The following is a 143,309-nucleotide window of genomic DNA, read 5'->3' as shown; positions in this document are numbered from 1 at the left end:
CTATTTACAATATATATACAATGCAAAGGTTTCAGAGTTCAGCATGCATATTGCACATGCAGGGAGTTAGGGTAGATGAAGCTTTCATTTTCCTTTCTCCTGGTTCCAAGTTCAAAGAGGCGTGAGCTAATAATGTTTCCCAGTATCATTATTTCATGTGAATCTTGACAGTTGGTTTAACATTGCATTGGTTTTGAATAGCAACTGGGATTCTATATATGTTCCCCGACTTGTAGTCAAATCTTCAATCGGCTCAGTTATATATGGTCTATCAAATTAAGCATGACCCATCGTTTACATCAATAGAATAACTTAGTTGCTTTCCTTGCATATTTTTTTTCCTCCTTATCTTAGTTGCTTTCCTTGCATATTTTTTTTCCTCCATATCTTAGTTGCTTTCCTTGCATATTTTTTTTCCTCCTTATCTACACTTGCACCAAATGATTTATGCTTTGGTGTCTAGAAATCCCAGTCGAAAGGTCCCAGGGCTGATGTTCTGCATTGCTTTCGCGCCAACTTTTCAGACTCTCGAAACTCATCCTTTCAAGGAAGATGTATTAAACCGATAGAAGTGTGCACCATCAGCGACTATAGAGTCGTGTCATTTGTGTTGAAACTCTTAAGCGTTTTGTACTACATAACTTTCCAACAAACTTAAACATCTTTGAACTCAAAATGAAAAGAATGCCAACCAATTCTAGCTTGGCTTTCTCGTAGACTTCGGTGGTGTTCCATCCAAGACAAAGCTACATGCTTGTGAATCTTGACAGTTGCTTAATTAGTTGGCATAAGCTTAGATGGTGCTGGACTTTTAAATTTTAACATTATATTGATTTTCAATAGCAAATGATATGCTACCCAAGAAAAAAAAAAGGCAAGTAGGATTTTTTTTTGCTTATTGAATTTTTGCTTCTTGCCATTAATGATCATGTAAAATGAAAGAAAGATTGGAATCCCCGTGGAGCATTGTGGAGAGGGCCCGTATCCAGGCGGCTGAGATCATCAGGGCTACTACAGTGAGTTCATCTAAGATGGCTAGGAACATCTAGGACCCTCATTCGGCAGCTTCGGCGGCAGCTTTAGCGCTTAGTTTCCTCCTTATTTCTTGGGAGTCTCCACCCTCCGGTTATCTAAAGGTGAACTTTGATGGCAGTGGTTCAGGAGCTGGCGGCAGGGGCAGGGTGGGCTTTGTGATAAGAGGTCATGACTCACAGTTGATTGTTGCAAGTGGAAGGCCGATCGATGGGCTTTCAGCTACAAGGGCAGAGCTCAGGGCAGCTTGGGAGGATATCTCCTACGCGAGACAGAGGTTGGGGGCTGAGCACATCATCCTAAAAAGAGATTCGGCCATAGTGATTAATTAAATACGGAAAGAAGGATGGAGGAGGGATGGGAGTCCTCTATTTTCTGACATCCGGTTGATGCTGAGAGACTGCGGCGCGTTCCAGACCGTGCACGTGTATCGGAAGACGAATAGGACTGTAGACTGGGTTGCCTCTTACGTGGTGCAGCACTCTGAAGAGGTCTTGTGGCCACACCAGGGGCCCCCCTCGCCCCTGAGCTAAATTGTAGGCTTTGATTCTGTTAGCTACTCCTACACTAGAGTTGGGTGAGTAGCCATCGTACCCAAAAAAAAAAAGAAAAAAAAAACTGGAATTTGACAGGATGGTGTCCAAATGGTGAATGGAAAGCTCAACATAAGTTAAGCCTTGGTCGCGTGAGATTTTGCTCCCCTCTCTCCTCAAAAAAAAAAAAAAGAAGAAAAAACAAGTAGGATTTTTTATTGGATTCTTGAATGTTTGCTTCTTGTTATTAGTGATCATATGAAACATAAGAAGGATTTAATGATCATATAAAATATAAGAAGAATTTGAATCCGATTAAAATTTGGCCTAAGGGTGACCATGCCGAGGAAGACGAGAAGCCGCCGTCGGGGATGGAGAAGGGGAGCCACCTCCTATGCTCTTGGGGACCTGCATAAAGTTTTCGCCGGATCTCGGCGAAGGCCCTCCAATGGCCAAGTTAGCAGAGTTTTTGCAGAGTCTTTTTTTGCAGGGAAGAAGGAAGAAAAAAAAATCTCTAAGTGTTGTTGGTGTGGCCTATTTATAGTACTCACAAGGGCGACCAGGTGACTGCCATATAGATCATCCTCATCATGAGAGGAAATGGTCTTGGCGAGGTATGGCGGAGTATGGCTCCTGGCAGATGTAGCAGGGTATGATCCTTGGTAGGTGTGGCATGGTATAGCCCTTGGCCGATGTGGCAGGATATAGCCCTTGGCCGATGTGGCAGGGTATGGCCCTTGGCAGGTACTTGGTGGGTCGGCTCGACCTTTAGCGGGGTCCGAGGTCGGTCGGGCCTCTGGCCGAGATCAGTTCGGTCTTCGGTAGGACCCGAGATCAGCTCTGGCCGATGTCGCCTCTGGTTGAGGTCGGCTCGATCTTCAGTAGGACCCGAGGTCGACTCTGGCCTCTTGGCTTCGGCCCGGCTCTTGGCGGGGCCAAGGTCAGCCTGGCTCTAGTTGAGGTCATCGCCTACGGTCGAGGGAGCCTCTTCAGCCTACTCGGCTCTGAGGTTTATTTGGCCGGAGTTGGATGACTCCGTGTTAGAATAGGACGATCCATTTTGCCTCCCATCAAATCCCGTATATGGAATTCGATCGACTGGTGTTCACCTAATAATTAGAGAGCTTAATACAAGCTTAGCCTCCATTCTAGTTATAATACGTTAGCATACATCCCACATGATGTGTGGGATATAGTTTTTTCTCTTTTTTTTTCAATTGTTATTAAAATATAGTATAGCAATGTAAAAATTACAATGCATATAATGTTTTTATAGCGAAATTTCTATCGTGTGTTAAGTAATGAAATTTACTGTTAGTTGAACAGAAACTTTCATTATTAATTCTAACAACCATATGATAAATGGAGAATGATGCACAAACTCAGTCTCCATGCAGAAACTCCCGTCGACCTTGCACAATATGCGAGGGATTTCATCCAAGCATAACTCTTTATACATACATGCATGCATGCATGCATGCATACATTTGTCAATTAATAGTGACATTACCAAGAGCCTCCCAAAAAAACTCTTATTATTAACACCGGTTTTTCTAATACCGGCCTCACATGATGCTAGCATACGTTTTTTTTTCTTTTTCAATTATTTTCAAAATATAATATACATATAACAAATTATAATAAATAAAAAATTTTACTAGCCAAATTTTTGTTGCACAACAAGTAATAAACTTTAATGCTAGTCGAGCATATTTATAGTAGCGTCATTAATATTTATTGTATTTAAGTAATGAACTTTAATACTGGCTAAATATATTGATATCGCTTCATTTACATGGGTGGCGTCGCTCTGTACAACTTGGGCCTTCATTTTATATATAGATATATATAATAAAAAGTATATTTATTATTGATTGATTTCAAATTTATATTTAATTGACCCAAACTTTCAAGGTTGATTTTACAACTTTGCAAGTTGTTTGGACCGTGAGAACCTATAGGTGGCTGTGGTTTTATGATTCTTACTATGCTACCCCACTTACTGTAGTTATTTGTCCTTTGGTTTCTTGATTCTTTGACGAAATTGCTTACATAGCTTTTGTTGTTGGTAAATGCAGATGGATATCTTTTTCTCTTTAAACAAATATATATAAAATACTAAAATTTAAAAATCATAAACTAGAATAAAGAAAAAGTTAATAATAGAAAACTAATAATAAACCATTTATAAGAAATGATGGTCATTCATATTATTTTTGATCATACAGGTAGACTTTAACTATAAAATAGATGGTTGTTCTGGTAACAAAATCGTCAAGATTATTTAAGAAAAAGTTGATAAGTAAGATCATGATGGAGTATTTTAAAATTCAGAAAATCTGGTTTCCCAAACAATGCGAAGGACACTGTGTGAAGGCAAAGCATAAAAATGCGAAGGAAGAACGGAACAAAATATTTGTACGTCATGGGTTGGTCAAAGTATTTAATTAGAGAGAGAGAGAGAGAGAGAGAGAGAGAGAGGTGGAGATGGAGCCCGTTACAAAAAATTTATTCACCTGCTATATGTAACGGAACGGAAACTTTTAGAATTAATTAAAGATGTGAAACGGGACTCCAATACTACAATCCAATGGAACCCGCATACTCAAAATACGTAGTGTTTCATAAGTACACTTTCCCCATAACTCCCTCATTTCTCTTTTTTTTGGGTATACACATGCATAAAACATCCAAAAATATGCTATGAGGATCAATTCTAACACTGTTTTTTTTTTTTCATTTACGATTGGCATGCCATACAACAAGGAGATTGATTAATCTTACGGTCATTCTCGGTAAACCGCATCAACTTTATCAAATAAGCCATTCTCCTAGCATCATCATGGACATGCCAACTAAGTTTTGGTATGATATTTGAGGCTTCATGGAAATGTTTTTTTTTCTTTTTCTTTGTCTCCCAAGGACTCAACTTACATTAATTCTTTCCAGTTTAGATAAGGTAAATAAGGTAACAAAAGGTAAATAGGTAAATATGTAACATATTACAGATCATTAATTATTATTTTTTAAAATTTAATAATTAATATGGGTCAAAGCCACCTTATACTAAGTGATTATGGTAATATCTAACCATGCAAGATTTCACATGCAGTTCGCCGTCCAGAGGCGATGCATCACTTTACATGCCGTTTTTACCAGAAGGGGAAATCTGTTTTTGGACGCCATGGCTTCAAACCGTTTGTCATTACGTCATTAAAAATTCACCCGTTATAAGTCGAGGCTATTTTGGTAATCTCATGATTCAGCCTGCGTGCCGAGGCTCGTGTCTCCCGGCTTCCTACGCACACGTGCCCGAAAAGGTATGCCGCATTAGCGGCTTTTGCAAAACCAAGGGTAGTTTAGTAACTTCGCTTTGCTACAAGTCCTCTAATTTGCACGTCCCCTCACTCCTCCTGTTGCCCCTTCGAATTACTCTGCTTTCCACTCCCCTTCTCTCTCTCTGCGTCTGTCGTCGAATTGGCCGAAGTCTCAACAACTCGTTGTTCCATCGTAAGAACCCCCTTTCTCATACCAATTTGATCCAATGTCCCTGTTTTATGCTACCATTTTATGGTTTTTTTCTCCTATTTTTTCTTCCTTCAGTCAGTCTTTTGTGCGTTCGTGGTGTTCTTTATGCACCGACATCTCTTCCATAGTGATCCTTCGAGCTATTTTTCGATCTAGGGTTTCTCTAAAAAACTCGAGAGTATACGGATTTTGGGTCCACTTTGAGAAAATTTCTGGTTGCAGCGATGTAGGTGAGTTGCCCTGCTTCTCGATTCTAACGTTTTACTGATTTTTCGTGGTTTGATTTGGTTTCTTGTTCAGTTTTTCGGGGGATTTCTTTGGTTTGGTGTTGTTATGGCGAACTCTGGGATTCTCTTGGTGGAGAAATGGAACGGCAAGACTTGTTTTCTGAGATGTGTACACCTGTCATGCGGAGTTGTTCTTCGTGTGATTCGTGTACACCAATGATGTGGAATGTTTTTGATGTTTCCGAGAAGTTTAGATTTTTCTTCTTTCTTCTGTAGAGTTTGGTCCTATGTAGCGGGTGCAAGTTTTGTGGAAATTCAAAACTTCGTAGAATCTTTTCTTTCTCGTCAGTGATTAGATGCCCCCATCCCAAATTGATTTGATTAATTGGTGAATCACTTATAAAAAAATTAATCTAGTTTATTCGTTCGATGCACATCAATTATTAAATATGTTATCTCTTGATCTTACTGTCAGTGTTGTTGCTTCCTTGGTCATGCTTGTGTTTGCATGCACTAGTATATGGTTGTATTGAATATTTTCTATCTATTTTCTTTTAGTTTTTCTGTACATTTATGAATGCCCATTTGAGTTATATGTGTTTCTTTGAATTTTCCCTAGATTTTGTTGGGCTCTGTCTGCGATTAACTGATAAAAATAGGGGAGGGGAAAGGTCTGAGGCATGGAGGAAGCCCAGGGAAGCCAATCGTCTAAACATCACAAAATGGAGAAACCGGATATTGGAGAGGCTCGGCCATCTTTTCCTGAAAAAGATGTTTCTAAAGTCCCCGTGAGTGAAGCAAGTTCGAAAGCAGCATTATTTGATGAGGAAGAACTGGAAGAAGGTGAAATCAGAGGGGATGAACCATTGATAACAGGCTGGACAAAAATGTCATTTGTTGATGAAGAGCTGGAAGAAGGTGAAATCAGAGAGGATGAACCATTGATGCCAGGCTGGACAAAAATGTCATATGTTGATGAAGAGCTGGAAGAAGGTGAGATCAGAGAGGATGAACCATTGATGCCAGGCTGGACAAAAATGTCATATGTTGATGAAGAGCTGGAAGAAGGTGAGATCAGGGAGGGTCTATCATCTGAGGCAGGACAGAATGCTCTTGAAAACCATGAAGCTAGTTTAGAAGTTTCATCATCCGACAAGCAAGAGATAGGAGAAGCTGGTGTCAGAGTGGGCCAGTCATCTGTGCCTAGAAATGATGGTACTGAAGACTTCTTGCATGAAACCAGTCCAGATTTAACACTGCTAGATGATGAAGTGGAGAAAGTAGAGATCAGAGTGAGTCCTGTTGGTCGTATATCCTCCCAACAAGCAAATTTGGTGGAGCAGGATGAGACTCCCGTTCTTGAACCTCTGTCTGCAAAGCTTCACCAGCAAATTAGGTCATTGAAGGATGAGATCTTGAAGAAACAGATTGATTTGATTGATGAAATTTATTCAATAAGGTTAAGAACACTCCTCTTAAAGCAAAATGAAGAACTCCGAGAGTTCAAAACTTTGAAAGGTGAACAACAGATGGAATTGGTTAAAATGAAAAATTGGGATTTTCATGCTATCCATATTGGCCCTTCAGTTCGAGAATATAGAATAAAATTACTAAATGAAGAATTTTCAAAAAGAATGGATGAATTTGAAAAGCATATGTGGGGCCAACGGAAGAAACTAATGGTTATGCAGATTGAGGCTAGGAATAAGGAGAAGCAGATGAAAGATTGCTGGTTGGAAGAGGCTAAAGCTGGTATTCTTGAAGAATCTTTTTATGAGATTCCACTGTCAAGTACTGGATTCAAGCTGGAGAAATTCAAATTGAGCAAACATTATGGAGCTCATGATGGTTCAGGGAATAATAAAGCAGTGGCTGGTTCTTCTTCAGATCTGACAACTAGGCCAGTAGAATCTACTGAACTGACTGATAGATCTACTGATTCTGCGTCCAGTTGCACAAATGTTGTGGAATCTTGTGAACTGAGTAGACCATCTCCTAGTGTTTTACCACTAAATCAGCATGGCAGGGCAGAGAATATGCCTCTAGAAACCGAAGACCAAGCTTCCAATAAAATCAATGCAGTGTGTACTAAGTTTGATGAAGGAGGGACTGATCCGGGGATTGCAGCAACTGCTTCCAGCAAGCAAGATGGAGGTACAGGTTCCAGTGTTGTTTGCTTGACAGATCCTACTAAGCAAGATAAGACAGAGATTCTTTCTTTTGCCCATGCATTGAAAAGTTCTGAAGGTGCCAGAACTGTATTGTGTAATCAGGTTGTCTGTCCAACTTTTTTTATCAAATCTTGTTTACATATGCCTACTCTGTTTCTTTTAATTATTTGATATTATTGGCATTTGGACTGTTTGCAATTGATGACCTTTCTTACAGCTGAAGGGCAAGTTGAAGAAAGCAGCTTGAGCCAATTACAAATTGGTCTTTCATTTAGAAAATGAAACTGATCTACAAGCAAAAGCATAATTTAGGTGTTTAGAAATGAAAATTTTGTGTAATTAGTGCATATATAAGCGATCTAGTCTACCTTAAATATTTTATTTTCATCCTTTATCATCCGACTTGAAGCCGTCATGTACATCAAAAAACTTAAGCAGTCATGGTGCAGCTGAAATTTTCATCAAGGTTACATTCATGAAACCAAACCAAAGAAAAATATGTATATAAAGAATAATCTACTGTAAAACTCAAACTATCTCAAACTGAAGTTGGAATTTACTATTCATAAGCTTTTCAAGACATTGCTGACTCGTTAATTTTACTAGTTTCTCTTGAAAGCTCACCTGAATTACAGGTGTTTTGAATCTGAAGCTCCAGGCTTTAGTGTCCAACCATAAGTAGGGGACAAGTAGGTTATGCGGGTATGCCTGAACATGAATATCCAAATTTTTGCATGTGTTGCTCCTCTCAATAAAAAGGGTACTAGCTGCACTGTGATTCTGAGCTGTTCACAGGGTACTAAACATGACATCAAAATAATCTGTAGTTTTGATCTGCTGACTGCTGTGAATTAACTAATCTACAAGAGTATGGTTAAACTCTCTTTGGCTTTAAAGTACCTGGATATTGGGTTTCAGCCCATTGGCCTTGGTGGTTTCTGTCTAGACATTACTAAGGCCTAATATTCATTGTTGACCCCTTCCTTAACAGCTTAGTGGTTAGTTAACATGGTATCGGATCCAAAGGTCATGTATTTAAAATCCCCATCAAAGCCAGTTGTACCCATTTATTATCTTTTCTTCCCTTGACTTGTTCCTGGTTGAGTTGCTTTTGAATTGGTCTTATGTTGAGTCATTCTAGACTTCTTCATGCTCTCACATGCATGATCCGGGCTGCACATTGTTTTTTTTTTTTTTTTTGGGAGGGGGGGGGGGGAGGGGGGGGGGGGGGGGGGGGCAGCATTTTAGAGTCATTCTTATCTTGACACCTTCCCCGATAATTAAGATTTTAGAGTCTAGTGGTTAGTTAATAGTCACGAACATCGAGTAGGATACATGCTGACCATCATGGATCAATACTCACAAACCATGTGAGGTAATATAATGTGATTAAGATTATTGAAAGTTAGTTTTTGTGAGCGCATGAAGTTCATCGAGATTAATTGTTAGTTGTTCATGCTGCCATTCTTTCACTTAACCACATCTTATTTTGGACTTTCTTAGAAAGAACCACTACATCATGCTTTTGTTATCTATTGAGCAAACCCTCAATGGTTGATCTACGTTAAATTTGATGAATTAGAGATATAATTTCATATATATGTTTACCACACATTACTTCACATGTTACTCGTGAAAGTTCACTTGCTTGATTTTTTTTTTTTTTTTCTGGCTTTTGCCCCCATAAAGAATACTTTTGGCCTCTTGACAGCCCATTAATTCACTCTCAAGTTTCCTCAAAAACCCTAATAAATTGGAAAACTAGATTCCTTTATTCTTCCAACAGACATTCCTAGTAAAAGGAAGAGATCCCAACTCTCCATGGTCTTTCAAAAAGCGAGAGGTCCTCTAATATGTTATTACTTTAGTACATCTCCTTAGGTTTTGAAAATGGAATTTGGAGGGCTAGATCCCTTGATTGTACCTACATATATTCTTAGTAAAAGCTTAAATATCGGAAGGAATCCAGCTCCTATGGTTTTACAACAAGCTAATTCTTGTAGTGGGTCATTACATTACTACATCTATTGCTTTTCTTCCGTTCAAGTGTCTAAAAGGAAAGTCAGTTCAAAGAAGGATGAACTGCTTTAACAAGATATGGCATTAGTTTTCCACTCATGTTAGGAGGCATGTCCTTTTTAATTCGTTCACCTTATTAGGGGAAAATATTGCATTGATCATTTTAAGATTTAAAATAGTTACTTTTGTAAGTTTTTCGTAACTTCATTAAGTAATATTCAGCATGGTTTATAGCATGACTTGCTGTATCGGTTGGTACCAGTGCATACCGACCATACTATACCATAGAGGTATTGAATCGATATGCAGTATGGAAGATGTAATGAGTGTCATTACGCTGAACCGGCCTTATACCGAGCATACCGACACAGTAATAGGATGGTATTGGTATGGGGTCCAAAACCGAGATGGTTTGAATTTTTCATATAGAACATTTAGAACTGCTTGTTTCGCTTAATAAAGCCGACGAACTTGAACCACATCATAAATGTATGTAGCATCTTATGGTCCTTCATATCAGTTGATATAAAAGCATGTCTCATCATGGAACGGTTCACTTCGCCAATGTGTAGGCTCAATCACTCTTCAGTAATAGGAAATGTGCACGACAGATGGTGCAACTTAAGGAAACCATGGAACACGATATGACACCCCATGGACTGATCATTTGACACCAAGTTGACCCTTTGGATGCAGTCCGAGCGCCATAAGGCGACCAAGCCCACACGATGACAAATTTTAGATTATCATATGTTAGACATGTAACTCAGGTATCCATGAACTTAACTTCAGTAATTGTTTTAGGATGGTGCATCATCGATCATGTTACCATCCAAAGATTAGTACGATGCATATTAGTCCAAAAAAAGGCTTTACTAGAAACAACATAGTTAGCAAGGCCTACCATACGAACTCGTACCGTCTTGTACCAATTGTACCATATCATATTGGTAAGATACCAATACGACACTGAGGTTCAGTTTAGTATATGAGCTGGACCAGTCCGTACGACTTTAAACTTAGAGGAACTACCCCATACCGCCCGATTTCGGAAGGTATCGTGGCTGGGAGTGAGAAAAAGTATTGAAAGCCTATCTCGGTATAGGGTACATACTGCATTATACCGAATTGGTAATATATTAATACCATGGTCTGCTGAACCGGCCCGTACCAGCTGGTTCAACACGTACCATATCGGTACCGACCCCCACCGGTACGGTACAACCACATAAAACTGTTGGGGCTGAAATCGAGCGGGGAAGAAGAAAGAAGAGAGAGGAGAAGAGGAAGAAAGAAGAGGAAAGAAGAGGAAGAAGAAGAGAAAGAGGAGAAGAAGAAGAAGACGGTTCAGCGTACCTCGGGCTGACCCCCTCTCGAGCACCCCGACATGCGCGCGGCCCTTCCAACGGTTCTTTCCTTGCTTGCAGGAGAAGGGGGGAAAGAGAGGAGAAGAGAGGAGGAGAGAGGGGAAGAAAGGAGAGGAGGAGAGAGCTCGGAAAGGAGGAAGAAGAAGGGACGGAAAAAAGAAAAGAAAAGAAAATAAAATCTTTCCGCGCGCGGGGTAGCGCACCCGCGCGAGCGTGGCGGGGAATCGCTCGTGCCCGCGCACAATTCCACATGTAGGGAACCTCGCTCCCGCACGATTCCTCGCGCGGGGCAGCGAGCCCACGCGGCACCCCGCGCGAGCGCGAGCCCGAGCCCACACGGGGCTGCGTGGGCAATTAATGCCACAAAGTGGCATTTAATGTCTTCTGTGGCTAAAACGCGTCTGCGTGCGCGCGTCGGCCTTTTCTTTTTTTGTGGTTCCGGTTCGGCACCGGTTCCAACTGGTGCCGATCCGGTACCGGAGCCCACCGGTACACCGGTTCGGTCGGCTCAGCGGACACTGATTGATACAATTCTGGTTATCAGTTTTGCAAACCTTGATAGTTAGCATTCGACCTTAAACCATCTTTTCTTTTCATTGCCTATTGCACCAAGTTAGTTCTATGATAGTTCTTAAATCACCTTGATTGGAGCAGATGGAGGAGTTATGACTGAAATATTGCAGCATTTTCAGGCCACCTGTTTCTAATGGTGCATGTTCTACATTCCTGGTATAAGATAACAAAAAGTTGCCATCAAATATCAAAGGTCAAAAAGCCATTTTTGAGTTATTTTAGGTTTAGGATAGTTGTGAAGCATTTACTAATTCAAAATCTGTTGTCAAAATGCCCAAACTGCTATAGCGATCATTTTGCTTAGTTTGATATCCTTTTATAGTATTTCGATGTTTGGAAAGTAAATAGAGGAACCACGAGTCCTATGATATAGGGGCCCTTGAACATGACGAATATCACGCTTATATTACTCAAATCACACATCAATGAAAGCATTCTTCTCTTGAGTGCACTTTTAGTGTTTCTTTTTCTACATAGCAGACTTTGCATGCTTTGGTGGATTTTAAAGAAACCTTGGTGGAGGACGGTGATCGTTCAATGGCCAGTTGATAATTCCAAGGAGTTGTGAGCCACTTTTAAAGACCTTGGTGGGTTTTGAACATCAACAAAGTCCTTTAATAGCATGGATTCAAGTCCTACTGATATAAGGGGCCCTTGAATGCCATGAATATCCCTCTTATATTACTCAAATCAGACATCAATGAAATAATTCTTATCTTGAATGTATTTTTTAGTGTTTCTTTTTCTGCATGGTGAATTTTGCATGCTTTGGTGGATTCCAGAGCAACATCGGTGGAGTTTGGTGATCATTTGATGGCCAGTTTGTAGATTCCAAGGAGCTTTGAGTGACTTTTAAATATCTTGGTGGATTTTGAGCATCGACGAAGTGCTATAGTACTGTTGATTTACTAGTAGGTACCATAGCTTAGTTTCATCTTTTACCTTAAAACTCTACATTTTATGTAAGCTTGCTTCTTTCATTATTGAGCATATTAAAAGTTTGAAAAAAAAAACCAGATTCCCTTTTCTATTCAGTTTGAGATGAAGGCTTCTCAAATCTTTCCAAGGTCTAGAAACCATAGTTAGAACCAGGGCTTGTTGTTTGTTAGAAGGAAACCTTCATCCCACGTCTGAATCCTAACTAGTGTAAACTTGCCTTGGTACCATGCCAGCTTGGTTGTCATTGATAAGTACTAAGTATATGGGCTTGGTATTATAGAAAATCACATGGGATAGCATTTATTCCCTTCATTATACTATTTAAATGCCGTCCATCATTTATGTGCATTGTTATTTTTGCTATGAACTCAGCATCATACTTATTGAATATTTCATATTAGGAAACAATTTACTTATCCAAAATGATTGAATTCATGATTTTATAAGTACCATGAGAAAATAATAAAGCTCCATTTGCAATTAAATACACAAGTTACCTTCCTCACTAGGATCGAAAGTCAAAGCTAGATATATATTGCACAATCAAAGTGTAAAGTTTTCTTTTCTTTTCTTTTTTTCATCAAATTAGACGTGTATTCTCATGGACAACACTTTGTAGGTAGGTGCCCCAAGTTCTTTGTTCAAAAGTTTGCTTAAATAGTTTTAGGTATATTAGGTTTAATGGGTCTGGGAATGAAAATGTAGCTCAGGTTGATGACCTTGAGAATAATAATTTTCTTGGGTCTACTCTGTTAAATAGAGAGAGACAAGAAGTTTTTTGGAAGAATTAATCTCGGGAATAAAGAGGAAGTGTTATGTGATTGCAACATGCAAGTCCAACTTAGTAAATTTTTTCGTAAATAGTAATACACTTTAAATACTTAAGTGCTGCAGAATGTTTATGCTCATAATATGTCTTCAGGGATGAAGTAAAAAATAAATAAAGCCGTAAATGGGACATTGCATAAGTTGGAGAGTTGCACTAATATAATATAAGGAGATGCAGAATGAACAACCATGAGGTCATGAAAAATGAGAATTAATGTATGTAAGAGTAACAAATGGTGAAAAAGCAATATATGTTGTACTTCCTATGGTCCTATGCTATTTAGAATAAGATAGTTTTAAATATCAAGGATATCCTTGGTATGCTTGTGTGTCAATTTTATTCCTAAAGTACCCTAAAATCCATAATGTGATCCCCAATCCTTATTCCGAGCCCTTAACTCAATTTGAGACCTTCCTAATAATTCGTGGTTGTCGGCCTTCAACCTAAATTTGAACCTAATCTCTCTCTCTCTCTCATATTAGATTCTAGAGCCTACTTAACTCTCTCATTCTTTCCACATCTACTACATATTCGAACTCTCTCACCTGTCACTCCACCTTCACCTTTGGGTCCATCTAATACTTGCCTAATTTTCTTCTCCAAATTCTCGGTAATCTCCTCTTAAGTGTTTTATCCTTACTTTCTCATGTTAATTACCTTTTTAGTGGATTCTCTAATGGTGCTATAAATGCTCCATTTTAGTCTGACTTCCACCCATCTCTGTGTTTGTGTATGCCCTTGAGTTTGTGTGTCTCTAACTTTCCCTCCCCCACACTCTTTTCTACTTTCATTTTTAACATTTCTAGCTGTGATTTTTATTGATGTTAGGTTGTTATATTTTTATTAAGTATTTTATGTATTGTTTGTTCTGTTTTATTTTTAAAAAAAAATTAGTTATGTAGTTTTAGTTTCTTGTTTCATATTTTCTATTTATTTTTTTATATTGTATTTCATTTTCTTTTACTTTCATTAGTTTATAATGTTCTGTAATTTTTTATTTCTTGTTTCTTGTTGATCCTCTTATATTTTTTTAGTTCTGCATTTTGTTTCTTTTTCCCCTTAAACATGCATCAAATGTCCCCATTTGCTATTTCAGCAATAAAGGTAGTATAAAGAGTTCAAAAATGAGGTGTGATGAATCCATAGTAAAGTAAGAAGGATTGGATATAGATAAGTACATTAGTGGAAGTTTAGAGCTGCACCTAGCCCCCGAAGAATTGGACCAAATTGGGAGGTATGGGGTTGCACCGAACAAGTGAAATCGGTGCAAAAAATAGGTTTGGAACTCAGTTCCTAGGCAAACCGGGTAAAACTAGTCTGTACTACTCAGTATCAGCAAGTACCAAGCGGTACTACTGGCACTTGCCTGTTCTACCCAGTACCGAGTGGAAAAAGTTTTAGTACCCTTTTTGACCTTTTTATCCAAGTGTTGAATAGGATAGAGAGTGAATGAGGATGGAAACTCTGTTTTCCTTTTCCCCTTGGAATTGCCGCCCTTAGTGCAAATCACCATGGGAGAAGCTTCTAGGAAGGTAAAGCATTCTCACTTCCCCTTTTTTTGCCGCCCTTATTTTTTGTCAAAAAAAAAAAAAAAACAGAGAAATCATGCCAAAGTTTTTTCTTTGGCATGATTTCTTGATATGATGTAGATCTAGAATGGATCTACATGTCCATGCCAAAATCATGTTTCTTTCCTTTTAAATGAAATCATACCAAATTGCATCCCAACCAACCCTAGATTTTGGTTTTTTTTTATTTTTTTTAAAGATGTTTTAGGGCCTAGAATCCTAAAGAAACAACTAAAACTAGGAAAAGCTATGCCGAAAATCTGTGGAACAATAGAAGAAACCAATGAAACAAAAAAAAGAGGGATGGAAAAATGGAAGTTTTAGTGTGTCATTACCCACACAGACCTGGTATCCAAGAGATATGGGGTTCGGTACCGGATTCTTGAAACACTGGTTGCAGAAATGGAAGATACGGTGATGCTGAATAAATGAATTGATAGGATCATGTGCAAGGAAGACTGAAGTACAATTAATATAGGAACTGGGAGGATTTTTGTGGATGTTTAAGGCAAGAAAGGACATAACAAATCAAAAGATTGAGGTTGCGGGGAAGAAAAAGGAAATTGTAGTTAATGGAGGTTGCCTATGATAAGAATAATTGTAAACAAAACTTGATTAGAAACTTAAATCACTTTTTAGCATTTTATACTTGTTAGCACATTGATTCATACTGCTATATGTTATCAGTTTGATTGTCTATTTCTCAAAATATCATAGCACAGTTTGATAAAAAAAACTTATATCCCATTTCTGCTTGAAATTTTTTTTGTCTCTGCCTCATGCATTACGCCACAGAGTTGCTTTGTACTACATTTAGTCCTTGAACTTTACGATAGTATTATATATTTTATGCTTCCATGATAATTCCTGATGCAGACATTACTGGCTATTCTGTCATGACATATTTCATTTCTGAAATTATATGCCTGTAATCGGAATGACAAATTCTTTATAAGACTAACTAGAACTACAATTCGAACTGATTTATTTGAACTCCATCCTTATTGTAATGATCATTATCTGTATGACAGCCTTATATTACATAACAAAGATAATGATCCTGTTGGTTTTATATTAGAGAGGTGGCTGGAAAATGAGTTCTAATCATTGTTGTGCCTGAGCAGGTGCCCTCCATCAGTGAACAGGAGAGGTCTGCTGTACCTAGAGTGGGAGGTGACCAAGGCTCAAGTTCTTTCCCAAATAATGTGGCTTCTGCATTAAGTTCAGTTGATACAGGATTTCAAAAAAATGACAAAACATTCAACGTTTCAACAGTCCCAAATCCCATTTCGCTGGGGCTTCCTTTATCTGTTGGCTTAGCTTCTGTTATGCAAGGTGATGGAAGCTCACCTGCCTCTGTAGGGAGCGCTTGCAATCGGATACATTGTTCTGCTCAACTAACCGAAGTATCAATGCAACCGCCAGTTGTAGCCACAGCTGCACAGCTGAAACAGTCTGACTGTATATCCTCACAACCTCGTTCTCCACCTGTTGACTTGGCTTTAGCTGTGAAAGGTCATGCAAGCAGACCTTCATCTGTCAGAAGTGATCAAGTTCCTTGCAATCAAGTACTTTGTTCGGCTCAACCTACGGAAGCATCAATGCAACAGTGGCTTGTACTTGAAGAGTCTAATCACATATCCTCACAGCCTCTGCCTCCATCTATTGGCTTGACTTCAGCTGTGCATGGTCATCCAAACACACCTGCACCTGCAGGAAGTGACTTAGAGCCTGATGGTCAAATACACTGTTCTGCTCAACTTACAGAAGTGTCCATGCAACAGCCCATTGTATTCACAGATGCACAGTGGGAGAACTCCAATCTTTTATTCTCACACCCTTTTGTCCATCCAATGCCTCCTACTACTGATATTCCTCCTGCCAGAGCACACACTGAGTTTCTCAGATCCACCAGTGGTCAACCAGAGAGAGGCAGTCATTTTGCATTAAGTTGCCCAATAATGCAATCCATGCCTCAACTAGATCCTAATATCCAGATATTTCATCATGAGTTGAAGAGATTATATGCACTGAAGGCTTTATTTGTCCAAAGGCATGAAGAAAAGGTAACCATGCAAGACATTATTTTGCAAATAATCTTTGGCTGTTCATTTTGTCAGATTTTACTCTAGCTGTTATCTTGACTGTTTATCTGCTTTTTGTTGGACAGAAACTTAAACTTAAATTAGAATATAAAAAAGAGATAGATAATCTAAAAAGAAAGTACGATGCACTAATTCAGGATACTGACAAAGAGTTTGTAAAGAGAAGAAAGGACATTGAGATGATGTACACTAAAGTTAGCCAGCATCAAGAATTAGCTGGGGGATTTCGGGAGATATTTAATGAAACCTTTGAGGAGGCTGGAAATGCTTATCAAGGTATGAAAATCACCACCATAATCTCTTTCATATATCTAGTTTCATTGTGAATAGCAAATTAAATCTGCCAGCAAGCATTCATCTATGTTCTGAGCTGTAAAAAACTCTCAAGTGGATTAAAAACTCCTGCAGATGCTTATGTTTTTCATTTCATGCATTTTCTTATGTAAACATTGGTAATTAAATATGTTATCAAAAATTCTCTTTCATATAAGTGCACTTCATTATTTATTACATGCAAATTGTGGTCTCAAAAACTGCTAGAGTGGGATGGTATGACCAGTACTGCACCTTTTTGTGCAAAACTGGCACCGGTATGGGTGTTGAGACACCAAAGTAGCTGTACTGATATACACCATCCGTACCTGTCTATACTGGCCCGTACTGGTGCATATCAGTAGTTCCATGTTGGCCATACATTGGTCATACCGGTCAGCATTGATGATTTTTTTTAATTATTTTTTAGAATCTTTCAGTTTTATTACTACTATCGGTACTAGTGCCTACTGATACCATGTTGTTCTGATGCAAAACATGGTACCAAGTTCGGTTTTAGTATTTAAAACCTTGATACAAATATACATATAGCATACACATGATATCTAATTTTGGAAGATGAGAGACATGGCTAACCTACATTAGGCCTAGTATTATTTTTTTAATATATACATGGATTCACATGCAAACATAGCGCAAAAAATGATAGTCACATTACCTATGAGAGTATCAGGATGATAAATCAAATCTAAGTATAAAATGTCAAAATATGGTTGCTCACTATTGTTAAGTAGAGATGAGCATATGATCCAGTGTTAGCAAAAGTACAAAGATGAATATTAAGTCATTCTTAAAAGTGGATCACACTTGCTCAGATTTTATTAAAAAAATTAGAAGAGGATTTAATATGCAAATAGTGGATAGTGATACCAAGGGACATGTGACCACGCAACATAGGCTAATAGTTTTAGAATGGATGCAATAGGAGGAAGAGGACAATAATTGAAGCCACTGCATTGTCAAAGATGAGATGATGAAACTTAAACAGGAAAATTGTAGCATCTTTTCAATATAAATTAAGTTTTTAGAGTGAAATAAGTGGGAGACGGATTAGACAGTTAGCTATATTAGAAGTTACTAGACAAGTATTTCAGGAGCCAGGAGCCTTTTAGAATTAACAACAAAACAAAGGGAAGAGCCCAGTCCCATACTCCCATTCTGAGTTTTCTTGAAAGTTAGTTTAAAACTGATTTTGGGTGTTTCTTTTAGTTCATTTCAGTGGATAATGGATGTGACTTTGTGTGCTAGATGTCATCAATAGTTTTATTGAGAAATTTAGGAAGTTCATATGTAGAAGGGGTGGTGAGTGTGAGCCTTAGCGCAATGGTATGGTTGCTCCATTTCGACCTTGAGGTCATGGCTTCAAAACATAGAAATAACCTTTCCATACATGGGGGTAAGTCTGCATACATCTAACCCTCCTCACACTACGCAATGCAGGAGCCTTGTACATTGAGCCACCGTCTATGTGTAGAAGGGAATGGAATGTTTCTATCCGTTAAGCGTTCTTGGGTGAGTGCAAGGAAACTGAAATATGTAAAGGGGCCAATCCTCCTTAACCATAGCATCCTGTACTAATCTACGAATAAAAAGTATTATTAGTTAGAAGATCTTGAACCTCTTTATCCAGTTGAGCAGCAGCAAAATTTTGTGGCAGTTCCTTCATCTCGACCATTCTATGGTACTATACTAACAAGGTGCACAGCTTTTAGTGCTGAGACAGAAAAAAGAGGTGAAAATCATGCGTCTTTATGATACTGATAGAAGTAACTGCTACCTTACCAGTACAATCCAGTATGAACTAGTACATAGCAGTATTTATATCCTTTTTCCTAACACTATCCATATTAGAAAGTCTAAAGTGATAGGACTCGCATATAAAGAAACTTGGTGGCATACTGATGAGGTACAGGAATAATGGATTGATCAAGGAAAAGAAAGCTTTTTTCGGAAAAATTAAAAATAACAAAAAGAAGGCTTATTTCAGAAAAATGGCAAAGAAGAAGTGGCATCAACTATCAAGGACTTTGAGACATACTTAAAGAGCAAGATGCAAAAGGTTAATATGATGAAAACATGCAACTTATGCAATGGAAGCTATATTTTTACTTAGGGCTCATTTGATTTGGTGTAAGTGGGCTGAGCAGAAGCCCACTTCATTGAAGTAGTTTTTCCTTGGCCCCGAGTGAATGTATTAGACACAGTGCAAGATATTATGCCCTTATTTTCTCAAAGAAAAAAAAAATTGTCCTTGGGAAGGACAATCATACAACGTTGATAACAACTTCTACAACTCTGGTCTGTTTAATAACTGTTTGATGAGACAAATTCATGCATCGACCATGCAATGTGAAATACACCAGTGTGTTAATGCAATCAACCCTAGCTGATAAGTAAAGAAATAGCCTTTCCAGTTTTCATAGACGTGCCCTGGTGCAGCCGTTGGCTAAAATGGCTAACCTCACTCCAAGCTATGAGCGACATTTCAAGTGCGAACTAGGCCAATGTTCCTTGTGACTCAGGCAAGGATTGAAATGCCAGGCACATCGGCCTTGTATTGGCTGTGAGCTGGTATAGGGGGGCTTAGCATGCAAAGGAATCAGATAAACCAGGGCCAAACCACCCATATTGGCCTGAATTATGCAGAGCAGGGCTGATTGAGCCCATATCACCTTTGAATTGGACTAAACTTAGTGGTATCACCCAGTGTTACTTGGGATGATGTTTTAGTTGGTTTTTAGTTTGTTTTCCACCATTTGAAGGTGGGAACAAGTTAATGGGGAAGCCAGGTGCTGTCCAAATCCATTTTCTGTAGGATTGAAGCAAGGATCATCTAGTTTTGGTCTAGAACAAAATTCTAGACAGATAAATCACTTCTTCTCCCCGCCCCTCTCTTTTTTCAGTTTCCTGAAAAGCACAGTTCCTTGTGTATAGGATAGCCTGCCAGCCCAAGTACATTGAATACATGCACCAAATACTTGAGGTGAGAATAGTGAGATAAAGAAAATTAGAGAGGAAGAACTTTATCGAATAAATTTACAAAATATGAAGAACCTAATAACTGTGCATGGTGCTTGCTCTTTCCAAAAACACCACACACTAACTCGAGGCACACCACCCAACCAAAATACTGAACCCCCACCCCCAACAAGAAAAGGAAAAACCGAACCCACATACACAGAGGGTAAACTGTTTACTAGAGGCATGGAAATATCTCATTACTGGGAAACCATGCCGAGTTCATTTACCCAAAAGTTCATCACTTCTAAGCAGACCCAACATGTAATTCTCAGGGTGATAAAAGACTATGACCATATTCTAATTGCTCAAGTCAAGCTTGAAAGTTGTGCTCAGTGACTCCTATGACAACTATAATGGGATGCTGACAGCAATGAGTAACTCAACCTGTTCACGTATCTTCACGTCATCTGATCACGACAAGAAAACTTGACATTGGTGTTGAACCTGACAACAATTCATAGTTAATCTTGGCAATGGAGCAATGACTCTCAGTACTCCCCCTTATTATGAAGTTTATGCTGGCAACTCCACTGGGAAACTCTTCACTGATGTCTCCACTCCTATGTTCATGACAGTGTTGATGAATTCCAACAAAAGTTAGTATCAAATATGTTCTTAATTTACTGCTTTCAAATCGGTGCTGGCCGTGGACCATTTCATCTAGAATCTTGGTAGTAGTTAATAACATTTATTGATTCAATGATTTTTAGTTTAATCTCATTGCATTTCAGTTGTTTATTATAAATGTTTAAACATACTTCAGTTCCAAGTTATATGATCTTATGTCACAAAGATGCAAAACATAAACATTAACACACATCCGAAACCACGACTAGGGCACTTAAATTGATTATTTGACCATATCTCTTGCACAAATGTAATATTCAGATGATAAAATATAAGTAAAAGGCAAAAAATTAATTTTAGAGGCTGAAATAAGCAATACCAGGGGCATACTGGTTGTGTCAAAGTGTTTCGGTCGATACCCTTTGTTGATAACAGCATTTGCCCTTGGTTGACATAGGTTTGATACTTGGTAGCTTGAATTAGACTTAACCCAAAACCAATGGATTGGTTTGTGAAACTCAACTTGTAGCTATAAGCTTCATGTATAAAAAAGAAAAAACATGTTCATATCTCTTCCTATGCAGTACCCAAGATGTGCAATGAACATGGACTCAGGTGTTCACTAATAAACCTTTAGGGCATAATATGATGCCTTCATGGCATAAATTTCAACATTATGTAGATAGTATTTGAAATGTGAATCTTTCTAATTTAAATATTTTTCTTTGAGAGAATCTAATCTAAATATTATACATTTCAAATACTAATAAGTGCTTAATTCCATATTTTACTATCTACCAGTATATTATTTTCATATCTATTATTATGCTCGAATTTAGTTTAGTTCAGCATCTGTTTATATGATCTTTGTATGTGGCTTTCCAACTCTGGATAACCATACGATATTATTATCATATTCGATAAGATCGTAGTTTTTTTATACTATTGGATTATTATTTGCACATTTGCATCTTTTTGGATACATACACTAGCCCAATTCCAAGTGAACTGCATGAAGTCTTGTGTCTGTTGTTACTTATTGTCCTGTCTAGCTTTCCATACTCCGCTGCTATCTTTTGCATTAGTCACAATATTTTTGTAACAAATACTACCCAAAAGAGGAAAAAAAAGGAAGAAAGAAAAAAGAAGATGCTACATGTACAACAAATAAACTGGTTAGGTGTTGTTTTTTTCCCCCTGTTGCTGATGCATGTTGTTACTTTACCAGGTGCGTGTTCAAGTACTGGGCAATGGTTTGTTCCGGTACCGCAGCAACAACATTTTGCCCAGAGCCCATTCATGACCTCACCCTCAGGAAGTGGCCCTTCCCCTGCCAACTTACCTCCATTCCGAAACCTGTTACCTCTTTCCTCGGTGGAGGTGAGGCCCCCATCCTCAAACGTAGTGCCTGTTCCACCAGTTCTGGCAAGGCACAGCACTCCTACTGTCTTCTCGAGCAATGCAGTTAGATCTCCTCCCAGTTCCATGGCTCATTCCATTTATGACCTGAACATTAGAAGTACACAGCATGGGCTTGCTCATCTCCTTACATCCACAACTTCCATGTCTGTGTCAAATCTTCAACAGGAAAATGGGAGTAGGTTGAACCAGCAACAAGTTTTCAGTGATATGGGTATCTCATTGTCTGCTTCTGAGCAGATTTTACCGGTAAGTGGAAGTCATCAACCGGAAGGTTCGGGTATGTTGCATGTTCCCCAGAGTCAATCTCCCTCCACCTCGGACTTCCTTTTGCGCCTTGCAGGCTCCCTCATTGGTTTTAAACGGGCAAATCAGGACAGCTAGTGGAAGTGGAATTGGCACATATATACATCCTTTCCCTTTTCTTTCTTTCAGGAATGGTGGGAGTCTTTCAGCTTCATATACATGTTTTTTGCAATCAGTAATTTAACATCATAGATGATGGGTGTTTCTATTTTAAGCTCTTTGTTTTAGATGGGACATGCCTTTCTTTGTGTTTTATACTGGTTGATGACTTTCTTTGTGGACATGCTTCTTGTTAACAATTTCAATAGATTTCTTTTATTTAAAAGCAATTTTTGTGCTCGTATTACCAATTAATGTAATTTGTGTTGAAGTTTGGAAGCCTCTTGAAGGACCCAGTATATTATGGTATATGCAGTCAGTAATTTATATATATAATCGTGTAGGTTTCCATTTTGGATATTTATATCTTCTGTTCTATCTTTTTCTAGATGGAGTATATGATGATGAATGGTTGGAATTTTGATTTGAATGAAGCATCACACAAGCTGGCAATGTGCTACAGTAAACCCTGCAAATTTTTGTGTTGGTTAATGTAATGCATAGTCGGTTTAAGGCAATCATCTGTCGTTTCATTTCTTCTGAGCTTCAAGAGTAAGTCTGTTACCTCTCTGGTTTTATGCAGGTTGGAATGGCTATGCTTGTTAGTGAATCATATGCATTCTCTTGCACAAATAGGATATGACATTGGTGTTCTCTTTCTGTGTTTCTCGCCAGAAAAATGTTGCTTATTTCTTACTTCGGTCGTCATTTTCATGAATGACATGGTTTCATCAACAATATAATTTGATATCATATCTGAAAGCATCTTCATGCACTTAACTGCATCATCCACTGATTTTTTGTGGCATTTGTGGAACAAAATTACTGCAGCAAGCACTTAGACAAAAACTCGAAACTCGAAAGGCCGTGGCTGATTAGTCGGTTGCAGAATTGTGGCTGCAACTGTAACTAGTAGCAAGCAAAGTGAACAAGGATCCTGCAGAAAAGAAGGCACATTTGTAACCAAGATATCAATTGTGATGACCAACCAATCTGAACAAAACATTTAACAGCAGAGTTGAGAAGACGGATGGTACAAGTTGTGGGTACCTACGTGGAAAAAGATTTGAATATGGATATTATTGAAAGCATAGTTAATATATAAATCGATTAAAAGGATGTCAGCTGGCTTAACTGGTGAGGTCTTTTGAGTGCCGATAGCAGTGACTTAGGTTTGAATCCCACCTTCACCTAATTTGGACTGGGCTTATTGGCCTGGGAACTTAGTAATCACTCAACCGCTTTGTATTGCACTAATTTGTATGAGTGGCACCAAACATGCAGCTTTGGGAGCTTTTCAATTGGCACCCTGTAGAATTACTCTAAAATTAATATAACCTTCCTATCCAAGAGAAAGAAAAAAGACCACGACGCAAAAATCTTAACCAATGAATTTGATGCGAAGTTGAAGGTGTGATCTGGAATTTGTTTATAACTTTTTAGATCGGAAAAAAATTGCAATCAAGAAATAATGATGCTGCAAATCTCTTTTCTCTCTCTTTGTATAATTAAATAGAATATCACTCACCAAGCAACAATAATATCTACAATCTACTTAAGCAATTAACATGCAACATAATCAAGCAATTTAGAAACAAGACACAACACAATTTTTAACGTGGAAAAAAACTTCTATGTAAAGTAAAAAACTATGGGACCTAGTCCAGCAAAAAACTTTCACTATTTAGAATAATAGGGTTATAATAGATCCTATCTTGGCTCCGCAACAAAAATATTCATCATTAATAAGACGGATTTTAATAACAAATAATAAAATAAAGAATAGATCTTATTGAGTGCTGGTGCTTGAAATAATCAATAGAGAAGACTTTTTAAAGATTCAAACCATTCAATTTGTAGCTCTCAATTTGGATGCAATCATTTTTATTTGTAATATACTGAAAACAATATATTAATATTTCAGCTAAATCTGGATGTAATCATTTTTATTTTAAAATTCAAATAAGGTGGGTTCCCCGTGAGAAGGGATCACACCAACAAATCTCCTTTTTTCGACTCATGTAAGGGTTTCGCCAAGCTTGTTTTTCTTTACAAGCAATAATTTTTTTTATAGACAAAATTTTAGTCATCATATTTGACTTATTAATTTTTTTAACTTCAAGCATGTTTAATCCAATGATATTTCACATCAATTTATAAATTATGAAAGAGGTTGGATTGGATCAATTCCGAAAAAAGTCTATTTATAGACACTATTTTCAATGCTTTTGAAGATACGTGCCCTATTATTTTTGAAGCTAACGATTTCTTTCGAAAAGTCGTAGCCCTTCTAAGAGAGAGGCGTCCAAAAAAAATAGTTTAAAATATTTAAGATAACTAAAAGTTAGGAGATAATTATTTTTTTAAATTAAAACTCCAACAGTTCGCAGTCCGTTGGTGCGGTGGAGGAAATCATGAGGAAGCCTCGATCTCTTCCGCCGTGGCCGGGCATTGATGGGTGCAGGTTGGGGTGGGCTTGGTCTGCAACGTGGACACAGGAGAGAATGCCACGATTTTTCAGTTCCGGTCGCGATGACGACGAACAGGGCTTCCGCTATTTTTTAATATTTTTTAGTCATCGCTAATTTTAATTAAGTTTTGGACAGCACGCTGTTCTTCTTGGCCGACGTGTTCAATTTATGTTGGACTAGTTTATGGTTGATACGTTGGACTAAATCTACCCACTAATTTCTCCATCGGTGACCCAAATAATAAATACATCATCTTGCGCGCCGCCCAAATGTCTTCCCCCTTTCGTTTGTCCTCAAATAATAAATACGTCATGTGGGACCTACAAATAGTAATTCTCAAGTTATTTTGTGGTTCAGTCTGATATTTAATTAGTCGAGTGCTTATCATTGAGAGTGAGACGAGGTACAGGCGGCAGCAGCATCAGAGTTTCAAAGCTACGATTCAGTACATGAACGCGATGAGATTTTTGGGTAAGAAAAGGAAGGAAACAAAAGAAGTTAAGATGAGACTCGCATACAGATATTGAGATTCCTTTCTTGATTTTGATATATGTACATAACTTCGCCATTAGATATAAACTACTCATGAGGAAGAGATATAAGCAGTGGTGCTATTGAAAAAGAAGGATTGTTGGTTACTACCCGCTGCTAAAAAATATCCGGTCCATGGTTTGTGGTGTGATGGTACTTCAGACTAAGCACGTGTTTAGAGAAGCCAATGAAGCTGCAGATTGGGTAGCCACTTTTGTTGCCAACCACTCGGAGGATCATCTCTGGATGAGAGAAGTGAAGTTGTCATGTGCACTCCGTGATATACTGCTTTTTGATTTTTTTGATTGTATCTGTACATGTTATGTATGATACTTCTATTTTTAGCAAAAAAAAAAGAAACCGAAGGGGCTTTTGTTTTGGTGGTAGTATCCTCATAATGCCGACTAAACCTTGCGGTGGAGATTCTCAGCTCTACACCTGCAATCATTAAGCGAAGATGGGTACAAAAGAGAGAGATTATCTCTAATTTGCAGCCCATTTTCTACAAATATTTTTTCAAACAAAAAATTTTAAAAATTTGAAGCATATAAAGTTGTTATTTTATTTAATCATACCGTTGTTCTCATTCAACAACGTTTTTCAAAATGTGACCGTGTCAGATGAGATTTTTTCTCCTCTCGAGCCAATGGGATTCCAACGTGGTTGGACCAGTTAGGGTGCAAGGATGTATCGAGAGGCTATCCTTTACTCTCCTTATCAATGGTACCTTCATAGGGTCGTGGGGCATCTTAGAGATTTTGAAATATTAAAATGCTTATTAGAGATCAAGAAATTTAACGCTGTATATACTTATAATACAAGGACAAAATAATTAGTTGGGCATGCAAAGAGTATGTAGAAGCTTCCTTGAAACAGGCAGGCATCATTTGATCCGTCAAATCTATCCGAACATTGCTTTCATATTGAAAGCTAATTACTTTTTTTTAATTATTTTTTTACTAAAAACTGCAATACTATATATAACATACACCGATACAAGTAAGAAAGTTAAAAAGCAATACATCACGGAAAACAACTCCACCTCTCCCACCCAGAGATGGTCACCAAAATGGTTGGCAATAAAATAAGCTATCCAATCTACAGCCTAGTTGGCCTCTCAAATACATGCTTCGCCGGAAGCACCATCCCACAACAAACCATAGTCCGGATATCTCTCAGGAGCGGGTGGTAATCGTTAATTCTCTTCCGAAGCCTACAAAATTCAGGCAATGATCGTAGCAAAGTCGTCCTCCAGAACGGGGATTGGAGCAACTACAAATTTGACGGCCCACAGATTTCTCCAAAACGGGGACTTGGCAAGACTCTTTAGGAAGCTAATTAACCAGAACCAGCCAAGAGGAAGCATCGTGTTTATCGAATTAATCAACTGAATAGCAATAAAACAAATATAATATTATTACTTATAATCCATGCTCGACAAAGAAGCCAAAAAGCTACCAAACCCACAAACGTCACTCCCTATAAATAAAAGCACACCACAGAAGGTCCGAGCAAATACACAATGTAGCATTCTCGGCAACGCATGTTGTGGGTAGTTGGGCCCTTCTCTTGGGCCGGAGCAGGTGGAGGATGGGCTGTATTTGGGCCGGCAGCCCAAATACTGCGGGGCCCTCCACTAGGACCGGCCCCGGGACCTACCGAAAAGGTAGCAAGCAAGGGCCAGGATCGCGATCAGGAGAAGTAACGGCACCGAGATCACCAGCACGCCTCCCATCGCCTTCCAATCGCTTCGCTACAATCCTTTCCTTTCCTGCAGACTATCCCAGCTTCAGCCTGCAACCCTTTGCACTAAACAACTTGCTTAATTTCAATCAAGAAGCTCTCAAAATCATTCATGAACAGCTAGCTTATTGAAGAGATCTATATATGTGAACCCACAAAGATTTGAAGCATATAGTTTGAGTTAATTTCATCAACTTGGATATATATATATATATATATATATATATATATATATATATAGAGAGAGAGAGAGAGAGAGAGAGAGAGAGAGAGAGAGAGAGAGAGAGAAAGAGAGAGAGAGAGAGAGAGATGCATGTTCTTCATTAAAAAATGGAAAAAAAAATACGTGGTAGTAAAAATACTACTACAGCAGAGAGGCACGATATGGATAGAGAAGGGGGGCGAAATTAGCAGCACAAAAAGACACAGATCAAATCAAGGAGATCTTGGCAGTCTTGCACCCCTCGAAACATCCCCTTAAATGCAAGATCCGAGAGAGAGAAGGTAGCGTACCGCTCTGATGCTATGGCGGATGACCGGAATATCGGAAGCCACTGCAATCCGAGGAAGAGGAACACTGGAGATCTCTCCCTTCTTTGTTTCAGGGGAGAGAGAAGAGAAGAGAAGAGAAGAGAAGAGAAGAGGAGGCGGAGGGTGAATAGAGAGAGAAAAGAAGAGAAGAGGAGAGAAGGGAAGATAGAGGGGGAGAGTGAAAAAGATAGGGAGGGAGTACGGACCGTTGGTCAACGGTGCTATTCCGTGGCAGTTTAGTTTCCACCGAATGGCGCGCCTCGTGTCATTTATCCATGCAACTTCAGATGACTCGTGTCTTCCAGGCATCGGAGCGGCCACATTAAGATTAGATCTTTATGAAGTTAGCACAAGTCACAGCCTCACGGGTGACAAAAAATAAAAAATTTATAATTTTAAATTATATAAATATTTCAAAAAAATATTTTAATATGGTTAAAGATCAATGGACGACTACTATGATTTTTCCAATTTGAAGGAGTAGATTTACCGCTCTTCTTGTTCATTTCTTCTCTCTCTCTTAATTATTTCATAATTCTATTAAAAAACAAAACTCTTGCCGAGACGTGACAGAAAGGTGGTTGAGTGGCCACTGAGGTGGTAGCTCAGTGGTACCATGGCCTTACTTCCACTCCCGTGGCTCCAAGTTCGGAACGCACGAGCATCGATTAAATTGTAAAGACCGGATGCTCCCTGCACGGACACGTAGACTGGGAGGGCTCATTGGTCTGCTGGTAGTCTCGGTGATGCCGGATGTGACATACTCACACGAAGGGTTCGTGTCAGAGCCCAGAAAGGTAACCGAGCCGAGCCCACAAATGGGGAGGGTATGAGTAAAACCGGCCGGAGTGCCCAACACAGTCATTTCTGCCCGCATCGAACATTCTCCTAGCAGGATGGGGGTCCAGTAGAAACTGCTACGCGGGGGTAGGCTTGTCCCTTCCTCCCTTCCTCTTTCCTTCCCTTTTTACCTAAGCAAAAAAAAAAAAAAAAAAAAGTGGCCGAGTCTGCATGTCACGTGACTAACATTTAGCATATGCAATATAATAGCTAATTACATATAACTATAATACTATAAAATATTAATGTAATGTGTTTAACTGAACTATGGATATCTAATTGATGATTGTGATCACATGATTTTCAAATTGTTATGATTATTGTGGCACATGTATCTATGGATGGCTATGATGTCATGGCAAATGAGATATAAAATCAAGGCAAATGGAGGAGTTTGTTTCTTTCATCAATTACATAGGTTGTTTTTTGATGTAAAAGATGGGAGCCAATTCGATAAGTGCCTATAAAATAAGCAAATTGAAAAAGAAAGAAAGCTGAGAAAAAGGTAAAGGAAATTGGGCGCTTGCGTTGGAGTTGGAAGGACAAGTAGATACACAAGGATTCCCTTAATCTGGTAGGGTACAGATAACTTGGTCTTTTTCTGGTACAATTTCTTTTGGTCAGTCCTAGATGCTAAAGTCCTGTCTTGCATTGGAGTTGGAAGGACGAGGATATCATACACAAGCACTCTCATTATCTATTAGCGTTATAGCTATTTTGTCAGTTTTCTTTTGGTGCAATACCTTGGTCAGTCTTGGGTGCTGAAGTCTTGTTTCAGTTTTTGTTGCTTGCATGCAACCTTTAGAGGACATTTTTCTGTTGAGACAGGATAAGAGTAGGTTGATCACTCCCTTGAAGCTATAGTCTCCGATCACATCCATGTATGAGTATTCAGATTAATTTTAATTAAAGATGATTTGTTGCATTATTAAATCTTTAGATATAGAAATCTAACAACCACTCCAACCTTCCCCTGGTCCCCCTTCGACTGCACCTTCTAAACCAAACCAATTACCAAACGGTTCGAGTTCTTCGTTCCATCCACGTACGAGTAATGGCAGATCGATGCTTCTTGGGTATGACATGGGAGTGATGCCACAAAGATGGAGAAGTATCTGAATTGAAATGGCATGCATGTTACAGTCTTATAGCAGATACCAGAACATGGTATTTGAGCTGGGATATGATTGGATAAATTAGTACCAGAATTCTCTGTAACCCTTTGTTGAATTGTTCTAAAGTTCATGTTGGTCATAGCCCTGTGGAGTTGTTCAGTGGTGCATTCTTCGAGGCTTCCTCTTGCTGATTTGTTATCACAGATGTGTTAAGAGCGTAAGCATACTCTAGGTATTCTGCATATCCTCTTGTGACATTCTCGCCATCGTGATGACCATATTCCTTTTAGGTTTATATTTACCTTGAGCCATATCTTAATGAGTATTGTATATTTCCACACTTGGCTTCTCTTGTTCCTCTAACTCGAGTGTATCATGGTATAGGAATAGGAGTCTTTTCTTCTATTGACTCGTTCTTTGTTGAGTCAATCTTTACTTGTTCTTACCTTAAGTCACTCTTGACTCACTCATACCTTCATGTGCATGGTCCAAGCTATATATAAAGTTGAAGAAGGGTTAAACCCTGATATACATTATTGATCCCTTCCATATCAACTTAAATTTTTGGAATCTAGCAATTAGCTAACAGGATATCAAAGCATCGTTAGCCCTCTTGCAACAGTCATGCAGTATATTATCTTCGAGATTACCATGTTATAGCTGTTACAGACACTTTCTAGCTCAGTTTTTAATGTTTTTTTAGCAACCATACATAGTTATCATGAGCCAGAGACATATCAAAATTGCTAGTGTGTATTAAACGATTAGTTGGACATGCAAGAATATGTAGAGGCATCAAATATAACATTGTTAGCTCAGCCCATGGATTTCCCCTGAATGGGGGCTTGGCAACACTATTTAAGAAGTTAACTAACCAAGATTGAGGGTCATGTTTATCAAACTAGTCAACTGAATAATAATAAAACAAATATAAAATTATTGTTTAAAACCCATGCTTAACAAAGACGCAAAAAAAGCATATCAAACCCACCAACATCATATCTTACAAATAAAACCACAATCAAGCTCATATGGTGAGAGTAGTAGTTGTTTATATGTGATATCCATGTAAGACCCTTACTTTTCCTGGAGGCCAGGCGGCCCGTAGTGCTGGGAAGTCGGACCGGCCCCTGGCCCAACCAACAAGGTAGCAAGCAAGGGCCAGGATCGCGAGCAGGATAAGGCATGGCAGCGACATCTCCACCACGATTCGCATCGCCTTCCAAACGCTGCTATTATCCTTTCCTGCAGGAGCTTCAGAATGACCATCCCATCTTCAGCCCACAATCCTTTTGCAGATCATCACAAATTGTAATCGGGCCGAGTTGGGGAGTCACAGCTTCTTTAATTTCAAGAAGAAGCGCTCAAAATCATTCATGAACAGCTAGCTTATTTAAGAGATCTTTGGGACCCCACAAAGATTTTAAGCATATAGTTCGGGTTAATTTTCATCATCAATTTGGATACATACATACATACATATATATAGAGAGAGAAAGACACTTGTTCTTCATAAAAAAATGAAAAAAAAAATACGTGGTAATAAAAAATATTACTATATACAGCAGAGAGGCACTAATCACTATACAGATGGAGAAGGGGGGCGAAATTAGCAACACAACTGGGGGTCCGTTTCAGATAAAGACTAGAATCAAAACAAGGAGAAAAATTCGAGATCCGAGAGAGAGAAGGTAGCGTACCTCTCTGATGCTATGGCGGATGACCGGAATATCCGATTCCACAGCAATGGGAGAAGGAGAAGAACTGGAGATTGCCTTATCTCTTTCTTTCACGGAATCACGGGAGAGACAATAGACGAGGACGGAAGCGAAGGGAAAGTAAGATGGAGGGGGACCGTCAGTCAACGGTGCTTCAAAATGGGGCGCCACGTGTCATATATTCATGCGACTTCAGATGACTGGTGCCTTTCATGGGCCAAGCCATTTTTCCGTACGTACTTTCTCGTTATTATTTTTTTTCCATAGATATCTTTTTAAAAATATAAATTTGTATATATATTTTCTTAAAATTTATATTTATTACTGTATCCCCATAAAATACTATTTTTACATAAACACTCCTAATATAACTGTTTTTTTAACACCATTAAAAAAAATCATATTTATTTTAATTAAAAATAAAATTTTAAAATTATTTTTTTGTCCTCCATCACGATCAGCTTATAAATATTTTTTTGCACATCTATCCATTAAGAATATTTTAATCATTTTAATTTGAAACCGTTAATTTTTTAACGGCGTTTGATAGCGTGGGTACATGTACAAAAACAAAGATACAAAGGGATAGAATAGCAAAACAAGTGTTTTACCAGGATATCCATGCAAATATCAATTTTAGAAAAGTATTTATGCAAAATTTGATATTTAGGAGGGTATTAATGAAAAAAATTCTTTCTCGTTTTTCATTTAGTGGTGCATTTAGTTTCAAGTTCTCAGCATGCTGCTTATCTTATATATGTAATTTTTTTAAAATTTTTTAATAAAATATTAATTATAAAATATTTCGGAAAAAAATATAAAGATTAGACTAAATGATAATATGTTATTCTGTTTTATGTAAGGCTAATTGAAGAGGGAGACTTCAAATTTAGAGGATGATCGGATGTGACAAGATAACATTTACCAAAATATAAAAAATTCATAGATGAACATAATTATTATATTTTTATTATTATATTTCACCGCATCAATGGTAACCTCAAAGCACGAAGTCCTAATAGACGTTATCATGTCTCCTCAAAATTCAGGTAGTTATTCAAATTGAATAACTTGGATACATTTTGACCCAATCTAGTTTCTACTTCACAATTGCATGAGGCGTAGAAAAGAAAGATTCGCAATAAGTTCACTCACACTTCAAATTGAAAAATGGCTCACTTTGATTTGGAGAATTTTTTCCATCTATTATCTTCAGATCATGTTGCTAGAACACTATTGTGACGGGGTGTGCCATAGTATCACATTTTCAGCCCATGACGGAGCAACCGATGATAACAAGATAAGCCCAAAGTCCTTGTTCATTCAGTTAAGTTTACATCCACATAACAATTTCTTTTTTTCTGACTTTAAACTAACCACGATACATTTTTTGTCCGTGATGGTGCAATCAATATAACATAGTTAATCTAGAGCACTACATCCATTAATCTAATTATGCAAGTGTAAGTTGTATATGCATCCATCATACTATCAATCACAAGCATACATGATCAAAATATGATTTAATACAGAAACCATCATGAAACTATTCATGCTTCTTATTTATCTTAATCATTAGCATATTATACATATATATGTACAAAATATCTATATCATACAATTCGATGTATAAGGATTTTTATCTTTTTGCGTACAATCCAGACGGACTAATCACCTACCTACACCGCAATCTACAAACCAGGGTGCGCAAAATCTAGTTGAATGTCCTCTTGTCTAAAAGATTGTTCTTTTACAAAACCAAATCAATATAAAAAATTATTCACGATATCCGAGAACCTGGAACCCTCTATTGATCTACCTAGGGGTCCACCATCACGTAGTAGTTTAGGACTACCCTCTAAGTCCCTTTAACCAAAATTTTCTCGAATCAAGCTAGAGAAAGAAACACAAATAGATTTGTAGCCCCATACAAAACTAGGGCTGACTATGAAAATAGATTTGTATAGAGAGATATACGAGGCTAGCTAGATGACAATGCCCAATTGTTCAAATCGTTCAGCACAATGTAACATCAATCAAATCAAGAAATTATATCTAATCAAGGCAATAGATCAGGGGTTATCAATTATAGGTCCAATGGTGGCTGACAATAGTTAGGTGCAGGACAGACGAGGTCGACTAGGTAGTGGCGTCCGACAATCCAGGTCCGTTCGCTCTAGCTAATCCAACCAATCAAATCATGAAACAATAATCAGACCACGATACATATAACATAATAGAGATTTATGATGATGGAGTCCAGTAGTGCTCGGCAATAGTCAGGATAAAGCTAGCACGATGGATGGTCGCAGCGACACTACACTGGACCCTCTACTGGGGTCAACCAGGTAGTAACATTCAGGTGCTCGAATTGATCGGATCCAGTTAATCTAACAAGTCTACTCAAGAGTCAGGCTACAATATAGATAGCTCAATAAAAATTGATGATGATAAAATTCAAACGTATTTAGTAAGTACCGTAGTGGAGGGCTGGCACGCTGCCTAATGACTATGGATCATGGCCCTTCATCAGAGCCGACCAAAAGTCACTGGGAGACGTCCTTACTAGGTCCAACAATCTAAAAAGAGACAATCTAGGTCGAAAAAAACGAGAGAGCGAAAGGAGAGAGGAAAGTAGAGAGAAAAGAGAGAAAGCTTTCTTTCTCTTCTCAAAATAGGGGAGACTCTCTCTCTCCCTCTCCTTCTCAATCTGAGCCATAGAAAAGCCGATGGACGACGGCCTACAACAACCTCTGGTGATGGCAACAGTGATGGCCCCAAGCAACAAGCCATTGCCGGTGGTAGCCAGCAAACTAAGGAAGAAGAAGAGAGAAAGAAAGCGAAGAGGCAAGGGATGATCAATCTCGACCTAATTATGGCTATTTCTCTAACCCACCACTACATGATCTCAGGGGTTCCTAGGGGCGGCAAGGCTTGGCCCTTTTCTGACAGCCGGTGGCGGCGAGCACGGGAGGAAGAGACGCCAAAATCGGGCACCGCTGTTTTGGATTAAATCCTGACGATTAGCTGGCTCAAACCCAAGCAAGGGCGGCTATAAACATAGGAAAAAAAAGGAGAGGAAGGCAGGCGACACTAGCCTCAGTTCGGCAAGGTTCTGACGGCACTTTGCGGCGACGAATCGAAGGAGAAAATCCGGAAGAAGGGCTTGAAAATTGGCAGCAATATTTGGGGTTTTCATCGACGGACCGCAAAAAGGAGCCCTAAAAAGATTGAATCTCGGAGTTTTTGGCCAGTTTTTGGGTTGTTCTAGAACTTCCGGAGTTCGTCGGAGTCGGAAGAAGAAGATTCCCAATCGGAGTCTTCTCCTCCATCGCGTGCAACAAACACGCTTTTGGGCTAATCGGGCCCAGCCTCTTCGGGCCAGCCCACAGGCCCACAAGCTAGGCTGAGCTTGGCCACTCCGGGCCGGCCCACAAGCCCAAATAAAAATTGGGTAATTACATATATTTACCTTGAGACAAATCTAAATAAGTATTGTATATTTCCACACTTGACTTCTCTTGTTCCTCTAACTCGAATCTATCATGGTATAGGAGGCAAAGTTTCCAGGTACGCGTCTTCATTAAGGCCAATTTTACGGTTTATTTTCTCAAGCCTTTTCTTCTATTGACTCGTTCTGTGTTGAGTCTATCTTTACTTGTTCTTACCTTAAGCTACTCTTGAGTCATTCATACCTTCATGTGCATGGTCCAAGCTACATATAAAGTCGAAGAAGGGCTAAAGCCTGATATACATTATTGATCCCTTCCCTGTCAACTTAAATTTTTAGAATCTAGCAAGCGATTAGCTAACAGGATATCAAAGCATCGTTATCCCTCTTGCAGCAGTCATGTACCATATTATCTTTGAGATTATCATGTTATAGCTGTTATACACACTTTCTGGCTCAGTTTTTAATGGTTTTTTAGCAACCATACATACTTATCATGAGCCAAAAGACGTATCAAAATTTCTAACTGTATTAAACGATTAGTTGGGCACATTCTTGAAACGTAGAAGCATTCTTGCTTCAGGAGACATTTTTCTGGCTCAGTTTTTCATGTTTTCTTAGCTTTTCATGTTTTCTTAGCAACCATACATAGTTATCATGAGCCAAAAGCTAGACGTATGAAGCATTCTTGAAACAGGAGTCATTTGATTTGTTAAAGCTATTTGAACGTCGCTTGCAGAATGCAGAGATCAAGCTCACATGGTCCGTCCAAGTATAAAATTGTTAGCTCAGCCCATGGATTTTCCCTGAACGGGGACTTTGGCAAAAGTTAACCAACCAAGACTGAATAATAATAACACAAATATAAAATTATTGTTTAAAACCCATGTTTAACAAAAGAACGAAAAGAAAAGTATATCAAACCCACCAACCTCATATCCTACAAATAAAGCCATAAGCAACCTCACATGTTACAAGGCATGCTGGAAGACATGCTAGAAGCTGCAGCAGCAAATTGAGAAGTTTGATCCGATTGCATGGCGGGCTGCAAATGGGTTGCATGATGGAGTGGATGATGGGTTGCATGATGGAGTGTGTGAATCCGATTGGCAGGTGGAGACCCGTCCCTGGGCCTACGGAAAAGGCACGAAGCAAGGAGCAGGATCATGAACAGGATAAGGAACGGCACCAATATCACCACCACGAGTTCCATCACCTTCCAATCGCTACTATATATCACTTCAGAAGGACTATCTATCCCCTGCAAACCTTTGCAGATCAGCTAAAATCGTAATCGGGCCGAGTTGGAGTCACAGCTTGTTTAATTTCAAGAAGCGTTAGCAGCTTATTTAAGAGATCTATGTGAAGATTTTAAGCATATAGTCTGAGTAAATTTTCATCATCAATTTGGATATATACATACATACATACATACACACACACACACACACACACACACACACACACACACACACATATATATATATATATATAGAGAGAGAGAGAGAGAAAGATATTTGTTCTTCACAAAAAATGGAAAAAAATACGTGGTAATAAAAAATACTACTATATACAGAAGAGAGGCACGATACAGATAGAGAAGGAAGGCGAAATTAGCAACACAACTGGGTTCCGTTTCAGATAAAGACTCAAATCAAAACAAGGAGATTTTGGCAAACTTGCACTCCTCAAAACACCCCTTAAATTCGAGATCCGAGAGAGAAGGTAACCTACACTCCAAGAAAATAGGTCTTTCCCGGCGTTTTTTATAGCCTTTGCCGATGCTTATAAGCGTCGGTAAAAATACCGCCAACGCTAATGAGGACGAAGAATTTTGGCAAGTCTTTGGGTTGATCTAGGATTCTCGGAGTCCATCAGAGTCAAAGGAGGAAGAAGACTCCCATTGGGCACGCTTTTGGGCTAATCAGGCCTAGCCTTTTCGGGCCAACCCACAGGCCCACAAGTTGGGCTGAGCCTGACCACTCCGGGTTGGCCCACGAGCCCAAATAAAAATTAGGTTATTACATATATTTACCTTGAGCCATATCTAAATGGCTATTACATATTTCCACACTTGACTTCTCTTGTTCCTCTAACTCGAATCTATCATGGTATAGGAGGCAAAGTTTCCAGGCACGTGTCTTCATTGTTAGATAATTCAGCGTGGGTTCTTTGGGTGCGGAAAAAAAATAAAACGTGAACTAAAGACTTATTCTCCTACTAGTTTATTAGTTCCTAATTTTTAGTCACTTAATATTGAGTTGTTATTTATTAGAAGTAGTTGGAACTATCTAGGAGTTTGTTTAGCAAGTTTAGGAATTTGTTTAACGTTCTTGTAATAGCCAGCTTACAGCAGCCTGTATAAACCGTGCTGTGTAAACCGAGAGAGTGGAGCTTCATTATCTATCAAAGTTTTTTATCCAGCAAATATTTCTTTGAGTGTGTGATTACAAATATTGTCTAAAGTCCTTGTTCTATTCAAACTCCTTATGTGAGAACTTGAGATTTCTATCCAAACAATTTTTAGTCTTTTTTTTTTTCTTCAAATTGGTATCAGAGCCAAGTTACTACAAAACTTTTAGTCCAAAATCATGTCCAACTCTATGAATCCTTCACAAAACCTTCCCATTTTCACTGGCCTAAATTTCCAATTCTGGCGTGTCAAAATGAGAACCTTATTTATGTCCTATGACCTCTGGGACTTGGTGGAAGATGGCCTTGATGATCCAAATACTCATCAAGGCACGAGATTGACTGCAGCTCAAAGTACTGAGTTGAAAGAGAAGCAGAAAAAGGATACCAAAGCGTTGTTCTATATTCAACAAGCTATGGATGAAGCAATTTTTCCACGAATCATGGGTGCGACTACTTCGAAGGAGGCTTGGGAAGTGCTGGAAGAAGAGTATCAAGGCTCTACCCGTGTCATCACTGTGAAGCTACAAACTCTTCATAGGGAATTCGAAAATTTGTCAATGAAGTCCTCGGATTCAATCCAAGAATTTTTCTCGAAAGTCTTTTCACTTGTGAATCAAATTAGACCATTTGGAGAAGACTTGACATATTAGAAAGTTGTTGAGAAGGTTTTGCGAAGCCTTCCGGTCAAATTTGACCATATTGTTGTAGCAATAGAAGAATCGAAAGATCTGTCTAATTATTCTCTCCATGAATTGATGGGATCACTTTAGACACATGAGCAGCGGCTAAGTCGAACAACTGAAGCATTTTTACAGCAGGCCTTCTAGACAAAGGTTAATGTAAAGCAAAAATCGGATAGTGGTGGACGAGGATCCAACGGCCGAGGACGTGGTGGTTCATTTCGAGGAAGAGGTTGAGGGAGGAGCAATAACCAGCAAAGAAACTTCAATGGAGGTAACAATGCTAATTTTTCTCTATGTTTGCATCGTGGAAAGTCAAATTATGAAGCTAAAGATTGCTGGTCAAAAATAAAAATGCTCCTCAATGTTATCATTGCAAAAAATATGGGCATGTCGAAAAGAAATATTTTCAAAAGGCCAAGGAGCATGCTAATTTCCATGAGGAAAAAAAGGATTCCGAAGAAATTCTATTTTTTTCTTGTTTGGCTGCTCATACTAATGTGTCAAAAAATGTATGGTATCTCGATAGTGGCTGCAGTAATCATATGACATGCAACAAGGAGTTTTTTGTTGAAATTGATGAAGCCGTGCAAACAAAAGTGAAGTTGGGGGACAAGAATCATGTTCAGGTATGTGGCTTGGGCACTGTTGCTGTAATTACGAAATCCGGAAAGAAGATTATTCATGATGTTATGTATGTTCCTGGTTTGGCTCAAAATCTGCTTAGTTTGGGTCAATTGATAAGAAAAGGTTATTATGCTGTTTTTGACAATGATAAATGCATGATATATGATGAGAAGAGCATGGCCTTAATTTACTCAGTCAAAATGATAGAAAATAAGATGTTTCTACTCATGTTTTCTGAAGTTACACTCAATGGTTTTGCCGCTCCTATTTGTGATTCAGTACTTTGGCATAGGAGGTTCGGGCATCTTAATTTTGGTGGGTTGAATTTATTGCATGAAAAGGATAGGGTTTCTAGTTTTTCAATGACAAAAGGTGATCAAGAATTATGTGAAGCTTGTATTTTCGGAAAGCATCATCGTGACAAGTTGCCTATAGGGAAGTCTTGGCGAGCCCCGAAACCTCTAATGTTGGTGCATGCTGCTTTATGTGGCCCAATGCAAACTCCTTCTTTGAATGGCGGTAAGTATTTCTTAATCCTTGTTGATGATTTTTCAAGGATGACTTGGGTTTATTTTCTGAAGGAGAAATCTGAAGCTTTCAAATATTTCAAGCAATTTAAAGCTATTGTTGAGAAAGAAAGCGGTCTATCCATTTCTACCTTATGGACAGATCGCGGTGGTGAATTTACATCAACAGAATTTAGAATGTTTTGCAGCTCTCATAGCATCCGGAGACAACTTACTGCCAGTTACACTCCGCAGCAAAACGGGGGCGCAGAACGTAAGAATAGAACTGTTGTTGAGGCAGCAAGAAGTATGTTGAGGGACAAGGGGCTTCCAAAAAAATTCTTGGTTGAAGCTGTAGTAGTTGCCATGTACTTATAGAATAGATCTCCAACTCGAGCTATAGAAGGGAAGACACCTTATGAAGCATGGTATGGGGGAAGAACCAATGTAAGTCATTCAAAAAATTTTGGTTGTATTGCATATGCATTTGTGCCTACTGAACTTAGAAAAAAGTTAGATGATAAGAGTGTCAAATGCATTTTCATTGGGTATAGTGATGAAATTAAAGACTACATGCTTTATGACCCAGAATCTAAAAAATTGATTGTTAGTCGTGATGTTGTCTTTAATGAAAATGATGCTTGGAATTGGGAGAGTTATGAACCAACACCAACCATTATTGAAGTAAAAAATTCTAAATCTGAATCATCCAGCTTGCCATTGTCTCCCCAATCATCTCTAGAAAGTACTCACAGGAGGGTAAGATGTCTAGAGGACATTTATGCTTCATGTGAATATGCATGTTTTGCTATGGAACCTACTTGTTTTGAAGATGCAGTGACACAGAAAGAATGGTGTAGAGCAATGGAAGAAGAAATTGAAGCCATAGAGAAGAACAAAACTTGGGCCTTGGTGGATCTACCACCAAGGAAGGAAGCAATTGGCTTGAAAGGGATTTTTAAATCCAAATCGAATCCAGATGGAACATTACAAATGTATAAAGCTCGTTTGGTTGCCAAAGGTTATGCCCAAGTCTAAGGTTATGCCCAAGTCTCAGGTATTGACTTCACTGAAACTTTTGCTCCAGTTGTTCGGTTTGATACTGTTAGAACTATTTTGTGTTTAGCAGCTCATAATAGTTGGCTAGTGTATCAATTGGATATTAAATCTGTATTTCTAAATGGTGAATGTTGGAAGAAGTGTATGTTGAACAACCCCAAGGCTTTATAGTGGAGGGGTTAGAAAATAAGGTGTATAAATTACACAAAGCACTCTATGAGCTCAAGCAGGCTCCGCGAGCCTGGTATAGCAAAATTGATAATTATTTTGCTCAAAATGAATTCCAAAAGAGTGCTAGTGAACCCCCCTTATATGTGAAATGTCATGGAAATGATTTTTGGGTTGTATGCTTGTATGTGGATGACATGATATATACTGGTAATTCTTCACAAATGATGGAAGGATTTAAAAACAACATGATGAAGAATTTCGAAATGTCTGATTTGGGTCCTTTGCATTATTTTTGGGTATTGAAGTTGTGCAAGATTTGGATGGTATTTTTATTTGTCAAAAGAAGTATGCAGCTGATTTGTTAAAAAAATTTGGAATGGCTGATTGTAATCCTGCCCCGACACCATTGAACTCAAATGAGAAGCTTTTATTGCATGATGGGGTTGAGAAGACTGATGCAAAATATTATAGAAGCTTGGTAGGAGGTCTCATGTATCTTACTCACACAAGGCCAGATATAATGTATTCTGTAAGTCTTCTTTCCAGATTCATGCATAGTCAAAGCAAACACCATTTGGGGGCAGCTAAGAGAGTTCTCATATTTATTCAGGAAACTACTGATTACAGCATCAGGTATACTAATGGGAACCCAAATAATCTTATTGGTTATACTGGCAGTGATTAGGCTAGATGTGCAGATGATAGTAGGAGTACAGCAGTTTATGCCTTCAGTCTTGGTTTCGGTGTCATCTCTTGGTCATCAAAGAAACAAGACTGTGTGACCTTGTCGAGCACTGAAGCCGAGTATATTGCAACGACAAGCACTGCATGTCATGTTGTGTGGCTGAGAAGAATTTTAAAAGACTTAAAGCAAAGCAAAATGAACCAACAGTGATATTCTGCGATAACAAGTCAGCAATCGCATTATCCAAGAATCCAGTTCATCAAGGGAGAACCAAGCATATTAATACCAAGTACCATTATATTCGAGACTTAGTTGCTAAAGGCAAAGTGGAGGCACAACATTGCAGTACTGAAGACCAACCTACAGATATTCTCACAAAGGCACTAACTGAGAAGAAGTACAAGAAGTTTCAGAGCATGCTTGGAGTACAACCCCTCGCTTGAATTAAGGGGGAGAATGTTAGATAATTCAGCATGGGTTCTTTGGGTGCTGGAAAAAAAAAAAAAACGTGAACTAAAGACTTAGTCTTCTAGACTTAGTCTCCTACTAGTTTATTAGTTCCTAATTTTTAGTCACTTGATATTGAGTTGTTATTTGTTACAAGTAGTTGAAACTATCTAGGAGTTTGTTTAGCAAGTTTAGAGATTTGTTTAACATTCTTGTAACAGCCAGCTTGCAGCAGCCTATATAAACCATGCTGTATAAGCCGAGAGGGTGGAGTTTCATTATCTATCAAAGTTTTTTTATCCAGCAAATATTTCTTTGAGTGTGTGATTACAAATATTGTCTAAAGTCTTTGTTCTATTCAAACTCCTTATGTGAGAACTTGAGATTTCTATCTATACAATTTTTAGTCTGTTCTTTTCTTCATTCATTAAGGCCAATTTTACGGTTTATTTTCTTGAGTCTTTTCTTCTATTGACGCGTTCTATGTTGAGTCTATCTTTTACTTGTTCTTACCTTAAGCAACTCTTGACTCAATCATATCTTTTACTTGCATGGTCAAAGCTATACATAAAGTCGAAGAAGGGTTAAAGCAATAAAGCCTGATATACATTATTGATCCCTTCCCTATCAACTTAAATTTATAGAATCTAGCGATTAGCTAACAAGATATTAAAGCATCGTTATCCCTCTTGCAACAGTCATGCACCATATTATCTTTGAGATTATCATGTTATAGCAACCATACATAGTTATCATGTGCCAGAGACATATCAAATTGCTAGCGTGTAATAAACCATTAGTTGGGCATGCAAGAATACGTAGAAGCATCCTTGAAACAGGAGTCATTTGATTTGTTAAAGCTATTCGAACGTCGCTTGCAGGTCAAAAGCTAACATGGTGCGGACCAAGATGAATTTGTTAGCTCAGCCCATGGATTTCCCTGAATGGGGCTTGGCAGCACTATTCAATAAGTTAACCAACCAAGAGTGAGGGTCACGTTTATCGAATTAGTCAACTGAATAATAATAAAACAAATATAAAATTATTGTTTAAAACCCATGCTTGGCAAAGAAGCAAAAAAAGTATATCAAACCCACCAACATCATATCCTTTAAATAAAACCACAAGCAACCTCACATCTAAGAGTAGTAGTTGTATTTGATATCCATGTACGGGCCGAAGGGCCCTTACTTGCCCTGGGCCGGGGCTGTGGCGGGTGGGGCCGGCGGCCCGTAGTACTGTGGTGTCCTCCACTCGGACCGTCCCCTGGCCCGACCGAGAAGGTAGCAAGCAAGGGCCAGGATCGCGAGCAGGATAAGGAACGGCACCGATATCACCACCACGTATCCCATCGCCTTCCAAACGCTGCTACTATCCTTTCCTGCAGGAGCATCAGAATGACCATCCCAGCTTCAGCCTACAATACTTTGCTGATCAGCACAACTTGTAATCGGGCCGAGTTGGAGTCACAGCTTCTTTAATTTCAAGAAGAAGCGCTCAAAATCATTCATGAACAGCTAGCTTATTTAAGAGATCTATGCGAACCCACAAAGATTTTAAGCACATAGTTCCGGTTAATTTTCATCATCAATTTGGATACATACATACATACATATGTATATATAGAGAGAAAGATACTCGTTCTTCATTCAAAAATGAAAAAAAAAAAAATCGTCGTAATAAAAAATACTACTAGATACAGAAGAGAGGCACGATAAAGAGAGAGAAGGGGGGCGAAATTAGCAACACAACTGGGGTTCCGTTTCAGATAAAGACTAGAATCAAAACAAGGAGAAAAAATCGAGATCCGAGAGAGAGAAGGTAGCGTACCTCTCTGATGCTATGGCGGATGACCGGAATATCCGAATCCACAGCTATGGGAGAAGGAGAAGAACTGGAGGTTGCCTCCTTTCTTTCAGGGGAGAGACGAGAAGAGAACGGAAGCGAAAGGAAGGTAAGATAGAGGAGGGACCGTCAGTCAACGGTGCTTCCGTGAAAGTTTAGTTTCCACCCAAAATGCGCGCCACGTGTCATATATTCATGCGACTTCAGATGACCGGTGTCTTCTAGGAGCTCAGCCATTTTTCCATGCGTAGTCTCGGTTCCCAGTTAGCGGCCCATTCAGTTTCAAGTTCTCAGCCTGCTCCGTATCCTGTATATGAAATTTTTTAAAAAACTATAATAAAAGATTAATTATAAAAATATCCCCAAAAAAAATAAAGATTAGACTAAATGATAATATGTTATTCTTTTTTTACGTAAGGCCAACTGAAGAGGGAGACTTCAGATTTAGAGGATGATGGGATGTGGCTGGACTCTTAACATTTTATCGCTATAAATGACAAAATAACATTTATCAAAATATAAAAAATTCAAAGATGAACATAATTATTATATTTTTATTATTATAATTCACCGCATCAATGGTAACCTCAAAGCATGAAGCCCTAATCAAAGTTATCATGTCTCCTCAAAATTCAGGTGGTTACTCAAAATCCACTAGCCAAGATGTCTAGAAGAACAGTTATTCAACAACCAGATCACCTTAACCTGGATACATTTTGATCCATTCTAGTTTCTACTTCACAATTGCATGAGGCGTAGAAAAGAAAAATTCATTATAAGTTCACTCAGTTCAAATTGAAAAATGGCTCACTTTGATTAGGAGGATAAGCAGGCTGATTGGTACATGCCTTTTCAGATGGTGCAGAGGCTCCTCCATTAGTAGCAGATGACTTCTTTGACAGGCAACGCTTGTAGCGCTTCAGAACAGAAGCCAAGTTTTCCTTCCCCTTCGGAAAGGCAATACCTCCTGCTGCTGTGCCGGACCGACCCTTGCGCCTTGAAATTGCACCTTCAACCTCCTTGATCATCTGTAACACTGAGCTTGCAGTAGTGCACCGGGTTCCGCCAAGGCTTTCCTTAATATGTTCGAGCCCACTGGTCCGCATATCAAGGTGGTCGATACACTGGCATGGTTTGAGAGGATCACGGGGATTCAAGAATGCTGGATCAAGTATGCCCTGCATCTCATATGATCCATAAAAATCTGTCAGCATAACTGATGGACATGTTAGTAGAAAATTCTTCTTTGTTTTTATCTTAACTATTTTATCAAAATAGTACATACAAGTACACATGATTCTTCCTTAAATGGATTATATAGCCCAGCTGTCTAGCTGTGATAAAACCTGGTGATGAGTTCATTCCTCAATTGTGTGGTTGGCAGGAGTTCTGAAAGTAAGTTGTATACTCTGGTAGAGTTCTGAAAGTATAAATATGAAGAGAAACTAGTGCTAAAGGTGTAATCTTGAGTATCAACACATGAAAGACCAAAGCACCCAATAAAAAAAAAATCCATTTCAAGTGTTCAGTTCTCCATCACCTATGCATGACAAGATATACATGAAGCTTTAGGTCTAACAACCTATGCCGACAACATTGGTTATTATCAGCTTCCTTATATTACGATTCAAGTGTCAAATTACAATACCAGTTGTCTTAATCCACAAGGGCTCTTCTGAATGCTCCAATATGCATCCCAGGAATCCATATCCAAGGTTCGGCTTTCCTTGAGTGAGAAGAGAGGTATTCTTGGCTATGGAGTTGTTTTATATCATGACTTTGACAAAGTTTAGAAAGAGTTACACCATGTTTAAAGAGAGAGAAAACACTCATTGGTACCCTGACAAATTATGGATTTCACAAGTATCAAGTGACCACAACTCCAGATTTTGGCTACAATCAAGGGTTTCAGCTCTCCTCCATGCTGTTTCTTTTCCAACATCCAACTTTTTTTTCCTTCTAAATGTTTGAACCTTGGAACACTAACACTATTGTTGGTGTATTTTTTGACATAGACACATCACGCCATTGCAGAGCTTACATATATCAGATATAGCCACACAGGGTTCTCTGCATGTTAACGGACTATATTTCTGTAGAACTGCCTGACTCATATCCTTGTGTGGTATATCATAAACCAATATACACATAAAATAGAACAATATATCCTACATGATATAAAAACATCGTTCTAGCCAACACCCTGCCATTCAACAGAAGGAAGAGGGAAAAAACAATTTCTTCAGTCACCTAAGTTGTAGAAATGACCATGCCTGCTATAACACAAAACGGGTTCATGATAATGTGTGATTTTTTTTTATAAAAAGAAAAAAGATAATGTGTAAATTTTTACCTGAAGACGGTTGAGAACATAGGTGTATTTGCCCCATAACTCTGGTCGACTTTCCATGAGCAACAGTCCTAAGATCCGGCAAATGCACCAGACACCAAAGCCTATAACCAGGCCAGATTGCCAAGTGCAGTGCTCCCCACAGTTAGACACAGAGGAGATGACATCATTCATATCTTCCTCCTCACTACACTTTACCTGATTCAACAAGCTAGTCCCCTCTTTCCGTAGGTAACCCTCTGCTGCAGCTACCCAGTCTATTAACTTCTCATCATACCCACCATTCTGAGTAAATAACCAACTTGATCCTTCCAAATCTAGGAGCTTTCCAAGACAAACTCTTAGAGATTGGAGAACCCAAGCTTCTGATTCTCCATAAGACATGATTATTTTTGAAGTAAAAGAGGTATTCAGTACTTGCTTCCTCTTCCTTGCCTTACTAGTTTTGATTGTTGAACTGAACATATTTTCTAATGGTTGTTTAACCCAGAAAGGTTCCGAATCCAGAATAGGGCTAACTACTTGACATAGGAAACTTTCATGGTGCTTTAACACGGAAAGCTTGTCGAGTGCTGAGGGAGCCTCTTCACCTTCAGAGACCAGATTGTTTGGATTTTGTGCTTGTTCATGTGCAGTTCCACTCGCAGATGAAAAGGAGCCAGAAATATTGAGAGACGAACGCCCGAAGGAATCTATGAGCTCTGAAATATCAGGAAAGCTAATATTTTCCTTCGTCGAACCCAAGAATGAAGGGTTTTCAACTGAGGAAGGTTCATACTGAGGCCTTCTAAACTGTGAACAGATTGATCCAGTTGATGCAGGGTTTTGTAAACTACTTTTACATAAAGAACCAGATGCATTCTGGCTCGAAGTATCCTGGAGTTGATCCCCATATTCTGTAACAGAAGATTTAGCAATATTAGGAGTCCGTAACCATGTGCCAAATTGCGGAATCTCAAAGTCCTGAATCTTGGGTATGTGACAATCCTGGCCATCACATTGGCCATTCACATCCAGAAACCGAGTGTCCATTGACCAAAACGAAGTTTGCGCTAGTGGCATATAAGATAATTCCAAATTCATAGCCTTCTCTTGCATGGGAGTGTAGTCCCTCGAGTTTGCTGAAGGTAGTGGTCCACTTTCTGTGTCTAATGAGCTTTTCTGGGAAGTGTCTTTGGTGCCTGCTCTTGCAGATGCATGGTACATTTCTAGATCCAAATTCAGTAAAAGATCTGTTCTCATGACCTTAGCTTCTTCTGTTAGCAGACCATGTAAGTCAAACAGATGCGCCCAAAATTCATTGAGAATGGCAGCTAATTGGCGCCGTCCTGCACGACTCAATCCACATGATGTTGCCTTCTTGGCATCATTTCTAATATTGCCACCCGTCACTCTGGCATTCTTACAAGACCCAGGTACATCGGAGGTTGAAGCACTCGGAGGCTGGACAGGTTCACATGCACCGCCCTTCTCACCATCCTTCTGATGGTGGACTCCAACTCCTACTTCCACATTTTCTTCTCTGGATACTTTAGTTTCATAATTCTGTGCAATACCTTTACTAATCACCTCGTCGCTAGAAACAATGTTAACTATGGAATTATATTCTTCTAAAGATAAGGATTGGATAATACAATCCTTATTAAGAGCCAGAACAGAAGCAGGCTTCTGGGCTTGCCATTCAGAATGAATGGCTGTCTTAGGCTGATCAAGACTGAATTCTGCAAACATATTATTGGATTGATTCTCCAATGACTCTATGGAGGTTGTCTCCTTTACGTACTCCTTTTCTTCACCATTAATGGTCTGACTTGAAGAGTTCTCATCTCTACCCTTAGATAGCTCAAGTTGATCCTTTTTCCTGCCCCATGTAAATATCTGCATATCCGGTCCTTTGCTGTTTTCATCATCTAGTCTGTTACTTTCAGACCTTAGTGGTGTGAATACCATATAAAGTGCAAAGACATAGGATGTGATGGCAAGGAGGAGAAGGACAAGTCTCACACCTCTTCCCATGCTTTCCCTAAGCTCAACCGTCCAGAAGCAATTTTCGAATAGCAACTCAAAAATGAAGATGGTATCTGTTGCAAGGAACACCAGAAAGGCACAAAAAGCAAAGATATCTGTATGCTGCGAGATTCTGAAAAAACCCATAATTGATCTGGACGATGACACTCGGAAAAGGGGAATCACTGAGGGTGGTACGAGGGTCGCCAATATAACTTGACAGAAGAGAAGCAACTGATAGATCCCCTCTGGTCCTACACTCTGGAGGCAGTATAGAGCCGGAATGACAGCAAGAGATTTCACTATAATGTGATGAACCCAAATAGGTAGGTTGATCTGAAAGAAGTCATGCAAGATGACTTGCGCACCAAGACTCCGAATGCAAGAGGTGATTACAATTGCGATGAGAAAAACCAGAGAAAAGGGAAAGGGTGCTGCAGGACTATTAAAAATCTGCAAGGATGAAAACAGTGAATGATCTATTAGGCAACTCCATTGGATTAGTTGTCTAGTGCATCCAATGTAAAAACTATGGAATAAGCTTGCATCAAGGAAAATTCAAAAGAGTTGGAAAATATTAATACTAATTTAAGGAAACATACCACAGGGCTGTCATAGTCTACTGAACAAGCTTACATGACTTGAAAGAGTATCCATCAAGTATTATTATCACAGCATTCTCAGAGATCAAATTCACAATTAAATTACTCTATAGATAAAAATTATTTTTGAAGCTTTATTTAGAGTTCCATGCTCTGCCCACTGTGAATGCTAAAGAATCAGAAACTCAAACATAGACAACATTCTTCCTTGATAGGATTATTCTTCTGTATGACATTTAGAAACCATGAGCAAAGGACGCATAAATAGCAAAACAGAAAAAAAAGAACATTTACCAAAGCAATGTACTTGAGGCATGCATGTGGGAGTGGCATGGTTCGCAGAAGCAAATCCATGAAATACCATCAGTTACCAATCCCTGCTTCCAACGAAGAGTAAATGCGCTTTCAGAAAGATGTTGTTAAAGGGGCGTCCTAGTGCATGAGACTCCAGTCATTACGGGTTTTGTGAGGGTCAAATACACACAGGCACACGGTCTTACCCCGATGTGCAGAGAGGCTATTTCCAAGTTCGAACTTGTGACACTAGGTCACGACGGAGCAACCTTACTGTTGCACCAAGTCTTGTCTTCTCTGGAGATATGTTGTTCACCTTAGTAAATGTCCCATTTCCTATGAATGACAGTGAAAGAACTAATTATGTTTAGAGTTTCTGTGGAAAAGCATCCCAAAAAGATGCACCTACAAATGGTTGCTGACCGGCACTTGTCACAGCATCATGAAACAACAGACACAAAAGATGTCAGTTAAAAATTAGTAGCCATAATCTTACCCCAAGGGTGCTGCACCCTCTCTAGAACATATACCCACTTATATATGTTTCCAACCAGCATTAAACTATCTCTATTATTTCCATGACAGCTGTGCTATTCATTATCTTATCATTTATTTTGCAAAAGATATGTGTCATATCATTTTCTCTATCATGATATAATTCAGTTATCATAAAATTAAACAAAAATCTAGTATTTAAAAATAAATGTTAATATTATTTTCATGTGGACACTTCCTTGATGCTTTCGTTCCTTAAATTCTTAAGCTCTCTACTCATGCACACGCTCCTAGTACAAGCAACCATAAACTAAAGATTGAGATGGCAAAATCATCCTTCCACTTATTCCCTTTTTTATTTTTCATGAAAGCAACAAAAGTAAGATTACTTTGCAACAAAAAAAACATAATAATGAGTTTTCATGGAGCATACTGAAAGCAACTGGTGAAGAAATGGACCAGAGATAAAACTGCAATCTGGTCATTGGCGCAGACGATGTTGAAGCAGGAGGGGTTAAGTGTTATGGGTTTTGTAGGTTGAAGGAGACAACAGGTTCTTCCTCTATATATAGTTGGGTGGAACTTTTGTTGGTATGAATTTTAAGAGCATTTGGTGCATGGTACTTGGTGTCCCCTTATTAATGGTAGGATATTTAATGTTTTCTAATTTTTTGATTCAGTTGACAGAGAACAAATTTACTAAGATATACGCAATCTTCCAAATAAGGTAAACAAGACCACAAATACAAAGAAGTATAGATGAAGAGATGCAGCGAAGATGACACCAAAATGCAATCGTTGGTGCAGATAATTTCAAAGAAAAAAGAAGTAAGCATTATGAATTTTTCTAGGTTGAAGGAGACAATTAGGTCTTCCTTTAAATATAGTTGGAGGGAGTTTCTCGGTGTAATAGAATTTAAGGGCATTTGGTCATTGAAATCCAGTGGTAGTACATTTACTATTTTCTAATTTTCTATGCATGACAATCTTAATTAGGCAAGTTGTTACACAAATGGAAACTAAAAAGTATAATTGAAGATATGGACAAGAGATAACACCAAACTATGGCCTTTGGTGCAGACAATGTTGGAGAAGGGACAAAGCATTAGGAGTTTGTCTGGTTGAAGGTGATAAATAGGTCTTCTTCCAAATATAAATAGAGGGGTTTTTCAATGCTATGAAATTTTTAAGGGCATCTTGTACATTGTATCTCACAAGATACCATCTTTTAAGCAAATTTTAAAAGGTACCTTTTCTCTTATTTCAAAAGGTGCCTTGGCAATGGTAATACAATCAATATTTTATAAACTTTATTTACTTAGTAAGGAGGAAATTTACTTCATTAAAAATGCATAATATTCCAAATTAGGTAAGTTAGTTCACAAATAGAAATTAACAAATATGGGCAAAAATGGACTAGAGAAAGACTCGAACAAGCCCAACCCACTTGACCCAATTTTAGCAAGCTTTCAAAGTTTTCATCCCATCAGGTTAGGTCGAGCCTAAAACACATGAGCTGATTAAACTTCATACTGAGCTCATGCTAGCCAAAAAATGTATAGGCTAACCTGACCTGGCCTAGAGTTAGATATAATAAATATATATGTATTTATATTTATTAATATTGAAATATATACTTTTTCATCTTAAATCCCTAATTTGTTTCTTCCACTACTAAATATCAGTTTCCATCATAGCCTTGCCCAACTTTGTCCTCATCACAACCCCCACTATTGCCTTGCTCACCACCTGCAAATGCCTCTCTCTCTCCTCTTCCATCAATGCACATGGGCACAACCGCCATCAGTTATGTGCCACCCCCTACTCTCCCTCTCTATGAACTACTAGCATCTCATCCATCATCACCATTAATGATCTCATAGTCATCCCCTCCCCTCCCCCTCCTCGTCAATGACAAATGACCAAGGAAGGGAACTGATTTGTCTAGTAAATTGAACTAGCCAGGGCCCCAGGCCAAGCTGGTCATGGGTCTAGATCAAATGGAGGAAGCTGAACATACGAGCCTAGAGAAGAGCTCACGTGGGACTTGGGCCTAAAACCAATGTGTAGGCCTTTAATATTATGCTTCGGCATGTCTCGAACCAAGTTGCACTTAGTCGTGCATTGTTTTAAATTGGAGATTACACCAAAATGCAACCGCTAGTGTTAATAATGCTGGAGGTTTTAGCAGTATGAGTTCTTTAGATTGGAGACATATGAATATAGTTGGCCTTTTAGGTGTAATGTAAGTTTAAGGGCATTTTGGCCATTGCATTTCAATGGTACATTTTCTCTGTTTCTTTTTTTTTTTTTTGATTCAGTTGATGGGGAGTAAAATTTACCAAGTTATATACACAACGCCCAAACTAAGTTGATCGACAAACAAAAGCTAGCAAGCATCGAGCGAAGAGATGGAATAGAGAAAATGCTAGAACCTGATTGCAGGATCAGATAATGATGGAGGGGACAAGCATTATGGATATGCTAGGTCAAAGGACACAATTAGACAAATTGATAAATTTAAAGACATTTTGTTTACTGTATTTAAGGCTGCAAATGGGTCGGGTTGACCCATGACCTGACCCATCCCTACCCGCTTAGATCCAATCCATATCTGATTTAAGGACCTGGGGGCTGAGTTAGGTTTCAAATTTGGACCTATTCCATATTTTGGCTCAGGTCAGGGTTTATTGAGTTCCGACGTGACCCGACCCGACCCAATTGTTATATGGGTCTAGTCTAGGTCTTTCGACCTATTACCCAACTCGACTCGACACAAGTTATGTGGTTTTGTGTTAGCATATAATCGAATGGACCTTGTTGTGGTTCAAATGTGGCCCGAGGGTGACCACGCTGGAGGAGTTGGGGGAGCTGCCGAAGTGAAGAAGAAGATAGAGATAGCCACCTCCTGCGACCGACGGTGTACCTGCACAAAACCTCACCGGTGTTTTCGGTGAGGGCCCTCCGACGATCAAGTTAGAGTGCAGTTTTGTATATCCAGCCAAGTGTCCCCCCAGGAGTTACTTGTTGATCGTTATTTGTAGTCCCGGCAGGGGTGCTTAGGTGGCAGAGGTATGGCGCATTCCCATCATGAGTGGGAGTGGCGCGCAGCCAGAGCTTGGTTGTGGCGCGCGGTGGAGTCTGTTCTTGAGAACGGTAAGGCGTTGACAGCCGTGGCCGGGCATGGCCTGTCCCCATCATGAGTGGGTGTGGCGCGCAGCCAGGATTTGATTGTGGCGCACGGTGGAGTCCGTTCTTGGGAACGAAAAGGCATTGGCAGAGCATGGCCGGAATAGTATGTTGTGGTGGTGTCGCAATGTACGGCCACGTAGGAGGGCGTGGGCACACACATGGATGCGGCTGCCGGTTAGGCCAAACTCGCTGAGAGGTCATGTTGTGCTTTTGACGAGGTCGGCTTGATGGGTGCCGAGGTGTGCTCGGCGAAGTGCCCCGAGCCCGAGGGTCGAAGTGCATTGCTGGAGAGGGCGCCCGAGCTGGGTCGGGCGTGTCGGTGAATAAAGTGGGCGCTCTGAGTTCGTCCGGGGCGCATCGGCGAATACAGGAGGGCACCCCGAGCTTGGCCAGGGCGCTTTAGCGCTCGGGCTTGGCCGGGGCGCGTCGGCGAAGGAGGTTGGAGGAACTTTTGGTGAAGTCCAAGGTCGGGCTGATTCTGGGCTGGACTGAGGATACGTCTGATTGGCGCTGGTGTCTATCAGGCCGAAATTGGGCCCCTTTTTGTTGTGGGCTGGACGATTCATTTCACCCCCATCAGACCTCAATTGTGGAATTGTTTAATAAGAAAAGTAGGTTAAAAACTAAAAACCATAAATGATGGAATCTTTAATTACCTTTGTTGTTAAATTTCTTGACCTTGTTCTTTATTTTATTCCATGATTTATAAGGCATTAATCATAGAACAGGTAGGGCAAGTTTATTTTAATTGATGGTTTAACTGACATACAGATCTTAACATGTAGAAAATCTGTAAACTACATTTATAAACTTCATTTGTGCATAATGTGGTAGAAATGGAAGCATAGTGCTTGAAAGTGCTAGGAATTCTGTGCTAGAATTTGTAAAGCCATTTAATGGTGCTATCCATCATCAATTAATTGGTCTGAAATAAATGGTGACAGCACCCCACAAAGCTTCTTGATCTAATTTTCTTCACATGACATAGGGGATGTTGTGGCAAACTAGATAATTGAGCAATATCCTTGGATGGGAAGGACTCATTTGGTTCGCAGGAAGAGGGGGAAAAGTTTGGTCAATAGGAAAATGGGAAAATGACTCATATTTGGTTGGAGTTTTCAAAGGAAAGAGATGAAAAAGTAGCTTTTCCATGAGAATAAGATTTTCATATTTCATGAAAAAGAAAAACCCACGTGGGACATGGAAAAGTGACTTTCTCATGGGCTGGAATTTACAGTAATTTAAGAGCATAACATGTATTTTACACAACTTTCCTATTAAAATAGATACTTAACCAAACATAAGCCACTCTAAAATGTGTCACTTCTCATGGTCAACCAAACATGCAAAAACCACTTTTCCAAGCATCGTATACCCAGGCATCAGCTTTCCATAAAAAATATTTTAGTGAGCTAAAATTTTTTCGACAAACCAAACGAGTTCTCAGATTGTTGATTGATATTGTGACTGACTTGGCACTCTATCCATACTCCGTTTCCATCTAGTAGATATCCCTAAACACAATAATTCATATAATCCATAAGGAATGCTCGACTTTTGGACTCTTTTCAATTGTTTTCTGAGCTTTATTGGAAAAAGTTATCATGCTGAATGTGTCATAACAAGCTTTCAAAGACAGATTCATATTTTGTGATGAAACTAGGATTTTCTTTCGTCCAAATTTAACTTTCACTTTAGAGCTCCATTTGTGTGATCTAGACCCAACCTGGACCCGATCGGGATCCGAATTTTTCGAGTTAGGACCGGATTATACATGGACCCGAGCTGACCCGAATGTTTCGCTGGGTCAAAAATTTTAGCCATGGACCCGACCCAATCTTCTATTGAGTTGGGTCTAGGTCTGAGTCCAATATTAGGACCCCAACAAGAAACTAGGGCGAGTCAGGGTCACTCATGATCCTGTCCCACCTAACCCATTCGTACCCCTAACTGTATTCCGGTGGTACTTGGGTAATGGTAGTGCATTTAATTTTTTTCTAATTTTTATAAGGTCGATGGGGTGTGAAATTACATACTTACAGATACGATCCCCCAAAATTAGGTAAGTCAGTTTGCAACCAGAAAGTAAAGAAAGAGGTAAAGGATAATAAGAAAATGAATCAACTATTTAATCATGGAAGGATCATCTAATTCAAAGAAGATAGCATAGTTGTCCAGTAACTCCAATATACAAGTTAATTAACAGTCCAAAATAAGTCTGTCGTACCGCCTTGTACTGCTCGGTATGGGGCGTACTGTACCGCACCGAAAGAAAATCGGTACGAAACACATATTCAAGTTGGTATAAGCCTTGTACCACCTATACCGAGGTGTAATGAGGTGTGTACCGGTTCGTACTGAGATATATACTGGTTCGTACCAAGGTGTACCAAGATGAACATTGAGAAAAATAATTAGAGAGCAATTTTAGCCCAGAGGTATACCGTACTGTACCAAACCAACAAGGTACCGACCCGGTATCTAGTACCGAGATTGCGGACCTTCGTCCAAAAGAAGTCTAGAAAATATTATAAACTTATATTTATTTCTACTACACTTCTTTTATCCAATTTTTGAAGCAACTATTTATGGGATTAACACAGATTTTTTTATGTAATCTAACCTTCAGGCAAGCCATTTGAGTCCCTTAGATCATGAGATACATATACATACATACATACATACATACATACATACATACATATATATATACATATATATATATATTGACAAGGAAAAGTGTCTGAGACCTATCATAGTTTGACAACAGATTTGATTCCATCAAAATTGATTTCAGTGTTGGTCTTTCTGTACTGGGTCAAGAATAAAGATAACAAATCCAATCGACATGCATTACGATGGAAAAAATTGTAGAAAATATACACCTACCATTTACTGAAATTCTGATATAGAACTTTGACAAATATGCACTGCAGAAACAACAAGAGCCAACATACTTATCAAAATGTGTCTAATGCAGTTTATGCTACATAATATCGACGATAATGCAGCTTGCAGGTTCACCAATATATGAGAAATTAGGTCATGGTTTTTAGTCCTAAATGCAATCTGTACATTTTATATACGGAATTGTACTGACAGAGGCATACTTATGTTAATCATGTAAATGAATGAAGAAATAGTGCACCAAAGAAGTGAGACATAACCTGGTCCACCAACATAAAAGCATCTTGAAATGTAGGCATTATGAGGCCCGCATTGTCAAATACAGCTGCTGTCGAGCTCATAAAAACAAAATTCACCAGGAAAATAGCAGCAAAATTAGATATTATAGTAAAAAGTGTATCATGAATTAAAGAGCCCACACTGGCATTTGTTGGTTTCTGCAGCTGCACAAAGACAAATGAAAGAGGTAATCATCTACTAGAAGCGGCTGAAACTTGGTACTGGATTATGGTATATAATATATATATATATATATATATATATATATATATATATATATATATATATATATATATATATATATATATATAGCCAACACAACTTTGTACCAAAATGAACTAATTAAGGATAAATGCCAATTTTGAACTCAAATGCTTCAGCATGAAAAATTAGGAAAATACCGGAAAGGAACAAATTAAAGCATGTCTAAGTTTAGATTGACAATGGGAAGAAATGATAAATAACATCTTTAGCACTTGTTAAATAAGTTATCCAAGCAGTAGCTCTGAGCAAGGTTCTCCGTCTCGGTACGAACCCCTTACTGGTACCATCCTATTATAGTGTCAGTATGGGGTATGGTATAAGAAGGGGAGTCGTACCGAGTGTCAGTACGGCACAAGACTGGGTACTGGTTCAATACCAATACAGTACGGAACGGTATGGCAAACCTTGGCTCTAAATAGAAAAAAAGGACAACATTAATCAGTTCCTGCACAACATTTAATATAGATAAAATCATTAGAGGGAAGAAGGGAAGACATAAGCCAATGTTATCAAACAAGTCCAGACAGTCTGGTTGGACCAGGCAACCGGAAACGGACTTATAGGCAGACCTATTCTAATCCTTGATCCTTAAGAAACAAATGAACCATATATTTTAAATGGAACCCAGCCTGAGCTATTCAAACCAATTTCTTGTTAAGTGGTCAGTCTTGCCATTTGAAGAAGAGCAAATCTCCATTTAAGATATTAAATGGCTCTTGTGTTGTCCATGCAAGGGTCCATGGGTAGTTAATAAGCTCTAGAATACTGACTACGAGTCAAAAGGAACAGTACCATTAATTATTTCACTCTCTAAAGAAGCATTAAGAATTATCTACAAGGATACTCATTAATTTAAGCTCTAGTGTACCATCATTCATAATCTAAACTTTATAATTAAATCCACCTTCAATGTATAATCCATCAAAACACCTTAGAGAAGTGATGAATTACAAGACTTTCATAAGTTATATTAAATAGTGATTCAAAAGTTGCATTCCTAATTCTTCCTCCAACTCTTCCTTTCCTTTCCTCTATTCCTAATCATCTGTTACTTCTCATTATCAAATTTGAGATCTTTTTGCACTAAGATACAGTACTGGATAAATGGCTTGTCCACTCTTTTATCCTTAAGCATGAAATTAGCAGATTTAAATGACAGATTTGCATATATGGTCACTCAAAAATAGAATTGAAGGTTCTTTGGAAAAAATCTGTTACGCACCATAATCTTCTCAAGCATTAAAATAAGATGACAGGAATATTAACAACTGAACTGTAAGGATGATCATCACAAACATATTTTCCAACGTAACCAAGATCCAAGAGTATGATGGCTAAGCATACCTGTACAACAGACGAGTGAATGTAAAAATTATGAGGCATGATATTTGAGCCAAGAAGAACCATGACTGAGCAAGCAGTCTGCAAATCCAACCCTGGATACCTATCATGAGCTATAGATGGAATATTTGGTAGACTGGAGAGCACTCCAAAGAGCGATACGAAGCTTGATATGCCATAGACCGCCTCTAATTTGCAAGAGCCCTAAGGATCATGGACAAGTGATATCGTCACAAAACACATTAAAAATTACATCTGACAATTGGATCATTGACGGTCTATAAAATACAAATCATAAACTTACCAAGAGGTTGAAAATATATGGAATTAGAACAGCAATGGTAGCAGAGAAATAGATGGAAATGAACTGGTTCACCCCAAAAAATAAACTGAATCCATGTGCAAAGCTCAGAATCTGGCATCATTAATGTTGTAAAGAAACCTGACGAATCAAGAAACCTAAAAATGGCTTTCATTTATTTGATGAAGCATAACAAATACCATTGTCAGGTCGGAAACAATCATCGATATCTGGGCTTGCACTCCAAGAAGGACACATGTCAACCTGCAGTACTCCTCATTGCAAATCTTCCAAATCAACAAAAACAAAAAAAAATTATTATTAATGGGAAGATAATATGCAGTACTAATGAAGTATTGACTACTTAACATGTCAAAAATGCTCAGGCCATGAATTTGAGTAACTCTAATTACTGGGGAAAAAGATTAATGGAAGTATGGAACCATAGTTGCAACATTCAGAAAACAGACTCACTGCAGAAATCATCATTTAACCCAAGTGCCAAGACAAAATTATGTCTTATTGAACTCTTCAAATTAACATAGGGAACATATCATGAATTTTAATGCAAAGAACATTCAATATTAGCAAGGGCAAAAGAAACTGAACAATAAAACTTAGCAAGGACAAAAGAGATTACCTGAGCAAGATTCTTTCCTGTGACTATGCCAATAAGGTTTGCAAGATACTGGCACAAAATACCAGAGCAATTGAAAAAAAACAGCACTAGTATAAGATGGAGACCAATATGTGCACCACCCTCGATAGCCGCTACCCATTTACCAAGGTCCATGTATTCCATGGACAATAGAAGTGCTGGTCCAATAGTAGGCAAATATTGACCTAAGCTGTTGAGATCTGGATAACTTTTAAAGTCAGTAGCCATATCTTAGACAAATATGTGTGTGCACCCCAGAAGAAGACAGACATATGTATGTATGTATGTATATGCTACAGAAGGCACGTTTCATAAGTTTACATCTAAATATAGCTGCTTAAATAATTAAAAACCCCTTCAATAAGCACCAAATACAGGAATTTGAGGTCAAGCATCAAAAACTGATAGCTCTAAAAGATTTTAGCTGCAGATGCGCAAATGAACCATCCTCAATAAGGCATACATAGAGATATTACGGCATTCAAATTAATCAAATTCTTCCTTCAAAGGAAAGGAAAATGCAGAGACCAATGCAAACCACAATGAATCAACATTAATAAACCTTTAGAACATGTAAGAGAAACTCAAAAACTGATAGTTTCTTTTGAAATACATTGGTTAGCAGGGTAGAATAGCATGTAAAACTAATTACCAACTAAAATGGCCCTCAGGATTTCTTCATGCATTAAAAGGTGCAGAGCTGCCTATTATCTGAAAGTCGCCTTTGCACCAATCTAAGCACGTAACAGGGATGCAGCAAGGGTTTTATTAGAAAAAGCTAACTCAAGAGGATTGAAAGAACAAGCACATAAAAATAAAATCACCCCTGCATCCAACAGCCACTCATATATCAAATTAGTTCTTTATTAAGAATTGCCTTTCAAAGTAAAAGAAAAAAAATAAAATATAAAGGAGAGGAAGAGGTAGCTGTCATGCTAATGAAAGTCTTACAAACAATAGTGACAAAGAAAGAAGATTTCTTTAAGCTTCATGCACAAAATAATGTTGGAGAATACAAAGCATTTCACAAATTCAAAATATAGGAAGTTATAAAAAATACATGTCTATGCATGCACATTTTGACAACAAGCTATTCAGTAATCTTTGCGAGATTACTGGATAGCTAATTATCGAAAATATGCGCTTATGGGCATGTATATATTATAAAGATTCATAGAGAAATAGAAAACCAACCATCCAATACATCAAAATATTCGAATCGTATCAAAATATTTTAAAGGTCATAGATCGATGGGTGCTTTTTCTTTAAGGATTCCAAGTCAACTTTAAGGATCTTCTCAACCAGTCGCTCAATTCAGGGTTCATTCTTTGGCATTGCAAGCATATCCAGAAAACTGAACCAAAATCAGTTTCCATTTGTTGACAATAAAGTGAGGATGGGCGCAATTAAATATGAAATAGCTCAAAACAAATATTAATATACTCTGGACATCTTCTATACATTCATGAATCATGTCACTGACTTGACTGAAGCTGCAGTTATTATTATAGGTAGCGTGCTGAACAGAATGAAAGCTACACAAAACCAGCTTCACGGACAATTTAACCATTTAAATACATGTACCAAGCAGTACCCTCTTGGTCTTGCTCTATTGTTGCCTTGCCCACCTAGAAGGGAATTTTTGTCTTTGATTGGTGAATGACCTATCCCTCCAATGTGCAAAATCTAAACAACAAAATAACCCTCAAGAAGTGCACAAACAAAAATAGAAACGCATGGTCATAGTTTCAGAATATTGGTAGACAAGACTTGCTGGATAAGGCTATGTTAAGTTACATGCACATGGATAAAAGTCTAAATGACGGTTAGGAATGTGGTGTTACCATCTAGCATAATTGATAATTATGTGAAATTAAATGGGTAAGCCTGGATTGATTTTAAAGGTCATAGAACGATGGGTGTTTTTTCTAACCTATTGACCTTTTTCTCATGGAAAACAATCAGGGTAAGCCTTAGAAAGCTGTGAACCACCTTAAAGCTGCCTCTTTTTTTCCCCTTCCCCTTGCATTTCTTCTAAATTAATGGAACTAGATCGTCTAAAGTATTTCTTACAAAGAGAAACAATTTAACGGAACATAGAACCAACCATCCAAGACATCAAGAATCCAAAATAGGCATAAAAAGGTGGGCACTTTCTATAATTCTTGAGCAAATTTCTTGTCAAAAGCAAGCAGGGTAAGCCCTAAAAGCTGGTGTACTACCTTAAAGCTCCCTCCTTTCTTTCTTTTCCCCTATGGTCTATGTAAAGGAAGATGGATATAGAGAATTTAAACTATTTGTTCTTACAAAGACAACACATTAGAAGAAAAAGAAGAAGAAGAGGAAGGAAAGCAGTTTTCCATGACATCAAAACTTGAGAATGTTTATACAAAGATGGGCTCTTTCTCTAATCTTTCAGCAAACCTCTCATCAAAAGCCTTAAGATCTCATCTTTCTTTCCTTTCCCTTGTGCTTCTCCAAGTTATTAAGAATCCAATCTTCCAACATATTTCTCATCAAAGCAAACATCAATAAGTTGTAAATGATGGCTCACTACCTTAGAGCCCCCTCCTCACTTTCCCTCCCTTATGTTTCTCCTGAAAATAAGATGGAAACAAAGCATCTAAACCATTTATTCTTGCAAAGAAGATAAAAATCAATCATCAAAGATATCAAAATCTCAAAATGGGCGTACAAAGATGGCCCGTTTCTCTAATCTTTTTTAACAATTTTTTTATTAAAATAAACAGAGTAATACATAATAATCTATGATAACCTTGAGGAGGGCTCCTCTCTTTCCTTTCCTTGGCGTTTATCGTGAAAGAAGATCGAAACGGGGTATTACACGAACCAAGAAGGAAGGTGAATGCACGTGGAGATGGATCAGATGGTAACGTTTTGGGAAGCAGTTAAAGATGGAGAGAGAGAGAGAAGGGGCGAGAGGGGGGCAAGAAAAGGAAACATCAAGAATCCGGTCTTTTATCAAATCTCTCATTGACAGGAAAAAGGGTAAGTCGCGAAGTACCTCAAAGATGGCTTCTTTCTTCACGTTCCCTTGTCTTTCTTCTGACAGGAGATGAAAACAGATGACTGGAAGGTAAGCGGGGCTGGATTAAAGAATACAAGAGAATGAAACCTCTGGGCTCTGGTGAAAACCAGAAAGAAGAAGACTTTCTTGAAACGCTTCTCCCTTCTTTCCTTCCTCTCGAGCGTGTCCAAATGTCGATCTGCGCGTTGCAATAAGTGCAGTCCCGCTCACTCCCAAACGCAGTGAATACGCTCGTTAAAGGCTTGACAAAAAGGATAAAAAGGCCAACCGTGTATCCTGTCTCGAACCTCGGACAGGGGGAATGGCCCGCGAGAATATAGGGCCCCGTCATTATCATCGGAGGCGCTGCAATCTTTACCGACGTGCCCATTATAAAAACTTCTCGCGCAACAAGGATCTGCTTCCGTAACGCCTATCGCTTGAAGCATGGAAATATCTATGCCAGAGACCGGAAAGGAAAGAACTTGGCTTGGGGAGATTTGAGCCGGTCCGGTCCCACTCGAATCAGATTCGCTCCTCCCCAACAGGGCCGCAGTCCCCTCCGCGAGGAGAACGACGGCCTCATTCCCATGGCAGCCACCGCCCTCGGCTGCCGGAATCTCGCCGCCGCCCGCCCCGCTGCTGCTGCGCACCGCCCGCGGCCGGCGGCCGCGGATGCCCTGCCTCCGTATGATGCAATTAAGAAAGGGGAAAATCGAAGGCGGTACGGTATATATTTAAACACAGGAAGTGAGTTGGTGCCGGGTCGGGCCTTGACTGATGCGGACCGGATTCGATCCGGTCGAAACCAGCCTTGGGTACACGAACCGAACCAGACCGTGTTATATTTCATGTCCATCTATCTAACATTTCGTAAAAAATAATAAAATTTTAATAACACCAATTAGTATTTGATGTATATTTGCACATTTATTTTCAAAAGCTCAGTAGCACTGAAAATAACCCATTTTATCAATATCTCTGATGCACCAAAAACAAGCAATAAAAATTTACTTTTATCGACAATAAATAATTGATTATTTTTCAAAAGGTACATATGATAACATCATTTCTATAGAAGTTAATAAAATACCATATGATAATTGATGTTAATATAAATTTGCACAAAACTGCTATTATTATTTTTATTTTCACTCTTTCTAAAGGTAATATATCTTTTAACACAAAAAGATTTAAAGATTTGACAAATAATTTAAGAAAAAGAAATGGGTAATATTATACATGCTGCATAGCTTTGATCATTTTTTCTGTTGGATTTCTGAAAACAGAGACAAGAAACAATATAATACCGAATGGGCCCTTAAATTACATGTAAATTTAGTTTTGTTTATATATTTATATATTTAAACATGTGCGCACATAGGCATGTATATGTATGTCATGGAAAAGGCTGATAAAAATAAATCAGCCACTCTTTAATACCATCAACTCTCAAAAATCTAATGAGTGCATTATTTATATCTAAGTTTTTGATATAGCTAATAAGAGTTTGTCAATTTGGTAAGTTAGCAACCATATTATTGGAAGTACACTCTTTGCTTTTTATATGAAAAGCCATGATTTATGATAGCTTAGGTATAAAACCCCTCTGGTTAAGAATCTAGTCCTCAAAGGAGTGAAAGCATATGGGCATTATCCATCAGTGACAGGAACTTTAACTTGATAAAAGAATCTTGTGTTTTATATCAGGATTTAAGAGGATATGCACATAAAGTCTTCGGTTTAGGGTATTCTGAAATATGTGAACCCTTGAAAATTGAAATACTCAGTTCAGATTTTTTTTTTTTTTTTTTTGGAGCCGGTAGTTTTGATTGAAAGCCTCCAAAGGCAAGTACTACAAAGTGAGGCAGGTTCTGTCTGAACTGGCAAATAACCCGGTAAAAACAAAGATGCCCAAAATCTTCAGCCTAGAAGGGGCATATATTCTAGTCACTCTTAATGTGATTACTAATATTCTAATCCTACTTCATCAGGGTTCTCTTTCAAAATTGTGTGTTGTAATAGTTATCATTCAATATCGTGTTACGAACCGTTGATCAAATTTGATGATTTCAAAGAATCACTGTCATTGTGAGCCTGCCAGTTCATTTTGGCCACGTTTGGAGCAAGTTTAGGAGTCAAGTTCAACATATCCAGCCCTAATTCTTATAAGAAACTCCAGAGGCCAAACGCATTGATGTTAAGATGAGTAAACTCCAATTATTCAGCAAGAAACTCCTACAATCTTAGCGTAGGCTTTAAAGACAATACATAAGAAGCTCCTTCAAATTTATTTGCTGATAACTGTTTCTTAATTTGCAAGTTGTAACAATTGCCTTGAAACCGAAAGCATAATTAAGTGGGTATAATTATGTTCGTAGATGTTTCTCAGAGTGCCATCCTGGCTTTTGCATGTACTCATAAAGACAAAGTGATAATCTAGGGTTCAATGGAAGTCCAGTGTGGTTTATCGAAGCCACTAGATCAAGTCCAAATGGAAAAAAGAAAAAGAAAAAGTGGAATACAAGAGAGTGCATATGTTGTATGGAAATAATTTCATGAAAAAAAGTATACAATTTTTGTTTAAAGAAAAGAGAGGAGTCAAGCTCCACCTACTACATTAAGAGAGAAGTTATACTTAATGTCATCACGAATAATACAGAAAGAGACAGGTTCTCCAAAGAACAATATTTCAAGAAACACCCCATGGTGATCTACTATACAGATAAACTCAGGGCTTCGATGTTGCACAGGGGATTAATAAAAAAAAAAAACGTTTCCAAACCACTAAATATGATCAGTCTACACTTCATTGCACACTTTATTATTTCTCTCCATATTCTGATCATCAATTAGGATGAACTCCTTCCATTGCAGAGTGGCCACCAGCCAAGAGTGTGGACTTCAGATAGCTGAAAAAAGAGGGGGAAAAAAAAGGACCATCAATTAACACCATGTTGCTTGACCATTGTCAATAAAGAAACATGCATATCATTTAAAATAGAATACCCGGAATTATCTACCTGACGATTGTTGATAGATTGTTGAATTATATAAATAGCAGTCAGAATATGGTAACTAATAAAAAGTCAGGGGTTCGAAGAAAATGGACAGGTCCATCCAAGAAATGGCCAAAAAGGTTAAACAAACAACAGACAACTCCACAGGACATGCTTTGAAATATAGCTAGAACATGACTATGGTTACCATGAATAGAAAGGCGACCAGCCAGGAGAAACAAGAAATAACAATACCGAGGTGCAAATGCCCCACGGAGTAGCTACAACCACACATCAAGGTCGGCCTTACAAATCCTTCTTTGCTCATTCCTGTCAAGGCCTACCTTCATTGTTGATATAAGCATTTACAATACTTCTTCACAACCTTGGCTGCTTGTTTCTTGATATTCTGCAAATCTAAGCCCCTTACTTACTAGATCCTACTAATCCACTTGTTTTCCATCATTATGTCTGATAGGTGCTGTTCTTAAGTGCTTGCTCTAATTTATTCATAATAAACTGTACTATTCTTGTTCTTACCGCACATCTACCTTAGCAATCTAATATCTAAAGTTCTCGTTGTGTGTGCTTGCACCCTCTTCGTTGTGCACTACTCTAATCATGAGAACACATCAGGCCATGCTCATGTCTTGTAGAAATTTCAATAAGCAATCCAGGGCTAGTGGCTAGTGTTATGTATTATGGTTTCACATTGAACTTGACTTATAAGAGAAATTCAATTTGCAAGATATTTGTGTATTTATCACTTTTTTTAATCATATTATTGCTGGATTGGTTTCTAAGGGCAATATAATAAACAGTCTAGATTTCTAAATAGTTTTTTTTTTTTTGTTACATAAACCAATTATTATACAGATACTCCATAACTAATTGTAGATTAATTTAAACTTTTTTTCCTGAGAAAGCACTTAGTTAAGTGTCCAATTCAAAGGGAGTCGATCAATCATATGTTAACAGATACAAATTGGCCAACTTTGCTGAAAGGGGTCATAAACAGAGATGAAGAGAAAATGAACATTCATTGCTATGTTCAGATTTTTACAGTTGGTCCCACCTCAATTCTAATACACTGAAACAGTCATGGTTTTCTCTGACTTTCATCAGAAGTAAAATGTTCAGAATATACATTTGATGATGTCAAGTTCTTGCTGCAGATTGGAAGCCCAAGATGACTTTTTCTTGCATGAAGGCAATCTACTGTGAGAGGCAGTGCACTTTAATCATTTTTAGAGTGAGTGTGGTCATTTGGTGTCGGTGTATCATAAGGGAATCTATTAGGAAAATTGTCTATGGTGTGTGGTAGTTACTATTAATCAGCTCAAGTCATGGTCCAATCCAAATGGCTGCCTCCACACTCTGAAAATATTTCTTAGAGTAACCTTGGAGTAATATTCCTCAGGCTTTTCTGGAAAAAAAAATAGAAAACAAAATTAGGGAAAGAGATTTTACCTTTCATAGAACTCAGTTGCGAAACGAGATCCATTGTAGCAGATGAACCAGAGCAAAATAAGGATTAATATGTCTACCAGAGTTAAGAAAGCCCACAATCCAGAGTATCCTTAGTATAATATCATAGGAACAAAAACTCCAAAAATACCTCGGTAACCCATGAAGAAACCTAGAAGGAAATGGTGGCGATTCTGTGATATGAAAGAGAAACGAAGCAGCTGAAGCAGAGCAAAATAAAGACCAGCACATCGTCCTTAATATAAAAAAGGGGGGAAAATTTCATGGATTAAGAAACCATAAAAATTACAAAAATTTGATGCAATTCTGTAGCCCTTGCATGACACTGAATAGAAATTTCAGACGGAGCCAAATTATAAGAAAAAGAAGTGAGACACGGCGGATGCAAAAGCTCAAGTAGTGATTCCACGGTAGGTTTCTTTAATTCGCCGAATCAAACAGCAGAACCTCAAAGAAAGAAAAAAAATTGAGCCGTAATGGATGGATGAATCCGAATTAAAGTAGGGAAATATTGGATGAGAAAGGATACTGAAGAGATAGCGCTCCCACCAATCGAGCATGTAGAGGCCCATCGTCACGTTGTAGAGATGGATCTTGCGGCTGATCCAATTCATCGTTCCCTCACTTCTTTCCTTCTCCGATTCGAAGCGAGAGCAAGAGCGAGAGAGAGTGGCGATGGAATTGGGGAAGGCGAGATGACTCTAAATAGCGAGTTGGAGGAATTCGATTTCTTTTAACAAGTCAACGTCGCCGGTCAGAAATGGGGGGAAGGGAAGACGAGTGGAAGCCGGCCACAAGATAACGAGAGATTAGAAGGGCACCTTCCTCCGTTGCCCTAAAGAGAATAAAAATATTAATTCTTTATTTCCCTTGTTACAAGGACCTGAGAAGATTACGTTTACTTTATTTCTCAGTTCTACGGGCCCCAAGGGTCTAGGGGCGATTCTATCCACGTGGAGTACCTTGTTTCGGGTGGGTGTGTTTTGGGTGTACGAGGTTGTTTTTTCAGAATCGTTTCTCATGCTTGACCTTTTCAAAGGAATGGAGCCGAACGCTGCGGAATTATAAATCATAGTCAAGGGAAGAGCGTGGAGGTGGGTTTGGACTGGGCTGATTCCATTGTCTTAACTCGTAAATGTTCATACACGCATGTTGAATACAATGGCGTTGAAGATTACTGCTGCATTTGACTAGCTGGTGCTTCTAATAATCATCCTTCTCTTTTTCAAGACATAGCTTAAAAAAGTCTAAATTGTTGGAGTACCAACTGGCCAAATTAGTAAGTGACGAGAAAAATATTGTTCATCTTAACATCAGGTTGTCCTGATTTCTTTGATCTTGGTCTTGGCAGACGTGTTATGCTGGTCGGTCCACCCAAACGCCAAAGATTATTAAAAGAGTGGCAATTATGGTTTGGATAATGGTGGACCTAGCTTGACCATAAATGCACAATCAATATAATTAACATTGCAGATATACCATGAAGATACATTACCGTGCAATTATCGTGCTTTCTGACAAATAAGATAACTTATATTTGCCCCATTCTATATATAGGGATAATTGGTAAATCCTCGGGTAAACACGTTCAAGCACTGTCTCTCTCTCAAACATTCTCTCGCTCTCATTTTCTTTCTTTCTTCCACTGTTGCTCGAAATCTTTACTGAGTTAATCAACAGAGAGTCTCCATCAGAAACTTTCCAGTGAGTAGACTTTCTTGGAGGTTATACTTGCTTCTCGAAATGGTGACTTTAGTCCAATGAATCCTAGAAGCTGCCCTCTAGCTCTTGGATGACCTGCCTTTCACTTCGACAAAGGCCAACCTTGGTGTACCTTATGTAGCGACCAACCTCAACCCGGATTCTAGGAGCAACAGTAAGTTCTCCTTTTTCTTGGTGCAAGAGATAGAGATCAATTTCACTCTCTCTCTCTCTCCAATAATTGGCTGACCTTCCACTGGACCTAGTTCTAAATCCAGAGCACTCGTAAGGAGCAGATGCCTTCATCATTTCTGAATTTTAGCCTTCTGATAGAAGTATGCCGTATTGGTGTGTATGGATATGTGAAGATCAAATTTAATATGATGCTATCTTTTTGTTGTCATTGAAATTGGCACAATCATTACCTTGACAAAAGTACTTTACATACTGAACCATGCGCAAACCTAGGTAGTGTATGCTTGCCCAAATTATAGCAGACCATGCACTCTCAACTAAATCAGACTAATGCAGGAGTTGAACGTAGGTCTATATCACCATCACCATGAGATTTGAGTGGCGAGGTGAACTGACTTCCGCCACCCGCTTATCGCGTTTTGCGGCAAATCTAACTGCATTTGGACTGAAAGGCAAGATAAAGCTTGCTTGCAAAGCATAATATTCCCAAATGTTCGTGGGCCACGTGGTGACCTTTTACGGCCGTGTGACTTGCTTGACGTGGGCCCGAATGGTCATTGCCCAAACTATTCTTGGCCCAACATATGGCCTGACCCAACGTAGCTACTTGTGCGTGGGCCGCTTGCTGCGCATTCCTATCTCCAGTTCATGTCTAAATAAGTCAGAAGCTACAAATTTTACTCAACCTGCCCTGTTTGTAATCATGAAAACCATTCCATTATCCGGACCAAATTCAAAGAAAGACATACTTGACACCAGTTTAATTGGATTCAAAGTCCCAAACCACGAGCTCATGTTGGTCACTTCAAAGTCTAGATGCGAATGCACCCCCGTACACAATTTAAAATATTGCAGTTCTGAGCGAAACTTAACCTAAGCTAAAAGTTCAAATCCATTCAAATCTAATCTCAAACATCACGATCGGCTCGTGGTCAGCCCTAATAGATCTCTTGACTAAACACATGCTTGCATGGGTCGTCACAGATAAAGTTTTAATTAATAGTAAAAATGCATGGTAAATGTTTGCATCAAAATCACCTGCTGCTGCCCACGCTCTTGGACAGCTTAAATGACCGGAGGATGGTGGAAAAGGAGCTCTGCATATGTAATTGCTTTATTCTGTCCGTCTCCTTTTGATCTGTAACGTAAAAGTTGGGGATCTCAAGCTATCCGCTTTAATGTTATTCCCCTGAAACTTTTAACTATCTAAACAAAAGAAGATAGCTCCCTTTACGTGTCTGTTGATCATTAGAACCTTTTGAAGTTGCCACGATATTAAAATAAAAAAAAAATCAAAAATCGATTTTATCAAGAAACGTTTTCAACATATTTTTATTATGAATTTTTAATAGCAATAGGTGGCTAAAAAAGTATACAACCCAGGGCACCAGGAATATGCTTTATTCACCACAGCTTTATTCAACACGAATCCATTGCTTCATGCGCCTCCAAGCGTTTTAAAAAATCAAAATTGTCGTATGGGACTAATACGCTGTGCAGACCTACCGTTCAAATGGGTCAAGACATCTGGATTGGACTCAAACCTGAATTACAGACGGAAAAGACTTTAATTTTAGAACATGGACTGAAGGGTTTACATTCGAGCTCTACATCAAAGCACAGATCTAGACGTCTAGTGCCCTCGGTTTTGACCCAAGACAGCAAAAGCCTAGCCAAATTGAAACCACTTAAATAAGATTTGCCATCTTGATACTGGATTCCATAACGATATCACTCTATAACAGCATCGGTATATGATACAATATAAGACTGCGTATCGGTATGGTACGATACGGATGGTGCCAATTGGTACAGTAAATTTTACACCTAAAATTTCAAATGCATGCTCTAGGTTGAGAAAATCTAGACCTGAAGCCTATCAGGAGCATCCAAGAACATACTGGATTGAAGTTTGAATCATTCACAGCCTCCATCATATCCCAATTAGTATTGCGGTATTAGTATATATGAGGGAAAAATTATAGTAAAGCCAAACATGGTTAAAGAACCCAACTAGATAATTGAGATGCAAGATTTTATCTACAAAATCCGATATAAAAAGTTAAAGAGCGTGGGCTATATGGTTAATGATGATGCTGGTACGAACCTACCCTGCAACAGAGACTTTAACTAATCAATCGGCTTAGGTAGTGAGTAGAAATTTCAGCGTCCGTGACCGTGACAAATGGATCAAACAAGAGTTCCACGTTGCATTAGCTTTGGTAGATATTCCTGGTCTCCTGGTTAGCATATCTACCTTTCGAAAAAGACATTGGCTTAACCTCCGCAGGGAGACGAATTTTCTATTGATTCTTCCCATTGCATACGATGCTACCTCATCAGAGTTGTCAAGAAAACATTTATATATCAAGACCATATAAGCTGGCAGTGCATTATTGATTAGTGAAAGCTAAGATTCGTCATCTTAGCACTGGATCTTATATTGGTGCCACATTAGCATTGTATCGAAACAGTACAGAATCTCTTCGACATACCAAGCATCGGTATACTACCTGTACCAGATATGGATACCATTCTATTCGGATCGAAACGGTGAACCATGGTAAAAGCAATTCTACATACCATCATACTCAAGAATATCTCAGTTTCTTTGATGATGGCACTATTTCGACATAAACAATTTAACTATTGAATTTCCTTATTCGTTTATTGATAGAAAGCTTTTTTGCAAGGAATTGGCTATCTCACAAAAATGCACGCTTGATTCTAGGGTGGATTGATTTGTTTTTCCCTAATACCTTCAAAACTCTCAATCGTAACGAAGGGGGGGATCGAAACCTAGGTGTTGACTAGCAATTAAAAAACTTTACCTTGCAAGTGAAACTTGCAACGTTATCTTGCATTTGTTGCAACGTTATGAGGTTGTAACATACATCCTCAACCTCATTTCATTAGTAGTCTAATATTCCTATAATAATGACCTAATGTAGAGGGTGCTCTGTATCTGGCCTATTTTACTACGTGACGTGGTCATGTTTGGCGCTCCTGCACTTGTCATGTTTGGTGCTCCTACCCTTGACACGGTCGAGTAATCCCTGGCTGTCAACAAAATATTCAAAGCTTTTTGCTAAAGAAAAATAAAAAACACAGAGCTAAAGTATAATAAACTGCCGATATTGGGTGTGCTGTCATCAGAAAACAAGAGTCTCCGGCTCCTGATCGTTTCTTTCTTAAGTAATACATGCAATATGTCTACGCCTCCATGGTTTCTAAGTCAGCACGGACATTATAGCAATTAGGATGCTTGATTGTAGTCGTACGTTTATTTTGATCTGAAATTAATATTAAAATAATTAACATTTACGTTTTTTTAATTTTATGACTCCTCAAAGAGGTTTATGGGACCATTCATCCAGAAAAAGGTGTTTTATGAATCGTCAAAGATTGCAGTACAAGGGGTCGGCGGCAATGCTATAACTAAGTCTGATAAAGTTCAAACCCATAGCATCAGCATATAATAATCTCGGCGAGCGTAAGATAGAAGCCTGACAAGATTGGATAGCTTCTTATGTGGCTAATCATTCTGAAAAAACTCTTTAGCTGAGAGAGAGGGGATTATCCGGTGCACTCCGATATTTGTTATTCTTCAACTTTTTTAAATATATTCATACCAGCTATGTATGATGCATCCATTTTTTTTAAAAAAAAACACCATGGATTGCTTCGGTACAAGCTAGTCGGCTCGTTGATTACTTTTCTGATATACAGTATAATAACCCAAGATCTCGTCCAAAAAAACTAGCTGAAATGTATTATTTATATTTTTTGATTCTGTATAAGTATTCAAGATATATCCAGCGAATAACCGATATGAGATTAAACAAACGTCTGCACAGATCTTTACAATATTAGTTGCTTGAAATACAAAACAAGCATGTTTCCATTGTAATATATTTCTGAGGATTGGATTGGCAGCCTCATTGACAGGCAATTCGATATTTATCTATGATGGAACAATATTAGGATCCCCCTCGGGTCAAATTTGTGATACCTAAAACAGAAGAATGGCACACCGCAAGCTTGCCTATGTGGCCACCAATTTTGCAAATGGAACACGGCACGAAGGTAGCGATATAGTTGCATGAGATTCTATGGGTATTGATATAAAAATACGTGGGGATGCAATGCTACTCCCAATTGTAATTGTAACAAGAAATTATGGTGCAACACTCTTAGAAAATGGAAGGCAAAGCTCTTGAACAAGGACCATGAATTCCCGGTCAGAACAAGGACCACAAATTCGGATTATATTAGTGGCCTAGCAAAAATTTCAAAAGCTTGAAACTTATTCATTAACTCCTAGATTGTTCAACACTTAATTTTCAAGTATGGATCTGCTTTGGTGATGGGGTGGCATCACCTTATATGTACAGCTAATCATCTAGGTGTTGACATCAGATGCATGCTTCCAAAAACAAACAAACAAACAAACAAACAAACAAAAGTTCAAATAGCCAACCAAGCCAGACCGTCCATGCACATGTTTTGTCACCTTTTGATATAGCTTATCAAGGAATCAAGGAATCTTGTAAGGTAAAAATTGTGCACCTAGTAAGACAAATGTAAAACAATTCTTCGTCATCACGCTGACCTAATATTTGAGATAATAGGATTGTTTTAAATAATTTAATTTAAAAAAGAATATTGTGTGTGGTAACCACTCCACTCCTTCACTCAATTTCAAGTCCTACATGGCAATTAAGTGTTGTGATGCACTTGCATTTTCCGCGTCTCCCTATATAACATATTTTATATAGGAACCACCGTCTTTCTATATCCTCAAGATCAATTTTGATAGCAATGTACTCGAGAGAGGTGATATAGATAGAGCAGATTTCATTATTCAAAGTGAGAGTAGTGCTTTCATAGTTGCTAGTGGTGCTAAATTTTTTTTATATCATGATTTCAATGGCAGAGTTGCAGGTGGAACTGAATTATGCTGTATACAAATTACAAGCTTTATAGATTTATCTGGAGGATGATTCTATCAGATGGCTTTCTGACTTACCTGGAGATAAGGATAGGCTTCATCCTATTTTATAGAAGTGTTAGAGACTATTGTGATCACTACTATATTTTGAGATTTTGCATATTTATAAAAAAATGAACAATACAACTGATTGGATAGTATCATGTACAGCGAATCATATGGGATCCACTCTCTAGGTATCCTCACCTGTTCTTTCTACCTAGTTTTCTAATATGTTATTTTTTGATTCCAATTAATATATTTTTTTTAGTTAATTTAAATCATCCGATCCATAAAAAAAAAAATTGCGATGTGCATGGCTTTGTAAGCATCGAGTTGGTTTAGACCATTCTCCAAGAAGTATCATGCAAGTATTTATCATTCATGCGAAATTACTTCGTAGAGAAGGAAGACGAAGAAGGAAAAGCCAGCAAAAAGTAGGAAGGTTTGAAACGCTAGTGGTTGGTTTTATTGAAAGAGAATCTTTTCTTTTTTTTTTTTATTAAAAGAGGCAAGCCTTTACGGAGCAAATCAGGCATTATGTAAAAGGAGAGTGGCACATGCGTGATTTCAAACGCTAACGTGTCGAAACCGTTGGCCGAAAAAGAACTAGTTTTGGCGGTTTTATTCGGGTACTCCTAGGCCTTGCCGTTCTCCGTCTCGGGACGGAGTTCTCCGGAGACTAGTCTCTTCCCGAGGCCGAAGCCGCCCGATCCTATTTTGCTTTCTCTTTTTCAATCCATCTCGATTCGATTCGATGATTGCGCGCGCGAGAGAGAGTAGACGATGGGCTTTGTGGGCACTTTCTTGGGGATCGTCGGCTTCGGATTCGGCGTTCCCATCGGGATTCTTCTCGGCTATTTCTTGTACATATACTTCCAGCCAACTGATGTTGAAAAAGAGGTCAGATTTTTTTCTTCTGAATCCAATTCCTCTTTTTGTTGTTATAGTGTTTTTAGAATTCGATGATTTTCACTATTGATTCATTATTCTTTTTTTTTTTTCGTGCAAGAACCAAGAAACTCGATGAGAATTTTTTTCATGTTTTTTCCCTTTTCCTTTTCGTAATATATTTTGAGATAAAAATGTGATCTTTCTTTGCTTTCTTTTCTTCTGAAGCCGGCGTTGTTTGGTCTGCTGTGCGGGAAAGCCAATAGGAAAAAGGCTCTGATTTTGGCCTTTTTCTTCGTTGTTCGTTCTCTTCGATAGTTTTTAAAAGAGCGGCGTTGTTGGGTCTGTGTTTCGAACACCTGATGGATTGAGTGAGAAACGAGATGAGGGTTTTGGCAAATTTCTTGATGTCGGTTTTTGATCGAACCTGATGTTCTGTTGTTGATTTCCTTTGACTGTGGAGGAAGCCCGATGAGAGTGTTCTTCTGATTTGGGTTTTGTTTGCTTGGCGTTTAGACATCACATGAAAGAATTGGCTGATTTGTTTTCTTTCTTCCTGCTGTGCATGTTTTCCAAACTTAGCATAAGACATTGTTCGATGTGACTGCAGAGTGTCTTATAGGAATATCTTTGCTTGCTTGAGCGAACTTCAGTAAGATTTTTTTTTTTTTGGTTGAGTTGTTACCTTTTTGGTTTGGATAAAATTACTTGATTGTTCAACCATATTTTAGCATAATTCTAGTAAGATCGCCTTTGAATTAGTCTTTATAATATGAATTCCTCTTTTTGGTCCTGATTTGACTTGCCTTAGTTTTCTGAAAAGAAGTACTGAAATAATCTATCTTATTGGGTTCTGATATTTTCTTCTATTTTTCCTGACTTGCTGTACTGGATCTTCAACGTGATATTTATAGATAATTTCTCTGTTTTAATGCATTTTTGGCAAAAGTTGGATGTTGATGCTTCATATAAGAGAGACTGGGAAAACCAATCCGGCTGCATTGAAAGAGATCTTGAAATGAGCAATGCACAGCTATGTTGGCCAGTCCTGGCAAGAAGCAAAAACTTCAGAAATTATTATCATTATTTTTTTGGATCATCAATACTTATTGTGCATATGGATATAATTAGGTACACATGTTAAATTGCTCATGTAGTAATTTTTGTTTATCCTTTTTTCTTGTGCTTCCTTCTGGCAGGAACCAATTATAAGACCCTTGAATGAGTTAGATTCAAAAACCTTGCATGCACTCCTACCTGAGATTCCATCGTGGATGAAAAATCCTGATTGTGACCGGGTCAGTTTGTTTATATCCTTGCAGAGCTTTTCCATATTCAGATCTTTATTGGCTTAATTATGATCTTTTGCAAATTCAGTTCTTTCTCCAAGGCCTTGTAGGACCAATTGAATCATCATAATGTGTTGTAACTTGTTAGATCCATGTATAACCAGGAACAGTTTTTTTTTGTAGCAAGGGAAATGCGATCTTTAGTATGCTCTAATTGAACAGCACAAAGCACAAAGTTTGAGAATGGACAACCTACAAATGAGGGAGATCTAGCTTGAACAATCTCTCCAATTGCCATGGCAACTTATAGTTTGTTGGCAAAAGTACGGCTTTGGTGCCCATGTTCCAATCATCCAATTGGTTGGCTATAAGCACCACAGTGAAGTTCCTGGACCAAAGAACTAAGGTCCTATAAGGATTTTGACTTCTAACTAAGTTTTGGAGATGGTGCAATTACTGATATTAGCAACATGGCAGCTAATGTTAGCAGTCCAAGTTGGATTGATGATCTCCAATTAGTGTTGATGCCAAGTGGACATAAAGATGATTTTCTAGGTAACTGTCATACCAAGACATCTTAGAAAAACCAAAGGATGGGAAGCATAATGACATGCACTAAATTCTACTTAGGATGTTTGATGTGATCAAAGTTTTAAGTATAATACTGAATTTACAAAAGAAAATTGTACACTAAGTCATCACATGGAGCACACATATATGCATCATAACAATTGTGTCCTAGCAATTTCATTGCTCTGCCTTAGTAAATGTGTATATTTTGTTAAGAGTTCTTCCCCTTTTCTTTTGCAGGTTGACTGGATGAATCAATTTATGTTTGATATATGGCCGTACCTAGATAAGGTTCTTCAACTTTTATATGTTTCATTCAGTAGAGTTGAATTTTTTGTTGTTTTTCTTAGAATAGGTATTTCTGCAGGTATTTGATAATGACTTCACTTGGTGCTCATTGTCTTAAAATTGTATGAATGAACACAGGCAATATGCAGTACAATAAGAAGCACAACAAAGCCAATATTTGATCAATATATTGGGAAATATTGCATAGAATCAATTGAATTTGACCATCTAACTCTTGGTACTCTTCCACCTACAGTTCATGGTGCGTTTCTTTTCTCTTCCTCTAAGCACTAGCATTAAGTAAAAACCTTTCAGAATGCAGCATAGGAAAAAACTCTGGCAATTTCACTTTGGTGAATAAATCTTTTTTAATATTTTGAATATGATTGCATGAGTCTTGGATTGAAGTAGGAGATGAACTTGACTGATGTGTCATATCATCTAAGCACATGATCATTCATGACATGTAACTGAGAAATATTTAAAACTATGAGGTAATCTAAGTGCAGTTCTCCATGTAAAGTGCGGTAAATTCTTTATGGCATCTGCTTAAAATCTGCTCATAAAATAGACATAGTTTTTTCTTTTCTTTTCTTTTATAAGAAATTTTGATGATGTGATTTATTGCAGGCAAACTTCTGCTATATTTGTGTCATAATTTCCAAATATATTATTATTGTTGCATTCCTTAAATTGTTTTCTGCACTAGAACAATTTCTGCAATCTGAAGGTTTTTAAATAAGCCTTTTATTTATAATAAATGAGGGGTGGTGGTGGGGGGGGGCGGCGGCGGGGGCTTTGGGTTCTTTGAACCCTCCTTGCCTTTTGAAGAAAGTTCTTCAGATGTCTTAAAACAGATGATCTGGCCATTTTCTAGTAGAGTTGCTGTTCTATACATTTTATAACATAATTTTTCTGAGCTTCATTATGAAATTAAACATTGAGTTTTTCTCATTCTTTTTTGTTTTATACAATAGGACAGGAGAGGGAGTTTTTGACATAATATCTTTCTTGCTCTAGGTCTTTAGGTCCGCTCTTATTTTGCATCCACCCTTATGGTCCACTATTATTCTGCATCCACCCCTTAGTGGTCTTGCATCACACACGCGAGCTTATATCATTTGTCTACCCTTTTTATTGCTAAACATTTTGACCATGTGATGTTTTTTTACCCCCATTTTTTTTTTGAGAAACTTAGACTCTTCATCAAACATTTTGACCATGTGTTGATCTCTTAACAGCTTTGGAGCACCTTTCCGCTTCATCAACCTTATTTTAATTTGACTGGATATGCCTTCAGTAGTCTCTTCATTTCTTTTGCTACAAGATAACCTGGATATGGATATGATCCATTGAGTATCTTTCAATTTTCTTGACTTCATTTTCATTTACATAAGAAATGAATGTCAGTTCAATTTTCAAAAGTTAACTAAAACTCAACAAAATTATTTATATTAACATGGTGAGCTGGTTTAAAATGTTCTTTTAGGTTTTTCTTGGTTGTTTGTTTGTCCTTTGATACTCACTCTCTTAGGGTATTAAGATTTGATGTTAGTAAACTTCATTCTTTCTCTTGCTTATCTTGTTCATCTTTCCGATCTAACAGGTGTTAAAGTTTATGAAACTCAAGAGAAACAATTAGCTATTGAGCCTGGGGTGCGTTGGGCTGGCAATGCCAACATATCTGTAATCCTTAAGCTTTTGTCTTTCAGAGTAACAGTGCAGGTCAGATATGTTCCAAGTCATACCAGGGGATAAAACAATATGCAACATATGCAACTAATAAGACATTTTTGGTGTTCACAGCTGCTGCAATTACAAATATTTTTGGTACCACGGATTACTCTAAAGCCACTTGTGCCAAGCTTTCCATGCTTTGCAAATTTGAGTGTGTCTTTAATGGAAAAGGTAATTGAATGTGTGTGTGTCCTTGTGTGGGTACGCATGTTGCGCGTGCCTGCATGCGTGCATGTGCGTGTATGTGCGTGTATGTGCGCACGTATGTACGTATTGTTAGATGATATTTCACAGCAAAGCTACTGATCTTCTTCTTCAATCTTATTGCAGCCACGTGTGGACTTTGGACTTAAGTTGCTGGGTGGAGATATCATGGCAATACCCGGCCTGTATCGGTTTATTCAGGTCTTAACTTCTATCTGTTTGGGTTAGAATTAAGTTTGAAGATGATAACTGGTTATGGAATTTAGTGGAGTACATTTGGTGAACTGTCTGCAAATAAATTAGCAAAATACACCATGACAATGCATTTGTAACTTTAAACATTATTAGAGATTCTAGAGGTTTTCTTTTTTCCTTTTATGAACGCTCTTTCTTTTAAATATAGATGATGATCAAATTTTTTCTCCAGTCAGCTTTACTTGAATTTCTAATAAGTCGAAAGAAAAGGATAGGAGAATCAAGAAATATTTGTGGAAAATTGCAAGCAGGATAGTCACCTCTTAGGTCATGAAACCTCTCCTTAAGAGGCTAGCAAAGCATCACAGTGCCCTTCTTTTATACTAGTCAGAGGAGGAGGTAGTGTCTACTTATGAATAGTAACTCAGATTTATTATAAACAATTAAATTTATCCATTTTGTTTTTCTTTTCTTTCTTTTTTGATGGAAGGGGAGAGGGGAATCCTAACTGTAGTGTATCTCTAGTTGAATTTTTTTCAGATTAGAAGTTATGTTCCAATTGAACTTAGCATATATAGTAAGTGACAATGACCATAACAGCTGTTCACCAGGTTGACCCACTATAGTGCTTGTCAACATGTTGTTTTGACCCCTTAAACGCTGAAGTCAGGCATCAGGTGGGGAATTATTGCTTCTGGATATTACATTGAATGATTAAAGGGTGGATTAGTAAATGCTGCACCAGATTTTGTTTTTTTGGTACTTGCCCTATGTGGGACTTATATGAACCATGGTTTTGGTGATCCTCCTGGATCACTATTTGTTTGGTTTAAGATTCTAACATTAAGACTTGTAGGAATTACTTACAGTTTAGTGTATCTTAAGCGTGGAAATCGCAAACATGTAAACCTGTTCTAATATTAATATTTCTTATGAATAAAGATATGCAAGATCAAATGATACAAAATATACAAGGAGTCAAGTGCACAGAGAAACAATTTAGCTCAATCTTAGTTTATGCCAATCATGCAAGCAAAAGATCTTATGGATTTATAGTAATTGAAAATATGCAATTACTAAATTATTTTATGTCATGCATGTGGCATGTGAGCAGTATATTTTAATGTTTTATCTTTACAATGCATATAATTACATAATTGTGGTCCAACCTCCCCTCCCCACTACTCTTATCAATCCTGACAAAAAAAGGGCCTAAACCCATCTTACCATCTCCCATTCCAAATCCATCATGCTTATTTCTCTCCACACACTCATTCTCTTCTAAATCCGTGTTATTCACTGCCCTCATTCCCCTCGCTTACGCTTTGGCTTGATCCACATGCTATGACATAGGCTAGACCTTATCCCTCGGCTTCCTCTAGTAGCTCTTAAAGTCCTTTTAATGCATGAGTAAATTAGTGTTGCTCAGCTTTTTGACTTCGACCTTACCCTTCTCTTTATGCTCTATCAAATGTCTAATCTTCAAGCTTGGCCAAGTCAGCATATCCCTTGACATTCTACTGTCTCATCAGCAACACCCTCCATTCTCTTCACCAGTAGCTCCACTATGGCCACATCTTACCACTTCTTTCCTCCAGTGCCATCTCCACCTCCTAACTAAGGAGTAAACCATGTCAACAAGGCTTTGACCAAGCTTGTTGCCACCACATTCCCTAACTCCATCGTTACTATGAGTCAAGGTTCACCGAACCATCCCGAATCAAGTGGTTTGGGGCATACCGAACCAAACTGGTCCTTAATTTTGCCACATCGAAACGATATAAAAGGCAGTTCAAGGGTTTCCACTTTTGTTCGCTTAGTTTCTTTATCTCTGGCATCCTCTCGTGCTTGTCTTCCCCTCGCCGACCAACAACAATACGGATTGCCCCAGTTAAGCCCCTTATCTCTCCCTCCCTCTCTCTTCCCCCCCTCTCTCTCTCCCCCTCTCTCTTCCTCCCTCTTCCCAGTGGGGTTTCCTTGACACTACCATCTTTGTTCTAGACCGGTCCCTATTGTCTTCGCTTCGGAACAGGAGAGAAAGGGAATGAATCTTTGTATGTGGAATAGGGGAGAAAAGGAATGAATCTTTGTATGTGGAATAGGGGAGAAAGGGAACGAAGCAGAGGATCGCAATTGCGGTCCTCTATTTCGAACTCCTTTTTATGTTCAAATCTCGAATTGAAGTTAGCAAACCATTTGCTGACTTTCATTTGTGAACTCAACAAACCATATGCCAACTTCAATTCAAAATATGAAAATATAAAAAAGGTCCAAAACATCTTGGAACAATATGGTACGGACCCATACTATGCCGAACTAGTCGCCGGTACGCCCTCCGGTACTGGTTCAGCAAACCTTGCTATGAGTTCTTTCCTCGTAGATTTATTTAGGATGTTTTTTAAATCTGTAAGGTTATCTCTTGATAAATATACGTATATCTAGATAAATACACATACATATGCTCATGTGGTAATAGATTTAATGTTTTGAAAATGTAGCTAAGTAGTTTTTCCCTATGCCACAATGCATGGATGATTTACTCAGTTTGTTTCATAGCACCTTCAAATATAGGCTAAAATTCTTGTGGTTTAGGATAACCCCAAATCATAGATAAAGATTGATCGGGATATCCTCAAATCATAGACTAAGATAACCGTTTGTTAATGAAAATTTGCTAGTTCAGCTGGTTAGCATCCCTATCACTTGGAAAGAGGTCCAGTGTTCAAAGCCTGGTGGTAGCATTCCCTCCATGTTTCTCAAAAAAGAGAACTGTTGGTTTACTAATCACATGATGCATATATATAGTTTTTCAAAGCATTTGAATTTTTTGTTAGGTATTTAGGGTCTTGCGGATCATGATAAATGGTGTGCCATTGATTTGGATTTCCTATAAGTCGTTATAGGATAACTATGTTAGATATTCTCTTCTCTACGCATGAAGATACATACATGTGCACATGGATACAAATGCACTCCAATAAGGAATTGAAGAGAGAATTTGGTGTGGTTGCTTACTTTTCTTCTGTAATTTAATGAAAATGAAAGTTTACTCTAAAATCATGTATTAGCATGTAGAACAAAGACTTTATAAAAGTAGAACTAACTGCTCTTCTATGATTCTTGTCTGCCATTTACAGGAAACAGTTGCAACACAAATTTCAAATCTCTACCATTGGCCCAAAGTTCTAGAAGTACCAATTCTAGATGGTGCTAGGTGAGCTCAAGTGCAACAATTCTTCATGATTATCTTTTATGTTTTAATGATCAGTTTTAGTTCTTCCAATTTTTCTATTGTTCTGGGATTATGACAACACTTTCTTATACAAATATCATTAGAAATGGAATGTCAAAAATCAAGAAAGAAGTAAATATCTAAAGGTCACCTATACAAAACAGGTTTTTTGATGCTTGCAGTGTGGAAAAAAACTGGTTTCTGGCAGACTCACCTTGAGATGTCGCACTGACTTGCCTAGTTAATTTATGATGTTAAATCTTGAATGTTTTGAAATAGCCTAATAAATAATTGCATTCCAATTTGTTGATTGATTTCCACAGTATGCTTCCTAGAGAAACTGTTACATAATTATTATTGATCGGATAGTCTGAAGTTTTGATATCTCCTTTTTATAGTGGAGCCACAAAGAAGCCTGTTGGTATATTACATGTGAAGGTTGTTCGTGCACTTAATCTACGCAAAATGGATTTCCTTGGTAAATCTGATCCATATGTTAAGCTCAGACTGAGTGGGGAGAGACTACCATCGAAGAAAACCTCGATAAAGATGAGTAATCTGAATCCTGAATGGAATGAACAGTTCAAGCTTATAGTGAAAGACCCTGAGACTCAAGTTCTTGAGCTGCATGTCTATGACTGGGAAAAGGTTTAGCTCCCTGCATATGTTAATTCATACATGTTTTTCATTTTTTATTCTTGTGAATGACTGGATGTCATATCTAAAGTTGCAGTCATTTGTATGATAGGTTAAAATGCATGATAAGCTGGGCATGCAAGTAATTCCCCTTCGCTTGCTTACTCCTCATGAGACAAAGACGTTCACGGTTGATCTTCTCAAGAACTTGAACCCCAATGATCTACAAAATAAAAGAAACAGAGGAAAGCTTGTAGTGGAGTTGACATTTGATCTTTTTAAAGAAGAAAATGGCAGGTTAAGTGGTACTTTAGATGGAGATGTTAAGCATAGTAGCATCAGCAGGGCTTCCCATGATGTATCGTCTGATGGTGGGGTTTTGTTGGTAACCATTGAAAGTGCCGAAAATGTAGAAGGAAAGCATCACAATAACCCTTATGCACTGATCCTTTTCAGAGGAGAAAAGAAGAAAACTAAGGTGAGTTTAAATCACTTATTGAGCTATCATTCTTAATGTTGGCGACTATAATTTATTGCTGTTTTCTTGGTTGCATGTGTGTCCTTGGCTGTCACTCTCTGACTTAATACATCTCCATTGAGGTGTTTAACACATATTGAGTGAGATCTTTCTACTTTACAATCCTTTTCCAACATTTTATCTTGCAGTTCATCTGTCTATTTGCCATAAGTAAGCTAATTGATGACTGGTTATGTCTTTTGCTGTGCTGGCAATGTGTGCCTCTTGATATATATCATTACTGCTTTTTTAGTGGTTCTTCAACCCCTTCTTGCATACATGCATGTGTGATCATTCTCATTTGATGTGTATAACTATTGTTCTATAAGTGGATGTGTATCCCCCATCCCCCAACCGCCTAAAAACACACAAAAAAGGAAATACAGGATTTTTCTTGTGCGTGCATGTGTGCATGCACTGTTGTATTAGTGAACCTTGAACTCCTGCTTACTTTTGTGTATGTATTGTATGAGCATGTCACTATTATTCTCAGCGGATCTCCAACCACCAGACCTTTTCTTTTCTTTTCTTTTCTTTTCTTTTGTGCACGCATGCATGTTCATGCTTGTGTCCCTGCTGTTTTAACAGTGGACCTCTAACCTCTAACCCCTTTTCTTCTTGGATGTCTAAATCTTGTGTATCAAATTAACACTCCTTTTTGTTTTAAAAAAAAATGTTTTCCCTCATCCTTTGCTTTATTTTCTGGTTGTAACGCATCTTCCATTTTAATCCTCTATCCGCATTTGAGTTTAATGCCAGCATTTTGTGGCTTGACATTTTGTCAAATGGTATCATTAGTATTTAATATTAGTTATGCAAGAGCTGTCTACATTTTTTTGGTGCTATGACTGTTTGGATATCTGTTTTCTAATTTGTTTCTTTTTAAGTAAACAAGTACTTCCTGACATGACCTTCCTTTTTTCACTATCCTTTCCACAAAGTTCAATTTAATTCTCATGTGGAATCTTTTTATCTTGTTTGTTCCAACTAGTTTGATGCTACCAAATCTGATGCTATCTTCCACTTTTATTCGAGCCTGCTAAGATGATTCATCTTCTGTCATTGGTTTGGAGAAGCCTATTATTTGGAACTCCTGTGCTCTTAAACTTTTCCCCTTCTCCCCTGTCAGTTATTCTTTATGCTTGATTCAAATCTGATCAAAATGACTCCATTTCACATAGGACATCATTGTGTCTTGTTTTTGTCATTGATTGAGCATTGTTTCTATCTTTTTATACCTGGTGTATATTATGATCACAAGGCATGTCAAATTTGTAACTTATGTGAAGCTTTTTGTTTCGAAAAGGAGGTGAAAGGTCATTTTTTGATGTAAAAGTGAATGATCCATTTGTTCCCCTTTATTTCATAATTTAGAAATCGCATGTTTTACAACAGCAAGTACCCTTGTTACCCCTATTGTCAGTTTTTATGTTGATAAGCATCTCAATATTTCTTCCGTGTCGATCTATATTCAGATGATTAAGAAAAGCAGGGATCCCAGATGGAGTGAAGAATTCCAGTTCATGTTAGAGGAAGCCCCTATAGATGAGAAAATTCACATAGAAGTGATGAGCAAACGAAGAGGTTTCAGCTTTCATGGAAAGGTTAGGAAAATCCCGACAGTCCTCTTTGTTTTTATTTTTCCTTTATGTTATTCCCTTCTAATTTCACCTCTTTTTTAATGCCATAGGAATCAATGGGGCACGTAGATATCAATCTTTCAGATGTTGTCAACAACGGCCGCATAAACGAAAGATATCATTTGATAAATTCGAGGAATGGAATCATAGACATTGAGATTAAATGGAGCACCATTTGATGATATGGCCATAAATGTTGCATATTCATCGTAAGAGAGCTGTTTGATTTTCCATTTGTATATTCATCATGAGAGTTTGTGTTATGAACAACTAAATTATTGAACATATCAGAGGAAAAAACACCATCAGAATATATACAAACTATAATTCTTTTCCATAGCACTTGTGTGAATTGAATGAGTGATACACGTCGACTTGATAGAGAACCAGTTAGGGTTGTTTTGATAACATCTCTCATTGGACATCCTTTTTTATTTAAATCAAAATGCTAGGAACTGTAAATTTTAGAATTAAAGATAAGTTAAAGATCATTAGAATTTGATGATGATCATTATTTAGTTCTTTTAGATGAAAAGATCATTTTTATTTAATTTCTCATTATAATTATATATGATGCAATGATGGATCCTCAAAATTTTTGTAACGTTATAAAAATCGTTATTTCAAACATCGCACCTTGGCCGCATGAAAGAGACGAGTGAGGAAGTGCACCTCGCCAGCCGCCTGGTGGGAGGTGGCCGCGATGCCTCATCCAAGTTCAGGAGCTTGGGCTGTCACCGGTCGGTGAACAGCTCGAGAGAGACCTAGAAAATAGGCCGCGGCGGATTCTGCCGAGAAGATTTTAGATGCTCTGTATCCAGAGGCCGCTACAACTGGACCTTGGGTGAGCAGGGGTGTGGCCAGCGATGGCGAGGATGGAGATCCCCATCTACGGAAATCAGAGCTTATGTAGTGGCACACTGAAGATTGTGTGAGAACTGTGCGAGCGAATGTTTTGGGGGGGGGGGGGGGGGGGGGGGGGGGGTGGCTTCCGGCCCCAAGCCAGCCCCCAACATTGGTACTTTCATGAGGATACTTCCGAGAAAAAGTTTCTCCAAAGAGATAACGCCTTCCAACAATAGTGCTTTTATTGAGAGACTTTCGAAGGAAGGTCTCTCCAAAAAGTAACACCTTTGAATCCAAAAAAATTTCAGATTTAGGTTGGAATAAGGAGTTTTACATTACATTGCATGCTTAGAAGTGAGGTTTGCTTCTTGATACCTTCATATTAATTGTTGAGCTTGTGGAAGGGTACATTAGAAGTTTATTATGCATGCATTGGGTACTTAAATTTCTGCAACATTGCATTCTTATTTGCAAAAAGAGGAGTGTGCACTTTGTTTTTGTGAAGGGAACAGATTGATCCTTCTATATTACTCATCATAGGAATGGTACCAATGAGAAGGCTAATGGTAGTACCCGGCTCTATTTGACCCAACTATTCGGTGTAGGGTATATTAGAGACGGCATAGGAGGAAGGCTAGTGGTAGTACCTCGTGCTCTTTTCCAACTCCCGGATAGAGAGCAAATAGAGTATCAAGACGTCTCTTTCAGGGGTGAGAGATTTCTAATTTGTAAACTCTTGTAATTGGAGAAGATTGAGTGGTGTTCATTCCAAAATTTTGATAAAAAAGAGGAGAGTCGGATCATCCCTTGGGTGACGGCCAAAGGAGGTTTGAAGTGATGATGTGGGATGAAAATGCGCGGCTTGAGGCTTTAGAGGGGAGTTCTCAACACCTAAACTGAACTCTTGAAAGTCGAAACCGAACTCTTGAGAATATATCAATTACCCTAGCCGGTGTAAATGCCCACCTAGAAAGATTAGAAAGGAGAGTTAGTGAAAATGAAGAAAGAAGAAAAGAGCAAGAAGTGAGGAAAAGAGAAGAAAAAAGAAGAGAGGAAAAGATGGAGAGTTAGGGGAGACCAATCATAATTTCTTATAGATTTATGCTAATGTTGGAGGGTGGCTTTCGGCCCCAAGCCACCCCCCAACATTGGTGCTTTCATTGAGATGCTTCCGAGGAAAAATCTCTCCGAAGAAGTAATGCCATCCAACAGTATGTTTAGTCTCACATTGATTATTTGTTGGATAGATTTTGGATACTTATATAGAATCAAAAAATTCAAATAATACATTCTAGCAAACCATTTTGGGTGAGGTCTTGAGTTGTTACAAATGGTATCAGACCAGATCCGTTTCATAACCAATGTGGACTAGGAGACGATGATCTGTGCAAGTGCGTGTTTAGTGAGTACTTATACAGGATCAAGAAATTCAAATAATACATTATGCCTAGTTATTTTGGGTAACGTCTTAGAGTGACTCTTTAAATTACTTATAAGATTGTTCAGCTTGTTAAATAGTTTAGCAAGTCACTTATTTTAAAAAAAATTATTGCTCTTTTGTGTTTTTTTTTGTGTAAATTTTTTATAAATAGTTTATATAAACTTTTCTTTAAATAATAAAGGCCGGTGGCTTTGACTCGCTTCATAAGGAAAAAAAAAAAAAGAGAAAAAAGAAAAAATGGGGGGCTCGTAGTTCCATTGTTCGCATTACTCGACCTTGGTCTCTACCACTTCTATCTGTATGACGGTTGTCACCTACAATATGGCTCTGCTCCAGGAGAATCCTACAGCTGATCGTTTCATTCAGTTGTTTTCAGATGAAATTTCTGTAACAAATCCTACTGACTCCTGGAAATGGCGTAGATGATGTTCCTTGTTGGAGAGTGGAGAAATCCGGAAGGAGAAGGCAGGTTGACCAAACAGCTGAAGAAATATGAATCCTCCTCTAATTGGAGCCACAGATTTGGAATTTCTCAAGATGTTGTAGGATTCCTCAGGTCAAAATGTAAATTTGGTGCAAGACACTCAAGACTTTTAAACGTAATGAAAGAAAAAAACGAAATATTTCACATTTGACGGCAGATCAGGTAGTATTGAATTCATATTAAAAAAAAGAGTTGAAGTAAAATCAAATCGTAATTTATCTGATGATAAAAAAGAAATAAAATAAAATTCTTGCGTTCAGGCTTATATAGTTGCACACTGAAGATACAGAGCTTCTTCAAATTACTTAGAAGATTATTCAGCTTATTGAATTGTTTAATAGGTCTATTTACATATCCCTATCTTTTGTAAAAAAAATTTATTGCTCTTTTATTTTTTTTCTTGCAAATTCTTTATAATTAGTTTTATAAATTGTTTTTTTAATAAAAGTCGGATGGCTTTCCCTCCTCTTTATAAAAAAGTTAATAAATAAATAAAAAATTCGTGCGTTCGGATTAGGTTGGATTGCCCAATATCCCCGAATCCGATGCGGTTTTGAGTTGGGTCGGGATTTTAACGCAAATCCACCCAGGCCGTGCCTAAAGCAACCCATGCCCGGCCTAGTTCTAGTTGGGCTCCATGTGAGTTGGGGTTGGGCCGGCCAATTACCACCCCGATAGTTTTCCGCGGGCCAGGGCCAAGACCGTTGGCTCTCGTGAACTCAAAAGAAGGGTTTAGGGTTTTGTTCTCCCTTCTCCACCTCGAAACCGTCTCTCTGATGCTCTTCCGATGGAAGCTCCGACCTTTCGTCCCTCTTCCGCCTCCAGCCCCCAAGCCCTCGTTTTCCTCGGCTGCGGACGCGGCGGAGGAGCATCTTCTTGATTCGTCGACATATTCCGGGAGAGACATTTCAATCCTAGCGGAACGAGCGCCCGGGCCACTGTTCCGCCGATCGAATCGGATGCGGGATGGTCGGGAAGCTTGCGGCGCTGGGAAAGATGGGATCTTAATGCACAGGATGTGGTTTCGAGCACTAGAGTTCGGGACGCTAGGATTTCTCGACTGCAGGCTTGCCATGCTTTGGCTCGGGAAGGGAGGTTGAGGAGATGAAGAGGGTTTTGAGGCAAATGCCGGACCAAGAAGGTTAGTTGATTTTATTTAAAAGAAGAATTAAAAAAAAAAAAAACAACTTTTAGCTTTGAAAGCATTTAAGTCTTTGTTCTATTGTATATTAGATTTGATGACCCCCTCTCTATTGATGTTCTATTCTATTGTACTTTCTTTTGTTATTTAATTGCTGTCTTTTTTTTTTTAATATTGGCAAGCGTTTTACTGCGATCATTGCTTCCACCATTTTGGATGACCTACTGTTGTTTTAATGTCAATTGTCAAGATTGATTTTTGGAACTAGTATTTGTTGATTTTGATAATAGAAGCATGCAACCTTGTCTTAGATTAATCTAAGTCCATGTCTTTTCATCGTAAAGATTTCGTTACTTCATCATTTACTAGATGCATGGCTAAGGCAAGAATATATGAACTAGCGTTTTCCAAGCAATAAGGTCCCGTGAAAATCAAAATCCTGATGCAAGCGCACAAACAAGCGGGTAAACTTTCCATCTAAGAGCCTATTTGGGAAATTCAGTAGGATTGGACCCACTCTAGGGGAATTGGGTCCTGCTCAACCTCTTTTTTCGAACGACCCATCCTAGTCTTGGTCTAAATCCCATCTATGAGCCTATTGGACTGCAGGCTGGAGAGGGATTGGGTTGATATGAGCTTTATTTAAAAAGGTTGTGTAATCCATAATCCAACGGGCAATCCAGCCCAATTCTGCTAGATTTTCCAAACAGGCTTTATGTTGATAGGTGTCATAAAAAAAGAAATTGGTTTATTATTTTTTTATATATCTCTTCTTTGCATTTTGATATACTTTGTGCAATGCAGTTAACAGCTGAGCTTAGCCAACAATTGTTAGCTAAGTTGGTTGGCACCTACTTGCCCTTCAAGAGGTCCAGGATTCAAATCCTAGGTATTGCTCCAAATAGTTGATAGCTAATTTAAGCAACTTACTTATGTCATTGTTTTTCTTTAGGCTCTAATTTGGCACCAGCCCTTTGTGCATTGCTGCAGAATAACTTCAGAGACTGGGTTTCTTTGTGTATAGTATGGGACGTTCTTTTAGTGTGGTTATTTTCCCCCGTCTCTTTGATGTTTTTTTTTCCTTCAGTGCTTACATTTGGTTTGACTAGTTATTTGCATTTAAGCCACTTTATTGGCTATAGACATGACCTTTTGTTTTCTGTAATGATTTTTCAGTAGCCATGGATGTTATTATGTTCGCTCTTTGCTTCTTATAGTTATTGATTACATTTCCATAGAGTCTTAAGAATCCTTATCTACCCCTTGCTTATTTCAAGTCATGAATTCAAATGTTGCTGACTATCAGCTGGATACTGATGTTTTGAATGGTAGTTGGTGGTTGATCAGGAATATGTTCATGCTATGCAGGGGGCGGCCACCTGCTTTTCATCATTTCATGTCGACATACTGGAATGGATCCCCCTCCTCCGCCACCCCCTCCTGAGGTGCCTCTCCTCCCGCCAGCACCCGCGCCACCACCGGTTGGTTTCCTGGATTTATGGTGAGTTGTCAATTACTGCTTCTTCCGACAAACAAAAATGCAGCTCCCTTGTTTTACAGTGGAATTGCAAACTAATTTGGCTTGTCCAAAAAATTATTTTTCTCCCTTATAAACATTGCAGCTTATGGTGTCTCTGCTGCTGTGGATTATTCACAAGCTGCTGTCCGCCGCTGTTTGAACCAGAACCCCCGCCACCGTGATCTCATTTTTTGAAAGAATCTTTAGTGTTTGGGTACAGCATGTGGTTCGACATACTACTATGAAAAAATTTGTTGTTTTCTGATAGTTTGTTACTAAAAAGGCAGCAATTCTCCGTTTTCCTTCTAATCACACTGAGGGTAAACTATGTAGCTTGAATGAAAAGTTTTCCACTTCTAATGCCGTTCTCTTTTTCGTGCTTCTTCATCCTTGCTTGACTGCTGTTATCGAGAAGCAGAAAGCATGTTGAATATTGAATGTAAGAGCAAATCTCTCTGAATAAATTTTCAATTTACTTTGGTAATCATTTTGTTCTTAATGAGAAAAAGTGCAGAGGCCCTATATTTGTATTTATCCGCATAGAACAGTGAAATGTTTGGAATGGAATATTTGTGATTGGACCTTGTCATCATTGTTATGTAGCTATAATCTCTTTTGATTTTAGTTAATAGGGAAAATGCACAATATAGTCCTAAGTACAAAGATTAAATAACAGAGAATTGGAGTATGCTTCCTTCTTGAAGAAATCGGGTCAAATTGGTAGAAAAATCTTTGTTCAAGTTGTTGGTTATGTGGTGAATGGCATTCCATGGTGTTTTTTTTTTCGTTTTTCAGCTGCAAGTCAACGTGCGTCTTCAACAAGTTGGCAGCTAACCTAACAGTAAGATGAGTAATGTGGATGTTCACCATAGGGAGTCTCATGGGCACAAGATTATATATATATATATATATATATATATATTACGGGTTGTGTAAAAATTGATGCAGCAGATTTTAATTAATAATAAATCATAAATGAAAAATTAATAATAAATCATAAATGAATAACATCAAATACCTAATTAATCGGGGGGTAGTCCAAATGCCAGGATTAGTTCAAATTGGCACGAGGGAGTTACACATGTAACAGTTTGGACTTGAGATGAGGGACTCAATTACATTCAAAAGAAAGTTATATGCAGTGAATTTCTTCAGTTCCAACAATACCCACTTTGAACATGGCGCATAGCGGGGCTAGTACAAATTATGCAAGAGAATTATTTCATTGTAGTCTCTTAAGAGTCTAGAGTGTTACTATTATATGCAGCTCACCCAATCTTTTAATAAAAGAGGAACCTCAGCTCTGCATCATTTTTTTACCACCCCTTCCACCAAGACCATATTCCATCAAGAAACCACATCGCAGCAGTCGCATCGTTGTGACTCTACGTTCGTTGTAATCTGACTTCAATCCATTTAGAACTTCTAATTCTATAATTTTGCGGGTTGTACTAGTACAATCCACGAATCTAATAAAATTTTCATTGTAGTCTGCTTATCCCAACATACTCTTAGATTATAAAATTTAATTTCTTAAATAAGTCAAATATTGTACTTTTTTAAATTCTAGACTTGCCAAATCTACAGCCAACTAGGAAATCCGGATCATAAAGGGAGTGAATCTTTTATTCAAAGCTAAAACCTTAGCATACTAGTTACGAATACCAGAAAAAAAGTATTGAAGTTTTCTTGTATGGTTTGCATCTCTTTTTTTTTTTTTTTTTTTTTTGCTTAGAAAAAAGGTGAAGGGGGGAAAGAGAACCTCACCCGCGTAGCAACCCCACACCGAGCCCCTCTCCCACCAGGACATGTCCGATACGGATAGAAAGCACCCCCCTACCCCTTCGGAGGTAGAGGCATACTTATATTTCTCATACCCTCCCTATCTTGCGGGCGGCCCCATCTACGTGGCAACCTCCTCACGGGTGAGTACGTCATCCCGACGCCATCTTGGTACCAGCCGGCCAGTAGCGCTTTCAGATCCCGTGTCCAGACATGGGGCATCCGATCTTTAAATTTAATCGACGTCTGCATGTTTTGAATATGAAACTACTTGGTTGGAAGCAAACGCCCCTTTTCAATTGAGCTACCACCTTGGTGGCATCCCTTTTGCTCGCAAAAAGTGCCACATAGCTAAGGAGGCCCATGAGCCCAACACCAACTCTCCTCCATAATATCATAGGCTTAAGCTCACCTTAATAGGGCAGGCTGGATGCAGATCCCTGACCTCGGAATAAGAGTAAAATAATGGAGGCTGGATTCCGATGATGACCGATATGTGGCCCATGGCTTTTTATTATTATTATTTTAAGGGCTTCGGATCTCTACAAGATTCCATCAGGTATCACGTGACACGTTTGAGGGTATCATGTCCGGATCATCGTGGCCATTCGCACCCTGTGAAACGGTCATTTTTGAGATCCCGTTTCGCTCCCGGTGGGTCCCATCTCTCCTGTAAGGCCCGTAGGACACGGAGTACCGAGTCCCTCGATAACAACTACGAGCACTTCCCGCAGCTCCGCAATTAATTTTAGTTGATGGGTTTTAAAATGACAACAGCAATTATAGCTCTTCCCATTATACTACTAAATTACTAATAATAAAAAAAAAACAAATTCAACCAATAAATTGCATAGTATTAATTCACGGATGATTAAGATCTAGATCCATGAATCATGGTTGTAGGAGTTGATATTCCTCTCTGCTCATTGTTTTAAAGAAAGGAGGATGTCATTAGTAGTTGAATGGCTGGTACCAAAGTATAACAAAGTACGGACTATGAGCTATGAACAGCAAAAAAACAGATTTTTTTTTTTTCAAGAGAATGAAATAGATCTTCCTATACTATAATTATCCAAATCCAAATGATTGAGAGTGCACGTCTAGGGCACAAATCAAAAACCTTTAATTGTTAAGCAATGAGATGTGACTTGTGAGCATTGGAATAATTCTTAATTTATGAACAAAATTATACAATTGAATAATTGGTCTTCAAAGCAAAATACCACTAAAACAAATTCTTTCAAAAGAATTTCCAGAGACGCTGATGCCGGCATCAATTTAGATATGAAATATTCATAATATCTCATGCTAGCTGATAATGATTTTAGTAGTAAAGCAATTTTTTTTTTTTTATTAAAGGGGGAAGTGAAATACTTCCCCAAATTCATTAGTAGAGAAAATTACGTATAAGAAGAAGAGAGATAAGAAGCCTCCAAACAAAGACCACAAAATAAGGATTAGTCACCAAAAAAAAAAGAATATTTCCACGTCTTGTTGTGCCCTTCTTTAATTTTTACAAGCCCGAGATTCTGCCAAAAATAAAAAGCTTGTGGAGTTTTCTACAGAACTGAGAATATAGAATACTGCCTGCTGCAAAGGAATATCCTACAATTCCGATCGAGCCATATATGCCAAAACAAAGCCATCAGAAGCCGATCCCAAGATTTTCTCAGGCAAGCTGAAATTTCTATCCTCCACGGAGTCTACAAGGAATGCAAATTTGTTGGCCGGCCTCTAAAGGCAAGATTTAAAAGTGATCCAAATGCTTCTGCGGAATGGGTATCTAAGAAAAAAGATGAGAGATAATCTCCTCAATTCAATTTTAAACTTCTTTGGCTTCGTTATGGTAACATTTTGAGATGGTTTCAAAGCTTGGCCTCCATATGATCCGTTCATAACAACATTTATCCAAACAATTGGGTTCATGCATGAAACCCTAGCAGGATTAAACTAGGCTTCATCTACTGTCACCTGAAGAGGCAAAACTTCTAGAGGGAAAAAGGAGAGAATGAAAAGGAGAACAATTACTAAGAGCGATCCCATCTTCGATAGATTCATAGACGTGCTACGTTGCTAATTTTAGAGTCTTAAAGAAAAGGAGATGTAATAAATATATCAGTAGTCACATGTTCGAAACCATATGTTTGAGGTCCACCAAGGGAAGGATCTCCAGAGCTTTTAATGCAACTAGGTTGTTCTATTCACAAGATCTCTGGTGAAAGCAGTTGTAGGACACCTTTTTAATCTCATGGATGAGAAATGAAGTGTCGTCCGGAGTTCGACGCCTCGTGTTGGAGACTATTGTAATCACTACCATATTTTAAGATTTCTTATATTTATAGAAAAATGAACAATACATCTGACTGGAAGGCATCATATACGGCGAGTCATATGGGATCCACTCTCTAGGTATCCTCACCTGTTCTTCCTATCTAGTTTTCTAATTTTTTATTTTTTGATTCCAATGAATATATATTTTTTTAGTTAATTTAAATCATCCGACCTGTATAAAAAAAAAAAAAAAGAATGTGCAGGGCTTTGTAAGCATCGAGTTGGTTTAAACCATTCTCCAAGTACCATGCAAGCATTTATCATACTTACGAAGTTACTTCGTAGAGAAGGAAGACGAAGGAGAAGAAAAAACCAACAAAGAGTATGGAGGTTTGAAATGCTAGTGGTTAGTTTTATTAAAGGAGACAATCTTGCTGGTGAGGAAGGGAATTACTTTTCGGACTATGCATATATATCGTGAAGCTAACATAGCGGTAGACTAGGTGGCGGTATATGTTGCGAGCTACTCAGGAGGCACTTTAAGGTTGGTAAGGATGACTTGTCTGGTGCATTCTGAGATCTTTTGGTTGCAAATGCTATTGGATGTGTTGGTTTCTATGTTGTATGAAATTTCAGTTTTAGCAATATATATATATATATATATATATATATTAAAAGAGACAAACCTTTAGGGAGCAAATCAGGCATTGTGTAAAAGGAGAGTGGCACATGCGTGATTTCAAACGCTAACGTGTCGAAACCGTTGGGGTGGTTCTATATACACCCCCCCTATTGCTCAGGACACCCCCCAAAAATTAAAAAAAAATTAAATACTCTCTACACCCCCCCATTTGCTAAGGACACCCCTAAAAAATTAAAAATTCCTAAATTACCCCCCACCCTCCCCACCCCCTCACCTAAATTGCTCTCTACACCCCCCAAACCCCCCCCCCACCCCGCTCTTCCCCTCCAAAACACCTCGCCAACGCCCAAAACCCCCCCGTTCCCCCTTCTCCCTCTCGTCGCCGGCATTCTCCCGATCTCCGACCACCTCGCCGGCTTCTCCCGGAACCACCTCGCCGGCTTCTCCCGAAATTTTTTTTTTTCACGGTTCGTGCTCCGTTCGGCACTGGATCGCCGAACAAAAGGCTTCTGTTCGGCTGAACAGTGCCGAACAGAAGTCTTCTGTTCGGCACTGTGCAGCCGAACAGATCTGTTCGGCTGCACAGTGCCGAACAGAAGGCTTCTGTTCGGCACTGTGCAGCCGAACAGATCTGTTCGGCTGCACAGTGCCGAACAGAAGGCTTCTGTTCGGCACTGTTCAGCCGAACAGAAGCCTTTTGTTCGGCGATCCAATGCCGAACGGAGCACGAACCGTGAAAAAAAAAAAATTTCGAAATAAGGTGGAACACGTACCTTTGCGGCCGATTCTTCGTCCCAAATCACTAGTTGCTTGTCCATGCTTCGAATGGGGCTTAAATCTCCTTCAAAGATCGCCTAAACGATGTAAATGGATCGAGGGGTTTAAGGGGGGTTTGAGGGGGGGTTTTTTTTTTCTTTTCAAAACGAAACGGAGGAGGAGGAAGGGGGGGTGTATGAGAAAATTTCAAGGGCAATATGGTAATTACACTAAAGGTTAGTTTGGGTATTTTTTTTTTGGTTTTTGGGGGGTGTCCTGAGCAATAGGGGGGGTGTATATAGAACTACCCCAACGGTTTGGGGTAGTTCTATATACACCCCCCCTATTGCTCAGGACACCCCCCAAAAACCAAAAAAAAAATACCCAAACTAACCTTTAGTGTAATTACCATATTGCCCTTGAAATTTTCTCATACACCCCCTCTTCCTCCTCCTCCGTTTCGTTTTGAAAAGAAAAAAAAAAAACACCCCTCAAACCCCCCTTAAACCCCTCCTCCCCCGTTCCCCTTCTCCCTCTCGTCGCCGGCATTCTCCCGATCTCCGACCACCTCGCCGGCTTCTCCCGGAACCACCTCGCCGGCTTCTCCCGAAATTTTTTTTTTCACGGTTCGTGCTCCGTTCGGCACTGGATCGCCGAACAAAAGGCTTCTGTTCGGCTGAACAGTGCCGAACAGAAGCCTTCTGTTCGGCTGAACAGTGCCGAACAGAAACCTTCTGTTCGGCAACCCTCAACCGAACAGATCTGTTCGGCTGCACAGTGCCGAACAGAAGGCTTCTGTCCGGCACTGTTCAGCCGAACAGAAGCCTTTTGTTCGGCGATCCAGTGCCGAACGGAGCACGAACCGTGAAAAAAAAAATTTCGGGAGAAGCCGGCGAGGTGGTTCCGGGAGAAGCCGGCGAGGTGGTCGGAGATCGGGAGAATGCCGGCGACGAGAGGGAGAAGGAGGAACGGGGGGGTTTTGGGCGTTGGCGAGGTGTTTTGGAGGGGAAGAGCGGGGTGGGGGGGGGGTTTGGGGGGTGTAGAGAGCAATTTAGGTGAGGGGGTGGGGAGGGTGGGGGGTAATTTAGGAATTTTTAATTTTTTAGGGGTGTCCTTAGCAAATGGGGGGGTGTAGAGAGTATTTAATTTTTTTTTAATTTTTGGGGGGTGTCCTGAGCAATAGGGGGGGTGTATATAGAACTACCCAAACCGTTGGCCGAAAAAGAACTGGTTTTGGCGGTTTTATTCGGGTACTCCTAGGCCTTGCCGTTCTCCGTCTCGGGACGGAGTTCTCCGAAGACTAGTCTCTTCCCGAGGCCGAAGCCGCCCGACTTCCTATTTTCCTTTCCCTCTTTCAATCCATTTCGATTCGATTCGATGATTGCGCGGGCGAGAGAGAGTAGGCGATGGGCTTCGTGGGCACTTTCTTGGGGATCGTCGGCTTCGGATTCGGCGTTCCCATCGGGATTATTCTCGGCTATTTCTTGTATATATACTTCCAGCCAACTGATGTTGAAAGAGAGGTCACATTTTTTTCTTCTGAATCCAATTTCTTTTTTTGTTGTTATAGTGTTTTTAGACTTCGTTGATTTTCACTATTGATTCATTATTCTTTTTTTTTTCGTGCAAGAACCAAGAAAGTCGATGAGAATTTTTCTCATGTTTTTTCCCTTTTCCTTTTCGTAATAGATTTTGAGTTAAAAATGTGATCTTTCTTTGCTTTCTGTTCTTCTGAAGCCGGCGTTGTTTGGTCTGCTGTGCCGGAAACCCAATAGGAAAAAAGGCTCTGATTTTGGCCTTTTTCTTCGTTGTTGGTTCTCTTCGATAGTTTTAAAAAGAGCGGCGTTGTTGGGTCTGTGTTTCGAACACCTGATGGATTGAGTGAGAACCGAGATGAGGGTTTTGGCAAATTTCTTGATGTCGGTTTTTGATCGAACCTGATGTTCTGTTGTTTATTTCCTTTGACTGTGGAGGAAGCCCGATGAGAGTGTTCTTCTGATTTGGGTTTTGTTTCCTTGGCGTTTAGACATCACATGAAAGAATTGGCTGATTTGTTTTCTTTCTTCCTGCTGTGCATGTTTTCCAAACTCAGTATAAGACATTGTTCGATGGGACTGCAGAGTGTCTTATAGGAATATCTTTGCTTGCTTGAGCGAACTTCAGTAAGAATTTTTTTTTTTGGTTGAGTTGTTACCTTTTTGGTTTGGATCAAATGACTCTATTGTTCAACCATATTTTAGCATAATTCTAGTAAGAGTGCCTTTGAATTAGTCTTTTATAAAATGAATTCCTATTTTAGATGTTGTAGCTGCTAAAGTGTAAGATTTTTGTGACATTATGGTCCTGATTTGACTTGCCTCACTTTTCTGAAAAAAAGTACTGAAATAATCTATCTCATTGGGTTCTGATATTTTCTTCTTTTTTTTCCTGACTTGCTTTACTGGATCTTCAACGTGATATTTATATATAATTTCTCTGTTTTAATGCATTTTTGGCAAAAGTTGGATGTTGATGCTTCATATAAGAAAGACTGGGAAAACCAATCCGGCTGCATTGAAAGAGATCTTAGAAATGAGCAATGCACAGCTATGTTGGCCAGTCCTGGCAAGAATCAAAAACTTCAGAAATTGTTATCATTATTTTTTTGGATCATCAATACTTATTGTGCATATGGATATACTTAGGTCCACATGTTAAATTGCTCATGTAGTAATTTTTGTTTACCCTTTTTTCTTATGCTTCCTTCTGGCAGGAACCAATTATTAGACCCTTGAATGAGTTAGATTCAAAAACCTTGCATGCACTCCTACCTGAGATTCCATCGTGGATTAAAAATCCTGATTGTGACCGGGTCAGTTTGTTTATATCCTTGCGTAGCTTTTCCATATTCAGATCTTTATTGGCTTAATTATGATCTTTTGCAAATTCAGTTCTTTCTCCAATGCCTTGTGGGACCAATTGAATCATCATTATGTGTTGTAACTTGTTAGATCCATGTATAACCAGGAACAGATTTTTTTTGTAGCAAGGGAAATGCAATCTTTAGTATGCTCTAATTGAACAGCACAGAGCACAAAGTTTGAGAATGGACAACCTACATATGAGGGAGATGTAGCTTGAACAAGCTCTCCAATTACCATGGCAACTTATAGTTTGTTGGCAAAAGTACGGCCTTGGGTGCCCATGTTCCAATCATCAATTTGGTTGTCTATAAGCACCACAGTGAAGTTCCTGGACCAAAGAACTAAGGTCCTATAAGGATTTTGACTTCTAACTAAGTTTTGGAGACGGTGCAATTACTGATATTAACAACATGGCAGCTAATGTTAGCAGTCCAAGTTGGATTGATGATCTCCAATTAGTGTTGATGCCAAGTGGACATAAAGATGATTTTCTAGGTAACTGTCATACCAAGACATCTCAGAAAAACCAAAGGATGGGAAGCATAATGACATGCAATAAATTCTACTTAGGATGTTTGATGTGATCAAAGTTTCAAGTATCATACTGAATTTACAAAAGAAAATTGTACACTAAGTCATCACATGGAGCACACATATATGCACCATAACAATTGTGTCCTAGCAATTTCATTGCTCTGCCTTAGTAAATGTGTATATTTTGTTAAGAGTTCTTCCCCTTTTCTTCTGCAGGTTGACTGGATGAATAAATTTATGTTTGATATATGGCCGTACCTGGATAAGGTTCTTCAACTTTTATATGTTTCATTCAGTAGAGTTGAATTTTTTTGTTGTTTTTCTTAGAATAGGTACTTCTGCAGGTATTTGATAATGACTTCACTTGGCGCTCATTGTCTTAAAATTGTATGAATGAACACAGGCAATATGCAGTACAATAAGAAGCACAACAAAGCCAATATTTGATCAATATATTGGGAAATATTGCTTAGAATCCATTGAATTTGACCATCTAACTCTTGGTACTCTTCCACCTACAATTCATGGTGCGTTTCTTTTCTCTTCCTCTAAGCACTTTAAGTAAAAACCTTTCAGAATGCAGCATAGGAAAAAACTCTGGCAATATTAAAATCTTTTTTAATATTTTGATGATGCCAATTTTATCTCATATGATTTGTACAAGAGGGTTATACTTATTTTTCATAGGATTGCATGAGTCTTGGATTGAAGTAGGAGATGAACTTGACTGACGTGTCATATCATCTAAGCACATGATCATTCAAGACTTGTAACTGAGAAATATTTAAAACTATGAGATAATCTAAGTGCAATTCTCCATGTAAAGTGCAGTAAATTCTTTACAGCATCTGCTTAAAGTCTACTCATAAAATAGAAATAGTTTTTTTTTTTCTTTTCTTTTATAAGAAATTTTGATGATGTGATTTATTGCAGGCAAACTTCTGCTATATTTGTGTCATAATTTCCAAATATATTATTATTTGTTGCATTCCTTAAATTGTTTTCTGCACTAGAACAATTTCTGCAATCTGAAGGTTTTTAAATAAGCCTTTTATTTATAATAAATGAGGGTGGGGGGGGAGGGGTTTGGGTTCTTTGAACCCTCCTTGCCTTTTGAAGAAAGTTCTTCAGATATCTTAAAACAGATGATCTCAGATTGCCCTCGAAATATAGAGGCCATTTTCTAGTAGAGTTGCTGTTCTATACATTTTATAACATAATTTTTCTGAGCTTCATTATGAAATTAAACATTGAGTTTTTCTCATTCTTTTTTGTTTTATACAATAGGGCAGGAGAGGGAGTTTTTGACATAATATCTTTCTTGCTCTAGGTCTTCATTTGTATGCCCTTTTTATTGTCGAACATTTTGACCATGTGATGTTTTTTTACCCCCTTTTTTTTGAGAAATTAGACCATACAATGTTGGAGGCATGTGTTGATCTCTTAACAGCTTTGGAGCACCTTTCCACTTCATCAACCTTATTTTAATTCGACTGGATATGCCTTCAGTAGTCTCTTCATTTATTTTGTTACAAGAAAACCTGGATATGGATATGATCCATTGAGTATCTTTCAATTTTCTTGACATCATTTTCATTTACATAAGAAATGAATATCAGTTCATTTTTCAAAAGTTAACTAAAACTCAACAAAATTATTTATATTAATATGGTGAGCTGGTGTAAAATGTTCTTTTAGGTTTTTCTTGGTTGTTTGTTTGTCCTTTGATACTCATTCTCTTAGGGTATTAAGATTTGATGTTAGTAAACTTCATTCTTTCTCTTGCTTATCTTGTTCATCTTTCTGATCTAACAGGTGTTAAAGTTTATGAAACTCAAGAGAAACAATTAGCTATTGAGCCTGGGGTGCGTTGGGCTGGCAATGCCAACATATCTGTAAGCCTTAAGCTTTTGTCTTTCAGAGTGACGGTGCAGGTCAGATATGTTCCAAGTCATACCAGGGGTTAAAACAATATGCAAACATATGCAACTAATAAGACATTTTTGGTGTTCACAGCTGCTGCAATTACAAATATTTTTGGTACCACGGATTACTCTAAAGCCACTTGTGCCAAGCTTTCCATGCTTTGCAAATTTGAGCGTGTCTTTAATGGAAAAGGTAATTGAATGTGTGTGTGTCCTTGTGTGTGTATGCATGTTGCGTGTGCCTGCACGCGTGCATGTGCATGTATGTGCGCACGTATGTATGTATTGTTAGATCATATTTCACAGCAAAGCTACTGATCTTCTTCTTCAATCTTATTGCAGCCACGTGTGGACTTTGGACTTAAGTTGCTGGGTGGAGATATCATGGCAATACCCGGCCTTTATCGGTTTATTCAGGTCTTAACTTCTATCTGTTTCGGTTGGAACTAAGTTTGAAGATGATAACTGGTTATGGAATTTAGTGGAGTACATTTGGTGAACTGTCTGCAAATAAATTAGCAAAATACACCATGACAATGCATTTGTAACTTCAAACATTATTAGAGATTCTAGAGGTTTTCTTTTTCCCTTTTATAAACGTTCTTTCTTTTAAATATAGATGATGATCAAATTTCTCCTCCAGTCAGCTTTACTTGAATTTCTAATAAGTCGAAAGAAAAGGATAGGAGAATCAAGAAATATTTGTGGAAAATTGCAAGCAGGATAGTCACCTCTTAGGTCATGAAACCTCTCCTTAAGAGGCTAGCAAAGGATCACAGTGCCCTTCTTTTATACTAGTCAGAGAAGGAGGTAGTGTCTACTTAATAATAGTAACTCAGATTGATTATAAACAATAAAATTTATCCATTTTGTTTTTCTTTTCTTTCTTTTTTGATGGAAGGGGAGAGGGGAATCCCAACTGTAGTGCATCTCTCGTTGAATTTTTTTCAGATTAGGAGTTATGTTCCAATTGAACTTAGCATATATAGTAAGTGACAATGACCATAACAATTGTTCACCAGCTTGACCCACTATAGTGCTTGTCAACATGTTCTGACACCTTAAACGCTGAAGTCAGGCATCAGGTGGGGAATTCTGGCTTTTGGATATTAGTATATTACACTGAATGATTAAAGGGTGGATTAGTAAATGCTGCACCAGATTTTGTTTTTTTTGGTACTTGCCCATGTGGGACTTATATGAACCATGGTTTTGGTGATCCTCTTGGATCACTAGCTGGTTTGGTTTAAGATTCTAACATTAAGACTTGTAGGAATTACTTACGGTTTATTGTATCTTAAGCGTGGAAATCGTAAACATGTAAACCTGTTCTAATATTAGTATTTCTTATGAATGAAGATATGCAAGATCAAAGGATACAAAATATACAAGGAGTCAAGTGCACATAGAGAAACAATTTAGCTCAATCTTAGTTTATGCCAATCATGCAAGTAAAAGATCTTGTGGATTTATAGTAATTGAAAATATGCAATTACTAAATTATTTTATGTCATGCATGTGGCATGTGAGCAATATATTTTAATGTTTTATCTTTACAATGCATATAATTACATAATTGTGGTCCAACCTCCCCTCCCCACTACTCTTTATCAATCCTGACAAAAAAAGGGCCTAAACCCATCTTCCCATCGCCCATTCCAAATCCATCATTCTTATTTCTCTCCACACACTCATTCTCTTCTAAATCCGTGTTATTCACTGCCCTCATTCCCCTCGCTTACACTTTGGCTTGATCCACAGGCTATGACATAGGCTAGACCTTATCCCTCACCTTCCTCTAGTATCTCTTAAAGTCCTTTTCATGCATGAGTAAATTAGTGTTGCTAAGCTTTTTGACTTCGACCTTACCCTTCTCTCTATGCTCTATCAAATGTCTAATCTTCAAGCTTGGCCAAGTCATCATATCCCTTGACATTCTACTATCTCATCAGCAACACCCTCCATTCTCTTCACCAGTAGCTCCACTATGGCCACATCTTACCTCTTCTTTCCTCTAGTGCCATCTCCACCTCCTAACTAATGAGTAAACCATGTCAACAAGGCTTTGACTAAGCTTGTTGCCACCACATTCCCTAACTCCAGCGTTACTATGAGTCAAGGTTCACCTAACCATCCCGAATCGGGTGGTTCGGTGCATACCGAACCAAACCGGTCCTTAACTTCGCCACATCGAAACGATATAAAAGGCAGTTCAAGAGTTTCCACTTTTGTTCGCTTAGTTTCTTCATCTCTGACCCCCGTTAAGCCCCTTATCTCTCCCTCCGTCTCTCTTCCGCCCCCTCTCTCCCTCTCTCTTCCTCCCTCTCCTTCTCCCTCTTCCCCAGTGGGGTTTTCTCGACATTGCCATCTTTGTTTCGGACCGGTCTCTATTGTCTTCGCTTTGGAACAGGGGAGAAAGGGAATGAATCTTTGTTTGTGGAATAGGGGAGAAAGGGAACGAAGTAGAGGATCGCAATTGCGGTCCTCTATTTCGAACTCCTTTTTATGTTCAAATCTCAAATTGAAGTGAGCAAACCATTTGCTGACTTTTATTTGTGAACTCAACAAACCATCTGCCAACTTCAATTCAAAATTTGAAAATATAAAAAAGGTCCAAAACATCTCAGAACAACACGGTACGAACCCGTATTATGCCGAACTAGTGGCCGGTACGCCCTCTGGTACTGGTTCAGCAAACCTTGCTATGAGTTCTTTCCTCGTAGATTTATTTGGGATGTTTCTAAGTCTGTAAGGTTATCTCTTGATAAATATACGTATTTCTAGATAAATACACAAACATATGCTCATGTGGTGTTGGATTTAATGTTCTGAAAATGTAGCTAAGTAGTTTTTCCCTATGCAACAATGCATGGATGATTTACTCAGTTTGTTTCATAGTACCTTCAAATATAGGCTAAAATTCTTGTGGTTAGGATAACCCCAAATCATAGATTAAGATTGATTGGGATATCCTCAAATCATAGACTAAGATAACTGTTTGTTACTGAAAATCTGCTAGTTCAGCTGGTTAGCATCTCTATCACTTGGAAAGAGGTCCAGTGTTCAAACCCTGGTGGATCTAGTGGCCGGTGAATCACTGATCAAAGAGCGAGGGCATTCCCTCCATGTTTCTCAAAAAAGAGAACTGATGGTTTACTAATCACATGATGTAAATATATAGCTTGTCAAAGCATTTGAATTTTTTGATAGGTATTTAGGGTCTTGTGGATCATGATAAATGGTGTGCCATTGATTTGGATTTCCTATAAGTCGTTATAGGATAACCATGTTAGAATTTCTCTTCTCTACTTATGAAGATACATACATGTGCACATGGATACAAATGCACTCCAATAAGGAATTGAAGAGAGAATTTGGTGTGGTTGCTTACTTTTCTTTGTAATTTAATGAAAATGAAAGTTTAGTCTAAAATCATGTATTAGCATGTAGAACAAAGTCTTTATAAAAGTAGAACTAACTGCTCTTCTATGATTCTTGTCTGCCATTTACAGGAAACGGTTGCAGCACAAATTTCAAATCTCTACCATTGGCCCAAAGTTCTGGAAGTACCAATTCTAGATGGTGCTAGGTGAGCTTCAAGTGCAACAATTCTGCATGATTATCTTTTATGTTTTAATGATCAGTTTTAGTTCTTCCAATTGTTCTATTGATCTGGGATTATGACAACACTTTCTTGGTGCTTCTAGAAATGGAATGTCAAAAATCAAGAAAGAAGTAAATATCTAAATGTCACCTATACAAAACAGGTTTTTTGATGCTTGCAGTGTGGAAAAAAACAGGTTTCTTGCAGACTCACCTTGAGATGTCGCACTGACTTGCCTAGTTAAGTTATGATGTTAATTCTCGAATGTTTTGAAATATCCTAATAAATAATTGCATTCCATTTTGTTGATTGATTTCAACAGTATGCTTCGTAGAGAAACTGTTACATAATTATTATTGATCGGATGGTCTGAAGTTGTGATATCTCCTTTTTATAGTGGAGCCACAAAGAAGCCTGTTGGTATATTACGTGTGAAGGTTGTTCGTGCACTTAATCTACGCAAAATGGATTTCCTTGGTAAATCCGATCCATATGTTAAGCTCAGACTGAGTGGGGAGAGACTACCATCGAAGAAAACCTCGATAAAGATGAGTAATCTGAATCCTGAATGGAATGAACAGTTCAAGCTTATAGTGAAAGACCCTGAGACTCAAGTTCTTGAGCTGCATGTCTATGACTGGGAAAAGGTTTAGCTCCCTGCATATGTTAATTCATACATGTTTTTCATTTTTTATTCTTGTGAATGACTGGATGTTATATCTAAATTTGCAGTCGTTTGTATGCAATTGATAGGTTAAAATGCATGATAAGCTGGGCATGCAAGTAATTCCCCTTCGCTTGCTTACTCCTCATGAGATGAAGACGTTCACGGTTGATCTTCTCAAGAACTTGAACCCCAATGATCTACAAAATAAAAGAAACAGAGGAAAGCTTGTAGTGGAGTTGACGTTTGATCTTTTTAAAGAAGAAAATGGCAGGTTGAGTGGTCCTTTAGATGGAGATGTTAAGCATAGTAGCATCAGCTGGGCTTCCCATGATATATCGTCTGATGGTGGGGTTTTGTTGGTAACCATTGAAAGTGCCGAAAATGTAGAAGGAAAGCATCACAATAACCCTTATGCACTGATCCTTTTCAGAGGAGAAAAGAAGAAAACTAAGGTGAGTTTAAATCACTTATTGAGCTATCATTCTTAATGTTGGCGAACTATAATTTATTGCTGTTTTCTTGGTTGCATGTGTGTACTTGGCTGTCACTCTCTGACTTAATACATCATCATTGAGGTGTTTAACATATATTGAGTGAGATTTTCTACTTTACAATCCTTTTCCAACATTTTATCTTGCAGTTCATCTGTCTATTTGCCATAAGTAAGCTAATTGATGACTGGTTATGTCTCTTGCTGTGTTGGCAATGTGTGCCTGTTGATATATATCATTGCTGCTTTTTTAGTGGTTCTTCAACCCCTTCTTGCATGCATGCATGTGTGATCATTCTCACTTGTTGTGTATCACTATTGTTCTATAAGTGGATGTGTATCCCCAACCGCCCAAACACACAAAAAAAGGAAATACAGGATTTTTCTTGTGCGTGCGTGTGTGCATGCACTGTTCTATTAGTGAACCTCAAACTCCTGCTTACTTTTGTGCATGTATTGTATGAGCATGTCACTATTATTCTCAGCGGATCTCTAACCACCAGACCTTTTCTTTTCTTTTCTTTTCTTTTTTTTTGTGCACGCATGCATGTTCATGCTTGTATCCCTGCTGTTTTAACAGTGGACCTCTAACCTCTAACCCCTTTTCTTCTTGGGTGTCTAAATCTTGTGTATCAAATTAACATTTCTTTTTGTTTTTAAAAAAAAAATGTTTTCCCTCATCCTTTGCTTTATTTTCTGGTTGTAACGCATCTTCCATTTTAATCCTCTATCCGCATTTGAGTTTAATGCCAGCATTTTGTGGCTTGACATTTTGTCAAATGGTATCATTAGTATTTAATATTAGTTATACAAGACCTGTCTACATTTTTTTGGTGCTATGACTGTTTGGATATCTGTTTTCTAATTTGTTTCTTTTTAAGTAAACAAGTACTTCCTGACATGACCTTCCTTTTTAACTATCCTTTCCACAAAGTTCAATTTAATTCTCATGTGGAATCTTTTTATCTTGTTTGTTCCAACTAGTTTGATGCTACCAAATCTGATGCTATCTTCCACTTTTATTTGAGCCTGCTAAGATGATTCATCTTCTGTCATTGGTTTGGAGAAGCCTATTATTTGGAACTCCTATGCTCTTAAACTTTTTCCCCTTCTCCCCTGTCAGTTATTCTTTATGCTTGATTCAAATCTGATCAAAATGACTCCATTTCACATAGGACATCTTTATGTCTTGTTTTTGTCATTGATTTGAGCATTGTTTCTATCTTTTTATACCTGGTGTATATTACGATCACAAGGCATGTCAAATTTGTAACTTATGTGAAGCTTTTTGTTTCGAAAAGGAGGTGAAAGGTCATTTTTTGATGTAAAAGTGAATGATCCATTTGTCCCCCTTTATTTCATAATTTAGAAATCGCATGTTTTACAACAGCAAGTACCCTTGTTACCTCTATTGTCAATTTTTATGTTGATAAGCATCTCAATATTTCTTCTATATTCAGATGATTAAGAAAAGCAGGGATCCCAGATGGAGTGAAGAATTCCAGTTCATGTTAGAGGAAGCCCCTATAGATGAGAAAATTCACATAGAAGTGATGAGCAAACGAAGAGGTTTCAGCTTTCATGGAAAGGTTAGGAAAATCCCAGACAGTCCTCTTTGTTTTTATTTTCCTTTATGTTATTCCCTTCTAATTTTCACCTCTTTTTTAATGCCATAGGAATCAATGGGGCACGTAGATATCAATCTTTCAGATGTTGTCAACAACGGCCGCATAAACGAAAGATATCATTTGATAAATTCGAGGAATGGAATCATAGACATTGAGATTAAATGGAGCACTATTTGATGATATGGCCATAAATGTTGCATATTCATCGTAAGAGAGCTGTTTGATTTTCCATTTGTATATTCATCATGAGAGTTTGTGTTATGAACAACTAAATTATTGAACATATCAGAGGAAAAAACACCATCAGAATATATACAACCTATAATTCTTTTCCATAGCACTTGTGTGAATTGAATGAGTGATACACGTCGACTTGATAGAGAACCAGTTAGGGTTGTTTTGATAACATCTCTCATTGGTTATTCTTTTTAATTTAAATCAAAATGCTAAGAAGTAGGCACTGTAAATTTTAGAATTAAAGATAAGTTAAAGATCATTAGAATTAGATGATGATCATTATTTAGTTCTTTTAGATGAAAAGATTATTGTTACTTAATATCTCATTATAATTATATATGATGCAATGATGGATGATGGCCGGCTGTCGTGGTCCAATATGACGAGGGCAACGAGTGACATGCTAAGTTTCCGATGCAGAGGTCGAAGAACTTGGTGTTCGTCTGGGTATTCCTCTTGCATTCTTGGTGGACTGCTGTCATTAGTTAGGTTGCTGGTCGTCTTATTATGGAGTCAAATTCTCCTCTCTCAGGTGCTTCGAACCAAGAATATATCATTTTCTTGGGGATTGGTTCAACTATTCTCCATTTTTTCTCAAGCTATTAGTGGCAACTTTATTTGGTTAATGGGGGGCTAGAGATATTGATCTATTCTTTTAGGAAAAAAAAGCCGACTCAAGTCAGGATACAGAGCTTATATAGTTGCACATTAAAGATACAAAAGTCTTCAAATCATTTATGAGATTGCTCGTACTTCCATTGTCTGCATTACTCGACCTTGGTCTGTACCACTCCTATTTGTATGACGGTTGTCACTTACAATATGGCTCTGCTCCAGGAGAATCCTACAGCTGACCGTTTCATTCAATGGTTTCCAGATGAAATTTCTGCAACAAATCCTACTAACTCCTGAGGATGGAGTAGATGATGTTCTTTGTTGGAGAGTGGAGAAATCCGGAAGGAGGAGGCGGGTTTTTTTTTTTTTTTGGTACACCGGCTCCAAACAGCTGAAGAAATAGGAATCCTCCTCTAATTGGAGCCACTACAGAGATGTTGTAGGATTCCTCAGATCAAAATTAATCGTGGGTAGTCCAAATGCCAGGATTAGTTCAAATTGGCATGAGGGAGTTACACATGTAACAGTTTGGGCATGACATGAGGGACTAAATTACATTCAAAAGAAAGTTATATGCAGTGAATTTCTTCAGTTCCAACTTCCAACAATACCCACTTTGAACATGGCGCATAGCGGGACTAGTACATATCATGCAAGAGGATTATTTCATTGTAGTCTCTTTAGAGTCTAGAGTGTTACTATTATATGCAGCTCACCCAATCTTTTAATCAAGAAACCACATCGCAGCAGCCACATCGTTGTGACTCTACGTCCGTTGCAATCTCACTTCGATCCATTTAGAACTTCTAATTCTATAATTTTGCTTGTTGTACTAGTCCAATCCATGAATCCAATAAAATTTTCAGCATGATTATTCCAACATACTTTTAGATTATAAAATTTAATTTCTTATGTAAGTCAAATATTGTACTTTTTTAAATTCTAGACTTGCCAAATCTACAGCCAACTTGGAAATCCGGATCCTAGAGGGAGTGAATCTTTTATTCAAAGGTCAAACCTTAGCATATTAAAAACAAAAACAAATTCAACCAATAAATTGCATAGTATTAATTCACGGATGATTAAGATCTAGATCCATGAATCATGGTTGTAGGAGTTGATATTCCTCTCTGCTCATTGTTTTAAAGAAAGGAGGATGTCATTAGTAGTTGAATGGCTGGTACCAAAGTATAACAAAGTACGGACTATGAGCTATGAACAGCAAAACACAGATTTTTTTTTTTCCAAGAGAATGAAATAGATCTTCCTATACTATAATTATCCAAATCCAAATGATTGAGAGTGCACGTCTAGGGCACAAATCAAAAACCTTTAGTTGTTAAGCAATGAGACGTGAGCATTAGAATAATTCTTAATTTATGAACAAAACTATACAATCGAATAATTGGTCTTCAAAGCAAAATACTACTAAAACAAATTCTTTCATAAAAATTTTCGGACACACATGCCGGCATTAAATTAGATATAAAATATTCATAATATCTCATGCTAGCTGATAATAATTTTATTAGTAAAGCAAAAATATTTTTTTTTTGTATAAAAGGGGGAAGCCAAATAATTCCCCAAATTCATTAGTGGAGAAAATTACGTATAAGAAGAAGAGAGATAAGAAGCCTCCAAACAAAGACAGACAAAATAAGAATTAGTCACTAAAAAAAAAAGAAAATTCCACGTCTTGTTGTGCCCATCTTTAATTTTTACAGGCCCGAGATTGTGCCAAAAATAAAAAGCTTGTATGGTTTTCTACAGAACTGAGAATGTAGAATACTGCCTGCTGCAAAGGAATAACCTACAATTCCGATGGAGCCATATATGCCAAAACAAAGCCATCAGAAGCCGATCCCAAGATTTTCCCAGGCAAGCTGAAATTTCTATCCTCCACAGAGTCTACAAGGAATGCAAATTTGTTGGCCGGCCTCTAATATCGAGGCAAGTTTTAAAAGTGATCCAAATGCTTCGGCGGAATGGGTATCTAAGAAAAAGGATGAGAGATAATCTCCTCAATTTAATTTTAAACTTCTTTGGCTTCATTATGGTAACATTTTGAGATGGTTTCAAAACTTGGCCTCCATATGATCCGTTCATAACAACATTTATCAAAACAATTGGCTTCATGCACGAAACCCTAGCAGGATTAAACTAGGCTTCATCTACTGTCACCTGAAGAAGCAAAACTTCTAGAGGGAAAAAGGAGAGAATGAAAAGGAGAACAATTACTAAGAGCGATCCCATCTTCGATAGATTCATAGACGTGCTACGTTGCTAATTTAAGAGTCTTAGAGAAAAGGAGATGTAATAAATATATCAGTAGTCACATGTTCCAAACCATATGTTTGAGGTCCACAAGGGAAGGATCTCCAGAGCTTTTAATGCAACTAGGTTGTTCTATTCACAGGATCCCTGGTGAAAGTAGTTGTAGGATACTTTTTTATTCTTATGGATGAGAAATGAAGTGCGTCCCTTTCTGGAGTTCGACGCCTCGTGTTTCGATGCCTTCATCCTGCAATGACACATAAACTAGGGTACCTTTTTATTCTTATGGATAAGAATCGAATTGTGGTCCCTTTCTGGAGTTTCGATGCCTTCATGCTGCAACGACATATAAGCAGGCAATAGATTGATGACACAGAAGAGGAGTCGTCACAAGACACAATGGCTTATGGTAGCTCAAGATCTGTCAGGTGAGCTTATCGTCAACTGTTTCTGACTTGGAATTGCTTCTCTTCTTAGATGCGTTAATACCTTCCAGTTAATTCAATACAAAAGGAAGTAGATTGAGTTCAGCTTTCTGTGAATATAAAAAAAATAGCACAAATCCTTTACTTTGTTATGAAATTCATGGTAGCGAGAGATGAATTTTGAATGTGCGATATCTGAGAACCATTCGATCGACATGAGAATTTCTTATATAGTCCTTAGCTTTTTTCTTCCAATTCTAGGAAGGATAAATGGATCGAGTACCTTGAAGCAGTTCGCTTTTTATTGCACTCTTTAAGTCCTCACAAGAGGATATTACCTTCACCTTTTTCGGATGTTTTTCAGATTTTATGATGATGATGATGATGATGATGATGATGTTGAAGTTGCAACATCAACAAAATGCAATTCAAACAATTCGGCCAAACACGCCAACAGCATTTATGGGGCGTGGAGACGTAAACCAGGATCCATGTTCTGTCCTCGGAAGTCCTGCAGATCATTCAAAGAGACACTGCTCTCTCGAGTCTTCTCGGAGGATTATGAATCTTTAATGAACGACGAGAAGAAGTTCTTAGATCCTCATGGACGCATAATTCAACGGTGGAACAAAACCTTCTTGGTGGCATGCCTGATCTCACTCTTCCTCGACCCTCTGTTTTTTTACTTGCCCGGAACTCAGAAAACAGAGTGCATAGAAATAGAGATACCACTTGAAGTAGCTCTCACAGTGCTGCGCTCCCTGGCAGATGTATTCTATGCTGTTCGAATCTTTGTTCGCTATCGAACAGCATTTGTTGCTCCATCCTCTCGGGTATTTGGGAGGGGCGAGCTTGTTATCGATTCTTGCAAGATTGCTTCAAGGTATCAATCCAAGGGCTTCTGTCTCGACCTCATTGCTGCGTTGCCTCTTCCCCAGGTACAAAACCTCCTACCACTTTCTCAATTTGTTCTGAGCCGTGCTGTGGAATAAGAATTCATTTCTTACATTTCGGAGAACTGATCTTGAATTCGTGGTGACAGTTTCTACTGTGGATCGTCATTCCCAGCCTAAAAGGTTCCACAATGGTCCACATGAAGAACGTTTTTCGCTTTAGCATCATCCTGCAATACCTTCCAAGGCTGTTCTTAATATTTCCACTCTCAAAGCAAATTGTAAAGACATCAGGGGTCATGACTGAAACTGCATGGGCAGGAGCTGCATACAACCTTGTACTCTACATGCTCGCAAGCCATGTAAGTAAAATCCACACCTCATCAAGATCTGTGTGTGTTAAGACATCAATGGAGTTTGCATGAAGTGTAGATCCTATTTCACTTCTCGTATTTGATTCCCTGAGTGCATGGTAATTCTTTTGGAAAATAATGATAAACATGAACATTTTATCAATGGTGGTAGAAGTTTTTTTTTTTCCTAATTCTCAGTTGCATATCACTGTATTCTTATGAAATCCTCTTGAGTTAAAAATGAGAGTGCATGATAACAGACAACAAGATCCAACTACATATAAATTAAAATCTGATTGCCTCAGATTAATTTCTCTTTTTTGATCTTCTAAGCAATCTATTTGCCTCGTGAGCGTAGGTGCTAGGAGCATGTTGGTACCTTCTGTCCATCGAGCGACAAGAAGCATGCTGGATGGAGGCCTGCCGTCTTGAAAGCCCATCTTGTCAGTACCGATACTTCAATTGTCGAAGCATCGACAATTCTAGGAACAGGTGGTATCAATCGAGCAATCTAAGAGATCTATGTGACCCTAATAAAAATTTCTATCAGTTTGGGATCTATGCTGATGCAGTGAACTTTAATATCACATCCTCACCGTTCCTCCAGAAGTACTTCTACTGCTTCTGGTGGGGACTGAAGAATCTAAGGTAAGCATTATGTCTGGATCTTCCTAAAAATGTTTTAATCTGAACCATGTATGCCTGATATTCATTATATTCTGCAGCTGTTTGGGGCAAAATCTCTCGACAAGCACATATGTAGGAGAAAACAGCTTCGCCATTATCATCGCCATTCTTGGGTTGGTGCTCTTTGGATTGCTCATTGGCAATATGCAAGTAAGTTTACGCATCCAAATATTGCTCAATAATCCAAATGATAGACAGTTCCTTTTTCATGGACTAGCCAACGTCTATTCAACACAAAGGCTATAAAATTCCAATTTAAGATGTGTTAGCTCATGATTAATAGTTTCAAAGCATGCACGAACATGAAAGAAGCAAGAGAGGGGGAAGCTCCACATGCCAATACTGATTTCAAGCGAGCAATTCATCATATTAAGAAATCCATGATAGGACTGTATAATTGAAGAAACAATTCCATGTTCCAATACCTGGGAACAAGATCTATAAGAACAAAGGGATGCAAGAGCAACGATAGTTGTCATCAAAGCGCCAAGTTGAGACCAGTGACTACTAGTAATTAAAGTTGACACAAGATAAGTGCCGCATATTTCAAGTATTAATCTTGTTTCTCCTTCTTCTTTCGGTTTTTTTTTTTTTGTTTATTCGACAGTCCTACCTCCAAGCAACAACAGTCCGATTGGAGGAGTGGAGGATTAAGAGGACGGACACGGAGCAATGGATGCGTCATCGGCAGCTGCCCCCAGAGTTGAAGCAGTCCATTCGGAGATACCAAGAGCATACATGGGTGGCAACCCAAGGGGTGGACGAAGAAGAACTGCTTCTGGGCCTTCCCCTGGATCTGCGCAAGGACATCAAGCGCCATCTGTGCCTCGACTTAGTTCGAAGGGTAAGGATGGATCCATCTCCCTGGCTGCCCGTTTGTTTCAATTTTCCAGTCAACACGTCAACATGCACCGTAATCACCAGGTCAACCATTGACTTTCGAGAACACGTGTCCACCTTTAAAACCATTATCTATTTGATAGTTGCTGCATGCATGCTAACCAAACTTTGTCGGGATGACGCGCCTATTCGTCATTTAGAAAAGAGAAGGAAGGAGAACAAATGAACTTCGCCGGAAGTCCTCTGAGATTTCTGTGTGTCTTTTTTTATAGTTAAATTCTCTTGTCTTTATATAAAAGTAAAAGTGATTTTTTTTCTATTAAAAAAAAAAAATCCCCGGACTTTGCATGCTGGGTGTTAATTTCAGCATATAAATTGGGTGCAGGTGCCGCTGTTCGATCAGATGGACGAGCGAATGCTGGACGCCATCTGCGAGCGGCTGAAGCCGGCCCTCTACACGCACGGCACATACGTTGTTCATGAGCTCGACCCCGTCAACGAGATGCTGTTCATCATCCGGGGACACCTCGACTCCTACACCACCAACGGCGGCCGCACCGGCTTCTTCAACTGCTGCCGGATCGGGCCCGGCGATTTCTGCGGCGAGGAGCTACTGACGTGGGCGCTCGACCCCCGTCCGGCGGCCTTCCTTCCCTCGTCCACGCGCACCGTCCAGGCCGTGTCGGAGGTGGAAGCGTTCGCGCTCGTCGCCGATGACCTCAAGTTCGTCGCCTCGCAGTTCCGGAGGCTCCATAGCAAGCAACTTCGGCACAAGTTCAGGTTCTACTCCCACCAGTGGCGCACCTGGGCTGCGTGCTTCATACAAGCAGCATGGAGGCGGCATAAGCGCCGGAGGCCCTCGACCGAGCTTCCACTCGATGAGGCACCGGTCGAGTTGACGGAGTCGCGGAGAGCGCCAGTTCCGGGGCCGGAGGGGGCCCTGTTCGTGAAGCGTTTGGTGACCAGCACGAGGAGGGAAGGCGGCGAGGTCTCATTGGTGCCGGATTGTGGGTTGAGGAAGCCATCTGAACCAGACTTTTCTATGGAGGAAGAGAGCTCAAGCTAAGTTGCTAACCGACACTAGCTGTACGTATGGGAGAGGCAGGATAAATCATTCAGGATACTGTGGGAGTGGAATATCTACCCCCTTTCTTTTCCCCTGGTTGAACAACAAACTTATCATCTGCTTTTAACTTTGTCAAGGAATAGGAATCTAGGTTAGGAATTGGGACTTTATCCTAATTCTCATACTTAGAAACTGGAGGTTTCATATTTGACTCGCTTCCCAAAATATTTGGACTCCAATAGTTACAGTGTGGATGATAGAATGCCCATCTAATAACCTTCATCCCCTTGTTTACATGCCTATCCCCTTCTCATCATGTTGGCTGCAGCTTCCTAATTACTTTTCATCTTTTTGTAACCAAGCGTGAAAATATAGTACGGATGTATTGCAGATTATTTGAACAACGAGGAAGAGGCCCTTAGGCTGAGAACATAATCTAAAACTTCGACTCCACACAAATTTCAGCTAAGAAACAACGCTACGTCTTGATCCACCACAGTAAACTGCATCAAAAAATTCTCAGGTATCCATCCGCAAAATCTAGGCATTGAATTAGAGCTTGTCAACTGATGTCATAAGCAAATTACAAAGTATACAAGCTTCTCCAGCTTCATCTCTCCTCATCTGCCCCGTTGATCTCTCTCGAACCCTAAAGAACCAAGTGCAACAATGAGACATTCTCAGAATGATGAATTCATCAGAGATAAAAGCAGACACCTGCTGTTACAGCGTTACTCCCTAACTTCCACATAAACCTAGCGAACATCCTTGTTAGTTTTACTTCCAAATACATAGGTGTTATTTTCCCTATTTAGGGTAGGATCATTGAGCTACGTATTTTGAAAAAACATCCTTCAACCTTTCCGCATCGAAGCTAGTTGATAACCCGATCGAAGAACATGATACTAGCCACTTGAAAACCCTATCGAAGAACATGATAGTCCTACCATGTTGTGGACAACTCAAGTTGAAATGCATGGGGGGGTTCAATATCCAATTTCCATTGCCCTCCATTACTCCCACAAAACCTTGGCTCTCTAACCACCTCACGACCATATCAAGCCACCAACGAAAAAAACCAAAGCAACTCTTCGCAACTGTCAGTGCTGCAGACTGGTTAAACTTCAATCCAGCGTTTGCCAGCAAGAGTTCATCTTCAATTCAGCTTTGGCTAGTAAATATTTCTTATTAAGCTTTTTAAACAATAGTTATTTGTTCCCTACAGAGCCACAAAAATCAAATCATCAGAAGATGAAAATTCACACATTTTTCTGATGGATGTTCCATATTTTATAGAAAAAAGTAGATTCACTCCTTACTTTGTTATTCCACACTACAAAGCTATATATCTAGCCTCACCACATGATATGAAATCCACAAAAAAATTAATGCTTGGCATTAGATTTTAAACCCATTCAAGCTGAATTTCAAGGTATCATCCATAACCGGGTCACAAGTGACCTTAAATCTCTTTGATATTGCAAAACCATTAAAAAAAAAAACATATCATGTGCTACTTGATCCGATGTGCATGCTACTCCATATGATGAAAATAATCAAAATTACACCATGTAAAAAATTTATAAGAAGCTTCAATATCAAGTTATCGGTTAAAAACCCAAAATCTAAATCCAGTCGAAAAATGATATACAAATCAAAAGAGTGATAAAAACCATTACACAGGATAGATGGACAGCACACCCGCAAGTCAATATTAGTGACAGACACAGATTAGCTGCACTACAAGTACGACATGCCTGTATTCTGCACAAGAGTAACTTGATCCTCACTTGGGATTCCTGAGAACAATAATAACAGAATCCCCTCGAAGGAACATCTTGCTGATGAATCTATCCTTGTTAACAGGGAGAGCCTTCTTCTTGCCTTTACCAGTCTTGGGTATCTGCAGAAAAAAACAATAACTAATCATTGTAGATACAGTAATGATGTAAAAATAACTATAATTAAGTGTTGAGACTACCTCGGTCCACATTTCCCTGACGTTTTCGAGAACCATGTTACAATGGCGATCAAATGCTCTCACACGGCCAAGTAGCTTCTTGTTGTTCCGGCAATTAATGAGTACCTAATGTGGCAATAGTTTAAGTCCAAATCTTATTGAATTGTTTTATTGGAATTTTGAGCACAGAAGGTAAAGAAATAAATGTAATCCAAGTTTTTGCCCGATGACATGAAGACCCCAATTAAAACCAGATTCCCCACAAAGATAAACAGAAGGAATTCCTCCTCTGTAGAATTTATGTCAATAACTCAAAATTGCAAAAAAAGCAGAGATTACTAATAATCAATGCCATTTTCTTAGGGTTGGAAATCTGCAGGTCAGGTTCAGTTCAAGTCACATCGAGATCATACATCAAAGGCCCTATGGACCTGACTGCATCAGACCTGTTGACCTGTTTAATTGGCTCAGGCCCATCTAGCTTTGGGCTTTTTATTGCATGGATAGACTGTTTTTTGTCCACATTTTTTTAAAATTGTTTGAGCTACAACCCAACTCAAAATCTGTTTCACTGTAGCGGAAAAAAAATAAAATCTGTTTGGAAATTAAAAACTGAATACACTAACTAGTGAATAATAATATAGCAAAGAAAGCAACATGCTAATATAAATCACATACCTCTTAAGTAAATATTACATGCCAACCCAACTTTTAAAACAAGTTTTCTCCACAGTGAGTGAGATGTCCAAGCTCCAAATCACAATCTCCCTAATGGCTCAACGGGTTAAAGGATCTTGAACCGAACCCCACCCAACTTGGTTGGGGGCTGGGGTTGGCTGACCCATACCTGGCCCGGTACCAGTATTCACAATCTTTTACTTCTCTATTATATTGTTCAATATGTTCACAAATAATATTACTAATTTTGTCAGCTCGAAAGGTTACCATTAGTGTTTTTTTTATTCTTCTTCGGGTAAGGTTAGGCAGGTCAGATCAGGTAAATGGGTCTAGGTCAGGATTGCCACCCTTACATTCACTCAATGAGCTCATTCTAAAGAACACAATACAGGAAAATTATGCAACCATTAAGCTAACCCTCTTTGAGAATAATGTTGACATATACATTAATGAACAGCATAAGTCTCTTACCTGGGTATTGTTTTTGACACTCATCATCAGAACAGAGAGAGGGCCTGTGTTGAATTCCTCCTCTTCTTTCTTTCCAGCCTATAAGAAGTGGAACAAGCAAGCATTCGTCAGTTTGGTCGAGAAAATTGTAATACAGCTTATAGAAGCATCATCAAGATTTAGCTGATACAAAAAAAAGTGGGTTTGCATCAGCAATAGTTATCATAGTTAACACTTCATATGTTGTCCTTTAAAGCACTGTCTTCAATGAGCTTCAGAATGGTATTCCACGTAGCAACGTTTTTTTATGAGGGAGATGAAAGATGATGCAAACCGGTAGCAAGTCACAAATTTTTAAGCTAAGGGAAAGTCCAAAGAATTAAACCTGATCAAATTGAATGATCAATTTCATGAGAAAACATGAAGGTAAAGAGAGCAATATAATAAGTGAATGAAATACTTTCATTCCATTGAATACATTTCTTGTAACCCCATCATGTTTTTTGCTATTGCTCATTGTTCTTGCCTCTTCAAGACATTTTATTCCATGTACAAGCTTGTATCAATGATTTGACATCTAATCTCTTTCTGTCACCTCTCTTAGTTTTTTAGTATCTGGTGGACTCTTCACATCACAATGTAAATTGAAATTCATCCCCAATTTGAATTGTTCCTAAACAATGAGCTTGTGATATAAGTTCTCCAGCATTCACAGCCAGCCAACAAGACTAGTTCAGGTTCAACTTTATGTCATCCTAGGGCAAACAAACATTATTCATGTTGTGCAGTCTCCAGGTTAAAGGCTCTGGATACCAACTCAATACAAACTGACTCAAAATTGACCTGATCAGAGACAATACTGTCCTTGGCACAAGATCAACTTGAAATCAACCAAAATTAATATTTGTTAACTATTTTTTCATATGTACTAAATGGGATTCCATCATATTTCTGATATATCCCTCAAAGATCCTTTATTTGCATATTCACACTTCAAAAAGTTGAAAGCACAAGCCCATCCAAAGGCCTTTTATTTGCATATTTAACCTTCTTACTTTATTGAGTCAATTTTCATCATGCTACGCTACATTTGGCTGGGATATAAGGCAACACAATGTAGCGTTGACTACATTTCTTTATCTTTTAAAAAAACTTGAGGGGCACATTCAGAAATTTTACGCTAATAGTACCGATGTATTTTCATTTGTTGACAGATAAACAACTAAGAGTGTATATCTGCCTGTCCAAAAGCCTTAAATTTGAATGCATAACTTTCCTATCTTATCGAGTTAAATCTTCATCACACTGAGCTAAGTTTGCCTGGACTAAAAGATAACTTAATTTAGCATTAATTATTTTATTTTAAAAAAAAACTTGAGGGGCATAGTTGTAATTTTGTCTAACTTTTATTCTTTGACAGCCAAACAAGCACCCTAAGGACCTTTCGAAGAGAATCATACAAAAGCTAGTGATGGGGTTAAAGGCTGAAATAATAAGGTAACAGGCCCTTTTGTTTGGAGAACGCTATTTAATCTAGCTTATACATGGATTTTGTGGATTACTCGACCAAAATTATAGGGAAACCAGTGAAATCTTAAAAACCTCCTGTCCTGAAATTAATTTGGTCAGTTGGTCTGTATGAAACTAAAACCAACTTCAGCCATACAAGAACCATGGAACAATGGAAGGATGGAAGTTGGTGGGAGGGCTTAATCTCATGTTGCACAGTAAAGGTTCTATGTTACATACCTAAACGAGATCATGAATAGCAACTTGATAGTTCACAAAAATGGACCTGCATAAATCAAACCCCTAGCATACATTGTTAGTTACATAACAACCTGCTTCAGGTCAGTGGGGCATTCAAGTCAACTAACTCAAATCTCATAAGGGCACGTCCAAATAATGGGAGAGATCATGAACCACAATCATTCAAAACCAATTCATAGGTACACTCCAACACATAGTACCATTGCCCATAAAACATGCAAGGGGCATATGCCTCTTTCATGAGGACATGCATGATAAACGTGTTACCCACCTCAAGAAACTAAAGATGAAAAAAAAGAGCTGGCAAGTGAAATGTCCACCTTGGAAAATGCTTAACATCCCACTTTAAGAAGCCTTTGCTCTATAAGAATTTTTTTATCTCAGTCACAAACAGAAATCCAACTTAACTTGACAACCATAGGTTATTTAAGGGCTTATACAAATGGAAGCAATCAAGATAGCATCTTTAGCTAGACTGCCTTATTAGTTGCATCCTACTTAACTACTTAACTGACACAGGTATATTAAAAGCAAAGAAGGCATCAAGCGGTGACAAGTGCCCATAAGCCTTTTATGGAAAGGATGAGTGCTTCTTTAACTTTCCCTTTCTATCAAAAAGTTATTAGTGAGGGCTCGTTTGGTTCGCGGGAAGTATTTTCCCTCCTAGGAATATGATTCCTGGGAATCAGATTCCTGGAAAGAGGATACCTAGGAAAGTACTTTTGGCATGTTTGGTTAACCATGGGAAAGTGACAAATTTCCAAAGTGCTTATGTTTGGTTGACCATCCACTTTCCTAGGAAATTTAAGTATAATTCCTATTATGCCCTTAATAAAAATTAGGTCTTTAATGCCTCTTTAATGCTTCTTTAATGCTGAAGGGTCTTTTTGGGAAAAAATAAAAAAGGAGTGATTCCCACCTCATGGGAAAGTAACTTTCCCATGTTTCTCATGGGAAAGACTTTCCCATGAAATGTGGGAATCATATTCCCATGGGAATACAACTTTCCCATCTCTCTCCTTTGAAAACTCCAACCAAACAAGAGGCATTTCATTACTTTCCCGTTGACCACACTTTCCCCCCTCCTTTTCCTCCGAACCAAACGAGCCCTGAAAGAACATGAATTCAAGGGCAACAACTTGGACTCACAGGCCTTAGGCCAAGGAAGACCATAACTATCAAGTTCAACAAGGTCGAATAATGAAACATAACCTATCAAGTACCTCCAAAGTTTGCATACATCCAATAGTCAAGGGTAGGTTCAAGGGACACTTATTAGTGAAAGAACATGAATTCAAGGGCAACAACTTGGACTCACAGGCCTTAGGCCAAGGAAGACCATAACTATCAAGTTCAACAAGGTCGAATAATGAAACATAACCTATCAAGTACCTCCAAAGTTTGCATACATCCAATAGTCAAGGGTAGGTTCAAGGGCACTTCCAATACCTTGACTCTGGCATTCAATGTCATTACCTTGACTCTAACATTTAATTGTCCAACTGATCCAAACACTACTTAGTCACAACTCCAGTTTTTAAAAGCATTATCATAGGGGGTAGTCCAGCCAAATAACCATGTTATAAAGTTTCGGCTACAATTGCAAAAACAAAATAAAAGCTTGAATTTTGGTCTGAACCAACTCAACTTATGTAAATTCAAAGTTTCAGGCCTTCTAGCAGAAACTGACATATGACAAAAGCAGTGTATATAGGTGATCTGTGTTTGTATTTGTCATTTTCTCATCTCTTTGAATTATTTTCTCTAGATCAAATTCATATTCTATAGAAAAGACCTTCCGCATAGCATCCAGAAATTCTGCTTTCGAATCTTGGGTGGTGCACCCCAAATACTAGAAACTAGGTAATTATAGTGCAGGTGGGTCAGCATCGAGAGAGAGAAAGAGGGAGGGGGAGGGGGGCGGGGGGATTTGGAGCAATGTGATCTTACAATGTAATTCAGGGAAGTAATTTTTGATAGATGCAACTATTCTAGTGTTCATATCACAACTACATCGAATTTTGTCTGTTAGATTCTCAAATAATACAGAGATTAATGTGAAATTTTACCTATTGTTTAAAACATAAAAACATAACTTTTCAATTGTTTCGGCACAAAGTTAGCCAAGGTTCCAAACAACACAATATCACTAAAATGACTTCTGATTTATTTTCTAGAATTATATAGTTTTTCTTTACACTTTTCCTAATTTTTCTTCCTTTAAATATTTTTATTTCAACTGAAACTATCCAAGCTAAAGAAGAAATCAATGTTTTTAAAGCCGGACCAAACAGCAATCCAGCAAGTTGTCTAGTTTCCAAGTCGACCAGTGACATCGAAGAGCAGTACAGGGCTCCAATGTTGTGTGAGGCCGGAGATCAAGCAGTTGGCGGCTATCGCTGAGCGAGGCCTTGCGATGGAGGGCTTTGGACGTGGAAAGAAGGCAACAGGGGTCGGCGAAGGAGGAACTAGAGAATGAATCCTCCGAGGGAGGATGTGTTAGTGCTACCCTTGACCCTGGTATAGAGCAAGTGGAGCTTGAAGGAGTTCCTGAACAGGATGGTGAAGTAGGCGGAGATGGAACAAGCGAGGCTAAGGATGGAACTAGAGATTATGAGGAAGCACTGGGAGAGGGAACTAGCGATGGCGAAGGGGGATGAACATGGGTTGATGGAGATGAAGCAAGGGAGGATGTTGGTGGTTTAGTCGGAGGAGTTGGGGATGGAGGCAGAGATGGCAATGGCGATGTCGAGGTAGGCGGTTGGGTTGGCATTGGTCACTGGTCCCACTGATGAAGTAGAAGAGAGAGGGGGAGGGGCCGTCGGCCACTAGCACCAAGACACTATGGCAGTGTGCAACAATAGAAAATAGGGTAGAGAGAGGGGGGCAGGGCAAGCCAGAGCTAGAAAGGAGGTTGGAAGGAAGGAAAGGGAGAGAGGGGGGTAAAAGAGAGGGGAGAGGGAAAACATATTACCGGCCGGCCCCATCTCCACTCGCATCCACCACCTCCGTTGTCATCGGCCATCAAAGAGAAAACAATTGAAGAGGGAGCGTCGCCAGAGACCAGGGAAGAAGAAGAAGATAGAGAGAGAGTCAAAGCCACTTAGTTTCAGCCAATCTAAAAGAATTTTGAGTTAAAAAGAAGTCAAACCCGACCGGTTCATTTAGTTCTCTCGGGTTTCACTGATTTTGACCACTTTAAAATATCCTTTGAATCAGACTGGACAAACAATCAGCTCCCAATTAAACCAGTCAAATCAGCCGGTCTGGTCTGGTTTTATAAACATTGGCAAAAATGACAAAACTCTTTTGGGCCAGCCAAAGCCAAAACCAAAACCGAACTTTTAAATCTTGAAATTGAGCTACTACCTTAACATTTGGTAAATGCAATAACTAGGGATTGATTACGTTCAATGGCACAAGCCAAAGCAATGAAGCATAAAGAAGAATGCCTCACAAATTCTCCCCACAAAAGGATCTAGGGTTGCAACTAACCTAACCATATATTTTTGGGTGAAATAGACATTACAATTTAAACTCATGAGAATAGCTAACAAGCAAAATTTGATATCTTTTTTTGTACCTAAAAGGATGCAACCAACCTAACTCAATCTAACATATCCAGAATTTTGCCTATTTCAGAGCACTAATTCATAGTTCAAACTTTGAGATCCTACTTGTAAGCAACTTCATAGACTCGTATTCCTATGATTCTCAAATCGAGGCTATCATTATCCCCATCTCAACTTGAAGGATGAAGTAATGCCACTTCTATTTCTCTTCTTCATCCTCTTCAAGCCTATTTTGATCTTATGACTCTCGATCACAAAAGCATTGCTGCCTCCAACCCTAGGCCACCTTCAGCCCAATGGATAGCTGCACCATGTTGAAGTTAAAAGATATTTGATCAAGATGGACTTTAATAAACTGTTTAGGTTTCTGATTAGGTCAAAAAAAATAAACAATGGGTAGTCCATTCTTTATCTCAGGCTTCTTCTCTTGGTCCCTTCAAGGTATTCATCTCTATTTTTCAAATTGAACAGCCACCACTCTCAATATTCATGGAAAAAATTTTGTATAGTTTTTAAAGTTACTTAAACAGGTATATGCTTTTCTTATTAGTTAACTTCAAAAAAATTGTATAGTTTCTAAAGTCAATAAAAAAGTTAATATGCTTTTTTTCTTTGTTAACTTGCTTAAAAAAGAAAAAGATTCACCGAACAAAATTTTGCTAATAGTGCCACTTTGTAAATCAAGCTCCAAGGTCTCTAAGAAACCAGGATGAGGGCAGAAGACCACATGCATAATCTACTCATAATGGCAATGCACAATTCATGATTACCACTTTTCGTAATAAAGGATTCATATTCTTGCACAAAACTTCTATATTATCAGGTTAACAGTGACATGTTCAAAAATTGAATAAGCTTGCACCTAAAAAGGAATATTCAGTTTGCATAGACCTCAAATCACATTGTCATGATATCAAGTTTCAACTTTCAAAAACATGCCTAACAAGTAATTTTAAGGTAGTCACATTACAAAAAACATGCAGCTTAGATGTTGGTTTTACAAATCTTACATTAGTGTCGTCCTCCATTGGCTTACTGCAAAAGAAAGCAAAAACCTATGTTACCACATTAGTAAACAGAGGATTAAAATATCATGCATGACTATAATAACATTAGTAGCTGATCATGAAAATAAAATTTAAGCAAGGCAATCTAAAATGGAAACAATCATGCAAAGGAAGCTTCCCAAAAAAACTTAAACAAATGAATACGTAAGAAGAGAGATTCTAAAGTCTAAATGAACAAGCAATATGCAAAATGTAAATTAGCATCATAATTAGAAGAATTCAAAAAATTTTCCAGGAACTTATTGCCAAAGCAACTTAGATTTTTAAGTGCTTTTTCAATTATTCATGTTCTTACAGAAGGGGGCATGAGTATAGAATCTTATAAGGTCAGTTATATATTATTCTCTATCAAAGAATTCCCAAATAAGGGAAAGTGGAAATATTTATTATTCTGTGATAAAGATCTTGTAAACAGTTACAGCTTTATAAACAAGTACCTAAAACTAAGGAAAGATATAGCATGTTATAGAATTACAGTTTGGAACCTTAGATTTTTAAAATATTTTTGGAATGCTTGAAAATAGAAAAACACATAGGGTTTCCAACAAAAATAGTTGATTAATTTCTAGGTCAAAACAACAACTTGCCACCAAGGCAGTATACACAAGGTTTTTATATATGGTGCTTCACGGAACTACAAGTTTAGTCATTTGATACCATGAGATGGCAAGTATTTTTAACCAAAATTCACCCAAGGAACATGGAGGAAACAAGGCAAACTTTAATCTAAAAGTCTTAAAGAAAGAAGACACAACAAACTACCATTAGAAAAATGAACCATAGCAAGGACATAAGCACAAATGCACAAATTCACAGATGCATGAGGCCATACAAGCAAAACTGTGCATGCAACACCATTTTTCAACTGAAATACTCCATCATGTGCTCTTTACCAAAAGTTATGACAGTGCAACTCATGAATCCTGGATTAATACCAAAACTAATACAAATCATCTAACCAAACATATATCTCCAAAGAGAGGGAGTAAGTAAGGACTAATTTTCTCCAGAAAGTACAGAATTATTGAACTCAGGGATGGAAACTTCAGTGGTCTAGTTTCAACAAAAATTGAAAAAGCTCAAAAGTTTCTTAAGGTACTAAGACAGGGTTATGAATATCAAGCTCCATCTTTTTGAAGCTTGAATATTAGTGGATTTTAAAATCAAACTTTTAATTCTAGAAGAAATCCTAAACTTTTAAAAAAAATAAAAAAAAAATGCTTAAAAAAACTCATGCATGGATCAAGGCTATTGACTCAAATTAAAACCAATTCCCATTAAATTGCTTGATACTTCTTTTTTAATCTTAGCCAGCCCAATTTGTGCTAATGGTTTTTTTGGATCAACAGCTGCTTTATGTCAAGAATTCTTTGGGAGTTGCAGTGATTTGCAGTATTCCTCAAATTAGAAGTTGCAATGCACCAATTCATCTCATCAAATGTATTTAAAATTCACTATGAGTTGCATTGCCATATAAATTGCTCTAAAAAACACATGAAATATCATTCCAAAAGCACTACTGCAAGGAAGCTTATTGTATTAAATAATTTCACAACTAGAAGAAACAACTTTGGTGATTTAAAATTTAAAGACAGCTACTCAACCTAATCATAACACCACTGTTGTAACATCTTGTTATTAACAATCTTCTTATTTAACCAATTCACCTCGCCAAGATAGAAAATTATTGAAACTAATGTTAAGCCTTCAGCGACAGTAAACCCATGAACATTAGGTAAACAAGAATAACAAAAGAACTGCAATCTCATTTTCTAGCACACAATGATGTCTTAAAACAATTCTTCTTATTAGCTTTTATTTTCATGAAATTAAACATTTTGAGTGGGGTTAAGCTTCCAAGAGCATTTGCCTTCAAATGCTTCCCAGTCAAAAACAAATAAATGACCTCCGAAATGGAAATCAGCATTCTTGATCATAACCAATGAGATTAAAATTGGCTAGAAGTAAAAAGTCGTGCATTTTTTATGTCTGTTACACATGCATCAAATGAAAACAAAATTGATAATTTCAACAGTATGACATCATGTTTCAGATTGATATATAGTTTAGAAACATCCAAAGCAGCAGAAATTTGATCTGTTTATGTTTTAATATGTTCAGATCACGATCAATTGTTTGCTTGGAATTGCAAATTATAAAGTATATGCTATGTTTTTGTTCACTAGCTATATTTATACCATTCATCTTTTCTTGGTTTGAAGCATAGGCAAGAAGCTCAAGAATATGTTTTTTTTTTTTTAGTTTCCAATATTTCATATATCTTGGATCATGAACAAAGGTCCTAATTTTCATTCTGAAAAATCATTTATTATTTTTGATTAGGAAGCATTTGGAACTAGATGCTCTCAAAAGCATCCCAGCTTAACTCAAACATTTTTACCAGATTTACTGTGTTTTGCACGCTTGTAAAATATAAGGAAGAGATTATAAGCCCTGGCACCTCGAATAAGCTAGCTCAACATTTGAAGAATGGTGATGGGTCATCACCATTCTTGAATTTCCATCCAATTGATCAATGATGATAGTTGCCTAAATTCCTAAAACCTACAATGCCCTCACCAAAAAACAATTCAACAAAAAGAAGCAAAAATGATGCAACAGCTTCTTGATGACAATGAGAATAACACTTTGTCATCCTAGAAAAGATTTATAACTCTACTTAAATAATTTAATTTTCATATTATAAGCCCCCATGCTCATTGTAGCAAATTCTTTTGTTCAAATATATAACCAAGAATAATCACTTCAAGATAGTTATTTTTAACACGATAAAATCTAAATTCAAAAAATTATGTTAGCAGACTCAAGAATCGCACCCTGCAAAATTTGAACTTAACTAAATCAAAATTCAAACAACTTCGTTAGCATCAAGAAATCGCACCCTGTCAAATTTGAACTTATCATCCGCAAATTCAACTACTGACTTTAACTCCTTCAAGCTCATAATGATCTATATGATAGTTCTAAATATTTCAAACACATGAAATGTGCATAAGCATAATGGTCACTAAATCAACCATTGTATGATCCTGCTGTGATGTCTAGCATAGTCTAAACTTGCTTTTAGTTACACTCCTAATCTCTAAATCAACCTTGGTATGATCTTGGTGTGATGCCTATCATAGTCGTACCGTGCTTTCAAGTATACTCCTAAAACTATACCAACTCTTTACCATATTCCAACCCTAATTTTGTTTATCCAAGCTAGGACCGATCTTAAACTCCATCACCATCTTTATCCTTACAATTGTTTCAGCTCTCCATTGATGGAAGGTTATTAGTACAACATAGGGTGTGTTACCAATTACCATCCACGTCAACACATGTCACCATGTATCGACCTGTATTGCTGTGTAGCAATTAGTCACACCGTACAAGCCAATAAATTTTGATATATGCTTGGAACTTCCTTTTCAATTCTAAACAATGCATGACAATCTCTGTCGCCTTATTTCTACTCAGTATGGATGGAGCTCTTTCTAGTCTCTTTCTCTCTGTTTTTTTTTTTTTTTTTTTTTTTTTGGGGGGGGGGGGGGGGGGGGGGGGGGGGGGGGTATTATCTTTAAAGGATTTGAAAGATCAGAGACAAAAAACAATAAAGAAATATTCGTCAACATCAGTTAGCAGATAGAAAGCAAGAAAGGCCTTCTGAGATTCTCACAGTATACTAATATATGAATTCCCTGTGATATGAACTTCTCAATAGTCAATACAAGACTCCAAATGGCAAAAGACTAAAGAAAGCACTCACATAGGTATTCTTGATAGATCCCAACTACTCCAGCGACCCAAAACCCTAGCATCTTTCAGGCCAGACAAAATTATTCAAATCAAAATCACAACCCATCATAATCTGATCTCTTTCATAAAAATCGCGAAGAACTCCTCCTTTTAAAAAGAACATAAATGAAATTTTCTCGCTAAAAAGTTCCTTTTGATCCCTCCCCTTTCTAACAAATGCCACTATGTATCGGAATTTCAAGAAAACCATGGCCCGAACTAAACGATCTTGAAGTGCAAACATAAGATTTAAAACTTGTAAGCATTCGCCCCACCGATCTCTACTCAATCAAACTCCTACAAAAATAAATCCTCCGTGCTAATCTATGCATCAAAATATTCAAAAAGAGGGGGAAAGATCGAAAAATCAGTATTATCGTAGAGCTCTGCTCTTCTAGGATTTAAGAAGACGAGACATAAGATCCATCGACCCAAACTTGAAGGAACAAGCTTAAACCCTAAAACCCAAGTGGGAGATACGAAAACCCTAAGGACTTGGAAAGGAGGAGAAACGCACCTGGAGCTGTTGTTTCTTTCTTTTCGCAAACCCTACACGCGGAGAGTCGGAAGCGGGGTTTAAACGCAAGCGACCGACATTGCTAACGAAGGATGACGCCGTTACGCCGCATTGCCTATGAGTTCGGATTGGACCTTTCGCGTGAAATAATGATTGATCTCCTTCGGGTACATCGTTGGATCTCGTCTCACACACATCTCAAAGCATTCCGAACTCAGGCTCCATGGATCTCGAAGCGCCAATTGCACGATCCATCGGTGGATTCAAGCGAAGAAAAGTAAATCACGGGCCTCGCGGGAGCCCTTGCGTGCCACGGACGCCGTCAAGAATCATGTCACGTGCATTGCAGGTGCACCGATCCAGTGATGCACCGATATTGATGTGTTGTAGCGGGGGTTATGTGCGTTTTTTTTTTTTTTTTTTTTTTTTTAGAGGAGGGGGAAATATCTCGGTACGATTGGCGGATATATGATGAAAAAACATTTTTAAGAATTATCAGAAAACTGTTTTGAGTTATAATATTTTTTTCTTTTTAGATCAAAATACCCATAATAAAATATAATAATTATACAAATATATTATATAATATAATTATAATATTTTATATCTTTATTATTGTATTATACTATAACTATAATATAATATAATATTATATTATAATATATTAATATGTTATGTTAAATAATTTAATATTATATTATATTATTCCATAGTCATTGAGAGAATGGAAAATTAATTTATGCTAATAATTATAATATATTATACATTTATTATTATATTATACTATAAATATAATATTATATTACATTATATCATATTACATTGATATGTTATGTTAAATAATTTAATATTATATTAAATTATTATGCTATAGTATATAATATTATATTACTATATTATAATAATATTATATTATATTACATTAATATTATGCTATATTACATAAAGCTCAACTGCCATGACTTCCCCAAACGGGCTTTAGAAGTAAATTGTTAAAAGTTCCCTTCAAGATAAGAATAAATCATTGATTTGCAATTCATAGAAGAATGAAAGAATAAGCCATGCTGAATCTGTGAATAAATCATAACTTTTAGAAGAAAAAAAGTGCTTGAATGGTTTTGGATTAATTTGTTTTGTTTTGGTGAGTTCGTATCAGTTTATTTACCAAAAAATAATTCTGCAATCATTTGGCCAAGTGAAGAACCAAGAATTATTCAAAAAAATTTAATGTATTCTAGAATTTAATCTCTACCACCAACGGCTCGTCATGGAATCCCTAGTCTCTCTTTGATACGGGTACCAAAAGGCTCTGCGTTCAGCTAATAAGGCGTCAAAACCGGGATAAGTGTATCCTCTGCAACTCTCGAAGGTAGAGCAATCCTCTACAATTATATCCTGGTAGAAGGCATCATTGAATGTGGTAAAGGGAGGGAGGAGACAATGCAAGAAAGTTGGGATGGGAAGGAGATTGAGAGAGGATGGAAGTGTCAAAGCATGTAAGAAGCATTAATTTAGGTCCTATATTGGACCATCAATTGTTATCATTTTTTCCTTAGAAAGAACTATAAAGCTCTAATCCATTTGGATCTTTAATTATTTTCAAGTCTTTGAGTTGCAAATCCATGACAATAGAATAGTATTCTGGTCACTATATGAAAAGAAAAAATAATACAAAAAAAACAATTTTTATTGCTTATGTGTTTTTACTTTTGAAGATTGCATATTATTTGCAATCTCTATCCAAAAAATATTCTAATGACATTTTTTTATGCCTTGGAGTGGACCCTTAACAATTTTTTATGACAAATTTACAAATTTTACATAGAACACCAACTATTGCCGATCTATATGAGAAGCATATTAATAGAAAAATCATTTACAGCTCTCCTAAAAGACCTCAGTTGCTTATAGCTAAGTCTTTGCCACATGTTTGTGAAGTATGTAGGAAGAAGAAAATATTATTCAAAATGTCAAAAGAAACATTTAGTTATTTTCAGACTCCCATCTTATGGTTTCTACGTGAAAGCCTCTGCATATATATGAAAGTGGATGGTGAGAACAGTTACCGAACAACTGCTTGAAATATGCCAAGCACCAATCAACCATAAAGTTGAATGTGAGCTCTTACGAAAGTATTTTGAAAAATATTAATTAATAAGAAAAATTTGTATGAAAAATAAGAATCATATATCAGAAAATCTTTCTTATTTTTGGTGCTATAGATGTTGAGATTTATGTTTCATATTTGGAATGTTACATGCATAGTTGTTTAATATTTTTTTCACCCGGAAAATAAGGACAGCAATGGATTGAGTCAGGTTGGGACCTCACTTCCCCTTGCATAGTTGCACTCATTGTAAACTTGCATAACCATTCCTTAATGCCCGCACTATTTATATATTGTCACTCATCAGGAAAGCAAATTTCATGAGCTGATTATAAAAATTTACATGAAGCTAGAGATCCCACTTTACTTTTTGTGGTCTCATATTTAAAGGTGATAGCTTACCAAGCTGGTAAAATTTTTAGGAGTTATATCAAATAATTTGGGATCAAATCCTCTCTTCTTAGATTTTTTTTTTTTTTTGGTGAAAAAAGAGGAGGGGGGAGAGGAAATCTCACCCGCGTAGCAGCTCCCACTTGGCCCCCCTTCCACTAAAAAATCTTCGATGTAGGTAGAAATTTTGCTCATACCTTCCCTGACCCGTGGGTCACCCCACGTGTGAGTACGTCACCCTAGCACCACCTCAGTGACAGCTGGACCAGATAGCGTTCCCAACGAGCGTGTCCAAACGGGGACATACGGTCTCCAACATTTAATCGACGCCCGTGCATTTCGAACCTAGACTACGTCGATGGAAGCAAAGCTTCGTTCCAACTGTGCTACCACCTTGGTGGCTTCCCATAAATTTTGGGGGTTAAAGGTATTAAGGGAATGGTTACCCCTAGTCATGTAGCACATTTGCCTATGGGCCTTTATGTTGGAAGAAAAAATTACTCTAAAAAAATAAAATGGGGGGAGGAAAATAATTTCCACCTAATATATTCATTATAAATAAATATAATAAAAATTCCATAAACATCAACATTTAATTTCAACTACCATATAAGAATCAAACTACACGGGTTTTGTTCCATTGATCTCATCCTACAATAATTCTCTATGGGTTTGTATATGCTATATTTTAAGCATGAAATGAAAATTAGATTCTATCCATCTCTCCATCCATCAATTTATATATTATAAATATAACTATAATTAAAATTATTGAGTTTTTTCTCAACTATTTGGGATCAGTTTTATGAATCCTTATTCGCCGATCTCTAATATCATTCAAAGTTTCTAAATCATTTCTTATAGCATCCATCCATGTTGCTTTAGGTAACCCCCTCCTAAAATACCTTTTATTACTCTTCATTGTACGTATCCATACTGTCTTTTAATATACTTTGCGACTGAATATCACCCAAGTAGTTGAAAAAGGATTGGATGATTATGGTTATAGTTGCATACATACATACATATAAACACATATACATGAATATAAATATATAGGTAACAAAATATCTCCCACCTACCCACCCCCTCTGGCCTCTATTTATGGATCTTATCTATCTTTATCTCTGTCTCAAAGTTCTTCCATTGAATCTCTCACAGTTATCCATCCTCTCTTCTCCTTCGAGAATACTGGCTCTATCATGAGGACATTGCATTAGAACCAAACTGGCCAATAGTCTTCTAGCTTGTACAAGATGGGTTGGTAGTTGAAGTGAGTGGATTCACCGTCAGATTGATATAAGAAAAGAGCTTGTTAGTAAGACCCATATGCTCTCCAACCTTATCCAGACATTTCCCCTTCATCCTTTATATAACTTTTTTAACTTCTTAAAGCAAAGCATTAGGAGTTGCTCATGGAAGTTTGAAAGTTCCTTCACATACCCTCTGAGTGCAAATTAAGCAACTAGACATGAACACCTTGCCGACATGAGGACCCAAAGTCTTGTGAAAATTTTAGGTGGTCCATGCATCTCTCATGTCAATCTCCAACCACTTCTTGGTTTGACGGTCGGGTGCTATGGTTGCATCATCAAGGATCTTAAGGATGATTATAGGAACGTTTCAACTAACTTGAGTAATCAGGAATCTAATAATCGGTGACTAATTTGCTTGATTCTATTTTTCCCTATTTTTATAAAACTAATCAAGTTTTTGCTTTGTGGTTGTCGAAGGATCCTCTATGGTTTGTGTTTTGCACGACACCATCCTCCAAAGGAGATGGAGTATGGTTGTTCAGCATCCTATTATTATGTTTCGCATCGAACATGATGTGCTATATTTGACAACTTTCTGTCTTCGTGATGAGATGATGTTGTGGCTATTATTAGCTGTACAACATTCTGCGATGCAAATCACGCGTCATAAAAGATTCGAACTCAAGATGAGAAATGCCATAGAGGAAGTTTAGAAAATAGTGTTGCAGGGTTGCATGTTGGTTGGGTTGTGTCGGCATCCTGCTTGACCCAAAGTGCTCATCTCTTTCTAGGTCCAAGATTTAGAGTCAAATCTTACCTAATGTTCAGGTTGGATCCAGATGGACATAGATTCATAGTTTCAAATTACTTTTTCGTTGTGTCTAATCAAATTAAATCAGGTCCATTCCAATTATATCATGAGATCCAAGTGTTGGATCTGATTGGCGCTTAGTCCTAGTTTGGGGTCCATCCCTAACCCATAGGTCTATATTGACTGTATGGTCCGGTGAATCATGCAGATTTAGATATATCTATCCCATTTTCACCAATGAAAATCTGTATTTTTATACAAAAAAAATAGCATATATGCATGCATACAGATTTACATGCATACATATACATATATTTAGATGCATAAATAAGAAAATCTGCATCAAATATGTTTAACCATTAAAGTTAATATTTATGAATGATAAACTTTAGATGTTGTTAGGCATCACTTCCACTTTTTTCTGCTTTAAAAAACGAACAAATAAAAATTCTATTGGTATGTTTTATAAAGCTTTAAAATATTAGAATATTTAGTACAGTCAATTATTTCTAAAAACATAAATATAATAATGATGATAGAGATGATTGTAGTGATGGTGGAGACAATGGAGATAGCTATGGTGTTAGAGGTGGTGATGTGGTAAAGTTGCTACGATAATGGCAGCAATGATGATGGCGGTGATGGTGGTGGCGGGAATACTGACAATATGGTGGAGACAATGAAGGTAGCTATAGCGTTAGTGGTGGTGATGTGGTAGAGTTGGCTACGACAATAGTAGCAGGGATGGTAGCGGCGGTAGCGGTGGTGGCAGGAATGCTGGCAATATGGTGGAGACGGCAACGATAGCGCTTGTGACGTAGTAGAGGCAATGAAGGTGGTGATGGCGATGGTGTGACATGATAGCGGTGGTAGCGGTAGCGGTCGTGGTGGAGATCGAGGCGTTGTTGGGTGTGATAGCAAAAATATTAATTATTTATTTTTAAAAGAGTGAAAATAAAAAAAATTAACTTTTTAAAAATAATATAATTGATTGTTTAAAAAATAAATAAAAATAATATTCAAATATTTTTTTTTGATTTTTATAACTCTATTTTTAAATAAAAATAATTGATAAATGAGTTTTAAGAGGACAACAATTGAGCAACTAGATGGTTGCCCAAACGCAAATGCCCATAGACATCCATATAAAAGAGCCGAAAACGAGACAAGGCATAAGCAGGCGTTTCCTATTGGTGGGTGGATTGTCATGTGGACTCTCTTCTCGGCGCCAAGCCATTGACTCGCAAGGATTTTAGGGGCAAAAGCTAAAACTATACCTTTCACATTATATGTACAGGAAATATCTACATTTCGAAGGGGGCGAATTCTAGCAATAATTTTCTCCTAAAAACAATATAGCAGGAAATTTAGGGGCAAAATCAGGATTCAGGAACTAAACCTTTGGCAAAGTAAGAACATCAAGATTCTGAAAGGATAAAAAAAGATACGGTTTCACTGGTACTGTGATGATCCGAGTATAATGATCATTTGATAGAATTAATTAAAGTAGTATATTGGTTCCAATTGATAAATGATGGACGCCACCATCTTTCAAATTTATGCTAATCCGATCGGAGAGAAGAAAGATTTATAATGTTTCTTTTATTGATGATAAAAAAAAAGAGGTACATAGCTTCTATTTATAATGTGAAGTCTGCCCTTAGACAATTTAGGTTGGATTTCTCTTTCTAATTATAATAGGTCTTTCTTTACTAAAATAGACATTACTAGTAGAAATCTTCTAGAAAAGTTAAAAATTTTGAAAAGATTCTCGAATTGATAGATACGCTGGTTAAAGTCTTATCTAAAAATAAAACTTTCAGTTTAATCAGCCTGTTTTGGAGCCTAAATGATGGAATTTTAGTTCGATTGAACCTCATAGGAAGTTCGCTCAAAATAATAAATATCGAAAAGATACACAATTTCAAAAAAAGATCCTCTCAATCTAGGATCGTAGGACTAAATTATGATCTCTTGAAGTTTGGCTTGCAACTTGGTTTTTCGATTTGTCAGATCTCGCTCTTGAACCCTATTCAGCCCCGCTTGTAATAGTCAAAGTAATCCATATTGAGTATGAAAATCTTTCTAGATTTAGACTTTGTAGTTTTCCCCGGACATGCTCCATCTGCCCGATACGATGTTGGGTGTCACCTTTTTTCTTTTTTCTCCAAAGCACCATGCCACATACACAAGTGAGTAGGATAGCTTCACAAAGGAGCATCATGAATGGATAAAAAGGGATCCAAAATCCATGAAATTTTCATACACCTGGCTAGAAGATAGCATTGTCAGGCAAATGGTTGGCAAAAAACAAAATCCGCCTGCCATCTTGCCCTAAAAGTTTTGGCTTTTGTATGGATTTATGACAACACTACATTCATATGAGATCTTGTAGAGATACACTATAGAAAGTGCTTTTGAGAAATGCATGGGGTCCAGCTTGCCACCAGACCAGAGCCTGGCTTGGGTGCTAAAGTTTCCTACCAATTTGGATCTTGCCATAGCCACACCTCTAACCCCTTGCAGACTAGGCATCACCTTTCAGACTTATCCCTTTATATAAAGTTGATTGAGATCCACTTCATACTTTATTTTTTTCTGCCTCTCAAGTCTAAATTGAGAAAGCCTGCATCTTTCTTTATTGTACGAGAAAACTTTGATGATGGCCAAGTTGTTGGGGAGTCCACGTACAAAATCCTAGCTTGTTTTTTTGTCCAGGATTTTGCCAATGATACGTGCCAATCAAAAAAAAAGAAGAAGAAGAACAGAACAAATAAAAGCAGCCGACAGCACCCAAAGGATCATATTTATCTATGTCAATGTACCCGGCCAAATGCTGCACGCATCTTAATTGGCTTTAGAACATTGACGAAAGCTCTCTCAAGGGTGAGAACATGGTTGGGAGTCAAAATTTATACCCCACCACGTCATCTGTAAACTTCTACCATGTAGGTTATGGCTTTGGGGATGGTGATGTAATTTAAGTTTGATGACATTACACTACAATTTTTTTTGATGCAAAAGGTGGCAAAAAGAGCCACCCGGCTTTTATTAAAGATTAATCATATTTACTTCAAAAAATTTTGACCATTTCTCGATTTATGCGTGTCATCCTTGCATAGGGTTATGCTAATCTTCTCTATATCGCTATTCCAATTTCATCGGATGTCTACATGACAAAATGGGAAGTATTGTTTTGTCTCTTAAAAGGTAACCCATTGAATTTCGACATTTACCTTGGAAAATGGGGCCGTTGGTGAATGATATTTCCACTTAGCTAGGTAGGGTTTTGCAAATGTTAGCTTCTATCAAATAAGATTTGAATTTTGGTAAATTAGTCAGGAAGTTGATATCCTGGTTTTTATATGTTAGGCCAAAAATCTTGAAAAGTCTCAATTTTTATATCTTGCCAAGGTGAATTGGATGGGAGATAGGTACAATATAAATCCAATATATTTGAATCAGTTCAAATTTTAAATCCAAATATAATCCTTTTCTCAAGCTAGATCAGATTAGATTTAATATTAATTTTATTAATCCATCAATTTTTTCGAACCTAAACAAAAACCAACAACATATACAAATTGATTATCTAATCATATTATAATATATTATACAGTAAAGTAATCGCAAGCAACTATGCAAATATGGCTAAAGACATTTTCCGTATAAGATTTGATGGATAATTAACCAAGTATCTATAGCTAATAGCATAAATTATTAACAATTCATATCATGAAAAAGAAAACTAATTTATTATAGCAGGAAGCATTTTGAAATATATAGTATACTAGTTTTCGATGGATTTGGTTAGGTTTGCAATCATATTGGGAATTCAAAATTCCAAATCCAATCTATATCTAAAACAGGTCAGCCTTTTGAATCCAAGCTTAATCCGGATAATTTCTATTTAGGTTGAAATGGATTAATTTCAAATCAATTCTAAATCAGAAACGGGTTAATCCAATCATTTGTAGCCCTAGCAGTCAATCTCTAAAAGATAACCCAAATTTTAGCATCTAAAAATATTAGGTATAGATTATTTGAATATTTTTTGATCGCTGTAATTGGATAAGAAGTTAAAGGAGTAAGTTAGGGTCCAAAAGCATAATAACAGAGGCGGTCCAAGGATCTAGCATTGTTTTAAATAACAATGTTACAACGAGAATTTTAACATTTTTAGCCACCCTTCAGTCCATTATTGAGATAAATAATGTAGAAAAATATAACAACCATTATTTTTCATCATAAATAATTGCTATAACACAAACAATGATTGTTATTTGCACTTGCACTTTCTTTTTAATAAATAATATTGATTAATATTTCAACTTTTTCTCAGAATATATGGTTAAAAATATTGTTTAAATTAATGAAAAGATATTATTATTATTAGTTCATTATTACATATTAACTATATTACGTAATCCATTATATCTGTGATTATTTTAATATAAAAAACTTTAAACGTTATTTTCAAATAACAATGATCATTAGAACGACCAATAATGGTATCTGTGAGGACCCGTGTTGGCGTGTGTTTGGTCCCACATTGTTTATTCGCTGAAGAGATCTTGGGTACTAATATGGGATCAAGGAACCTAAATAGTACTTTTCGGCTAGTCATTTGGATGAGGTCCTGAGTTGATACAAATGGTATCAGAGCAAACTCGGCTCATAGACTATGTGAATTAGGGGACACTGCAGCCGGATTCATAGAGGCTGACCATAAGCCCTATTGTGGTGTTTGTGATTAGATTTAAATGAATTTGAACATTTAGCCTGACGAGGACGTCGGGGCTTAAACGAGGAGAGAATGTGAGGATCCGTGCTGGCATCTGTTTAGTCCCACATCGGTTATTCGCCGAGGAGATCTTGGGTACTTATACGGGATCAAAGAACCCAAATAATACTTTCCGACTAGTCATTTTGGGTTAACTTCTGAGTTGTTACAGTATCCGACGTCATAACAGAGGAAATTTGTTTAGATTTTCCCTGGTATCCATGAGCTCCATTCTAAACTTCTAGTGCTGGAAGATGGCAATAATGGATAAACTAAAGATCATTGCACGTAACTTTTAAAGGATAAATCACCAGGGAAAACTTATACGGAGGATAAGTAATATGAGCCTAGGTTAAGCTAATGAAAGAAGTTTGTTTTTTGTTTTATTCCTTTTTTTGAGCAAAATAGGCCTTTGTATCCATTCTTTGAAGACCAAATACCACAAGGGGAAGAGCACAAGTATTTCGCATATGACATCCTGCATTATCACATATTGTTAGAAATGATTAGTATCTACAACATAATAGAAATTTTTGATCGGCTGATTGCCAAATAAAACCCCGTTCTCAGAATTGCAAAAAATGTAATTGTTGGTTAACGTGAGAATCTCTAGTGCAAAGAAACTAGTTTTAGCTCTAGCCGCACACGCGTAACCTAGTTTAGTTTACACATAAACCCGATGCCTTTTTGTAACTTTTACATCGGGGTTAATGTTGCACGAGCAATAAATAAATAAATTACAAGAACAAGGCAGAGGTAAAACCATACTCTTCTTTGTACTTGTTGCCGCTAAATTGAGATGGCGCTTGGCTTGCCTTGAAGTCGATGAGAACCGAGTTGAATGAAGTTGGATGAGATCAAGGTGAGGAAGATCTAGTCGCCTTCGACGTCAACCTTCAAAAGGTCCACTTACTGGAAAATTTATGGTGGGGGTCCTTCGATGATTAAATAAGAATAGTAGAACAACAGTATGAAATGAAGAAAATTTATAAAAGTAGTCTCCAAAAATAAAATTACCTGAGAATCCCTAGACCACCCCTTTATATAGCATAGAATACCTGCTACCTGATATGGCGCAGCGTGCTTTAATTGCAAGATAATAATTGGCTGCATGTTAACAATGTAGAACCGTCCCACATAAGCAGCACGCAGCGGTAATTACGTTAATCGTGCATTGACTACTGTGTTACCATAACTATCGATATTTATTAGCATGAGCAAACAACACCTCGGTATTCACCTAAGTTGCTCACCTCCGTAAATATGGAGGTCAAAGAGATCGGGATAATCCGAAGTCAACATGTCCAATATTTTTCCCATCGGTACCTACGGTCAAATGTTGTGTTACTTAGAAATGAAGCTAGGTTTACTGAATTTTTTAATTTGAATTTTATAAAAAAAATTAAAAAAAATATTTTTTCTAGTCAAATATGTAATAACATTTAGTGAAAAAAGAGAGAGTAGAATTGCCATCATAGAGTGACTAATCTCACATGGGCAATTGTGATAAAAAGCAGACGAGTACCAGATTACCAATAGCAATGCACTCCTTGCCAAGCCAGTGAGAACCATTGAAAACCATTACTACGACAGCATCAAGCACTACTCACAATCATGGGACTAAGAAGCTGACTTCCAGTGATAAAAGACGGGCAACTTACTCTCTGGAAATTCTTCAGCAAGTGAACAAAGATATGCGTAATCTTTGTCCACAACACCATTGATAAATATATGGCGCATTGCAGCTTCTATTGGATCGAGCGTCACATCTTAACCATGACGCGTCCAATGCTGCAAAAAGTCCCCACTCGCTATGGCCGGCGATGGAGCCGTCGTCTCTTCCCCTTTCCCTCTTCCATCCGCTTTGGTGATGCATGCGAATGGGATACTTTGGGCCTCCGGCAGCTGAGAGTGGGGATTATCCACGTTGCATGGACATCATGATGCCGGCCACGCTACGGTGGAAGAACGAATGGACCACTCAGGTAGAGGACAGGGGTTGTATCTTTCGTGCATAGAAGGAAATTAAGGATCCACCTTCTTTCGTGCAAATTGCCATTCGATCGTGCAATGGATGCTTCTACTTCTGTGCCGGCAGGCGAATTAATTGAGAATTTTAAAGTGTTTTGCAATCTGTGCAGGATGCAATCGATCATTCTTTCACGCGAAAGATACAACCCAAATCCTTGGAGAGACAAGGGTTGTATCTTTCACTAGAAAAAAAAGATTCACCTTTCTTCGCACGGATCCACTATTGAATTGCCCATTGCATAGGTCTCTAAGGGCTTCAAACTGCATCCTACGTCAGCTGCACAAATCTCACATGCTGGCCTTATCCAGTCCAAGTTCATCTTATCCACTTCACTACATGATAGATTCCCTTCATCCTTGGCTGGTTTGCTTGATTAGTAGATAGCAGATTAATGATGCAAACGTGCATGGAGTGTAAGGATTGACGGAATACTTCCCTTTTTTTTTGGTGGGGGTCAGAAGGATAACTGCTTTAATAGACGAGCTACGTGTCGAGTAGTACCAACTGAAATGTGCATCCCTGAGCTAAATACGATCAACTCTGAGCTAAACATGGATTATTGTACAAATTTTGCTTAACCCCGTTTTTTTTCTGTCTTCGCTTTTCGACTGTGGGTAGGTAGACCATAGAAAGCCACAAACAGAGAAAAAGAGCAGGAGAGCAGGGAGGTTGGGACCTTCAAATATTATACAAGAGTTAGCATTATTCAAACAGACAAAACTCAGTTCCTACAGTCTTGGGGAGTGGGAGCTACAGTAGAAAACAGTGGAGAAACCTTAGAGAAAGCTCATGACGCAATTGTGGTAATCTAGAGGCATAAATAAATAGAAGAAATGGTAGTTAGTATATAAATAATGAATGATAGCAACCGGCCGGAATGAGCGGAAGGGAGCGGCGTGGATGATAGAGAGCATGCTTGGTCTGGAAAGGAGGCCTGCAAAGGGAGGTATGGGGAATTGGGTGAGCGTGTGGAATAAAAATACATTTGTTTCCTCTTCATGCGGCAACAAGGGTGCATGGAGATGAGAAGACCATAATATATATTATTACCACTGATATGAGATGGTGTCCTTCCAATTCTTCAGTGCTGGAGTCTTATTGGCTATACTTCGCCACCACACTCTCCATGTCCCTGGACAAAAAGCGTTTGGCTCCCCACCACCACCCCTTTCTCTTCCCATACACACAAGTACATGACCTTCATTAGCAAATATTCACCCCCCCCCCCCCCCCCCCCCTTCCTTTTTTTTTTTTTTGTTTTTTTTTTGTCCCTGTCCCTCTTCCTAAGTGAAATGCCATTCAAAAATGTAAAAACATATAAAATATATAAATAAATCTATCTCACCCTATAAACCTAAGTTTTTGAGATAAATTATGATTTCAATATAGTATCAGAACAGAGGTGCTAAATTCGAACCCTGTCTCTGCACTCTTTAACTCCATTATTAAAAATTTCATATGTTTGGCTCATCTTTTAAAGAAAAATCCAGCCCACATATGAGGAGGAGTGTAAAAAAATATAAAATATATAAATAAATCTACCTCATTCTAGAAGCTTAAGCTTTTGGGATAAATGGTGATTTTAACAAGGAACAAGTGCATTCGGACTCTACACCATAACTCCACCCTGTATCATACTAATTCAATGAATAGCACCAATTTCTTTGTTTCATATGGCTTGAATGCACTAGATGCCATCTTTGCCTGTAGGCTCTGCCACCCTTGGCAGCCTCTTGTATTGCTTTGAATTGTTCTTGGTTTTCTATGTCTTTTATATTTTGGCCACTATATGAAAGAAATACAAGTGAAGGCTAAATGTCCTTAGATGTCCATAGTTGATTTATTGCTCTCATTGTACTTTTTATTTTCTTGTAACTCGATAGGATGTACTCACATTAGAGCTATATGAATTGCTGTTAAAAAAAAAAAAAAAAGAAAGAAAGAAGAAGAAGAAGAAGAGGGCTAAATGTGCATTGGACGTCAAAAAGGTGTTGCAAACTTTTCCCATGAATTTTTACAAAATTTACGATGACTTGAGTCTTCTTTTTTTTTTTGAGCCTTTTTTGAAAAGGTGGTGGCTCTAGCCGCCTCGCCCGAACCCCAACCTTGAAACCCCACCTGGCGTCTAACCCATGTTTTGAGAAGTGAGATGTGACATCATCCAAATTAAATGCTTGTACTTTAAGATATACCATGTCATAATAAGATAAAAATTTATGCTAAAAGGCTGGTGTAATACTAATAAATTTAACAAATCGAACATAATAAACTTTTACAATGCTGTTATCGACGTACGCGCCTAATTTTTATAACATGAAGTTTGGTAAGTGCGGAATAGTTAGAAGATAATTAGCAGATCAATTTACTTATGAAGTTTTATCCAATCAAAAATTTAAAAAATGTTTTTAAAAAATGTTGTATGAGTTAGATTTCATGCACATGTAATAGTACATTTTTTATATAAGAAATGCTCGATAGAGGACTATGATCATTTATTGCTTTAAAAGTAGATGCGGGATACTTGGATCAAAATTTTGACTCCTAATCAAGTTGGAGGAGTGTCTAATTAGAGATAGAAATGAAAAACTAAATCAATCCCGAACCTAATTGGAAAACTAAAGCAATGGAGTAAGAAGTGTAAGAGGTGGTATTTTTATCTAATTATATATTACATACACACAACTTTCAAAAAAGAAAATTGGTTTGAGATACCTATTATTCACATAAAAAATTCACAAAAAAAAAAATCTACCCAATTTGGCAACTTCATAATTAACTAATCCGAGACAATAAATCTTATAACTTGCACTGCTCCCTCTTGTTATATGGCAAGAGAATTATTTTATGCTCATAACAAGAACTCCGCTGCATTACCCTCCATGAAGGGAGAGTGAGGTCTCAGCATTTAACCAATGAATTGCTCATTTAAGAAGTTGTTATGACATTAATGATATGCTTGTATAGTTGCTTTCTAGTATAGACTATGCTTGTATGTTATGACAGTCATGAGATGTCCATGTTGGGCAAAGTGAATCACAAAATATAAAAATTAAGATTTAAATAAAATATTTTTTCGTGTTCCATTAAAGATATTTTACAGAAGCCTAAGATTTCATCGTCAACTACTTTAATATATCCTGCAATAGAACAATGATGGAAGAAAATTTGTAAATCTTTAAGGTTATATCCAGCCATTTTGTGAAGCAGAAGAACAAATATCATACAAACCAACATGCTAGTAATATTTACAATTCTATATAGTTTCTATAGAGTTTCTAATTTGATCCAATATGATTATATATCTTCTATTTTATAAACTTTTTAAACCATTATCGTTCCCTACTTCATCTAAGTATTTTATCTTAATTTTGCTAAAAGATAAATTATCTTAATTATTTTCTATTATAGTAATTTGCCACATATAAATATTAATGGCTCATGTGACGCACGCTTTTTTTTTATTTTGAATTATTGGATGTCAGTGCGTCGAATACTCGAATCAAGTGCGAGTATAGAGGAAACATTTTTATCGAGCAGGTAATATGGATATAAATAAATCCATTAATAAGAAAACGTACGGCCTGACACGGTATCAGCATTTATTTATTCATGTATTTATTTGGTCGGCCCCACCATTGTTTTCCCACGTGTTTTGTGGGCGCGCGCGAGTGCGGCTTTGGCACGTGCGAGAGGCCCCCTGCGTGCTTTATATGGGCGCTTGGTGGCGCACTCAAGGGCTCGAGGCTGTAGTAGTTATTTGTATTCTGCTGTTCCACCAGCTAAAAATACAGGAGGGAAAGCAGAGCAAGAGAGAAAAGGCGTGAGAGAGAGAGAGAGAGAGCGAGAGAGGAATGGAGAGGGAGAAGGAAATGAATCAGTCCAAATTCAAGAGGATTTGTGTCTTCTGCGGGAGTAGCCAGGGGAAGAAGAGAAGCTACCAGGATGCTGCCATCGAGCTTGGCAAGGAGCTGGTATCCTATACTGCCTTGGTCCCTACTTCTTTCTTTCTTTACTACTAACTTCGAGTGCATCTTGTTACTTACTATTTTAAACAAAATTCTTATTTTGTTGTGTAGATTTCTAACTATTGGGATGTCTAAAACTCGTGTATTCTTTCTCTTTTCTTTCGTTTATATTAACTTTATCTGCATCTTATTTTTACCTGGTTATTGTTTAAAACTCAAGTTTTTGCGTGCTACTCGGTTTTGTAATTTTTGGGGTGCGTAAATTCGGTGCTTGTCATTGGCTATCATCTCTTTCTTCTTCTTCTTCTTCTTCTTTCTTAATATAATATTTTGAGGAAACTTTCTTATATTTGTATATATTTGT

At 38.0% G+C, this 143,309-nt stretch overlaps 7 protein-coding genes, 4 long non-coding RNA genes and 1 other non-coding gene across 27 annotated transcripts in view; 6 read left to right on the top strand and 6 right to left on the bottom strand.

Annotated features, from left to right (window-relative positions):
* Positions 1–4,989: 4,989 nt before the first annotated feature.
* LOC103708431 lies at positions 4,990–22,742 on the top strand. Of its 4 annotated transcripts, XM_039116491.1 has the most exons (6): positions 4,990–5,075; positions 5,940–6,313; positions 6,389–7,593; positions 15,911–16,852; positions 16,957–17,167; positions 22,041–22,742. In XM_039116491.1, the coding sequence occupies exons 2-6, from the start codon at positions 6,001–6,003 to the stop codon at positions 22,613–22,615; spliced, it is 3,246 nt and encodes a 1,081-aa protein (XP_038972419.1). In that variant the 5' UTR covers positions 4,990–5,075; positions 5,940–6,000; the 3' UTR covers positions 22,616–22,742. The 4 variants fall into 4 exon arrangements, with proteins under 4 accessions (XP_038972419.1, XP_038972417.1, XP_038972414.1 ...); XM_039116489.1 differs by having other exon boundaries at positions 5,940–7,593; positions 17,029–17,167; XM_039116486.1 differs by having other exon boundaries at positions 5,940–7,593.
* Positions 22,743–27,017: 4,275 nt separating this feature from the next.
* On the bottom strand, positions 27,018–28,158 carry LOC120104757. Its single transcript, XR_005507128.1, has 2 exons — positions 27,895–28,158; positions 27,018–27,447 (listed from the first exon to the last, which is right to left on the bottom strand). It is a non-coding gene; the product is annotated as an uncharacterized LOC120104757 (long non-coding RNA).
* Positions 28,159–30,724: 2,566 nt separating this feature from the next.
* LOC120104758 lies at positions 30,725–31,714 on the bottom strand. The gene is made up of 2 exons (XR_005507131.1): positions 31,568–31,714; positions 30,725–31,112 (listed from the first exon to the last, which is right to left on the bottom strand). It is a non-coding gene; the product is annotated as an uncharacterized LOC120104758 (long non-coding RNA).
* Positions 31,715–42,613: 10,899 nt separating this feature from the next.
* LOC103708429 (protein ETHYLENE-INSENSITIVE 2-like) lies at positions 42,614–61,863 on the bottom strand. 8 transcript variants are annotated; one of them, XM_026805159.2, is made up of 11 exons: positions 61,480–61,863; positions 61,188–61,389; positions 58,144–58,361; positions 57,704–57,790; positions 57,507–57,617; positions 57,206–57,406; positions 55,579–55,761; positions 45,825–48,281; positions 44,320–44,655; positions 43,457–43,778; positions 42,614–43,043 (listed from the first exon to the last, which is right to left on the bottom strand). In XM_026805159.2, the coding sequence occupies exons 3-10, from the start codon at positions 58,303–58,305 to the stop codon at positions 43,701–43,703; spliced, it is 3,615 nt and encodes a 1,204-aa protein (XP_026660960.2). In that variant the 5' UTR covers positions 58,306–58,361; positions 61,188–61,389; positions 61,480–61,863; the 3' UTR covers positions 42,614–43,043; positions 43,457–43,700. The 8 variants fall into 8 exon arrangements, with proteins under 8 accessions (XP_026660960.2, XP_026660966.2, XP_038972398.1 ...); XM_026805165.2 differs by having other exon boundaries at positions 44,283–44,655; positions 61,188–61,863; XM_039116470.1 differs by having other exon boundaries at positions 61,188–61,863.
* Positions 61,864–63,726: 1,863 nt separating this feature from the next.
* Positions 63,727–66,522, bottom strand: LOC103708428. Its single transcript, XR_005507125.1, has 3 exons — positions 66,207–66,522; positions 65,660–65,732; positions 63,727–64,102 (listed from the first exon to the last, which is right to left on the bottom strand). It is a non-coding gene; the product is annotated as an uncharacterized LOC103708428 (long non-coding RNA).
* Positions 66,523–73,185: 6,663 nt separating this feature from the next.
* LOC103706456 (synaptotagmin-3-like) lies at positions 73,186–84,101 on the top strand. Of its 3 annotated transcripts, none has more exons than XM_039116452.1 (12): positions 73,186–73,466; positions 74,654–74,752; positions 75,554–75,604; positions 75,740–75,863; positions 77,208–77,287; positions 77,408–77,509; positions 77,669–77,743; positions 80,875–80,951; positions 81,368–81,617; positions 81,718–82,083; positions 83,598–83,726; positions 83,813–84,101. In XM_039116452.1, exons 1-12 carry the CDS (start codon positions 73,350–73,352, stop codon positions 83,939–83,941), a joined length of 1,599 nt encoding a protein of 532 aa, XP_038972380.1. In that variant the 5' UTR covers positions 73,186–73,349; the 3' UTR covers positions 83,942–84,101. The 3 variants fall into 3 exon arrangements, with proteins under 3 accessions (XP_038972380.1, XP_038972373.1, XP_038972390.1); XM_039116445.1 differs by having other exon boundaries at positions 73,187–73,466; positions 77,208–77,326; XM_039116462.1 differs by lacking the exon at positions 74,654–74,752 and having other exon boundaries at positions 73,187–73,466; positions 77,208–77,326.
* A 3,191-nt stretch (positions 84,102–87,292) lies between these two features.
* On the top strand, positions 87,293–89,727 carry LOC103706457. The gene is made up of 3 exons (XR_603977.4): positions 87,293–87,674; positions 89,043–89,175; positions 89,297–89,727. It is a non-coding gene; the product is annotated as an uncharacterized LOC103706457 (long non-coding RNA).
* A 6,177-nt stretch (positions 89,728–95,904) lies between these two features.
* Positions 95,905–106,729, top strand: LOC103708425 (synaptotagmin-3-like). 3 transcript variants are annotated; one of them, XM_026805158.2, is made up of 12 exons: positions 95,905–96,168; positions 97,398–97,496; positions 98,299–98,349; positions 98,486–98,609; positions 99,898–99,977; positions 100,099–100,200; positions 100,350–100,424; positions 103,520–103,596; positions 104,009–104,258; positions 104,365–104,730; positions 106,229–106,357; positions 106,445–106,729. In XM_026805158.2, exons 1-12 carry the CDS (start codon positions 96,052–96,054, stop codon positions 106,571–106,573), a joined length of 1,599 nt encoding a protein of 532 aa, XP_026660959.2. In that variant the 5' UTR covers positions 95,905–96,051; the 3' UTR covers positions 106,574–106,729. The 3 variants fall into 3 exon arrangements, with proteins under 3 accessions (XP_026660959.2, XP_008791569.2, XP_038972367.1); XM_008793347.3 differs by having other exon boundaries at positions 99,898–100,016; XM_039116439.1 differs by lacking the exons at positions 95,905–96,168; positions 97,398–97,496 and adding an exon at positions 98,025–98,043 and having other exon boundaries at positions 99,898–100,016.
* A 3,104-nt stretch (positions 106,730–109,833) lies between these two features.
* On the top strand, positions 109,834–113,922 carry LOC103708456 (protein CNGC15b). The gene is made up of 7 exons (XM_008793383.3): positions 109,834–109,950; positions 110,312–110,885; positions 110,990–111,202; positions 111,552–111,841; positions 111,919–112,030; positions 112,488–112,724; positions 113,106–113,922. Exons 1-7 carry the CDS (start codon positions 109,922–109,924, stop codon positions 113,784–113,786), a joined length of 2,136 nt encoding a protein of 711 aa, XP_008791605.2. The 5' UTR covers positions 109,834–109,921; the 3' UTR covers positions 113,787–113,922.
* A 1,321-nt stretch (positions 113,923–115,243) lies between these two features.
* LOC103708426 (small nuclear ribonucleoprotein Sm D2-like) lies at positions 115,244–127,726 on the bottom strand. 2 transcript variants are annotated; one of them, XM_008793348.4, is made up of 5 exons: positions 127,602–127,726; positions 123,227–123,251; positions 116,896–116,973; positions 115,768–115,872; positions 115,244–115,689 (listed from the first exon to the last, which is right to left on the bottom strand). In XM_008793348.4, exons 2-5 carry the CDS (start codon positions 123,242–123,244, stop codon positions 115,573–115,575), a joined length of 318 nt encoding a protein of 105 aa, XP_008791570.1. In that variant the 5' UTR covers positions 123,245–123,251; positions 127,602–127,726; the 3' UTR covers positions 115,244–115,572. The 2 variants fall into 2 exon arrangements, with proteins under 2 accessions (XP_008791570.1, XP_008791571.1); XM_008793349.3 differs by lacking the exon at positions 127,602–127,726 and adding an exon at positions 127,056–127,548.
* Positions 127,727–135,241: 7,515 nt separating this feature from the next.
* On the bottom strand, positions 135,242–135,343 carry LOC113462811. The gene has a single exon (XR_005510806.1). It is a non-coding gene; the product is annotated as a U6 spliceosomal RNA (small nuclear RNA).
* A 7,383-nt stretch (positions 135,344–142,726) lies between these two features.
* LOC103708424 (probable cytokinin riboside 5'-monophosphate phosphoribohydrolase LOGL10) overlaps positions 142,727–143,309 on the top strand; it is a 5,159-nt gene continuing 4,576 nt past the window's right edge. The window contains exon 1 of the mRNA XM_008793346.4: positions 142,727–142,951. Within this exon, the coding sequence (XP_008791568.1) occupies positions 142,832–142,951 (120 nt within the window). The 5' untranslated portion in view covers positions 142,727–142,831. The remainder of the gene's footprint in view (positions 142,952–143,309) is intronic.

This window comes from Phoenix dactylifera, chromosome 2 (genome assembly GCF_009389715.1).
Source record: "Phoenix dactylifera cultivar Barhee BC4 chromosome 2, palm_55x_up_171113_PBpolish2nd_filt_p, whole genome shotgun sequence".
Classification (NCBI taxonomy): Eukaryota; Viridiplantae; Streptophyta; class Magnoliopsida; order Arecales; family Arecaceae; genus Phoenix; species Phoenix dactylifera.
This window is presented reverse-complemented; position numbering and strand designations above follow the sequence as displayed.

What these genes read in the sequence shown, in the direction of transcription:
- LOC103708426 (XM_008793348.4), bottom strand. An exon ending in GTGTCAAAAACAATACCCAG is followed by an intron (nt 115,873 to 116,895) that starts GTAAGAGACTTA and finishes TTGCCACATTAG; the next exon opens with GTACTCATTAATTGCCGGAA. An exon ending in TCAGGGAAATGTGGACCGAG is followed by an intron (nt 115,690 to 115,767) that starts GTAGTCTCAACA and finishes TTTTTTCTGCAG; the next exon opens with ATACCCAAGACTGGTAAAGG.
- LOC103708425 (XM_008793347.3), top strand. Translation starts at nt 96,052, where the DNA reads ATGGGCTTCGTGGGCACTTTCTTGGGGATCGTCGGCTTCGGATTCGGC. An exon ending in TCTTCCACCTACAATTCATG is followed by an intron (nt 98,610 to 99,897) that starts GTGCGTTTCTTT and finishes CTGATCTAACAG; the next exon opens with GTGTTAAAGTTTATGAAACT. An exon ending in GTTTCAGCTTTCATGGAAAG is followed by an intron (nt 106,358 to 106,444) that starts GTTAGGAAAATC and finishes TTAATGCCATAG; the next exon opens with GAATCAATGGGGCACGTAGA.
- LOC103708456 (XM_008793383.3), top strand. Translation starts at nt 109,922, where the DNA reads ATGGCTTATGGTAGCTCAAGATCTGTCAG. An exon ending in GGTAGCTCAAGATCTGTCAG is followed by an intron (nt 109,951 to 110,311) that starts GTGAGCTTATCG and finishes GATGTTTTTCAG; the next exon opens with ATTTTATGATGATGATGATG. An exon ending in TCTACATGCTCGCAAGCCAT is followed by an intron (nt 111,203 to 111,551) that starts GTAAGTAAAATC and finishes TCGTGAGCGTAG; the next exon opens with GTGCTAGGAGCATGTTGGTA.
- LOC103706456 (XM_039116445.1), top strand. Translation starts at nt 73,350, where the DNA reads ATGGGCTTTGTGGGCACTTTCTTGGGGATCGTCGGCTTCGGATTCGGC. An exon ending in AAAATCCTGATTGTGACCGG is followed by an intron (nt 74,753 to 75,553) that starts GTCAGTTTGTTT and finishes TTTCTTTTGCAG; the next exon opens with GTTGACTGGATGAATCAATT. An exon ending in TCTTCCACCTACAGTTCATG is followed by an intron (nt 75,864 to 77,207) that starts GTGCGTTTCTTT and finishes CCGATCTAACAG; the next exon opens with GTGTTAAAGTTTATGAAACT.
- LOC103708431 (XM_039116486.1), top strand. Translation starts at nt 6,001, where the DNA reads ATGGAGGAAGCCCAGGGAAGCCAATCGTCTAAACATCACAAAATGGAG. An exon ending in GAACTGTATTGTGTAATCAG is followed by an intron (nt 7,594 to 15,910) that starts GTTGTCTGTCCA and finishes GTGCCTGAGCAG; the next exon opens with GTGCCCTCCATCAGTGAACA. An exon ending in TCCAAAGGCATGAAGAAAAG is followed by an intron (nt 16,853 to 16,956) that starts GTAACCATGCAA and finishes TTTGTTGGACAG; the next exon opens with AAACTTAAACTTAAATTAGA.
- LOC103708429 (XM_039116470.1), bottom strand. Translation starts at nt 58,305, where the DNA reads ATGGAATACATGGACCTTGGTAAATGGGTAGCGGCTATCGAGGGTGGT. An exon ending in TTGTTTCCGACCTGACAATG is followed by an intron (nt 57,618 to 57,703) that starts GTATTTGTTATG and finishes TAATGATGCCAG; the next exon opens with ATTCTGAGCTTTGCACATGG. An exon ending in ATGTTCTCAACCGTCTTCAG is followed by an intron (nt 44,656 to 45,824) that starts GTAAAAATTTAC and finishes GGATCATATGAG; the next exon opens with ATGCAGGGCATACTTGATCC.